Source organism: Anas acuta, chromosome 3, assembly GCF_963932015.1.
Source record: "Anas acuta chromosome 3, bAnaAcu1.1, whole genome shotgun sequence".
NCBI classification, from domain to species: Eukaryota; Metazoa; Chordata; class Aves; order Anseriformes; family Anatidae; genus Anas; species Anas acuta.
In genome coordinates this window covers 71,251,648-71,394,999 of record NC_088981.1, presented here as the reverse complement: position 1 = coordinate 71,394,999, position 143,352 = coordinate 71,251,648, and the positions used below count along the sequence as shown (strand labels likewise).

The 143,352-nt window shown below is 44.9% G+C and overlaps 2 protein-coding genes across 3 annotated transcripts in view; both read left to right on the top strand.

Moving 5' to 3' along the window:
* The window catches only part of AFG1L (AFG1 like ATPase), a 66,272-nt gene extending 25,824 nt beyond the window's left edge, over nt 1-40,448 (top strand). The window contains exons 8-13 of one of the 2 annotated variants that reach the window (XM_068677764.1): nt 14,538-14,620; nt 17,793-17,863; nt 18,120-18,220; nt 33,778-33,918; nt 35,305-35,418; nt 36,142-40,448. In XM_068677764.1, the coding sequence (XP_068533865.1) occupies nt 14,538-14,620; nt 17,793-17,863; nt 18,120-18,220; nt 33,778-33,918; nt 35,305-35,418; nt 36,142-36,276 (645 nt within the window). In that variant the 3' untranslated portion in view covers nt 36,277-40,448. The remainder of the gene's footprint in view (nt 1-14,537; nt 14,621-17,792; nt 17,864-18,119; nt 18,221-33,777; nt 33,919-35,304; nt 35,419-36,141) is intronic. The other variant, XM_068677765.1, reaches the window with a different exon arrangement.
* Nucleotides 40,449-59,135: 18,687 nt separating this feature from the next.
* Nucleotides 59,136-139,665, top strand: FOXO3 (forkhead box O3). Its single transcript, XM_068677763.1, has 3 exons — nt 59,136-60,679; nt 124,129-125,564; nt 136,545-139,665. Exons 1-2 carry the CDS (start codon nt 60,077-60,079, stop codon nt 125,527-125,529), a joined length of 2,004 nt encoding a protein of 667 aa, XP_068533864.1. The 5' UTR covers nt 59,136-60,076; the 3' UTR covers nt 125,530-125,564; nt 136,545-139,665.
* The last annotated feature ends 3,687 nt before the right edge of the window (nt 139,666-143,352 follow it).

Here is a 143,352-nt window from a genome sequence, read left to right as displayed (position 1 = left end):
AGTTGCAGATAATTTTAATTTCCAAACTGTGATCATATTGTTATGTTACTGAAGGCTTGCAATAGCATTGCCAGCATAAAGGCATGAATAAGGTGAACTATCTAAGAAGAAATATAAGGTAGAAGTTTAGGGCAGGTTTGGATTAGTGAGAAGAAATTTGGAAGTGCAGACCAGATGGATTGGTTGGATGCTTCTGCTAAGGTGGTCAGTAGTGGAGAAGGTAACAGTGCTTCAGACTTTCAGTGAGGCATGTTGGAATCGAGAGACTGCTTCATTGCATAAGCATCTTTTAAAAATCCTACCTAATGTTGACATTTGAGCAGTTATCAATCTCCAAAGTTAATATGCCATTGACATTGGCAATCCTGTATCTCAGAATGGCTGTGGGTAACGTCAGGGAGGTTACCACTGAAAGCGATTCCTATCCAGATGGCTTTAGAAAAGTAAGAAACATGAAAACAATAACTCTATACGCTTCAGATCCGTAACAGATCCTGATCACAGAACACTTTCAACAGTAGTAATAGTTCTGTATGCATTTGCTTTGTGAAACGTCGCATTATGCTCAGTCAGCATCTACAGCAAATCTTTATTTTATTTGTTGTTATACAGCATCTTCTATGTATTTTTCCTTGTTGGATCTTAGTTTTCTTCCTTGAACACAAAGCTGATTTGTTTCACTGATGGTCAGACATGATTAATATCTATCATGCTTATTTGTAGCTTGCTTTTTTTTCCTCCTTGCGGCTAGCAGACGAAAAAAGCAAAATGCGGTTTACACATACAGAATGCCTGTGTAAATTATTTATTATTTACATGAAATTTTTAGGAAGGACTTTGTGGATAGAATGCTGACGAAAGCACTAAAGATTGGTGGGTGGGTTCAGAGTTGCAGTTGAGGATGGAGTAGTGTGAAAAGAAACAAGTGGCACAACTCCGGCTAGAGATGCACGAACATTACCATAATAATGAATGAAGGGAGAAATGAGGTTGCACTTAATATTCTATTCACAAGGACCTTTCTGAAATTCCCAATTACTTTTTGCTGTTGTTTTTTTCACCCCTACATCTTTGTGTGTTAACGCAGCTCTACATATATCTACCTTTAACATCAGTTCAGTAAATGTTACCAAAAAAGCACTGTTCTTTCCCAAAACATAATGCCTGAAAAGCAGATCAGATGAGGCTTATCAACAACTGTTCCTCTGACCTTAGATGGAAAATTGAAGGGTAGGGGCAAGGTATAGTAAGTACAAGTCTACATTTTTATTTCAACACATCAGAAGTAGGCATTGAAAACGAATGCATTTTAAAGTAAGATTTTAACAAATGACCTTTACATTACAGCTGCCTCAGCTGTTCAGAATCCCATGTGTGGCTTTAAGAAATGGAAAGATGATATTTTCTAGGGTTTTGCATGAGAATGTAACAAAAATACTATGGCTGCAAACGTTTGATTTGCCATCTTTTGTACTTTCACCCCATTCTAAACCATGTGTGTCTTGTGTTAGTGTCCTTACAATCTAACCTGTTTTGTGGCAATGGCTTTGACCACTTGGACTAACTTCTGTCTTAGCTTTCTCTGGATTCAGAACCTCCTGCCATGGTTTTGCTTGGGGTTTGGAGCTGGTATTTTTTGTTGCTCTTTGTTTGTTTCAGAAGTTCTCTTTTTATGATCATAAATCTTAAAATAAGGCTTTAGCACAAAAAGTGATTCAACGTTGGAGCTTTGAATTCCTTTAAATAGCCTTATGAAGACAGGATGACTGGAAGATATCAACGGTACGTTTCTGTGAAGAGCTACTTCACTTGAAATAGCGCAGATTTCAGGCTGTTTCTATTCTTCGTAAATGGAGTGAATAGCTCCTAGATAACCTGATAAATTAAGCAAAAATCTTTCCTCATCTTTATATGATAGATAAACAGTTTCTGTCTTAGATCTAGAATTACCTATGCTAATCTTTGGTTGTTGTTGTTTTTATTTTATTTAGATTATACAATTCTGGTATCTGTGGTTGAGTTCCTGTTTTTTTTGCAAAGACAATTATAAACCAATTATAAACCAACTATAAACCAAGGTGGAATAAGCACAAAGGAGAAACAGTGGTCTAGGAAAAATGTAGTTATCCTGCAAAGTTTGCCTATGTTGCCTTTCTAGATGATGGACTACTGTGGACAAGCAATTGCTGAATGCCTATGGTGGGAGATGCAATTAATAAGTTACTTAAGGCCAGGTAAAAGCTGCAGGTACTACAGCCTGTATCTGTAGTTGGACAGATGGTCCCTGTCCAATCTAAACTTCTCCTAGTGTTCTGATTTTTTTAAGATCTTATGTAGCTAAAAATCTGATTTTTCAGGAATTCTTTCATCCTGTAACACAGTTGTAGGTTTCATAAATAGGGAAACACTCTCAGTGGACTGGTTTGTTGTTGTGGCTAAAATTTTAGGGCAGAATATTCTTTATAGAAGGGCTTAGTTTCTGCAGCAGAAACGGAGTGCTTCTTCAGTCTGTGCAATTTTATAAAAATACAGCTTTTCAGAGATAAGTATTAGGAAGGAAAATCTTTTAATTCTGTAATTGCAATTAGATTCAGTCCCTTCTGATTGAGCTTTTAATCTCGCAGCATCGCTTACAGAGAATTTTGAAGTGCATGAAACTCCCAAGTGATTTTTTACAAAGGCAGCTCTTGACAAGAAAACCATACGTATTGGTCACAGTTTGTTCAAATGCTTAGAGCAGAAATGCTCCCCAAGTGAATAGTCCAAATCAATATGAAAATATGAAAACTTTATCAACATTTTTAAGCTAGTGTGCAAATAAAACTATGCATCTCCAGCAATTTGGTGTAAGATCTGAAGTCATTCTCTTCCCCAAAAAAAAAAAAAAGAGAAAGCACGCTTTATTTTACTGGTTTAGAAGTAATTTGTCAACTGTTAAATTTTTGCAGACAATTAATGAAGATATCTACATTAAATTTTCTTTTTACATTATTTAATTAAAATATTTGCACTAATCCTTCACTGTTCTGGAATCCTAATTCGGTGGCTAGATCAGTGTTTAATTTTTCAGGCAAACAGGAAGGAAAGCTTCTCAAATATTTTGGTGTGTATAAACTCAAACTTAAACTAGTGTTTTTGATGCTTCCAAATATTTCTTGTAGCCATGAAGTTTTAAACGTCAAGCCAAGTCAAAATACCAAATAATTAACTTCTTTTTTTTTTTTGTTAGATTTTTTTTTTCCTGCAATAGACATGAAATATCAGAAAGTACTAACTCAAAATCAGGAGGTTTTAGGGATTTATTAGCCTGCATATATCTTCAAAAGGTACGGATTTATGATAATAATATAAAAAAATCCATCTTTGGTTACCTGTATATTGCTTTAACTAAAGATAAAGAATCAATCAACGAGAAGTCTGTTTTCAGTAGGACATGAAGTTACTGTAAGCTTCCTATAATGAACTTTTTTTTTTTCTGCTGCTGCTAGAGACCAAATCATTATTTCTTTTTTAAACTTTGGTTAAAGTGACTCTTAACAATAAGCACTGCAAACACCTTTTGAACAGAAAGCAGTGTATGTACATGCTGTGCTCTGTTTGCTGTTTTTCTCAAATACTGTTATTTGAGAAAATTGACATTACTACCCACTCTGGCCAGTTCTAAATAAAATATACAGATTCTTCCAAAGCAATAAATGGAAGGATTTAAAAGTATTTTAAATTTCCAGGAACTATAGGTGAAAATATTTAAAATGTTTTGAATTGTCTCTAAGGAAACTTGCGAGAGTTGGTTTTGTACAAAGGCATTTGGTAGATATAAAATTTCTTTGATTGTGCATTCGGCTTTTGTCCAACCACCTGTGTAAGAAATACAGGGATTTGTTGATTGGCGGATCTGCCTATTTCCAAAAAAAAAAAAGTCATCTCATTGATGAAATTGATTTGTCAGTTTGCTCCATTCTAATGGTGTGATAGCCCAGCAGCTTTCAGTATGTTGAATAGTTAAAACCTGCTTTTGAGGTCAGTGTCAGCCACTCTGACCCCTGTGAACTGTCACCTGAGTCAGAATTGCTGGGATTAATCCTTTGATATTGTGATGGCTTCGCCTATCAATTGACTTTTTCATTACTGAAGATGTTAGGCCTTTTGTTTCCCTTCTTAGTATGTAACCAAGCAAACTCCTAAGTAGAAGGAGCATTTGTTCTTGTTCTCTCTCTCTCTCTTTGCAAGTAATAGAAGCATTCATCTTTTGTGAAGTGTACCTAATTAAACACATAAAAATAGAAAATATAGCATGATTGCAAGTATTTTCGTGCCGAGCATCACTGTCATTTATGGGTAATTTGTGTGACAAATTTGTAAGACTTAACTAACAAAATGTTGTATTTTGAAAGCAAGGTGTCAGAGTAGAAGTTATCAGCACGTTCTGCATCCAGCCTTCAGAGTTTGTATGTTTTAAATGTAAACGTAAGTGTTCCTTGAATTATCTGGTGTAAAGCACTTCACTGCTACAGTATTTTTATAATGAGCCTATTGCTTTAGTGTGCTCTGCAAATATTGAGCTGTTCAGTTTGTTTACTTCCTATAACTGCCTTAAACACACGTGTGCACACATCATCTCTAGACAGTTTATTTAGATGCCGATCAAAACTTGATCAAAGGATAAAATATTTCCTGTTGTAGCTCGGTGTGAGGCTCCCTGCCTCCTCACTTCCTTTAATTGCTGTTGTTTCCCAAGCTCTTGCTTGGCTGGTTTGCTCTCTGATTAAAATCAGTAAACCAAAGCATATCGTAGATATGGAATAGTTGATTCCTGCTGTATCAGGGTAAATTAGCCTAATTACACGTGGCAGTTTTATTTGCTTGTGATGTAATGTGAAATGAGGTCCTGCCTCCCCCCCCACAAAAAAAAAAAAAAAAAAGCCCGAGCCAATTAATAAAGCTTTTAAGCTCTTTGTCACAGGCCACCGTGGAGGTCTGCAGAGAAGAACTTTAATCCAATAAACATTTCATTTAGATCATGAAAAGAAAGCATGAGGAGAAGCTCCTACAAGAGAGGGTGTTACCAGCAATCCTAGCCATGAAGAGATGTGAGGAATTTGCCAAATTAACCAAGCGGCCTTCATATTTAACACATAAATGTGTCAAAACTAATAATAGAATAATTTAATTTGAGTTGAACCTTATATTGTTAAAATTCTAAGAAGCCACAACTGTTTTCTTCAAAGACTTCGCTGTTGAGCTGGATGGACAGGGCAAGAGGAGGTTGTGAGAAACCCAGATAGCAAATAACACTGGCCGAAGCTGGTGGAAAAAAAAAAAAAAAAAGGAATAGATAATTAGGTGTAATTAGCGTGTTTGAATTGTTGTCTCCCTGCCCTTGGCTTGAATAAATTTCGGAGAAAAAAAACCCTAGTGGCGAAAATGCTTTGATGTAAGAAGAGTCATTGTGGTTTGGCAGCATAAAGGCAGTGTTTTATACTTCTCGCATAATGGTCGTGATACAGAAAGAGTGAATGGACTCTACACCCCCCAGTCTGCTTTACAGCAAGGACTTTTGGATTCCCTTGAAACAAAATGCATCAGAAGTTTTCAGTTGTTGGTAATGAGGTAGTAGACCTCATCGGAGCTAAGCGTAAGCCATCTTTAGCCTTTGTTTAGCTCTTTAATCGCATTTTTTTCTTATTCTGAGAAATCGAGTTTCGTAAATCAATACTAGTCTTTTTTTTTTTTCTTCTTCCCTGCCTGCCAACAGTTCTGGCAGGAGCAAAGGCTAACACTGGGAAAAGAAATACAAATCAAACGTTAAAAAGAAAAACAGCAGCAAAAAAAAAAAAGAAGTCTTAGACAAATAACTTCAGGGTAAAATTTCAATGAAGTACACACACTGAGGTGAATTTGACCCTTAGCTTATGAAACATAACGTTATAAACTCAGAGGGAACTTTTGGCTTTGTGTTTTTCTCAGAACAGCAAGGTTTGTTTATTAGCAGATTGAAAGTTACAGTCATTTTGGTTCTTGAGCAAAACAGAATTTATTTATTTTTTAACAGTAAGTTCTTTAATTTATCCTTACTCTGCAAGGACTTTTTTTCTCTAAGCAATGTGAAACGGAGAGTGTAATACTTACTGCATGCAAGTTTACTTTTTGCCATTCTTCTGTTCCCTGACTAGAAAAAGGAGAGACTACTTGTCTCCTACTCAGCACTGCCACATCTGTACCTCCTGAATTCTTGTACTTGTGTCTGAATATCTGAAATACTATTCACCCAACAATGCATTTTAAGAGTCTCTGTCTGTATTCATGCAGCATTATTTTACAAGTTAATTGTCTATTTTTCTTCCTCTTAGGGGGTAGCTGATTTATAGATAGATGTTAAAATAAGTTATTGAAAAGCCGTACAATGGATCTTATGTTCCTTGCGGTAGCAAGAATAGGGAGGTTTCGTAGTTGGTGAAGTTTTGAGGGCTGTAATGTAAACTCATGCAACTTTCACTGAATAAATTTCATCTCAATGCTACCTCTGCCGAACTCTTGGTTTAAGGTTTGATGTGTTCCTGTCACAAGCGTAAGATGTTTTAAAAAATCTATTTGTCAGTATTTGACTTCCTAGAGCTTTGTGCCATGTCCATTTAAAAATAGTTCAAAGGAAATGTTTGCGTTCTGGAGTTAACCTAAGCACGATTAGTTGCACTGACACTATACACTACACTTGGGTGGCATTTTGAAATTGTTCCTCAATTTTTTTTGCAGTGTTTAAAATTGGAACAAGAGTGATGTGCCTAAGGCTGTTGTAGCAATTTCCCGTGTTTCGTTATTGCAGGTAATGAAGAATATGGGAAAAAGACTTAAAAATAAAATAAGAAAAAATTAACCCCTTACAGCACTGCACTATTTTTACAGAACAAGTAGGCTTTTGTACTTGAAGTTGATTTGATCTGTGAAAGGCAACACCTGAATATCATGCAAGACTAAGTAATTATGCCTGATTGTAGGTGTTTTTTTTTTCCAGGTATAGGTCACAGGAAATTCAGTTAGGGTAGAGAATGTACAAAGCTAAGAAATATGCAGATTTTCTGTTGTAAGATTGTGTAAAAATTATTTACAGTTAATACTTGCATAAAGGTTAGAAAGGTTGATGAAGTGATATTTAGTTTTGCTTTACTATTCACTGCGTGTCAGAATGTAATTATGACTGATTCATGAAACTGTCTTAGCAATGAACCATCTTTATTAAAATGCTGATCAAGACAAGAGCTGACAGTAATAAAGAATAGAACATTTTAGTCTTGTTGCTTTTGAATGATTGCTAATTACCCCAGAGGTCATGTATAGTGCTTATGAGGATTCATTGACATTTTCTTTGAAGTCTACTGTTTCAACAACATGTGAACAGGAAGACAAAAACTGTATGCGTACCCAACAGTGCTCCGACCAAGTTTTTATCCCTCACAAAATACCTGACGATTCTCTTTCTCCTTCTCCCAAGTGCATCTCACTACCATGAGTCTGTATAGCTGAAAGTTAGACGTCTTAGATTTATAAATTAGATTTAAAAATAAATAGATTTAAAATAAATAGATTTATTTTTAACAAGACCAATTTTAAGCAAGCATTGAAGGTCCTTCATCTGTACCGTGCTTGATTGTAACTACTGGCTGGTTTTCTTGAGGAGTTGAGCCCGAGCAAGGAAACACTGCATGCATTTCTTGTGCTTCTCGGCAGGCTGTGGAGGGAAGGTAGGCTCCATCTGGCCTCCAGCCCATCTCCTGAGGCCCAGTCAGACCAGTTTCGTCTTCTGAAACGTGCTGGTGATTGCCACTTGCTGATAACTTTGAGGCTAGGCCAAGGTTAAAGCCTACAGTGCATCCTGTAGGCCCAAAAACATGTTTTTTGTGACACACTGCGTTTTGGCTGGAGAGGATTCTTCTTCCACCAGAGTTACGAATCACTTGAGAAAATGCTCATTGTAATGCTATGGAGAAACCTTTTTCTTGAAATCACTTAAAGAATTTTAAGAACAAACAAATAAAATTCAAGTGGATGATTTGGCACGAGGTGGAGTCGATTAACAGAACAAATAGGTAATTGTCGTGAGCTTTGTTGACCTGAGGAACTCTTCCTCTGTTGCTCTCATGGTATCCACATGTTGTGTAATGTGAGATTTTTCTCTTTCTGGATGGATGTACATGTATGAGAAGAGTGCCAATGAACAATTGCATTATTTTCAGGTTTGATGGAGGAAAGGAGTATTAGTGATTCTCCATATTATTAATGGAGACCAACTCAGGAAGACAGGTAGGGGTTGGTTGCTGTTTTTTTGTTTTTTTGTTTTTTTTTTTCTTTTCTGGATATAAGCTAATATAAAAAATTAGATGCTGATGATACCTTTGAAAAGGGATGATACCTACATGGAAGGTTTAATTTATTCTATTCAGAAAGAGTGGTTAGAAGTTGCACTTCTCACTTAGCCGTGACACAAGACCTCAGGAAAGGCTGAGGAAATTCGGCAGGTGTGGAAATAGCTGGGTGAGTAATGCTCATCCCAGGATGAATCACTCTTAAGCCTCTGTCACCCTACAGCCTCTGGGGGGGTCCTCAGGTAGGGTTTGTGTGATCCTGTAGGTCAGCAGGACAATGCGTATGCTTTTGTATGTTTTTTGTGCCATTAAAACTCAGAGCAGAGAATGATTGCATTGACTTACAGTGGTCTTAAGTAAAATTGAGAGATTTCATAGTCATAGGGTGGTTGGGGTTGGAAGGAACCTTAAACCCTATCCAATTCCAACCCCTCACCATGGGCAGGGACACCTCCCACCAGCCCAGGCTGCCCAAAGCCCCATCCAGCCTGGCCTTGAGCACCTCCAGGGTTGGGGCAGCCACAACTTCTCTGGGTGACCTGTGCCAGTGCGTATTTGCTCACCTGCATTATCAAGGGTTTTGAGCTGGTCACTATATTTCAGTTGACAGGCACACCTTGCATTTAGTACAGCATCCTTCATGGACCCTAAGGCCATTTACTGGCATTTCAGATTTTTATTTTTGTGATACATGGGAAACAAACGTGATAAATTGCAGGTTATCCATCTAACTTTGTCTTTTGAAATTTTCTGAAAAATTTGTTCCTGTACTTAAGAATCTGTCTTGTCATTTATTTTATGTTCTGGAGTAGTTTAACTATTTTAATAGTTACTACTCAGGAGTGCAGCAACAGAGACGTTAGAGGTGCTTATAGGAAGAAAAACGTATTCACATCAGTCTATGTTTAATAACTTCATACACAAAGTCTAATTTTATCTATTGTATCTGAAGACAGTCATTTGAGGTGTTCTGTCTCAAGTTGAGCCTTGAGGCTTTGTCTTTTTTCCGTCTGGAATAAAAAGTTTTTCTGCCACTTCAGTAGAAATGAGTGCATGATCATGTTGTATTTTTAACTTACTAATTGCGTTTTCAATTTTGTAATTGTATTTGTTCTTTGTATACATAAATACATAAATGACTTCAAAATAAGTTGTATGACTAATTAATTTTATGCATTTGAATTGAATAGGGTAAGTCAGACTTGAAATATCTCAGTGGAATAGAAAATCTGTTGGAAACTGAAAATGGTTCTACAGGAAGAGACTAGATGAGCTGTAGCTTTGATTTTAAGTGTTTATTTCAAAAGAAAAGTAGAAATTTAGCCCAAGGAAATGAAATTTGTAATTTTAAATCTCAGCCTTAAAAAAAAGTAAACCAATAATTACAATTGTGGCTTTGACAATTAAGTACTAACAATCTGAGGATGCTGGTTAGTTCTTTGGCTGTTGATTAGGATTCCGTGGTGGTGATTAATGAGTGTGAGGATGCAATCACATCTGTAGGGTTTAATCAGTTCAGTGCTGGAGAAGTTAGTCTGAAGACAGAGGGAGAAACCAGAACTTCTGTATGTAATGCTATCAGGGTTTTTTCCATGCTGCAGGAAAATTAAGGGTACAAAGTAGAGAAGCCTACATTTTTTTTTTTTTTTTTAAATAAGAATTTTTAGGATTTATGAATGGTAGTATTGTTTTTTTTTCCTAATTCCATAATAGAGGAGTATAGTGTTGTCGGCACCTACGAAGGGGAGAGAAAATGCATCATGGTACTCACGTGTCCTGTATGACAGTCAGTAGTTCATTCGTGTAGCTGTGAGCAGGATTTGTTTCTCCGTGCTGTGCAACCACAAAATCTGTGCTTTTATTTTTGCAATTCTGATATTTAAAGTTTTTAGCTTTGAAGAATATGATGTTTTTAGCATGTTTTATTTTCCTGCCACACGTTTTGATTATAATGCTGTGTTTTTTGTTTTTTGGTTTTTGTTTTTTTTTAACATCAAAAGCATTGACAAATATAAATGTTTTGCCCTGTGCGCTCCGGTGAAACAGATAAGTGAATGTGTACAAGTACAGAAACAAAGAACCTGGGTGGCTAACCTTGCCTACAAAGGAGACCCCAAAAGGGAAAACTCTGAGATCTCTGCTCTCTGCATAGCTTCTTTGTGACCTTTTTGACTCTGGCTTTGAGTGAAGGGTGACCAAGTGCTGAGCCCCCCTTTAGAACAACCTTTACCATTGCATTCTCAACCTGGATGAGAAATGCTGCTGTACTGCCTGGTGGCATAGGCAATCCTCCCCTAACAGCCCTGTAGCCCACTGGTGCTGTTACCACACCGTTTCTGCAGCGTGCAAGCTGAGTTTGTGGAAATAGCATCGCCCACGCCAGTGCTCGTTCGTGTGCTGTTCTGTTGGCATCCATTTCTTTCATTTTATCATTTCATGATTGGTTGCTTTATCCTTGTTTGAGTTTTTTTGTTATTTTCCAGTAGTACCACCTATAGATCTGTGCTGTACTGCCAGACATTCACATAAGGAGAATGTTGTTCCTACCCAACAAAGCTAACAACAGCAGTCACGCTTTAAAGGAATGTTTTCTGGAACATGTTTCTCTACAGATTTTAATAGTTTGTTTTGGTGGCAGGGGCACTAAAACCTGCCATTTAATTTGTATAGTAAATATCCATATTCTATGTATATTTACATAATATAGTGCCTAACACAGTAATTGTGAGCTTTGAAATGTTTCACTAAAAATAATTAATTGCAAGCAGCGGTAGATATTTATTTGCACAAACTTATAGAAGGGTTAGGAAGTGCTTGTGCTTTTTTGTCTATGTAGAACATGGATTGGTAGACAGTGGTTGGAGTACACTGACGAACAGAGCAGCAGTCTGCATGGGAGAGAAGAAACTGGCTTGGAGGTCCAAGTCAGTGGTTTTGGGGACTGAATCTTTAGCATAATTTTTTACTCATTACCAAGTAAGATATAAAGCAAGATTTGAAAGAGAATGCTAGTTTGAAAAATGGAAGACAAAACTGTGTTTGAAAGACAGGACAAAATTACAACAACCACCACCACCCCAAATACATACATATTTGTTTAAGACTATACAAAGAGTAAGACAGTAAAATGCTCAACACTTTCCATCTTTCAAAAGTTCCAGTTACCAGCCCCCTACATCTGTGTTCATACCAGGTGTTACAGGAAACTGTTGTATATTAGAATTGTGTTTTTTTTACCTTGTTTTGTTAAGTTGACCTAGGCCTCCTAAGAAAGCAAACAGTCAATAGGACTGTAATAACTATATTTTCTGTCTCTCTGAACTAAATGCTGCTGTTGCTTTTCTGGATGAAAGGTGTATATATATATAGCCCAGAATATCTAAGAGATATTTTCCAGATAAACTATGTAATGTTACATCACATTAGATTCAATTGTATGCCTACAATAACATGCTACAAGGTTTAGAGGAAGAAGTAATATGTTTCATTTAGGCAACTGCTTTGTAGCTTAAAATACAGCCCAAAATCATAATAAGAGCCTGTATGCTTAAAAGCCTAACTAGTGTCACTAATGATAGTGATTTTTCCTGAATATTGTTAATACTAATTATTTTGAATAATGAGAAACGGGAAGAAAGGCAGAAGAAATGCATCTACTTCACAGCTATATCAATAGCATTGATGTCTGCAGTTCTTACCTCCAGAGCTCATTCACTGTGATGTTACATCACTAGTGATAAAAGACTGTGACTGTGTTTGAGGAGCCTTAAGCTTGGAAGCAGAAGGCAAGTAGACTGAAATACATTGTGGCACTGAGTGCTGGTAAGTGTTTCAGCAAGCCTTAGTGGCCTGTGCAGCTTTTCCCACTGTTGCTCTGTATTCGAGCATGCAGAATGTCTGCCTTACACAGCAGTCATTAGCAGCTGAGCTGCAAGCACCACTGTAAATATCAGCACAAGAAATTTACACCAGCTGTAAAAAGGTGCACTTTCTTCTTCAGGCATACTAAATCACGCAACACTCTTAAGGATGTGTTCTGTATTCGCTCTTCACTCTGTGTGCAGCACAGCACCCTGAAGGAGTTGTACGGTTTGAAAACCTGCCTTGAAGGCCAACGAGACGAGGCTAAATTCATACAAAAAATACTGTCTGTTTCCAGGAAGAAAAAAGGTATTAAACAGCATTGCTAAATTAAACAACATTGCTAAATAGCAGAGTATCTAAAGTTATTCTAAATAATCACCCATATCCTATATTCTGTAGTAGTATTTAATTCTTGATAATATGAAAAAAATAGTACTTTAGTTAATCTAATACTTTGGAAAAGCAAAGTGTTAGGCAGCAAGATGCCCAGCATCACTGCCTGGCAAGGAAAAGCTAAGTGTGCCGGCTCTGCTGTGAAATTTCAACAATCTTGTTTCTAGCTTTGACTGCCAGACTGATGCTGAAGCAAAACACAAACATCTTCTCTTCTTTGTGTGTGTTATAACATGCCTCTGGAACTTTTTTTCTACTGCTTTTACTCTTTTGCTTTGTAAGCTCTCACCAAAAGAAACGGAATAGATTGTAATAATAATATTGTAGCACCGGTGCTATTGTGTTTGCACTAGCCTTAGCCCAACAAAATGATTTGATTAGCATGGCTTTTCCACTTACCAGAATTAAAATATATGGATTTTCCTGGGTTTCTGTGCTTTCAGGATGATTTTCTCAACATCGTCTAGCTGTGTATCTCTGCAGATCTGTTGAAGGTTTAAAATAAGTACAGAATCCTCAGCAATTGCCAAAGGCAAAAAATTAGTGCGGTGAATCATCACAGTTACTCCTGCAGATATTTGTAGTCAATAAGTCCTACGCAATACAATTATTTAAAAGGGACATTGTTACTGAAATCACTGATACTTCTCCTAAAATGTAAGAATGTCTCTGCAATGTAGTTGCTGTAAATGAGATTTGACATTTCCAATTTTGATGTTTGAAAAGCCTCAAGGAGGTTTTAAAAAATTTGACACAGAATATGAAATCTCTAATGAGAATATTAAAAATAGATGGGCAGTTCACAGTGCAGTGAAGATGCAGAATAATTTAGTGAATTCTAGCAATCCACTCTAATAATTCACAGACCTTGAACTCAAAGAACTCTGATGTTGAATTACCTACAAAAAAGAAATTGGGTTGCTTTAATTAAATTGGTGATAGAGGTGTATTTTTCTGAAATATTTAAACTTTTCCTCCCTTTCCTTTACAGCTTCTTTTGCTTGTGGTTGTATAACAGCCAGCAGTTGTGTATGTTGGCAGTAGTAATAACAGAGAAGCAGAGAGATTCCTTTTGCTAGAGGGTGTAAAACATTGATAACTCTGGGGTTAGTGAGAATTTCGTTCAACTTCAAAGCCTTGAATTAAAACACAACAAAACAAAGTCAAAAAAATCCCACCACCCTTTAGTTTAGTACAGCTGGTTTCTGTTTTTGTTTTTTATGTTTCAAACAGAAGCAATTGTTGTGAGTATTCAGGGACATCTATATCATAAACATACAGGTCTTGTTTTAATTTTTAAAAAGTTCTTTTCTGAATCAATTCAAACATTGCAAAAGCAGAACAAAACCTTTTTGATAGCTTTATTTATTTCCCTTTCCATTTCAGTTGATTTTGTAGCAAGATTTGGCGTGGTTCACATCTTTTGATGTTTGACTCATAAATTTTGTATTCTTAGTGGAAGGAAAAGATTATAACTAATTTTAGTTGAAAAAGTTGTAGTTTGTCGTCTCTGTTGCTAGAATTTGGATCTTAAATGTTTATTGCTCCTATTTTTCTAAATTTATGTTCTTTAATGCCAAAATAATTATTTCTAATTCCCGCTCCCCAACAAAGTACTACCCAGAGAGAACGAGTAATGCCCACTCTCATTTCATTCACTGTTCCCCAAATCTGTATTCATTTTCTAGCTGATGGACTTTTGAAAATTGTCACTTTTTTTCGCTTTGATTGTGTGAATAATTTTCAGCTTCTTTCTTTACTTCAATAAATGTAAAGGAGTCTTCAATTTTGTGGACTTGAATCTGTTTTGTAGGTGATATTCACGCTGATAGCTTATCACAGCAGTGTGCCTTCTCTCTAACGCAGACGATAATAAATACAGCTTTGGCTTGAGGAAAGCTTTTTTTTTTGTCTCTGTAGAAATACTGCAGCACAGTCCAGCTTGATTCTGGAATAGACTACAGGAAACGAGTGCTTCCTGCTGCTGGAAAACTTTACTACCTGTAAGTTGATGTATGATACGGTATTTGCCCTCTTTTTCCTTATTAACAATAATTTCCTAGTCAATGGGAAACGCAAAATGTGTGGTAGAATTAGCAGGGTGTGACTCTTCCTTTCTTTGCCTTCTGGTCCATTTTGTTCAGCAAACCGCCTTCCATTATGCCTTGATATTAACTTCATTAAACTACGTTTTCAGTATCCACACTAGCATCATTCATAATGTGTGACTGAATAAAAACTAATTAGATTTTTTGGGGAGGTGTGGTGTTTGGAGAACTGAAGTGACAGATGGTTAGAAAGTAATGAATATCCTCTTGTAAGAGATTGCACAATTCTCTTATAATAGAAGAACATCCTTATTGTATTTAAGTAATTAAGTATTTATAGAAATCCAATGACAAGGATTCATTTAATGTTGGGTGTTTCTAGTGCTATGGATTAAAAAAAAAAACACACCACCTATTTTGACGTTGTTTCTGTTTATCACGACTAAAATTCTTTAGCACTTTATTCTGTATTTGCAAATGTATTTAAGGAATACATTCAGAGTTGTGCTTATGGTTGCAACATCTATCAGCTTAATAGGAGCATCTTCTCTTTTTTAATAAGTTCTTTGAAACCTTTGCACTGCATGTATTTTTCCTGTCTCATACTTGCTCTTAAGTTCCAGTATTATTTAATCAGTAACAACCTGAGCAAGGCAGAAAATAGCCTAAAATGAGGTTTATAACCATGGTATCCTTCAATCCAATGTACAATATTGATTTAAAATCATGCTTGCATTAAGAAAGGGGCAGTATTTTCATCTGTGTCATGGATATTTGGAATGAAGTATGCCCCTATCACTTCACAATAAAACTGGAAGTTGTGCTTTTTCATCTGGAAGAAGCAGTACTGCTTGATAGAATTGCAACAGGTCTTTAACTTCTGTCACATCTTCGCAATACGGTTTGTAGCCACTGTTATCTCAGAGTTGGTCACCATGGCTCTTCCTCCGATGTCTCCTTGGCTGTCCTTGCTTCAGGCTCTGTGTAGCGTGCTTGCTGCGCTTTGTGGCCTTCAGTTTGATAGTTCTGGAGAGCCCTTACCATGTATTTCTTTCTTCACTCTCCATGCTCTAAAGAAATGGAAGACTGCATATGTGGATTTTAGCAGGTAACAGGCGAAATGTGGCACCTACAGCATCGTATCACAGGAGAAGGAATGTGTGAATAAGCCCCAGGAGCAGTATGCACCCTGAGTATTTATTTCATAGTGTCCTGCTGTAAAACTCGGGACAGAAATATTACCAGTCTCTGACATTCACTTGATACATATTCTGTCGTTAGATAGTTGTTGACTACCTCTAGAACTCATTATGTAATTCATTAGGAAGCAGTGAAAAAATAAGATGAATCCTGTAGCTGTCAATAGAAATAAGATAACTTACTTTATTGTCACTCCTTTCTCTGAGGGAATTGCATTCCTCCTTCTGTTCAGACTTGTTCATTGAAGCTCTCAGCCCTACAGAGCTGGCTTAGTGAGTGTTGTTTTTGATTTATTAGCTACTAGATTATATTTTGTTTCAGATTTTTTTTATATTTATTTCACAGTACCTTCCCTAAAAGAAAATCATCTTGTTCAATATCTGTATGTTTCACTACTAATGGTTACAGTAATCATTGTAATTTTTTTAAATCCTCATGTTGCTTCACAATCTGTGTAGCCTTTTCTTCATGTAAAATAAGGGTTGCATCTAAGGATTGCTTAAAGCTGTTTCATACTCATCCGAAAGCAATCAGTGTAACGTAATTACGAGATTCCTGATCAAAGCAACTTCCTTGATCTTGGGCTCAGGTGTCTATTTTCAAAACAAACTTTCTTGGCAATTAGGTGCAAATATCTACCTCGACATCATGCTTGGGTGTTTCTTCTTGCAGCCTTTACATCAAACTTTTTGATAGATACATGTGTACACAGGTGCATGCTCTCTGACACACATGCACTCTTTTTTCCTCCTTTATGGCTTTTCTTCTGGGGTTGTCTGTGCCTTTTCATTCTATTTTTTAATTTTTAGAGGAAAGCAGCACTGAAATATCAACGTTAAGAGAGACACATATATTTTGGAAGGTATTTTATCTAATGCAACCTCTGTTTCCTATCATTAATCTTGAGTTATAAAGTAGTTATTTCAGTTCTACTGTTAAAATTTTTAAGGTGATTAAGGCCTAATAAAGAGGAAGGTAATTACGTAAGGTGCTGATCATCACTTGTCATTTAGAGGAGGCCTAGAGCTGTGTGAAGCAACATAACTTGATTGCATCGATGATCCACAAAGGTAGACTTTTCAAACCAAATTGGGTTGTACAAACTTCACTGAAGCATTACCTGATGTCTGAGTTGTAGTTTATTGCGTAGCTTAGCTTTAATTTGCTGTTCTCAACTTCTGAACTCAGCTAGAAATATCCATCTTCTCAAAGAATGAAAGACACAGAGATCAGCCCTGTAAGCCATTGTGACAGAAAACACTCTGGACTGATTTATAATTCTTATGGTACCATAAGTTGAATATAAACTTTATCTGTGAGTACATGTATTTTATACCTGATATCTTACATTTTCACAGTCCGTGGTTGAGTTTTTCCTAAATAGTATTTTGTGGGCTAGGGGGAAAATAAAACTGATACAATTACTGATGCTGGCATTTTGAATCTGTTTAATTTTAGAAGCTGTTTACAATTTGATTAATACAATCAGTTGACTTTTTTTTTTCTTTAGAAAGCCGCTCCAATATTTAATTCAAAAGTCCCCTCAGAAATTTCAAAGGATACTTCTTTAGGTGCTTGACTGCCTTGCCTTGTCTATTTGCTCTTATTTTGCATGCAAGATAGAGCCAGAAGCCTTTTTTCTCATTGTGTACACATAGTGTTAATGGATCTGCTCTGCCTGTATTGCCTCATTACTGGAAACGGCTCAAAACACAGAAGTCTTTCAGTGTATGCAAATAAGGCAGAATCATCTACCTGAGAGTTAATATTCTCTACTTTTAAGTGTATTCTAAATCTAATGTTTGTATTTAGAGCATAACATCCTGTTCTCTTTTTTATGGGCAAAAAGCTAAGCAGGCTCAGGCAGCTGTTTGATGTTGGCTTCAAGTGTTATTAATTTCATATTCTATTATTCTTTTCACTGTAGCACAAGTGAAGCTGATGTGGAGGCTGTCATGGATAAGTTGTTTGATGAGCTGGCTCAGAAACAAAATGATTGTACGTAAGTTAATTTCTCTTGAAAGAGAATACATTTAGAACACAATGCCCAATCTCCACTGACCAATTAATAAGTTCCATTGCTGTATATGGGTTGATGCCACACTCAAGTGGCAGTCATTGTATCAGCATTTTGTCTAATTTATGTGTTGAATCATGTGCTATTATTCATCAAGCTATGCATTTCCTATCTGTAAGAGATGAATTTTATAGTAATTATCCAGAGAAGATTGAGTCTTTGTTCATGTTCCCATAGTAACTAGACCAAGGATTCTAAAAGTGCAAGGCAGAGAGCTGAGGCTGAATAAAGCATGTGGAACCATTGCAGACTTCACGTTTGAAGAGCTGTGTGACAGAGTGAGTACCCAGTCAAATCTAGATCAGTTAACGCGCAGACTTTTCACAGTTTTAAAAAAAAAAAAAAAAAGAACGAACTTTCTATTTTTCCAAATCTTACTGAATTAAAGGGGCTTTTTTAACTTGCAGAAATATTTTGAATTTAAAAGGAAAAAAAAAAAACACACTAAAAAGAACAGTAATAATTTCCTTTTTAATGATACAGTAAATTCACTCTTAATTAAATCTAAAATTGTCTTCAAAAATCTCAGTAGAGTATATGCCTGGGCTAGCATTCTTGGGATAGTAGTCACAATATATTCATATGTAAAAGACATTCAGATACTGCCTTTAAAATTTGGGATGCAAGTAGATGGTACTTGAGCAAAGGAGTAGTAATCCTGACACCGCTAGAGTAACGCTGTGCTGCTGTTCTTCTCTGTTGCATACCTTAGTTTTGACTGGCTGTATGAGGGCTGGTTAGTCCCAGACTTCCTCTAAAATTTCCCAGATTTCTCTAAATACTGCCAAATTCTGTTAGACTCCCCTGGGAGTCTTACTGCAGTGACCTCTCTACTGACATCCGAAGTTACTGTTATGTGATCACAACTCTAAGCTGGGCTGATAGCATCGTTTGTTCAGGATGTTGACCAGCCCTTTGATTATAACCTTGTTTTCACTTCCTTGTAGCTACTAAGGTGATAACCAGTGGGATTTCTGTCCAAGTAATTATGTTTCAGACTAGGTTTTGGGCTTCACCTCTTTTCAGTGTTGAGCAAAACCAGTTAGCCATTTGTGAGAATGGAGGTGTGCCATGGGTGGAACAGCATGCTTTTCACTAGAAGTTTTAAGACTTCTTTGTTACACCTCTTAATGAATCAGAAAAAAGTGACGTGCATAATTACATAACCATTTGTATAATTATTTAACCCAATATATGCTTCCTGTACCTCAGTGGGTTGATACATTGCTTCTAAGGAGATGTGCCCTGGTAGCTGATACGGCAGCAGCCAATACTTTGGATCTGAGAGTTGATGATGAATTGTCACCAGGGTTTCAGAATAAGTTGGTCTAACGGAGCTAAGGTGCTTGGTTTTCTCCTAGAACAAGACAATCCTTACGAAACACTAAAATTATTTAACAGTATTGTTATTTTGTTGATCACCAAGGGTTTGAAATTCATGTTCTCTACGTTCCAGAAGCCTTCTGCAGATGTATTACGACAGTCTCTAATGAAATTAGAGAATTTATTGGATTTTATTCTTAATACTAATAACACAGGGCAAACTATAAATGGTTTGCTTTAACAGCTTCTTCAGTCCTTGGGACTATGCCTTTTGTTCTTTGCCTACACATCTATTCATTTATCCTGTTAATTGTTATACACAATTATTTGTTTTGCCATGATATTTCTCTTGGGATCACTGATACACCTTCAAATACTACACTGGTATATTGGTAAGGTGGTATCTCTGTGCTTACTTCATACATAGAGAGTTGAAGGCACAAACTTCAGAATCATCTTTTAAATTTGAGGGAGTGGCTTCAGTTTCCTCTTCTTTTTTTTTTTTAATGAGTGTAAACTTTTATGGTATTTCATAGCAACAATAAGGAATTCCTGTTGGCTTAAGCTGCATTTGAAAGCTTAGCCTGTCAGTGAATCAAGTCCATGAAATTAAGAATCTGGAAAATTTTAAAACCTGGTAAAAAAACTCGTGAAAAATTTTGGTTTATTTTGTGTTTCCTCCCTGTTGCTGTTTGCTCTTCCTGCTGCCCCTAAACTCATTGTTGAAAGGCAAAAGAAAAAATCAGTTGTCAAACCACAAAGCCGTGTTCCTTTTTCATGAAATCTTCTTTGGTGGAAAAATTGATGCATGCACTATCTTTGATCGGAATGGAAGTGATGCCACAAGAAAAGCAAAAATATGTAGGATGCAGGAGATGATCACTGATATTTCATTGCCAAGAAAGCCCTCAAAATCAGGAGACATTCACCATGACCAGACATGTAAATACATTTGTATGTATTCAAGTAAGGTAGGTAATAGATGACCCACCTTTTGGTTTTTGGAGTGATTAAGCAGAAAATCTAGGAGCCACAGCTATAAGGTCTTTGATACTGCTTGCAGTTCTGAATGGTACACAAGCTGATGGCATCATGAGCAAAGCTATTAAGGAAAAAGAAATTGAGGTTGACAAAGACATGATGAAAAGGAAGATCAGAACAAAATAAATAAATAAATAAAAGGGAGGGGCAAAAATGGAGGGGCTCTAACTGTTGGCTTCAGCTAGAGTGAATCTGCAGGCTCGTTCGTGAAGGGCGAGGGGATAGAGTCCCATGGGAAGGCAGATCCTGTGACTGGACACGGTATTTTGCACCGGGGAAAGTGCTTAACTGGCAGCCCAAGCAAAGTGTCTTAGGTCGATAAATGCAATTTAAAGTTGGTGCATTAGGACCCAATTAAACATTTGACAAGAGAATTGAAAACAAGATTTGCAGTTGGTTTCATATCGGTGATAAGACCAACTGATAAACAAGATAAACAGCAAATTCTCATTAATGGAGAAAAATGACATTTAATTGCTATTAGTGAAACCTCGTGGTGCAATTCATAAAATGGGAATGCAAAATCAGTGCTTACAGCTTGCTTAAGGATAGACTGGCTGAAAGAGGTGGAGGGCAGCACGCAGTGTTAAAGACACTGGTACCTACCCTAAAGTTAATTAATACAAGGTTCTTGAATACATATCAATCAGCGTGCTAATTAACAAACTTAAGAGGGTAGTACTGACAGGAGCCTGATGTCAGCAGAACGAGGCGAGTTACTTCTTGAGCACTTGGCTATAAAAAGCATTTAAAGAAAAAAAAATATGGTTGGACGGGAAGCTTGTGCTGTAGATGAAATGCAGAAAATGGTGAAACGTAATTAGCCTGGAAATTGCAAATGATAATTTTCTAGCATAAAATGTACTGCAGCCAGTACAAGGTCATTTTGGTTTGAGCAGCTTGACGGTAGCTTATAGTGATGAATGTACCTAGAAATTTGTGTTGCCTACAGCCAATCTCCATAATTTTCTCACATTCAGTGCAACCAAAAGATATTTCCAAACGGTAAAATTTCATATTTGACCATTCAGGAAAAGTAATTCTGAAAAGCAAAAGGAATGCATGACCAAAACGAAGTGGAAAATGTAAAAACAAACAAACCCAGATGGAGAAAGGCAGTAAAAGTATGTCCCGTGTTGCTGTCGAAACAAAATCCAGTAACACAGGGCGAAATGGCAAGTAGTTAAGAAGTGCAGGAAAATTAAAGAGAAACTAAAGGTCATGGACAAATATTGCTGCTCAGCTATGAGGCTTGTTGTTGAGTAAAATGGGAGTTTTTATATGGTTTATATTATCTGAACATTACCAGTTTATTCTCAGCGGAGGTGGCTGAACTTCTAATAATGATGTGGAAAAGGGAAATGGTTTTTCAAGAAATACTTGCTTCTAGAGGAGGCTGAGTGAAGTACTTTTTTCACTAGGGATAATAAATAACTTTCAATCTGTTAGTAATTAGAGAACATGTTAAAAATAGTCTGAAAATATATTTCAAACCATTGGAGGCCTGGAAAACTAGGCTGAGAACTCTGCTAGCTTTTTTTATTTTAAGTCAGTGTTGGAGTGCAAGAGAAATGCCACAGCCCTAAAGAGTGCTGCTATGTGCCAATATTTAAAAAAAAAAAAAGGGGGCAAAAACCACATGCAGGACCTGTATAACTGCAGGCAATCGGTGGGATTTTAGTCTAGAAACAGTACTGGAAAAGCTGGTTCTGGATTTATAGAGTAGATGACTAAAGAAAGGAAATTAAATGAAATCAGTCTCCCTGATTTTGCAGGAAAGGTTGACTTCTGTACATACTGTTCCTACTAAGAAATTGGCACGCAGTGTTGGAAAGGATGTGTTAAATGGATTGAGAAGTTAGTTTAATGTATAAAAACAGCAAGTACTGAGGGATTGTTGCTGAATGTAGCATTCCTAACGAGCACGTTTTTATATCAAACCCAGTACGTGTGCTTTTTTTTTTTTCCCCTGGAGATTTTGAACGTAACAAATGGTAACACAAATTTGCTGTAAATTCCAAGCATGGTGTGCATGTGTGTACAGGAGAAGCAATGAAATCGGACATACCATGTACAACAACTTACTTCTCAGCAGAATTGAGGAAGGATAGGTTTTCTTTTGTCTTTTTTTTTTTAATCTAAGCAAACACAACATTTTATATACAGGAGTTGGGAACACAAGTCATACCTACAGGAGCAGGAGACTGCATCCTAGGCATAGTGACTTGGAATAGATTTAAGTGTTGTAACAGAAAAGCATCTCAAAATGAGTTTACAGAAATGCTGGAGCATTTACCCTACCCATCACAGATGAAGTTAGGCCTAGAAATAGCCAGGAGGGTAGAAAGATTATTTTAATTTTGGAAACACCTCAGTGATATTGATGGCAGAATGTTAGGTGTGGTTTTGACATCAGAATTTTAGAGAAGATGTTTTCTAAACCTGAATAGGCTGTTGGAAAAAAAGCACAGGTTGTTTGAGCTGAAGGATTTATGCCCTTATATGACAGATTTGAAGATCAATTTGTTAAACTTACCAAAAAAGAGGACTGGAAGATGATTTTCTAGGACACATGCATCTTATCAGGAAAAAAACAGAGGTATTAATGGGCTCCTAAACTTAGCAGAAGGTGGCATGAAGAAAGTCAGAGAATACAGAGACACTCAGATTGGAAAAGGGGGAAAAAAAAAAAAAGGGGGGAGGGAGCACACTTTCATACATTTAAAATAATGAAAGAAGCCTATTTGTACTATGTTTTGTGTCAAAACTGTATCGTTTTAGGAAGAGGTGTTTGAGCTAAATACTAGTTCTTAGGCTGACTCTCTCTAAAATTCAGAGCAGTGGAGGATCTCATGATCTCTTCTGGTCAGAAGCCAGAGGCATGAGGGAGTTGGGGTCCCCCCGACTGTTGGCTGCTGTCACTACCCCTGTGCATGCAGAACAAAGTACAGCAGCTTGCAGCAGAACGTGCCAAATCCATCCCAACGGGATTGTCTGCGCTCAGCCCACTCGTGCTTTTGGGGGATGGATAATATTTAGTCTACTATCAGTCTAGGTAATGATTTTTCTGAGGCTTGTAACTTCCTTGGGTTTGAGTGATGCTTCACGGGATGTGTGTGAGGCATTTCCCTGATACCAAAGCAACCTCTCTTCCAAATTTGATATTCTTGGTCAACACCATGGAAGCTCTACAACTTCTCACCAAGTAAAGTTTAACTTCAGAGCAAGTAAGCAGCCTTGCTGTTAGAAATACAGTGACTGACACTTTCACGAGTAAATATTCATTCACATGTCCAGATGCATATTCTATATGAAGCCATTTAGGATGGAAAAGTTCTAAGATAAAAGTTAGTTTCATAATGGAAATTTAATTTGCATGTTTCTCATAGTAAACATATGCAAGTTTTTTTTTTGTGTGAAAATGTTTACATTGTCACCATCTCAGAACAGCTCAAAATATATAACCGGACTTAGTTAATACACTTAATTTTAGTTAAACTTATTTTTTCCTCTGATACAATGTTTTGGGAATTATGAACCAAATATATAATATGAGATAGGAGGATAAGTGACTGTAATGAAGGGAATCAATTGTTTAGGGAAGTTACTTTAGATTATGCTGGGTTGTTGTAATAATGAAGGACTCAGAAAACTCCAGGTAACATCTTTCAAAATTGGCGTATACCAATGCTCATGGTGGCTATCAACACCGTTGTCAAAACTTTGTGAATCGATTCCTTTGGCCCCCCATACATAATCCTTAGTGGTTCTGGAAAGAAGATATAATTTGAATTTTGCAAGCCAGCTTGAAAGGATGGGTAGGATGGATGCTTTTGAGTTGGAGAAACAATATATGAAACAATACATCACACAAATGACTCTGCTTTTATGTTGTTGTGACAATGTCTTATGATCTGGCCCTGGATAACTCCATTACAGTGGGGTCCATAGCGATAAACATCCAGACCTAAGAGCTCCGTTTACATTTGTTGGTGTAGCATTAAGGAGATGCATTACAAATTAGAAGCTTACTTATTTATACAGTAATTTGGTAACATGACATGTCATCTAAAGAGTCTAGAAAACTGTTGAAAATTCAGTGATGTTCCTTTGAAATGAAATCAAAACTATGTTTTAAAGGGAAGTATTCAAATATATTTTTCACTATCGTAGCTCGTGATTTCATGAAATGTCAGCCAGTATGTAAAAGATGAAAGTAGCGAGTCAGCAATTGATAACTTCATGGTATGTGAAACATTTTGTAGCTTAAAGCAGAATTTTCCAAATAGCTGCCTTTTGTAATTAGTACCTGAAGACTTTGGGAGTCAGAGTTGGTGCCATTCTAGGATTATAATACTTCTTTTCTTGTTTCGTACGTAAGCATAAATCTTGTCCTTGTCAACAATACGAGGAGATATTTGTCTAAAACAATGCATAAGATATTGGTAACTAACAGTTGTCCATTAATCTTCATAAAAGTGAAATACAGAAAATAGATTGTGTGCAATGCTGGTGCGGCATGCAGTTGACTCAATAGAAAACATTTTGTTACATCGTTTGCATCAATTTTTAAATAGGCTTTCCAGTTGAGGATAATTCCACGTTTTATCTAATTCAGTTAACATCAAAACCATACACTTAATTTTTTTATTTTACTGTATTATGTGAATATGTGGAGAACTAAAAAATGCTGGATAAGAGAATATTGATATATTTCAGATGCTTTAAAAAAAAAAGTAAAAAGCAGCTTTTCAGATCTATGACATGCCCAGGATTTATGTGTCAGTGTGACATGTTGTAGCATTTGTGGTGGCATGAAAGTAGTTACGTACTCATTAGCATGAATTCCTATAAGTGTGCTTCTCCTGTTTGATCTTCTAGAACTGTTCTTATTTATCAAAGGCATTTGTTATCATATCTTCTTTTCAAAGGCTCCAGAAAATGAACAAATTCATCCAAAGGAGGCTGGGAAAGGCACCAAGCAGAATACAGACATACAGTTCCTGAATTTAAATGCCAACACTAGCTTCTCGCCACTCTTTGTGGCCTTCCTTTGCATGAATTTCTCCATTTGCATCATGAAGTGTACATTTGCTGGTGTAGCCAGAGTGCTGTAAAACACAACCACCAAATTTTCAGTGTTTCACAAAGTTTAGGTGAAAATACTTTTTTTTTCTTTTTTCTTTTTTAAAAAAGAGCTATATATAAACTAAATTTTAAAATCTCAATATCATAAACGACCAAGTAGTGCAAATAAAGTCATACTACTTCATCAGAGTAAAGTTTTGTTTCTGTGCTTACACGTTAAGGTAACCATTCCTCTTTCTTCACTTTAAATAAAAGTTGTGTTTAAAAATTAGTAATTGTGACAACTTTTCTTGATTCTTGATCTGTTATAAATAATTTAGGCAACAGTATACCTTATATGTAATTCTCCAAGGTCCTAAGGGAGTAAGTAGCTAAATAACTGTCTAGCTCCCAGTGCTGATTTTTAGTCTTCCTCTCACTTGGGCATAGCAACTGCTGCCCTCTGCTGGCACTACCGACTTCTTAATGTACTCGAGCACAATTTAACCTTTTCTTTACAAAGGTTGAATAACTGTTTCGTGGAGCCTATAAGATTTTCTCTAATTACTTAAATATATCCATTCATCCAAGTACCAATGAACATAGCGTCTTGATGTGATAGGAAAATATAAAACTGATTTTTTGATGGGTAAAGTAAAGAACGGTGATGTTAAATGCCAAAGGTTATTACAGAAACGTGGAAGTTCATCAGTGACAAGTCGCTGGAACCTGGGAAAATAAATCAGTGAAGTACTACCAAATGCATATCTTGCTCCCATGTTCGCCCTAGGCAGCTGCTGCTGGCCACTGTTACAGGATATATTGGGTCCAGGTAAATCTTTGGTCTGAGTCCAAGGGTTTTTAATGTTTAAAATAATTTAAATAGGGTCATGTTTTCTGTCTGAGCCAGAAAACAGAGCAAGAGAACTTGGGTTACTAACCATTAGCAAGCATACTACCACATAACAAAGCTAAGAAAATGAATTCAATATCTGTTGCAAAGGCTATATTATTATACATGTATTTTTTATGTGTCTAGAAGTTGTTTAGATTTTCTGCAGTGGTCAAAATATTATGTTAGTGTAGATTAACACAAAACTAAGGATTGGCAAATGTTGTTCTACTGCAGCAGCCACACTGGACTGACCAGAAGGAAGATCCAGTTCCTGACTTCTGAATGGTTTACACTTCAAAGTGAAAGAAGATATAACCAAGTATTGGAAATAAATTAATTTCCAAAGGCAGCAAGTGATTTAGGAATGTAAACGCCTGTTCTTTAGTCAGTTGAATGTCTTCCCAACACGATGGCACAGTTAAAGCTGCCTCGGCGGTTTAATGGTTCTGAATCATTTTGAGGGAATTGTTTTCAGTGAGAACTGTTGCATGTATCCACTCTATAATTTAGTGTTTTCTCTGGGATTGTAGGATTGTTAGGTGTAGTCCTAAATAAAAGTACTACGGAGTTGTTCAGAAGTGAATATTGTTTTCACTAACTTTTCAGAACTGTGGTTTTCCTTAGTTTGATTTTAATCTTAGCTTCATTCCCAGCAGGAGATGAGCTTTTGCACCTTGGGCTCTGCACTGAGTGTCTTTGATTAGCTACATTTGCTGTAAGGACTTAACCAGTTTCTACACCAAAGCAATGTGTTGCCTTATCTAACTGAAGAGTATATTTTCTAAAATACATTTGGAAACTTCTTTCTGGTGGAAATATTATAGTGTAGTAATACTGTTAGCCAAGCCTCATTTCAGTTTTATACCTTACTCAGCATGTGTCAGGGCTTAACTTTGGAAAGCACTCCCATCAGTGAAAGCTGCACAGGCTTTGAAGGTTTAGATCCTGTCTGATCCTGTATTCCTGGCCCAGGGAATACACCAAGCCAGCTTTAAAAACCTTGATTGTAGTTTTAAGGATCTGCTTCTTTAATTCAGTTCTTTTTTTTTTTTTAATGTCAGAATGTAGGTAATGTTTAAAAGCTTTGTTGCCTATGGTTCTGAAATCTTAACAGTAATTGTTAATATTTAACTAGAGCTATAAATAGAATGACCTATGAATCCGTAGTTTCTGCTTTCTTTTGAAGACTTAAAATACATGTATACGTATTAAAAAATTGAGAGATCATTTGAATTGTCATCTAGTAACTTATTTAAGGAGGACTTACTTTCACACGCACTTTTGATGTGTATATGTACTTGTTTCTTATGGCCTTCAGAATTACACCTGCTTATGCTTTCTTTTTTTAAGCCTCCGGTAGCTTTTGACCTTTTCATTGACGAGTGCCACAGTGGAGCTGTAAATAAGTCAATGAAGGATTTGAGGGCTGAACATGCCCTGTGCTGTTCCACCAGTCTCTAGCCAGCTCTGACTGCATGGTAGGTCTTTGAGACACCTCCCTTTTCTATGTTCAGCGTGGTTATCTGAAGCTACTTAGTTAAGTTCCTATAAAGCAGGAGTTACTGCTAAGTGGTAAATGAACAGGAGCATGCTCTCATAAGAGTAACATTTCAACTCAATTGGGCTAAAGCAGAGAAATTGGCAAAAGGAGTATTTGTATGTGGGGAAAAAAGTGAGCTCAAGTAGAACAGGTGCAGGAAAGGTGTACTGAGAGTCCAGATTAAAACAGCATCCATGTTGTGGTCACAGACAGGGTGGGGATGCTGAGGGGGGAAGAGAAGAAATGCAAGAACCTCATGCACCTCACTCACTCCCAAATAAATACCAAGAATGGAAAAACACCATTTGGCTCGATAGATAGCACTGTCATACAAAAATAGAAAATTCTTCATGAATACCAAAAAGCTGGAAGTTATAACCATCTTCTTACTCGTTAAGAATGACTTTCTGAAACAACTTTCCATTTTGAGAGATGGGAGTAAAACCAAAGCAAACTTCTGCAGTAAGATCAATCAAAATTTTTACTCGGATTCTATGATGAGGTCACCTGAGATAGAGGAAGATTGCTTGAGCCAGAAGATATCTTCTACCCCAGGGTTTATAAACCTCAAATTCCCGCTCTACTAATCGCCCATGTAGGTGTCAATCAAGCTGGAAAACAGGTTACACAGGGGATGTAACAGAGGTATCAGACGACGTGCTATCAAAACCAAAATGCAGTTAGGACATTGCACAGCATCAGTCACTCTGGAATCTGATTTGATCCTCTTTCTGCATATATCATTGTTATGGGGTATTTTAATTGCAGGATCACGTACTTCTTCCAGTGTTTCCCACAAGAATTGATGCTTCATTCAGGCATGAACTAACTTGGAGGTGATTCAGGCTGCATAAGAAGCCTTGACCTGTAGGGCCCATGCCTTGTTTTCACTTTCTTGAATCACAGCCATAGTTGGGAGGTGAATTCCTTACTACAGGTGAAGTAGCTAGTTGTTGTTGTAACAAAAGCTTAAGAAGAGCAACATAATTCTTCTTCTGCACAAGCATTGGAGAAGTCCATGAAAAATGAGACCTTGTGACACGCCGATAAAGAGGACAAAGCATGTACTGATGAATGTGCATTATGTGAGAATCACTGTTCTGCATGCTGAGGGGTCAAGGGTCCTGCGTGAGAGGGGGAGCATCAGATAAAGCAATTCAAGACGATATCATATATTCAAGAGATTATGGAGCACACAGACAACTGTCTAACATCTGACTTTTCAGTTTTAATGATGTTTTTTCAATGTAGCCTTAACTTGTGTGATTAGCAGTGGGGGCATTACTGATTCGTTTATTTTTGGTGTCTTCCATCTGAGAGTAGTTAAAACACACTTTAAAGTGAGTATTTTAGAAGGAAGAATAATGAATCATCGAAACAGATTTAAAGTTGCAGGCCAACTCACAATGCTTAGTTAGGAAACACCGAAACAAAACTGCATGTTATTTTGATCTTTCCTTGGTACGTCTTCTGATGTGACGTGCCTATTAATTTATTTATTTTTGACACAAGACTCCTTCACTAAAACTTCGGAAGAAATTTTCTTCTCCATTAAATTCTCAGTTTATTACTAGTACGTGGAAATAAACATCTCTTCTTTGCCTGTAACTTATAAAACTTGCCAGAAGATGTGCACTGCCTTCAGCATCTTTACATTTCTTTATCAAGTTAGCTGTGCCCTGAATGTTTTATGCTTTTATTTAAATATACAGTTGCATTCAGAGTTCACGCTTCAGGATTTTCTATTCCTTTCTGGAATTGTGGTCTTGGTTACCTTGATTACCTTGGTGCTCTGTTTTATCAGCCGTAGTAGTGATAGTATCTGGCTCCTTAGGAAACAACAGAAAAGCTCTGTAGTTTTCTGGTTTTGCTTAATGTCTAAGTTGTAAATATTATATAGTCTTAAACCATATTTTGTTTTTAGGAAGTTTTTGGAGTATTGGAGTTTCTGCACTAAATTATAGCTATTCTGGATCACACCTCTTCTGTGTTATATTAGAATTAGCCCTGGAATATCTTCCAATATCCTTTTCTCTGAAGATGAAATATCTTTTTCTAACATATGTAAAGTGTTTTGTATTCTTCAGGCAATCTCTAAAAGATGAGATACTTTGTTGCTGGTGAGTCAACAAAGAAGGATGCTTTATACTTTAATTAATGGCATATATAATAGGAACAGAAGACAGCTAACTCTTAAAACAGTCCACAGAGAGCTCCAAATAATAAACATCCTACTTGAACTGAGATGATGGTAGCTGAAAATGCATTAAGTAGGCAGAGAAACAAAAATAAATGAAGGTGAGAACTCAGTCAAGCAGGCTGAAGTGGCGTAAACACTTTGTCGGGAGGGTAGCCCATGCTCGTGCTAATGCGTTTTGCATTAGTACGGAGCGTATAAAATACTGACTCCTGGCATCAGAGTTAATGACAAAAATCTGCAACAGTTTTACCGTGTGCAGGAACAATACCACAAGAAAGATCCTTACCTGTTCATGTTTCTTGGCACAAAAAATAAAACCACATCAAGTAAAAAAAAAAGCTGGTAAGAAATGGCTAGTGACAATTGTTCTATTTATGTGTTCCGGTTCTGAAGTTCAGTTTTGATCAATAATTGTTGAAAGAAAAAAGATCAGACAGCACCAGAAGCACACACCAAATTAAGCTGTTATTTTTAGATTGCTGTTCAGAGGACCAGATTAATCAGGCTGAACTTCTAGTAAGACGATTACATAGATGTGTGTCAATTAGGAGGATTTCTAGTTTCATTAGCAACTTCAGAGCAACAAATACCTTTATGTGTGCTACTGAACAAAATAGATTATTTTCTGTGACTAAATGAGGTTCATAAAATAAACTTCATCCCTGAAGAGTTACATACAGGGCAGCGGTAAGTGTCTGAAATCATTTGTCCCTAATCTTGTCCAAGCCTATACTGCTGGAAGTCAGGACCCAGCCAACACTGAGTATCTTGCTGCAACACGAGCAGAAGGGCCTGTAGGCAATCCTGGAAATTTGGGTGGCAGGCTGTTGGCTGCTGTGATAGTGGAAATCTGTTCCTAGTTAGTTGGAGCTTCTACATGTAGAATATGCTCCCAACAGCTCTGGCAGTGGTGTTATTTCAACTTGAACCCATTTTTCTGTCTCCACTTCCTTTGTGGCATGTTGGTATGTGGGTGTGTGTGCCAGCCTCGTGTTGTCTTTACAAGGAGAACAGGGCAGTGAGGACAAGAAGCTGCAGCATCTCTGAGGAAGAGAAGCTGTCAGGGTGCCCCAACAGCGTCATCTCCTCCATTTACAGCACTGCTAGCACACCGGGTGAGATAAAAAAGCTTCTAAGCAATTGCAGGCAGCATGGAAATTGGGCTACTACTAAAATTAGGGGAGTACAATACAGAATTAGAACTGCCCCCAGTGTTTGCAAGTTTGCTGGTTGTTCCTTCTTTTTACAAAAAGTAGAATAAGGCAGAAGGAATTTCAAAGGACTTCTCCAGGATGAGAGCAGGTCACGTTGAGAACAAGATGAAAAGCTTTGTCTTCATCTCCAGGGTTACATCTCCCCAAACCCTAAAAGTAGAGGGTTTGAGGATGTTTCTACGTGGAGAACTACGGCTGGTGCCAGCTGAGCCATGTGTAACAACGACTGGCTGATGGGGAGTTTTGGTGGTGTCTCAGCAGGCACGAGCCTTGGCAGGGAGGTACCCACTGACTGTTAAAATAGAAATGGCTGCTAGGCTCAGACCCTTCTCATCATAACACTTGGGAGTCTCCACAGGCATGTTTCTGCCAACATTTACAGAATATTATCACTTAGCACCGGCGTAGGTGTTTCAGAAATTCTTGTTAAAACACTCGAGATGATCTGCCTTTTATGTCTGTAATTAGAGGAATTTTGAATTGCCTGCTCTGCTTTTTGAACTACAGGAGTAGATGGAGTTCTCGTCTGGCTGTGGTAAAGATGCATATTGTAACCCTCTATAAACTGTGTTTTGTCTGTATAAAAGAAAAAGTGTTGTTTTTGTCTTCCTTTCTTCACATTTGAAATGCATTAGCCTTATTTTTGTCCTCTACCTTCTTCCTTCCTCCCAACCCCTACATTTTCGATTTCCATGTGTGGATATCCACCAAGGTGCCCACTAAATTCTTACTTTAATTCTATGAAAGTGTGTATCTTGGTGCAAATCTTGCAAAAGTTTGAAGTTCTTTAATTTCCTCTTTTTTTTTTTTTTTTCTTTCTTGGAATCAGATTTTAGTATTTGAGGTTATATTTGTGAAATGAGGAGGGTACGTTCGTATGGTTTAGGGCAGAATATGCATCATGTTTGGGGCGAGAGAGTAATTCCTCAGCGTTGTGGGCTTCAGTAGGAGAGTGCTCAGGCCCATCGTGTGATAAAAGAATGAATCTAAACAGCAGTTTATCTATTTATTTAGATAACCCTAATTTCTTAACTAAAAAGAGAAGTTTCATTCCTTTCTCATGTGCAAACAGACCATTGTACCTTCAGGTGTTCAACATACAGGTGTATTTGATTTTCTCTGGACTTAGCGGTGTTTCAATCCTAAATGTGGAAGAAAAAATATCATTACCTGAATCATTTGCTTACCACCAATCTTTAAATCTCCACATCATCCCAGTGTGTTATGCTTTTAGTATTTCCATTGCTTTCTTGTGCACTTGGTAAGACTGTTGTCCAGCTAGCCATGACTCGTAGCTGATGGTGAGATATTAGGTGGGCTGTCTCTGCCGTGTTTCTGTCCACCAGTTCCTTTGGCTTTCTTTTATCAAAGCATTACAAGTCCAGCTACAGCCAGAGTCTGTTTCAGTGGGTTTTTCATTCTTATGTCTAAATAAAACCCAAGGTCCTGGTCAAGGATAGTCATTAATAATTGCCCTTAATTTCTTGAAGGATTCTAATGAAGCAGTTACGCTTGGCCTGCAGCGAGTTAGTCTAGCAATTTGTTATATAAAATATTTTTAGTTTTCTGTTTTTAAGATATTAGCAATATTGCAGCACTTTATAACCATACTGTACTGTTGGGACAATGCATTTCGTTAGCTAGGAGGAGAGTTGTAGCAGGATTATGCAAAATGCTGCTGATCTTACTCTGTGGAGTGGTTGCATCCAATATATCGAAGTACTTGCGCAAGTAAAACTACTGAGATGGGTTTCAGGAGTATGAAGCTTTTTTCCTGAATACTGTGACTTGATAGCTTAAGATAAAATACTGCCTGCAGGACTAATAGGGTAGGTCTTGCAGGAAAAAATGACCTTCCATGTAATGAAAGGCATTTAAAATGAATGTATTTGAATGAGTTACCACTACTTGTCTGTGTCTTCTGTTGATGGGTTAGATGCACCAATATGCAAGTTCTTATTAAATGTACAATACAAGCTCTTCTTAAAGCTTTTCATTTCATTCTTACAGGTGAAGCCACAAACAAAAGAACTGCTATAAATTGTCTTCTTGTCCTTTTCCTGTTGTATTCAGTGCTTAGACATGAGGTTATTTTTGTTTGAGTTGTTGATAGGTGAACCAAATGTCGCTGTACTTAGGATTTAGTAACTGGCTTGTGCATTTGAAAATCTTGCTGCTGGAGAGCATCCTAATAGCTGTTCAAGTTATTTGTGTTTCAGGTTGTTGTTGTAGCTTGACCATATTTATTCTTCTGTGTGTTATGGTTTACAATGGTTGTTTTATTTGAGTTGTAAGGTTATAATTCTGCCAGGGCATGGAAGAGCCAAACTTACAACAATCAAACACCGTTCAGGTGCAGCAGACAGTTCAGTGAGGACCCACATTTTCCTGTGTCAGTAAGGGCAAACTGAAGCTTTCCTGAAGTAAGATAGGAGGGAACAAAAATAATATGATCGGGGCTTTTCACTCATTCTTCTGTAACTGTAGTATTACAAGATAAAGTATTCGTGTATATTTCTCACATGGGTTTCTATTTCACATGGTTTTTGTTTCAGCCTCTTGGGGCCAGTGACTATTTGGAAATATCAAAGCATTTTGACACAGTCTTTGTTCGTGAAATTCCACTTCTTACCATGGCAAAGAGGACACAAGCTCGTCGTTTCATTACTCTTATTGATACCTTCTACGAGCATAAGGTGAGAACCAAGCCTTTCATATACATGTAGGAATAATATTGAGAGCCCTAAAACCTGCCTCCTACCGCAAGCCAATTCTTTATTAATCATCTGTAAAATACAAGCAGCAAAGACTGCAAAGAAACATCATTCCAGGTTCACAGGAATGTCCTGTTACAGTAAGGCTAATATGTAGGTATTTTTTTGATTTTTGTGGGTATTCAACATAACCATAACTATAGGCTAGGGGATAGTTGTCTTTCTTGAATAGGGATGTAATTTCTTTCCTATCTCAAAAAAACAAACAATAAAACCAGAAGCCTTGCCATCATTTTAATAATGAAGGATTGTGTTGCTGACTGTGCTGGAGCTGAACTGAGAGTGATCTGTATGGGCAGTTGGTCAGGGATCAGTGTCTTCCTGAACAGGGTACGAAGGAGTTAATAGCATAGTTGCGTTATTAATTTTAGAGGAAACAGTCACTTGAGGCTTCACATGGAATAGTAACGATAAATTCGGCACTTCACTTGGATTTACAGAGGCTTCAATTATGGAAAAAGCAAAATCAGCATTATTAGAACAAGGAAAAAAAGAGAAGTTGATGTTTAAAATGATTTTTTTTAAGTAATGAAAGGTGAGATTTCATATCTTGTGTGTGACTGTCTATGCATACACTTAAATATTTATGCAATCAGGAAATATCAATTGAGATTTTTTTCAAGAGTGTCCTGGCAAGATGATCAGAAAGGCCCCGATCCAGCAAGGTGTTGAGCTGAGCTTGGGAGCAGTCTCATTCACATCAGCCAGCTTCCTTGTGCTTGCTGTCTGCGCAAGGTTGTTTGTGGGGACCTGTCCAAAATGCAAACGTCTACACACAGTATCTCCTCCCAGCAGACATGAAAACAACATTTATTACTGTTACAGCAAGCAGTGTGCACCTGAGTATCTTAGGTGAAAGTAGAGTGGCCCAGCTCAGCCTTGGGGGATATTTTGAAGTTGTGTATTCCTTAGGTGGAAATATGCATGCAGTGCACTTACCTAACACTTACCTAACCATGGGGGGGAAAGCAGGCATTGTTTACTAATATTTTGTAGCTGTTAGTGTACAAAAATAAATTTGATTTCATTCATTGCCCATATAGCAGATATTCTATATATTTAATAGCACAGTTGTGCTGTTCTCTGAGTAAAAGTTGCTTGAGGTGTTGTTAAGAAAAAGATCCCATGAGGTTAATATTCCCAACGACAACGTAAGGTTAATCTTCTATGGCAGTATTAATGAGAGAAAGGAAAAACACCTGGAAAAAAAAAGATCCTACTTAAGTTTGCTTTTCATAAAACACGCGTTTCATCCCTCTTCTATAAAGCACAGGTGTTGAATATTGTTGCCTCTCTTCTTTCTTTCAGGTGCGTATTATTTGTTCTGCTGTGACTCCTCTCCAAAGCTTGTTCCTGGTCGAACATGACAATGGTGAGCTGGAGGACAACAGAGTGTTGATGGATGATTTGGACTTGAGCCAGGTACATGATATTAGCATCGTCTCCCTTTTGTAACAAAATTGGTTTTGGTCTCATAATTACAGCAGCGTTTTAGGAAGAGGAATCAAGTAAACGTTTAACCAGTGATGTGCTGCTTTTTCTGCAGCGTCTGTCTCTTCCATAATTGCACGTTATGTTAGTTATTCGTAGTCAAAGAAAATACCACAATGTATAGAACCGTTTGGCATAAGTTTTAGGGTCATTTTGTTTGTTAATCATTATATTCGTTTAATCATGTATGGAAATACTGATTTCAGCTTAGTTCCAACATTTAAAGTACAGAAATAAAAAATGATCTGTTCTACCTCTTCGTAGACTGTACAGAGCTACCTTGCAAATCCTCACAGACAGTTTTGCATGTTGCATGTGTTTCTTTTTTCCTATAACCTATTGTTAACGGATCTTTAAGTGATTTGTCTCAATCACTGTACAATTAATACACAGAAAAGTGGAAGTAGGTGGTGTGTTATGTTTTAACTCCAAATTATTACTTTTCTGTGCTCTTTCAAAGCATTGTTTAAATGAAATTGGTGTTTTTGTTTAATATTAGGGGCTTAATTTTATTTTCCATTGGTGCCTTGCTGTTGTCCTTTATTGTCCCCATCTGTAAAGCACTCAGCATAAAGAGTTAGATAGGATGAACTTTCACAGGATGAACAGCTGTTTCTCACAGTTTTTTGGTACTGTTTTTGTGTATTAATATAGGATTCTGCCAAAGGACTCTCCATGTTTACAGGAGAAGAGGAAATCTTCGCATTTCAGCGTACTATCTCACGGCTTACAGAAATGCAGACTGAGCAGTACTGGAAAGAAGGGGACAGAAGTAAAAAACAGTCGTAATTAAAAGTTGTAATTAGAAGTTATATAAAAACACCAAAAAGTATGCAGAGAAGTACAACTACAGAATTGGAAGGCTTTTTAGCACAACTGAAATAATAATTGCACTTTATCATCTGGACCATGTTTCTTTGATCAAGTGGTTTTCATGTTTAGGACATGAAGACTGATTTAATTTTCTGTGCCACCAGCGTGTGAACATGTGAAATTTTACCTTAATTTTCTTTTCTGTAAGGCGTAACTTTGATGTTCAGGAAGTTTAACTGGATTAGAATTTTTCTGGAGTATTGCTGTAGAGACAAAGTCAGTGGATTATTCAGGGTTCACAGTAGATTGATGTTACGTGAGGAGGGCACTTTGTGGTTCATGCACTACGTCTGTCACATACAATGCAATTTGCACAAGAAAGATCGAATGCTTGCTTTATGAATCTCCTGATGTTCTGTAGTTCTCTCCTAGAATCCTAGAACTACACTGTAGTGTATTCTGTTTTCTTTCTTTTTTTCCTTTTCCTCTGTGTAGCCATCTGCTGACTTTCAGACTCTAAGAGTTTCATGTAATCAGCCTGTTGCTCAGTCTAGTTAATTGAAAACTAACAGTTTGATCCAAGAGACAAGACTGAGGAGGAGCTTGAAGGCACTTGAAACCTCAGAGGATTAAACCCAAGTAATCATGTATCATAAAAGAAACTATAAGACAGTATACTGTAACATGTAAGAGCAAGTTAATACTTTTCTTGCAAGTTGTGTGTCTTGCATTCACATTACTGATATATTTCTATCCTCAATTATCTCAGGCTTCATCTCTGTGGTACCTTGCACTGCTACTAGCACATCAGGCCTGATCTGGGGATGGTGGTATGCAGTGCCACTGAGGCAGATTGTAATCATATTACAATACAAATGTGTTCTATAAAAAAAAGGTGATGGGGCCGATTCCCAAAATCACATCATCCATCTTCACGTTTGTTGGAAGCTTTCTTCAAGTTAAAACCACAATTAATTGTTGTGTCATTCTTGGTTTTAATCTGACTGAAACAAAAGACGGTACTGCTTGTATCAGTTTATACTATATTTTTATTAAAAAAAAAAAAGGCATATTTTTTAAACCCCAAATGTAGAAAAATATTACGCAGATGAGCTGAAAAGGCTAAAAAAAACTGTCTCAATTTCTTACGGAGGAGGTATATAACAAATCATCCACAAATTGGAGGGTTTTTCTTGGATATTGCAGTGTGACTTTTTCTTGTCACCGTATTTATTATTACCACTAATACTAGTTTCTGCCTTTATTAAGCCTGATTAAATTGTCTGAATCCTAACCCCCATTGCTAATACAGAAGGTTTTTAAAAGGGACTTTTTGGTAGGGGAAGTGGGGACTGGAGAGGTCCTGTGTGCGTGGATGTCTTACAGCAATACAGATGCTTTGGGAGTCGCGTGCTCAAGTCTGGTTTCCTGTTCTGACCACTTCTGTTTGCCCTGGAAGCTACTTGAACTGGCTACACCTGTTCTCCAAATAACTTTTAGAAGCTCTGCTTATCATTTACAATTTGTGCAACCATGTTATTCGCACAAGAGTGACTACAAGTGAGAATTTTAATGTATATTTATGGAAAATCCAATAAGAACGTATTGCACTTAGATCAATTCTTCAGCAATTCCTAAGTATGTCTTCAGAGATTTTAAGTTTCTCAGTGGAGAGACTATTGAGATCCATGTGGGTGTGTCTGTGTGTATAGATGTATACTTCATACGTACGTACATGAACATAGATAAAGCTAATATATATAATTTAAGCGTGTATGGTTATATATTTATATACATCAGTGTGTACTCATCAGCCTGGCCTCAGCTAGGCTGTAACTGCCCTGAAGTTTCTGCTGAGTCTGGACTTTTTCTTCTAATAGTATTCAAGTGCCTCTGGCCTTGTCCAAACCAGAATTTGTTGTGGGAAAATGGGAGGTGGCACTGTGTTCCCTAAAGCATCCTGCATCTAGATATTTATCAGCGTTATGTAAAAATGCGTGCGTGTTTAGCTCGTATGTCTTCCTCCGTCATGTGGCAAGTAACTGCAGAAACACAGGTGAGGCATCTGGGAGGCGTGAGAGAGGGGTTTGGCAGGCTTTGTGTTCCCATAGAGACTCAGGCCGTGGAAGTGAAGTGGTTTTCCATGGTCTGTGTGGGTAACAACCAACCTCCTTTAACCAGGGTCTCCAGGAGCCCCCAGGCAGATGTTTCTGTGCTCAACCCGGTGCAGCAAATACCGAACAGTATTGGAGGCGTTTTTACGTTGTGTGCGCTGATCCCAAAGTTGGATACTCCCAACTTCTTGAAAGCACAGCTCCTAACACAGCAGGGCAGTGGAATCACTGAAAGCCTCCTGGGACGCAGGTGAACTCTGTCAAGCCGTGGGAGGGAAGTCAAGTCTGGGATTCGCTGGTAGGTGCTGGCAGCAATCAGGCAGAGGAAACAGGGAGTACTTCAGGAGCGTTTTGGGGCTGAAAGAGACCGAAAACAGGAAAAGCTGCTTAAATCACTGTGCAGTACTTGTGGTTGCACCAGAGGGTGTGGATTGCCACTTTGAGGTCAGGACCACAGGGGGAGGTTGACAGGACCAATTTGTCAGGCAGCCCGGACCTGCCCAAGGTGCTCAGCGCCCTGGCAGTCCCATCCCCTGCTGCCTGGCAGGCAGCAGCTGTCCTTTGCTCTCTGCTCCCACCTTAAGATGTTTCACTTGCCAAAACGTAACCAGTGAAATGCCTGCAAATGGATTGCACGCACTCCTTAATGGCCTTAAAATTTCTGGATTTATGCTATGTGCTTTCACCCGTCAGATCTGGAATGTTTTTATCTACCCCTTAGTCATTCAGCAAATATTATTGCTGAGTTGTTATTTTAAACATCTTTTTGAGTAACCTCAGGGATGTGGTATGAAATTTTGCTGTCACCAAAAGTAAAATCCTTGTGGTTATGGACCACGTGAAGGATTTCACATTGGTTTATGAAGGCCGTGTCCTGGCTGAGAATCTCTTGGTAACTTGTTTCAAATTCCCAATTGACAAAGCTGTTCACAATCCCCAACAACTTAAACTATACCCTCTAGGAGTGTAATTACTCCATCCCTACAGACTATCTTGAAAGATGTATTTGCAGTTCACGTTCTTGTGCTGTAGCTCTTATTTATTTATTAATAGAAAGACACAGTTGTCTTATTTATCTAAACTATTGTTTTTCAGTATTTACCTTTGCACAAATAGAGGGAACAATTACCCCAAACAGGGTATAAGGAGACAGCCTACTAAAGGTCTTCACAGGGACTGAAGATGCACTTCTTGCTCTTGTCATTATTTTGATCTAAAAGGGAAGAACATAAATGGGTTTTCGTGAGTAAATGTGATGACAACAACACTACAGCTGGGTAGATGTCACCAGTTCTGCAGCAATGTAAACGTGAACAAAATGACCAGGTTTCAAGCAGTGCTCAGCATGGTCACCAGGCACCTAACAAGGAGGGAGAACAGAACAGTCTCTCCGTCAAGACCTGTTTGAGAGGATCAAGATTTAGGGATTTCTTTCTGCAGTTGTCTGGATCTTTGTTACCCCTGCACCTCCGTTTCCTCGTTGATAAAATGGGAATTGTGTTATTTTCTTATTTGCTAGCCCTGGAGTGCTGCCAGGCTTGCTTAACTCATTAATATTCTAAGATGTTTTCTGAGGCTCTGGGATGAAAATACTTCAGTAAAGTATGTAAATAGTGCAAAAAATAATTTAGCTACTCCAAGTGGATTAGTTTCCTTGTTTGGGCTACAGAATTAATACCTTCAACTAAACACCATGTGCCTCTTCACAGAGTAATTATTTTTTTGGTACAACACGTCTGTTTTAAAGAAAAAGACTATCTGAGGTATGTGATTAAAACCCCAACCAGTTCATGTAGTTTTTCTTCTACCTGTAATGACAGATTTCCTTTATGATTTATTACAACCTGAGCTCCTGTACCTGTGAACTGCAGTGGCTTTGTAAATTTTGTTGAGGTTTTAATTTGAATGTATACTGAGAATTTTTTAAACACAGAATTGAGTCTAATATATAACAAACCGAACCCTGTTAAATCCGTCTTAATTGAAAATATTTTGTTGTAATAAAGAAAAAAATAAATCCAGATTTTATAAGCATTTAACATGCTGTTCGTGCTGTTTTTCTGTACCTGTTCGGAATAGGTAAGAGTTGTGGTAACTCTGCAGTGAGCTGCTTGTCTCTGTCTCCATCTGGGCTGCCTGGATCAGCCAGAGCACCCCAGGCCATTCTTCATATTTAAAAGAGCAATCTGCAAAATGTTTGACTGCTTTGCTTTTTAAATCAGGAAAAGGATCAGGAGAGGATGCAGCACATCTTAGCGTTCTGAATGGGAGAACCTTTCACTGGAAACCTTCGATCTCCTCACTTCTTCCAAAGAAAGGAATTGGCGTGTTGAAGATGGAGCCACCACCAGTTTGCTTCAGTGTGTTGCCTGCAGCAGTAGTGATATCCAGAGTTAGAGAAGAGCATCCAGAAAACTTCTAAATTGCTACTAAATGTTAGCAATTCACCAAGGTGTATGAGGCAGGAGACTGCAACCTCACTTCATTATCCGTGTAAACATTAGGTCCTTCTCTAAGATGCCTTAAGATTTTTTTAAATTTTTATTTATTTTTTTTTTTGCCTCAAACATCCTGCAGTAGTAAGTCTCTGGGGTCCAAATAAACATTTTGCTCAAAAAAAAAAAAAAAGTCCCTTTTGTAGCTTCTTCCAAAATACTTCAAAAACAGATGCAGTCTATCTGCCTTTGCAGGTTTTTTTTCCATCTAATACACATTGCTCTCATGCCCCTCTGGTCTGTTTGTCTTCTCAGAAGTGAGCAAACCCCAGTAGTGTGGGTTTGGGGATACTTTATCTTATTTTATTTTTATTTTTTTGTCTTGCAACCTTGTTTCTTGAGGCTAGGGCACAGGTTTGCAGAGGCTCAGCTTCCCTGAAGCCCCTGGGCTTGGAGCATCCTCCTGTTGGCTTTGGGCATCAAGAGCTTTGGCGTGTACAAAATTCGGGGCACGGGGTCTGGCCGGAGGTCAGAGAGTACCAGTCCTGGGTCAGAGACCACAACAGGATCCTTGGTGAAGTCCTGGCCCAACCAACCTGTCGCGTGTTGATTGCACGCTTGGATTTTGTTTCTTACCTCGCTTCAGCTGCCCCCAGTGACAGCCACGCTCCAGAGCTGGCAGCATCCTGTGAGGTGCTGGTTAAATTACCATTAATCATTAAAATGTTGCCACCCTCTGGGCGTTATTCTGCATGTCAAAATGTTTTTTTCTTTATTTATGGAGAAAAAGACATAGATGGTGTAGATATGTTTAATTCTACCCCCTTTATCCTGCTATAAACGGGGTGGCAACGCAGCTTCTCGCTGCATTTCCCTTGGTTACCTTTTTCCATGGAGGTTCTGCAGAAGCTCAGTGCTGCTTCTCTTGGGGCAGGGTGCCAAACAGCAGGGATGTGGCCCAGTACCCACGGCCCTGCAATGTGGAAGATGCTTCTGACCCTTGGGCTGTGGCAGCGGCCGTGTTTTCCTTTCTGTCTGCCGAAGAGGAGGACTCACAGTGGCAGCTCCTTGTGCAAGAGCGGAGGGAGGACAGAGCAGATGGAGGATGCAGGCCACTTGCTCCCCCTCCAGCTTTCTGCATTCTCCGCATATTTGTAAAACAACTTTTGTTGTACATTGAATTGAATTCTAAGAGCGCCATTAAAACACAGAAGCGCTTCTCTCTGACCTATTACTCTGCATTCATGTTGGTAAAATTTTGGATGAGTTTCCGTCGTCCTCCCGCCAGTTCTTTGTCAGGGTGAAGGGTTTAGTTGGCTCCGCTCAGCCACTCTCTAGCTGAAATTGTTCATTTAAATCGTTATAAAAATCCACTCTTTTCCAATGCGAATCCTATAGCCCCAGATTCAGGCACCGCTGCCAGTGCAAAGATTTCGAATTCTTTCAGTGCAATCGCACTGTGTCAGTCCAAAGCCAAATTACAAACACTTATCCGCAATTCCCCTTACTCAGCTTTACGCTAATTTTTTTTTTCCAGCAGGCAACAATAGCCATGGAAGTATAGGAAAAGATTATTAGAGGGGTTTAAGACATGCTCGATCAATTCCTTCGAAAGCTGTGGTATAATTCTAGCACAGCTTCTCACCGCAGAAGGAAAACCGTTCAGCTCTGTCGCTGAATATATTTTTAGTGCGCGGTTCTTTAATGTCCCAGTAATTAAGAGAGATCACCGCCACGGGAAGATGAAGCACGCAACAAAAGATCAAGTGATTGTTTAAGCTAGAGTTAAATGAGCCAGGGCGAGCAAGCTCACTGACGTGGAGAAAAAGCCTCCTTTGTATCCTCTGTTCTTTCACAATTAGCAGAGCCAAGCGCACTTGTGGGACTTGTTTGTTCTACCTCCAGTGATGGATAGCGCTCAGGTCACGAAGCGACGCCTTGGTCGGTCGGGATTTCTCCTGCGGGCTTGTTAAAACATCCCTCACGTCAGGCCTGTCCTGGAGCCCGGGGATGAGGGACCGGCCCTGCTTCCCCCTTAGCCAAGGTTCAAACCCCTGCAAGCTGCTACCAGAGTTGGTTGGGGTGTGAGGGGGCAAAGCCTGCTGGAAACACGGGCAGAGAGCGGGCTCCAGTTGTGGCGGCGTCTCACGAGAAGCGAAATTTCCGCGGCCAGCGGAGAGAGGAGCGATCACCGTCCAGCAAAATTACAATCTGAATGGTCTGCCATTTTTGGTGCTGGGATGGGATGGCAGCGATTGCTATAGAAACTTCTGCGAGCGAGACAGAGAGGTTTTCCAGCACTGGGAACTGCAAATCGAGGAGGTTAGACTGGGTGCAAAGCCCATTCAGTGAGGCAGCTGCCAGTTGAGCCTCTTTGCCAAGTAAATTGGAGGAAAAGCTGAATAAAATGGCCCCCGAACGCACCAGGCAAATTAAATTTCAGTCCCAGCCTCCTTGCTGGGGCTGGTGGGAGATGGCTCGGGCGCGGGGTGCACCTGCGGGTGCTCGTGCTCTGCCTGGGGCACGGCAGGGCACCGGTGAGATGAGGGACGGAGGGGGGGCTGATGAAGGGTGTCTGTGGGGACAAAACAAAAACACCTCTCTATGAATCTATGGGATCGCCTGTCTTCCTGTCTTGCACTTTCCAAGGATCCTGGTCCTTCACTGGAAAAAAAATCTTGCGTTGAAGTACAACAAATTATATGGCACGTGTTCACAGGAGCAGTGCGATTTGTCTTACAGCATCGGGGTGAAAAATTTAGCAATGTAGAGCTTATCAAATCCATGAAGTGTTTACCGGACGTAATACTTCTCTGCAGAAACAAACGATGCACTTTTGGTATTAAGTGTAATTACCAGTTCACTCTAACTCTATTCATTTACAATTTCTAAATACAGAGATCTTTAAATCTTACAGACATCCTCCTCTGCTATCGGAGCATCTGAAGACTGCTTGCTCTGATTAAGACAATGTCTGTTGTTGTCCACTTTTTTTTTTTTTTAATGTGCATTGATTATTTGTTTTACTAATGGCTAATACGGAGCTGCCACACGGCAGGTACCTATACACACACGTGTATGTGTACTCGAGGGCCTACTAATGGGCTTTTCAGCCCTTGTGGACTGTAACTGCTCCCGCAGTCAGGAGTTAAGGCTTGGTTAATGGACTCTAATCTGTCAATTCTTGAGCAATTTAGGAAATTAGTTATTGACATAATGGAGAAATTATCTGAGTGTATCACAGCAACCCATACTTGAGGACACCTCCATCTGCTAAGGTTGACCCTAATAATTAACAGCCTTGCCCAGAGCCCCAGAGGTGCTTTACAAGGCACAAGGCTGAAGGTTAAATAGCTTCTGTGCATCAGATGTGCTCATTACACCAGGATGTCTGTAATCACTTTCCTGAAGCCACAGCAGCTTGTTAATTGATTGCTCTCATTTTACCGTCCTTCCATGGCTCCCCTGGACCATTGCGAAGCTTTGCCCTTGTCCTTGCCTGGTTGCCTTTGGCTGTTCAGCTTGCGACCAGGTGTGCCAGGCAGGACACCAGCAGCCTCCTGTCCAACCTTGTGCCACCACAGTCGAGTATCCGGGCTCCTCCTTTTGGTTCCTCAGGGTTTGTCTAAGTTAAAGTTTTCCAAAATGAGAAGGTGGTGATGAATCCAAGGCGAGGTGTCATAAGTGGCTTGGTGTGTGAGAGCTGCTACAGCTGGAAAAGCCCAGCAAAACGAACAAGAAAACACAACAGAAAAGCCTTCTGAGCGGACAACTCCTTTGCCAGCCAATGTGGAGCTGTTAATGGCATGCTCCTCCCTATATCCCAAGTGAGAAACGAGATGCAAAAGCCTTGATCCTCTGCTCTAAACCCTCCAGTGCACTTGGGTACCTCATTAGAGTAAAAGGTATTTCCCTAGTAGCAGGAGTAGGGCTTTAGCACCCAGTCTTTTCAGCACAAAGACGTTTGAGTTCATGTGCCTTGTGTATAACTGTAAGCAGGGGCTAAAAACAGGGGTTTCAGCAGTGCTTCTCATTTCTTGGCTTAAAAGCAGATGCAAGCTCCCCTCTTCCCATTGCTTTTGCTCCACAGCACTTCCCACGCTCATACAAAGGGGATGCACAAAGACCTCTGGGCCCCTAGGAAGATGTTACTAGGGCTGAGATACTCCTGGTGAGCTGAAGGAAGAGGCCAGACAAGAAGTCAGGATTTGTTAATTCCCCGTTAACTTTGGTACATTTAGCACCAGTGCCAATAGACAAGTTCACTGCTGTATTTTAGGCGGCATCAGGCAATGCTGTTCCACAACCTAGCCAAAAATGTAGAACCCAGGCTGAAACGGGATAAGCAAAAAATGAACATGAAATTCTGCACCTGAGCACAGGAAGCCAGCCCCTGGCCCTATTCTGCAGGAATACCTTTGTACTTGGACTGTGGAGGCCGAACCCCTCATCTGCCATCATCTAGCTCCACCATGTGTTGGGATCTCTTGCCATAGGGGAGAGATTCATTTATTTTTTCTCACGCCAACTTGCAAGCAACAGCGATATTCTCCCTAAAATGTTGTGCTTCAATACTAGCAGGCAGTTCCACATAAATCTCACGTTATTTGTGAGGTTTGGTAGCTCTTTCTGCTGAAACTTGTTCCCTGTTCTCCTTCATTTGTCTTCTCCAGAGCACGAATATCTGGCCTCTTCGCTGGCCAAAAAAATAGCAAGCTGGGACTGTGAAATTCAGGTTTTGCAAAGAAGATGTATCCAGATACCTGTCCTTAGAACAAAGGAAGGAGCCACCAGGACAGCCGTCACGTCACAGCCCCCACAAAACTTGCATCTCCTGGGGCTCTGACAACTTGCCCACCTGCTCTTTAGTCAATTATTTATTGGGGGATTGAACTAGATGACCTCTCAAGGTCCCTTCCAGTCCCCAAAATTCTGTGATTATGTGATGTATCCCTGATGATAAAATGGGTTGTGTGAACCAGGACTGTTAATAAGGCTTTCTCTTACTCTTATTTATTTAATAACTTTACTAATTAAAAACTGCATTGGTAAACTTACCGAAAAAAAAGCTCTGGGATCTGTCAAGACTCGGTTGGCGTTTGCCTGCAAGTAAGAGGAAGACCACGAGATGGCAGGGTCGTATCACGGCATCGGTCCTGCTGGTTTGAAGCCACCTGGAAAGGGAGGAGGGATTTGATGCTGCTTCTGTCACGCTGTTGTGCAAGCTAACATTGACAGCCTCTGGCCGGATAATCGCTGTTGCTGTCAAAGACTTCATTTTATTTTTTCCCCTACAATTTCCAAGAAAGTAAGAAGTGGATAAAATATGCAGATGGCTTTCAACTTGCTGCTAGACTGAGAACAAAATAAAATATGTATACAGTACTAACTTGGATGGAGGTGGACTTTAGAAAGTGCCAGGAAAAAAAAAAAAAAAGAAAAAAGAAAAAAGTAAACTCTAAATACCTGTGCCCCTGGCACAGCATAAAACTTCAGGATCTCTTCAGCATAAGCCAGATCTCCCTTTGGCAGATCTGGCTTATGCTGCAACTGCCAGGGCTGAGCAAGCAATGTGCTTCATGATCACATATTAAGAAGTCAGTTCAACTTTTCAGACCCACCTTGGTGGTTTTGCTTCGCAGTGCACACTGACATTGGTGTGACTAATGCCCCCAGCCACCTAGAAAGGTCTCAGCCAAGGCTTTGTTCTGGCACTGCCTTTGTGCAGACACATCGACAGATCCCTGTGTTGCAATTGGCCTCTGGGGCTTCATTTAATTCTGGGATGCTCAGCGCATGCACAGGTGGCCGCGTGACAAAGGGAGAATTACCCAACTTCAGGTGCAGCTGTGAATCGCCCAACTTCAAGGCAGCTGCGATGACAAGATACTGTCTGTATCTCAGTGAGGAAATCTCCTTAGTGCAATGTCTTCCTCTTCATCTGCTGGGATCCTGACGTTGTTCTCAAAAACTCATGACACCTGGAACAGATTTGGAGTTGACATGACCTCATTTCTTCCCAGTAGTATGAGCCCGTGGCCCTTTAGCTGGAGAAGTCTGGCTTTTGAACAAGCTCAGCTGCTCTGAGATTTGGAGCACTTAGAGGATTTATCTTACAGTAGACTCCTCAAAGAAAACTCCGCGGCTATGCATCTACAGAAAGGGATGGACCTTCCTTGGGCTTGCTGTGGTAAGAGCTTCAGGAAGCTCACCAGTCCTGTTCTGCCACCCCTTCATCACCACAGTCTCTCCACTCCTCCTCCTGCACGTGGTTCAGCCTGCAGCAATCCCGTCCACTGCCTATGCCCTGAGGAGAACGAGCAGGCTGTGCCTGCCACACCACAAGTGTGAAGAAGGCAGGGAAGGAGATGGCTCAACCTCCCTTTAACGTGTCATGTACTCTCGTTGCTTTGCTGCTTGTTGTTTGCTTGGTTGTTGTGGTGGAAGCTCTTTGTGGGGGCTTCCCTCTGTGACTTCCTTTTCCAGGCTCATATCCTCGGCTGGCTGGTTCAAGCAGGTCCTTGCACGGTCAGGTTTTGCTCTTTTGAGGCACCCAACTCTCCTCACGTACTGTGCAAGCCCCCCTCACGGCATTCAGAGAGCTGGATGTTTGAACGGTCAGTATTGTGGCACATTGAAGAGCCTTTTGGGCTGGATATCTTAGTCCTCAAGCTCTAAAAATGCTTTGATGGAACTGACTTTTCTGGAAAATGAGCTGGATCGCCGGGGTAACCAAATCACAAAAGCACACAGGACACAACCAACACTCAGAGGGATACAGATGCTTGCCGAAAAGTTCTATGGGCACGACAAAATGAAACGAAACTGGATGTCCTAGAAAACAGTTTTTCACTTTCATCATGTCTCTTGGCTGGATTCCACAGCATCGCAGAAACGTTCCTGCAAGAATTGATTACTTCTCTCATCCTGGGCTCTGGAGAGCTTCCCACGCCACTGAGAATAGGTAGGACTTTTTGAGCACTGGCTTAGAGGTGAGATCTCAGCCAGCTGGGCAAAGCAACCATCTTTCGGTTACACATTACTATGCATATGACTGAATCTTGCCATTGGCGAGCCAAATGAAAGGGGAGTAAAAGTCCTAGCATCTTATTTTACCCACATGGAGCAGCAGGATGTGCAAATAAATGCGGATGAACCACATGGGGGATGGGGTGGGACAGCAAGCTGAACCAGAGAGCAAAGGTGGATGTTTTCCTGACACTGAGAATAACCTTCGTCTGCCTAGTGAGTGAGCAAGTGGAGCCAAGCAACGGAGTCAAGTCAAAAGCAGTATCTCCCCTCAGTTTTGAAGAATTGTTATTATATTCATGGGTTCAGTTCAGCCTAGAATTCAATACCACAAGTGAACGTTCTTTAAAGTTTGGGAATATTCCGGATCGGCTCCTGCCTTGGTCTGTGCTCAGCTGCCGTCTTTGCAGATAAGATCAGCCATTGCAAGGCTTCACGTGGTGCCTCGACTGAGCCGCTGCCACCTCTCCAGCCACAGCCTGATCCTTCTTGTGTCCTCTGTGCCCTCCTGGGCTGGAGCTCTTTGCTCATGTAGATACTCCTGCTTTCCTCAGGCATGTGGGACTCTGACTTTTAACAGCTGCATGGAAACCTACTTGCATTTCCTCAAAGAAGAAAGAAGACAAGAATTCAAAAGTGTTTCTTACTCTTAAAAAGATCTTTTTCAACATAGAAATAAGCTCAGGAGTCTCAGTGTTTGGAGATCTTAGTTCAAATCTCTGATCTGCTTCTGAATTCCCATGTTTCATATGTAGACTCCGCGTACCAGGTTAACAGCTCATGGGTATTGACAATAAGTGGATCTCTCTCCATCCCTCTGTTTGCCTTGTTTCAGCTCTCACTTTGTACCCTCTGGAGGTAGACTCTAATCAGAGCTCAAGAGAACAGCAAATTCTTACATCGTCCCAAGCAGATGGGGAGAAAGTGCGAGAGCACCAGAACCCTGGAAAAGGCAAAAGGAAATGAGAAATTCTTGATTTCCAACAGCAATTGGTTTTCCAGGAGAGAAGTCTTGTTTTTAAAATGAGATTAGGACACTTTTCTAGATACAGGTTGCAGGAGAAATTATTTTGTAAAGACACCTTTGCATGTCAAGAGCTAGAGTATCTACAGATTTGAACTTCTGAATAAAAGAAACTTTATCAAAATTCTCCTGACAAGCTCTTATCTAAGCACAAAACCTCCATGTGAAATCTGTGGAAGAGAGAACTCATGTTGTCAAATTATGAGAAATAAATGATCCCAGAATAAGTAAAAATGCCTCCAAGATCTCCTGCACCAGAAGCTATCAATGTTGTACAGTACACTGAACCTGGTGGCAAAGGAAATACAAGGAAATGGGTCCTGAGGAAACTAGGAGGCCTGGAGGACGGGTGAGCATGAAGTTTGAGAAGATGAAATAACAACAAACACAAAGGAAACTACTCATCCAAACTATTGCACGAGCAGCTGGGCATCACAGCTTTTTACTCACACTCTAGTAAGACGAAAGACACTGCGGGCTTGTGGACTGGAGAAAAACTGGTATTGAAATTGGTATTGAGAATACAGTAATGGAGCCCTGAGCAGGAAAAAAAGATGCAGCCCTCTTAGACACAGGGCACATTAGCGTGCCAGTGATGGGGCTGTCATTTCAATCCTTCCCTTCCGCTTTCTGCTCAGTGCTATTTTTCTCAGTCTCTGAGAGGTTAAGGACAGATGGGAACTGTTAGGTCTTCGTAGATCCTCTGGGAACTGTAAGTCAGACCTCCTGCATATCACAGCCCTTCAAACCTCACCTGCTTACCTTGACTTAGACTTGCCTACAGCATCCTTCGTGCTTTGAGATGCAGTTAGAACCCATCCATCAGAAACAAGCCCATCTTGGCTTGGGCATACCTGTAAAACGTGCCAACTGCCCTGACAGCTTGTTGCAGTGATTAATCACCTTCAGCCTAACAAATTTGTGCTCAGGTTTTCATATTAATTTATCTGGTTTCAGCTTCCTGCTACACATTCCCATAACTTACCAGATTAAAGAGCCTTTCGGTACCTGATATTTTTCTCCCAATGAAGTTCCTTAGCCACTGTAATCAATTCTCTGCTCAGTCTTTCTTTGATAAGCTAGAGAGAGTGAGCGCTGCAAGTCTCCAATTGCAAAGCATTTTCTTCAGGGTCTGAATCATTTCATGTGGGGAAAAGTGGTCTGGGGAGAAGATAATCCCCTCCACGTTTGAGTAGAAGGGAACAAAAATACGTGATGGCTAACATTTTATAAGATAGGGTTTGACTAGAACAACAGACACTTTATCTTCTGGCACAGAGTTTTCTCCCTCATGTTATGTCAGTGGCAGAAAATGCTGAATCACAAACCTGGAGCTTAAAAAAAAAAAAGAAGTACTTCATAAGCAGAAGAAACATATCTTACATCATTTCATGCTTCCTGCTCTGCTCTCTGGTGCCACGTTCCTCATTTTCAGGCTGTTTTAAAGGTCAATTTCACAGAACAAATCCGGCATGGGAAATATGCTGCCTCATCACTCTGGGATCTCTTCTCACGTGATGAGTCCCAAGTCCCATTCCCACAAGTAGAACAGTTCCCATCATCAATGCTGCATTAAAAAAAATAAAATAATTAAAAATATATATATATAAGGTATTGTTTCTTTCTGTTCTCCAAGTTAATATTTATTGCCACCACCGCCTCATGTCATAGGCTGGGGGCTTCTTCAACAGTGTTATGCTGGTGCCATCTATGGGCAAGTAGCAATGCTACCGGCCCTACAAAGTAGGAATATATACCTAAACTGACAACTATTCTCAGGAAAGTTTGAAAGGGCTTTAAAGAGGATTTTATTTAAGATCACCCAACAGCTACAATATAGGATCTGGATAAAAACTAATCACAGACAGTAATTACTTCTGGTGTTTGTCTTAATCCTAACTGTGTATTCGTTCAACTGGCTTCATCTTGCCTGAGGAATTTTGATGCTACAATTTGGGCAGGAGAGGTCATGGTGCCGATCCAGAAGAAGTATGCATACTCTATTTATTTCAAACAGAAGAATTTGGACATATTTGAGACGACTGCTATTGATTATCAAATGTTTAAAGAATGATGGAGGCCACGACAGTGCTAAACAAGCTTCAGTGCTATGGGAAAGCTGCAGGTTAATTTACTTGCTTAATAAATTTAACTCTCCTAAAAATGTAAGAGTTTAAACTTAATAGAGGAACCAGTCAGCTACTCTATTGGTTACGAATTACAAATAGATACTGACAAAATAGTTTGATTGAGGTATTAAAGTTACTCCAAACTCCTGCTGGCACAAAGTGCATGGCCAACTTGCCAGGCTCAACCTCTTGGTCTTGGTCTGTGCAGAACTGGTGAAAGAAAAACGTTCAGGTCCCGAGAGCAAAGACTGCCCTGCAGCTTGTCATTCAGCAACAAGCAAGTGGCTCGGGCCCTTCGCAAGAAGAAGGTCCGTAAGGCTGTAGGACTGCAAGACCAAACGTCAAGGGAAGGGCTGCAGCAGTCGCACGAAAAGAACTGAGGCGAAAAGTCCCCTGCTAATGGAGCCAGAACAAAAACGTTTGGCTAGGATTTCTGGAAGAAGGAGCCAGAGGTGTTTGCGAATAAGCACAAGAATAGGCACTTCCAGTTACTGCCGAATTGTAAACAAAAGTACTTTTGTGTGCACCCGGATTACTTGCTCTTATTTTCTCTTGCAGTCACATGCTTATGTGGGCCTGTATGGTCTGACAACATGATTCATTAAGGCATCTTAAACTGCAACCAAGTATTGTATGATTTAATATGACTTTGCTTTAACTTTCCTGTTACTTAGTATAATTTATTTCATAACCGTATTGCTTACATGGCCAAATCCCCAGTGAATTATTTCAAAGTTTTTGTTGCTATATGCACTATATTTCCAAAGTGGTTCAGATTTATGGGCTCCCCCCCCCCCCCCATCATTGTTTCATTGTTTCGGGGGCATCCCCTTCTTTTCAGCAGATTGAAACATCCAGTAATGTGAAACAGATTTGGTGACCCTATAGCACTAAATCACGCTTTGCAGTGCTTTATTCCTGCTCCAAAAGACTTTATGCATTAGCGGGTACATAAAATTGCACCAGAGAGTGAATACATATTGAAAAGTAATAAATGATTCCATATGGCCTTAATTTTTCAAAGCAGCTCACCGCTGTTTTAAAGCAATAGCGTTTAATTTTCCAATTAGGAGGATTTTTAAATAGCTCTTCCGACCCATTGATATGGGAACACTCTCACTTCAGGTATTTTCCCCCAGCTTGAGAGTTTTGGGTGCACCAACAATTCTCACAGTCAAATTGTGTCCTTGGTTAGCTGGCTAGCAAGGATACAATTAGCCATGGTGGTTAATTTCTTCCTTTTTTTTTTCTTCAGAAAAGCTTGTGTCATCACTGCTGCGAAGACACAGGTCACAAAGCCTCTGTGAGCAAACTGAATAGCCGGTGTTCCTCTTGGAGCTTCTTGTACTTGAACATCTGTCAGACCTATAGTTCCTCCCCGATTTTCCATGTCACTTCCAAGGAAAAAAAAAAAAATCCATTTTGTTAAAACAAGGCTTACAATAGCTCTACCTTGATACGTTTTAAGCTAAATAGGCCTATTATGAAGAGCAGCTCCTGCGTTTAGAAGCAGCAGGCTCTTCAGATCACTTCTCAGTGTGTAATCAATTACATGTGCTCACACAAATGCCACACCAAAAAAAATATAAAAATAAATAAAATAAAAATAAATAAAAAATCAGGTTTCACTTTTAGTAAAATCCAGTTTTTACTCCAGAGGTAAACAGCGGTGAGTGGCTTAAGCCACGCATCTCTTGCACAGTGGTGTGCGAGGCTGAAGGAAATGATTTCGCAGGGCAGGGTACGTACAGACGAGGGAATTCAATTTCTCAGATTCCAGGAGGAGTTTGCAGGGCAGTTAGCTGTAATTGCATGCCCCAAGTGTGCTGAAGTGACATTCACATAAGCCACGAGGAATGCAAGTCCTCTCATACCCAGAGCAGGTCCTGGGCTGAGCTGAGGCATTCAAGTCCAGAACCACCGCCCCAAACACTCCTGCTCCTGCTGCCTGATCCTACAGGCTCCTATTTTTAGTCTGTGAAGATGCAGGACATTCTGCTTTGGGCATACCCAGAACCGCCCCACGCTGGGCAGCTCCACACCTCTCCTCCCCCTCGACCCAGCTCAGGAATTGGGCGCTCGGACACGTCCCCGTGCAAGATGAGCCCCACGGCCTCCTCTGAGCACACCCAGCGCATACCAGCGGGCTCCAGCCCCCCAACACAGCCCTGCTGCCACCGCTGTTCCCAAAAGGGGGTGGCGGGCAGGAGGTGCCACAGCAGGGACACTCCGAAAATGTCACCCCATCCCCACCCCCCCGGCTGGAGGCAGCTCCTGAGTCAGCAGCCGCCCGGTTCCTCGGGCTGGCGGGGAGAGGAGCAGCTGCAAGTGCTTATCATCGACTTCCCCACCACGTGCCCAGACGACCGGCTGCTTTTGCTTAGCACTTCACCAGCCCCTTTGAACCCTTTCTCAGCTCCTCAGGGGGGCTTCCTTTCCTCCTTGCACCCCTGGTGATGGGAGATTTGGGGTCATCTTCTCCCCTTTTTGCCAGGTAGGGCTCGGATGGATCTCCCTGAGCTTCCTGAAGAGCACCTCAGGCTGGCCCTACACGTGCTCTGTGTCCAGCCAGCCTGCCCAACTCGTACTGCTGCCTGAGGGAGAGGGTGGGGATGTGGGACTCATGGGCATGATCACGGAAAGGCCATGACCTAGCAGTAATAGTATGGCCATGGGGAAGGGAGGGAGGGCACAGCCTTGGCGTTCAGCCCCCTTGTCCCCATCTGCCTGTGTCAAATGTTTGTCTGAGGGCAAAAGGACTTTATGGCTGCCCAGAGAGCTTGGGGGTGCCCCATCCCTGGAGGTGCTCAAGGCCAGGCTGGATGGGGCTTTGGGCAGCCTGGGCTGGTGAGAGGCATCCCTGCCCATGGCAGGGGGGTGGAATGAGGTCTTTAAGGTCCCTTCCAACCCAAATTATTCCGTGGTAAGGACCAGCACCTACAAGCTCTGACAGAGACGTGCAAGGAGAGGCGCTGGGCACTCGGATTTCTCCCAGTCACCTCAGACTGGAAGAAATGGGGCAGCCCACAGCCTCCTCAACCAGCAGCCATATAGGGCCGGTCATCAGCTGAGGGACTGGGGCAGCACCACAACCATCGTGCCAGTTATTTAGGGCCATTTATTACACAGGGGACTCGTGCAGCAGCACCATGGCTGCGAGGGCCATCACTCAGCTCCCCTCAGCTAACGGGGCACCGGGCAGGGGCAGCCCCTAAGGGGCAACGGTCCCCAGCGGCCGTTTAACGGCCCCCTGAGGCAACCCCGCCGCCCCCCGCCCCGCTTTACTCGATTGTTTATTATTTTCCAGGGGGCGGCGGCGGGGCGGAGGCGCCGGCCAATGGGAGGCGGCGCCGCCTTGACGGGCGTGGGGCTCCGGCCAATAGGCGGCGAGGGCGGGCCCCGGCGGTCACGCGCGGCTCCAGAGCATGACATCATCTGTTTGCACGCCGCAGCCTAGCTTGGTGCGGGCGGGGCCGCGGCCGGGGGGCGGGGCCTCAGCGAGGGGGCGGGGCCTCGGCGAGGGGGCGGGGTTTAGGGCGGGAGCGGGCGTTAACGGCCGCGGCCTAGCGCGGGCTGCCGTGACTGAGGGGACGGGGAGGGGGGGGGCGGTTAAACGGCCCCCGCGGCGCTGACAGGATTAAATCTTCTGATGCCACCTGAGCTGAATGCCACAAAATAAAAATAATAATAATAATAAAGTGTTTCTCGATGGGTCTTACTGGTTTGGTTCACTTCACCGTAACACAAGCCCGGTTATTGCGTTTACTCCCGAGTGTTCACAAGCTATGGTGCAAAGTTAAAAAAAATACAATAAAAATCAGATTTAAAAGGTTTTGTAAAAGGCAATCAGCTTTCTTATTTATTTTATTTTTTTTCTATTCCTGGCCCTAGAAGTGTGCTTGGGCCACGTCCACGGCGCATCAGAAACTTGGCTGCTGGTTAAGATGGAAGCCGAGTACCGTGTCCTTAACACAACTTTAAAAAAAGGGGATTTCAGGAAAACACCACTATTCTGGGGCTTGTAAGTAAAGCTGAGAGAGCTGGTGGCACAGCTGTGTGGGGTTATGTGTGGCTGTTATTAGGTGAATTAAATACTGATGGAAACCCTTCTCCATCCATGAGAAGCTGGGAGTCTTGTCCTACAAGGAGGGAAGCCTCTAATAACAATTTGAAGATACAGGGTTGAATTTTCCCACCTCCAGTTGTTGTTTTTTTTTTTTTTTAATATTATTTGGTTGGTTTTGAGGGTTCAGTTGTAAAGGTTGTGCTCCCCAAACCATCAAGATCATTGGGGGAAGAGTAGTAATGTCACCGTTTCCTTCTGCTGCTGCACTTCTCTTCCTTCCCCTCCCCTCCATTACAGCGTTTGGTCAGCCAGTTCGTAGGCTGCGATCCAACCTCAACTGATCTCTAAATTGCAGCTCATCCCTTTGAGGAAAATTTTGGAGTGGGAACTCTGTTGCTGTCTTTGGCAACCCCCTTGTGTCTCCACGGCACCGTTTGGACCCTTGCTCTGTGTCTATCTGCCAGTCAGCCAATCTTTCCTTAATAACTTTGGAGCCCATTAGCCAGTTTTAGCCAAATTGGGCAGAAAAGCTAAAATCTCAAAGTCTGAAGCTGGCTGGCTCCTAGATGACATTTTCTAATCAGTGCTCAGGTTGCTCTGAATTGGGCGCAAAACCCGCTGCCCTTTGCCCAGCCCGTGTTTAGTAACGAACTGTGGGAAGAACAAAAAAAATAGTCAGAAGTTGCCGATGGGAGGGCTAGGCACAGTTATTGCAGTGGGCACAAAGCCCTTGGAGACCTGGCTGCAGGTGGCTCACAAAAGGGCCCGTTATGTACTTGGTTGTGTGAAGTCCACGCAGACAATGCAGCCATTGTTTAAGGTAGCTGCAGTATAACATTGTCTTGCTGAACAGCAGTTACTCTTTACAATGGATGGTGATAAGGGTGAGGAAAAGTTCCAGGTCTGCCCCCCCACCCCAAGGCAACTTTAGCTGTGCCTCCAAGTGTACACCTGTGCTTCTGCAATAGCCTGTTTGTAGAAAGAGGCAAAGCCAGAAACGTGACCTGCACTTCTCCAGCTACCAGCCCAGCGGGAATGTAGGTTATGGCAGAAGGAAGGAGTGATCAGATCTGGGTTACTGCTAGAAACTGGTGCACGAACATCTGATGAGAAGCTGACTTTCTGAATCAACAAAATGGAAGACTCGGGAGGAAAACTGAGCTGACAATAGCCTTCTGTAGTCGAACATAAAAGCTTAAAAGACTTAATCTCAACAAAGAAAAATCACTTATAAGGATTGCCACCCAGAGGGTTGTCATAGGACTGCTACTTTCCCCTAGGCACTATGCCATAGACCCCTCATCTCACGGGTCTTGAATGGTCCATGTGTGACCTGGATAACACACAGCAATGACTCAGCTGCAAGGGAGCTGTGACCCCACTGGATCCATATCGGGTCCTGTCTATGGCATGAAGAACAGCTTTTAAAGGAATACATTACTTAAAAAGGTGTAGGATGGCTTGCCAACACATACATTGTTATGGAGGTCCTTCCTGTGATTCAGTGAAAAGGCATGGTTGCATAGAAGTCACCGAACTCCATTTTCTATCCAAAAAAGTGATTGCCACGCAACCCTCTCTGTAAGAAGGTGGCTGCCTAATCTACCATACTGGATACTTGTTCCTAATAGATACTTGTTCCTAATATCTGCTCTCCCTACTCAAGTGTATAAAAGGAGGTGCAGAGGAAGACACAGCACTGAAACACTCTCAGTCTAAGTAGGCACAGTAAGTGAGCGAGTTTTTCAGATGGCCTCGGGGCTGGCCTAACTTTATTCCTGTTGAAGTTAGCGATAAAACTCCCATAAACTGAGACTTTCTGAAAATCCCACCCTGGGGGCATTGAAGTACTTAACAGAAGAGACTGGAAATCGTGCAGGTTTTAGATTCAATTTTGATCCGTTTTTATACTTCACTGCAGTGGTCCCAGTCACAGCACAGTGGTAACAACGGGTTCCTCTGTCTTTCCATGTGGCTCGCACACATCTGGTAAGCCAAATGTATAGGAACAATTAAGCTGTGGTTTTAATCCTGCCTCTAAATGGCACTATAACGCGCACGCAAATGCTGCGCGGAGGTATGGGGAACCGGTACAGTGACTTGCACGATTAATGCTGCGTGGCTGCAACACCCGTGGATTTTGAGGAGGAAAGGTAATCCTGCAGTAAAGGGCCGGGGCTGGCACTCGGGAGATCTGGTTTTATTTCTCAGTTCTGACACGGGCTTCCTGTATGACCTCAGCAGAGTCATGTAATTGCTCAGTGCCTCAGTCCATCATCTCTTTAATAGGGTTACTACTTATTTCCTTTCTCCCGCCCTGGCCTGCCTTACTTAGGCTGCAATTCTGTCTGGGAGTGGAGCATTTCTGACCACGTGCAGGGCCTTCACCTAGTACAATGAGCCCTAATGGCGATGCCTGTGCAGTAATGCAATGCCAATTAAATAAATAAATGAAGACGATAATATCATTTAGGACGAGATTTTCAGCTTGTAATCCAGCCCAAGGTCAGAGCGCTGCAATTCCCTGGAACCTCGGGACCTGAGGAAACGCTCTGCGGGGAGGTTTCAGCGCCGGCCACGCGCAGCCCCGAGCACCGGCAGGTTTTGGGAAAGGCTTTGGTGTCCGGCACAGCTTGGCAGCTGCTCTGGCTCTGCTGCATGTCACGAGCAGGGCCTCCTCGTGGACAAACGAGGTCGTTGGCCAAGCACCTTCCCATCACACACCCTCTTGGTTCGTGACTCTTCAGTGTTACTGCACTCGTCCTCCCCTAGCAGCTGCTAAAAAATGTTCCCAACACCATCAGTAGCTGGTGGTGTCCTTCTGAGGGACCCAGCTGCCTCGCATTCCCATGAGGGGCCGTGTCACAACGAGAGCCGCAGCGGGGCACGCGATGTGGTGACCCAAAAGGGAGCTGCAGTGAAAATCATTTCCATGACCCGAACCTGCATTTATTCTGATTAATTCAGTGTCTCCTGCTATATTTAGACAGCTGAGGATTAATTGTATGCATGCTGAAACGCTGTCCCTGGTAATAAAATCACGCTGAACTACTCCTAACGAGTGCCACTTGAATTCGAAGCCTATCTGGAGCCGGAGGGCTGTTGCCCTTACTTAGCAGGACGTGTGAGGCATCCGGGATCAGGGCCTTCCTGCTCTCTAATCGCACCGAACGGTTTTCAAACCTCATCGCTCGTCTGCGATGCCAGATAAATCAGGAATAATTTGTCTAGAAAATAGCAGTTCTATGGAGAAACGCTTCAGAAGCACGCGTGCTTTTTTGTCTGGTGCCCGAGCCGACCCTGTTTTTGCCCTGAATCTAGTCCGTGACGAGGCTGACCCAAGACCGGGCCAGAACTGATAGGTACACGTCGCTATGTTCTGTATTTGTAACGACATCCGTATTAATAGCTCTATATCCTTCGGCTTTGTGGGTCAGCCCTTCTCCCAACCCGTAATTAGCTGCGTCGTCAGGCGAGCTGCTCCGGCGGGCTCTCTGCAACAGCCTTGTGCTCGGGGCAGCGGGACTGCACGCACGTGGGTGCATGGAAGTCCTGAGAAGTGGCAGGATGAATCGGGCTCCCCAAAATAAAGCTCGCCAAATGTAACTTGTACACCAATTTACGTCCCACGAGGGTGATTTGGAGGGGAAGCAGCGTGGCTGTGGCAGCCAGCGCTGGTTTTAAGGCAGAGCGAGGTGCTGAAGAGGTGTTGGATGTGACGAGAAAACCCCAAGTATGGATTTGTGTCGCTTAAAAACCACAAGAAGTGAGGAATATGGGAATACGGGGTCCCTCGGAGCACCACGCCGCACTCCGCACACCTCCGCACCTCCCACAGCACCCAGCCACTCGGGCCGGCCCCCCAAGCCCCCAAACCTCCCCCAGCTCCCCTCGGGGGAGCAGAGGAGGAGCTGGGGGACAGCACGGGGACACGGGGACCATGCAGCGGCCGCCCCGATCCCACCCCGGTCCCTCCCCGCCGGGGCGGCCCCTGCGCGACACCGCCCGTGGGCGGGCCAGGCGGCGCCGTGCGGTTAGGTTGCGGCTCCCTGCGTGCGCCTATAACTTTGTGTTGCTGCCCGTGGTTGTTAGGAGGAGGAGGAGGAGGAGGGATGTGCAAGGAGCCGGCGACCAGCCGAGTGACAGCCTGCTGCTGCTCTTCGGGAGGGCTGCGGCAGCCCGGCTGCTGGGATCGCTCGGCTCTCGCCAGCCGCTCGCGGAGGCTCCGCCGCTTTCGCCTCCTTCGCCTTTAAAGGGAAGGCTCCGAGGAGCCCAAGGCGCAGGAGCAGGAGGAGCAGGAGCAGCAGGAGCAGCAGGAGCCGTGCGGCAGCGCTGCTTTTGCCTCCCCGGCAATTGGGATCGCTGCTGCTGCCGCTGCTGCTGGCGGCGAGGAGGTGGCCGTGGACACCCCCCCCCCCCCCCGCATCCCCTCCCGGTGCTGCTCTCCCCCGCTGTGCCCGGGCTCGGGGAATGACTTGAGCGAAAAGGGGGGAAAGCTGTCAAGATGGCAGCAGCAGGAGCAAGGAGGTTATGAGCGTGGTGTTGCTGCTGGAACAAAACCCCTGCTCGGCGGCGGCGGCCCTGGGGAGGGCTGAAAGCTTCCGGACCTGTTGGAAGACCGGCGATTTGATCTGCTCCCTGCGAGAAGAAGGATTTAATCGGCGATTTTTTTTTTTTTTAATTATTATTATTTTTTGTTGAAGCCCCCGGGGTGGCCTTCACCAGATTTTGGGGCGGAGGGGGCACCGCAAAGTGACGGGCTCCCGCTAGCATGCACCTGGCCGGCTGCAAAGACTCGGGCTCCCTTTAGGGCGCTCTGAAGAAAAGAGGGGAAAAAAAAAAAAAAAAAGAGAAAAACCACAAAGTCTCGGCTGCACCCCGAAGGACCGGAGGCTCCGGGACCAAAGGGGGGTGTGTGTGTGTGTGGGGAGGGTCCCGTCCTGTCCTGCCCGCATGGAGTGAAGCGCCCCGGGGCCAAGATGGCAGAGGCGTCGCCCCCCGCCCCGCTGTCGCCGCTGGCCGTGGAGCTGGACCCCGAGTTCGAGCCGCAGAGCCGCCCCCGCTCCTGCACCTGGCCCCTGCAGAGGCCCGAGCTGCAGCCCAGCCCCGCCAAGCCCCCGGGCGAGCCGCCCGCCGACGCCGCCTCCATGATCCCCGAGGAGGAGGACGACGACGACGAGGGGGGCGCCTCGGCCATGGCCGTCGGCGGCGGCGGCGAGGAGGAGGCGGCGGCGGCGGCCGCGGTGGTGCCGGAGGAGGCGGCTCGGCTGCTGGCCCCGCTGCCCGGGGGGGGCTCGGAGGGGCCGAGCTCATCCCCGGGGGGTGCTGCAGGAGGAGGAGGAGGAGGAGGAGGAGGAGGAGGGGGGCTCGGTGGGAGCCCGGCGGCGGCGGCGGCAGCGCCGAGGAAGTGCTCGTCGCGGCGCAACGCCTGGGGCAACCTGTCGTACGCCGACCTGATCACCCGCGCCATCGAGAGCTCGCCCGAGAAGCGGCTCACCCTGTCGCAGATCTACGACTGGATGGTCCGCTGCGTGCCCTACTTCAAGGACAAGGGCGACAGCAACAGCTCGGCCGGCTGGAAGGTGAGGGGAAGAAATTGGGGGTCGCCCCGTCGCCTGCCGCCAGTGGGATGTGGCTGCCGGCGCGAGGTTTTGATTAAAAATTGGGTTAACGGGGGTAAAATGGGGTGTGGGGGGTGTGGGGTGCGTCGCTGGTGCCCTGTGCAGGTGGTGGAGTTAGGGGAGATGCTGGAGAAGGCTGGTCTGCTGTAGGTGGGGGCGAGCAGGAAGAAGATAAAAAGTGCCCCCAAAAGTCTAAGAAAGGCTTTATTTAAAGCCATAAACATTATTCTCCAAGGCTTGCTGTTTTGAAGTTGCACGCACCGTATGGCTCGTGATTGCAGCGAGCGGAGTTGCTTTCACGCAGCGCCAGCCCTAGTCTCAAAGCTCAGCGCCAGAGCAGCTCCTGTTTCCTTCAAGGAAAAAAAAAAAAAAGCAACAAAAAAACCCAAAACCACAGCAGCACAGCAAACCCAGCGATCTGCCACACGTGCCCCACAGGCAGCAGAGGGAAACCCGGGGCTTGGCGTCTCTCCGGGACGCTGGCCGAGCCGTGGAGCTGGTGGCCGTGTGGCCACCCCGCACATTGGCTTGGCGTCCCCTGCGCTGACGGTGCTGCTCTCGGGGCTGCTCCTCCCGTGGTGGTGCCAGCCAGCAGCCCGGATCGCTGCTGTTTCAATAAGTGAGCTGAAAAGAAGCTGATGGAGCCCGGTCTGTGGGTTGTTTACCCAGCGCACGCGGCGTGCAGCTGGGGCTTTGCTCTCCTGTGCGCAGCCCGAGGCCTAGCAGCGGCTGGTGTGGCGTGCGAGGCAGGCTGCGAGCTAGTCCTGGACCTGCTCCGTCCTTCCCTGCTCCCTAGGGCCGTCCCTCGGCGTCCCCGGTGCCGAAATGTCAGGTCCATGCAGCCAGGAGGGTGCTGCTGGACGCGGCTCCCGGCTGGGGAGGGAGATCCTGGTGGGATGGAGCCGAGGGATGATGTTCGGGGCATCCGACAGGGAGTGAGCAAAAGGTAAATTGGTGGGGGAGTTTGTTGGTTTTATGGGGAAATCGGCTTTTACCCTGCGGATCTCTCAGTCTTCAGAGCAGGGGATAACTTCTGTGCGGCGAATCAGTCAGAGATATCGCAGGGATGAAACGTCTCCGGCTGTGCTCGTGCCAGCAGCCCTGTCTCACATTTCGGTTCCCGAGTAGGACCTGCTGTCAGGAGCTGAATTTTGCAGCTGTACAGTTTTTACCTTCCAGGCGGAGCCCTGTAGAGGAAGCATTCTGCTGATGTGCTCATCTCAGGCTTGGGGAGATACGAGCACAAAGTTTATATCAGTGGCACAGCTGGTTCAAGACAAGGCTCTGAAAAGACAGGGATCGGTCGTGCAGCTTTCGCTGCCGTGCGAGGTGTAGGGCTTTGAAGTGACTTTACAAATGTGACACGTATCATGACAAAGGGTTAAACCTCACCACGGCAGCCCCGGCCTCCCTGAGTAGTTTGGCATCATGTGCAGAGAGAGGCAGGGGCTTTAGCTGTCAGCTGCTGTGACAAATCCTGCTTTTTTTATCTGATCCTTTGAATTTTCAGTAAATACCTGCCTTGAAAGACAACTCACCAGGTTATCAAGCTGGTAGCATTTTGGCTGAATTGGGTGGCAAAACTCCCATTCGCTTCAGCAGAAACAGGATCCGGGCCGTAACGCCAAGTGCTTTACATCGATTAGTATGCTTAATACAGTCACATTTTTTTTTTCTGACAATTTATACTGTTAATTTGATATTGATTCCTTTTCTGAGCAGCATTAACTGGTACTTGGAGCTAATTAAAATGTTAAAAACTTGGATCCCTTGAGATTTCTCCGATATAATTTAGTTCAGAAGTTCCTCGCAAGCCTTCAGGATGACCTTTTGCAGAACGTGCAGGCACGTCGGTGGCAGAAAAATCTCCCTCTTTAAATGACTGTGAGCTGCCTTTGAAAGTTAGGGTAAGGCGTTGGGTCGCGTTCAGGGAGCGTGCGTTTGTGTGTGGGTGGTAGGGGCGTCCTGAAAGGGGCAAAGGAGAGGTCAGGAGCTAATCATTTGCTAGGCTTCCAGAACTGCAAAATGTAGCTCCTAGCAGGGCGAGAGTTCCTTTCAAGCCGTGCCTGTACGTTCAGGAGAGAAATACTTCAGTCGCCTGGAAAGTAAATGAGTTTCTGCAGAGGCACCACTCTTAAATAGAGACTCCATCTTAGTCTCCCGATGCTAAAACACATTATATGTTATTATCATCTCTGTTTCCCTCACAGGTAATGAATACAACTCTTCAGGAACTAATGTCAGCTTTTCACATCAGACTTTTTTTCAGATTGCTAGTTACCCTGAGGTTTTAAATGAACAGAAAATACTTCTGCATCAGGAGGCTTTTATCTTAATTTAGAATATTTTTACACAACTAAGTTCATCCTTGAAGGCTGTAAGTACATTTAGCAACGTTCTCCTCTAGCCCTGAGAGGGAAAATTGTCATTTTAAACAAAGGTAACTTGTTTTGTTATGTGTTATTATATGTGAAATATTAATGCTGTTTCCAGTGAGATGTGCTGAAGACCATAATCCGTAAGCATAGCCAGGATTACACTCCTCAAAACAATTATTCTAAGAGCTATAAATTAAAGTTACAACTATCGTTCGGCTACACTTTTTTTTTTCTTTCTTTTTTTTTTTTCTTTTTCGCCTAGGGCATTAAAGCAGAAGTGAATATTTCAGATGTGGTTAGGAAGGCATATATTACGTTTCCGCTCCTTCAGATAAGGTTTGCCCCGTGCACACGCCAGCAGCCTCCTTGCTTTGTCCCCCGGTGGGATGTCAGCTACGCCAGCGCTGCCCGGCAGCTCAGAGGGGCAGCAGCCTGCAGGGCGTCCCCCTGCAGCCGGCGTGCTTCACACGCTGGTGCATGCCACCCTCAGCCCGGCTCGGTGCGATCCTGCGTGCTTTCGAATCACGGGGAAGGATTTAGATGCATGCTTCGATATCTGCTGACTGTCTGGAATAGTTGTGGGAAGGCAGCGTTTAAATCCGCTATCACCGGAGCTGGGGGGAAAGGTTTGCGAGGGAGCTGGCTCCACTGCAAGGCCGGGTGTTGCAGTTACTTCCACAGGGTTCCTCGATGGGTAGAGCTCCCCATGTTCCCAAATACAAGTGTCTGTTTCCTGACCCACGTCCTGCAGTCGCAGAACAAGTGTGGTGACTTTTTTTTCCCCATTTTTTTTTTCCCCAAATACTTAGGATGCAGCAATTTGCTATACTCCGTAGTCTTAAAATAGAAAACCAAACAGCCTTCTATCCACGTATGTAGTAGAGGTTCCTGGTGTCACCAGAGCATGTTGAAGTACTTCCCTACCTTTTCCTATAACACTATTTTGTGATTTCTTGCAGCACTGTCTTGTGAAACGCAGCCTTTTCTGCATGAAGAGCACACTAGGGGGACTGTTTTCCTCTTGGTTGAGCAGTATCGCAAGACTGCGAATCTGGTCCCTCATACGCAGATATCAGTGACTCCCAAATTTAAATACAGCTGATTTGCTTAGTTTTGCTTTTATACCAGAAGCCTGTTTGCTTTACACCTGTGGCATTTGTCTTCCTCGAGAAAGATAAATACTAACCGCTGGGATATTTACTTTGGAGCGTAGATTTTTGGAAACTTTGTACACAGACGTTCATTACCTTGCTTTATTGACCAGCGTGTCCTGAAGTCTTGCAATTCCTTCAGCGTGGCAAACGCTCGAGTCTTTTCTCTGATTACTGAGACTTGAAAAGACTCGAGAAATTTGCCAGCCATGTAGACAGATGCCTAAATCTGTTAGCCAGATGCTAATATGCAAGATGTGTGGGACGTTTTTTATCATCTTTTTGCAAAGGATGTGGGAAGGAAGCAACACCACTCTCTGTTCTTCTTATTTCTTCTTCCTCAGAACAGCAAATAGCTTCTTTATCAGGAGCAGCAGTGTAAAACTGGAATTTGCATCAGCTTCATTTTTCTCCGTTGCTTTCTTTTTAAGACCTTGTTTCCCAGTTAACTGCTAGCATTAGTATTTTTTTTTCCAACCTTCTATTATATTATTTTTTTTCCCTAATTTTGAGCTGCCTTGCTTGCCCATGCAGAAGGGTGTAGGTTACAAACTGTAGTCTGTTCATTTTAAGTTTTGATCTAGTGGGGCAAGCACGGGTTTAAGCACGTGAATAGTTCCTTGGGACTTCTCTGGGATTACTTGTGCGCTTAAACTTACAGCTTAAGCATCTTACCTGATCAAAGCCTTACTAGGCTGTAATTTCACAAAATGCTGTGTAACATTTATAAGTGAAGTTTGTGCTGAGCAGAACAGAGAGATACACAATTCCAGCCCCAAATTCAGAACTGCTAGGTAACAGCTTCTATCATCAAACAGGAATATAGTTTAGTGTCAAAGTAATAAATGACTTTTTAAACTCTCCAGTAGCAGCCACATGTAGCTACTAGCACACATCGTTATTTTGTATCAGTAACATACATCAAAGATCTCACTTTTCCCTTGCTCATGAGGGCAGGTAACAGCTATTAGAAGAGATACAGGTCTTGGGTAGCTCTGGAGAGTCACTGACATTGTTTCCTCCCTGGTGCAACAGTAAGGAGCACCTCTGCTTAAGGGCTTGCTAAATACAGATATAAACACATCGCCTCAGTGAACGTCATCGGCTGTAAAGAGTCCCAGGCTCTGGTATGGGCAAACAAGTGTTTTTCAGGAAAGATCCAGTTCTCCTCATATTCATACAGTAGGTTTCTGGGCCCCAGGCACAGACTCCAGGGCCGTGCAGTGAGATGGAGATGATTAAACTGGGGAAGAGAGGTGGGCAGCATTCCTGCTGTGGGATGTCCTGCCTCCACTTGGCTTTGGCCACGTACAGCCAGCGGTGTCTCTTGCACGAGGCCATTTTGCATTCGGGTCATTTTGGTGCTTCTGCAATGCTTTGCTGTAATCTGGGGAGAAGAAGGAGGGCCAGGCACGTGCTGGTGCATTGAAAAGGTAAGCAGTGAGGGTCATCCTGGTTGTTTTGTGAAGGCTTTTTGTGCTGCCGTGGGCAAAGTGGGCATCCTGAGCCAGGAGGAGCCCTTTGCAGAAGGCTGGCCCCAGAAACCTCACTGCAGCAGCCAGGAGCTTGGAGGAGTGGACAGGGAGAACGTGCAATCGGCATGAAATCACCCCCAAAATCACGGCGGGTGCACTTAGTCCAGAGGGGGTGAAGCGACTGTCTTGGGGATGAGGCACATCTCAGGGCGAGCAGCCAGATCATTTCTCAAGGTGGCAGCCTCCTAAATGTGCCCTGCAAGGTTTTGGCAGCCAACTTGTTGGTGTGAAATCTGGAAACTCCGTTGTGAAGATCGCTTCTTGCTTGCAGGGCAATTACAGCGGTTCGTGGTGCAGCGGCAGCTTGCCAGGGGAGAAACCAAAAATGCTCCCGAGTGCAAGTTGCTACTCAGACTAAAACCTTCACATGTTCTTGTTTCTCTCCCACTTCTGGAACAGCTTTCCTACTATCTCTGTCACGGAAAAAGTGCCCAAGGGCAGGGTTGTAATATGGCAGCTAGAGATTACCTTTTAAAGGTGTACGGCCCTCCTCATCTCGAGGCAGGATCTCTCCGGAGGAGGGTGAGCTCTGAGCATCTGACTGACGTTCCTGCTGCGGCCAAAAGCTCCCGTTCCCAAATCCATATGGGAAAGGGGCCACAGCCTCGGCATGTCCCGGGGCTCAGGGCCCGCAGCGAGCACTGGGCCCGCCGATAACGCGGCGCCGAGGGAGCCGCGGGTTTTTTGATGTGGCTTTTCTGGGGGCTGACAATCCGTGCAGCGGTTCGGTAGCACAAAAAACAAAATGTTGAAGTCATGTGCGCCGCCGTTCGGCTCAGCACATCAGGAGTTAAGTGAAGATCAGGTTTAACCTTTTGTTGGCTCTTTGTTTCTACTTCTACAAACTTGGACTGTTCCTCTTTATTACAATTTCCTGAGCGTTGCCACACACTAAGCTTGGAAAATGAGGTGTATTTAGCCAATTTATGGCCTGACATATGTTAATTAACATTAATTACCTGCTTGAATAGTCCATTTAGCACTTATTATTAAAAAGTGGCTTGTCTACAGAAGGGGATTTTCCTTCAGAGGGAGATGTTTTGTTCTAACTTGCTTCAGACCAAGCCAGGATGGGGCACACCGTGCTTCTTCATGAGGCTGTGCCGGCTTTCTTGTGCTCCAGTTGTGCATGACGGGATCCTATCGCAGCACAGACGCTAGGCAAAAGTTGTCACGGGTCTAAAACCTATGAGATGAGGACAGCCATAAGCAGAGATCACTCGCCCAGTCTCCAAAGTGCCAGTATTTCATTAAAAATCCCATTCCTCGTTTCTCCAACCCCCAAGTCCTCATTCCTGTCTCGGGAGACTCCAGAGGTGTTATTAAGGCTATTGAAAGATCCCTACCGATACTAAATGCCTCTGCAAGATTTCGCTGATGGAAAAACGCCTTTCTGGGGATTTGTACTGATAAATGCCTTGCGAAGATTGGGTCTTCTAACACACTTGCAGTAACGAACAGAATTAATTGCTTGCTTGATCAAAACATGCTATGTACTCGCGAGCTGAATTATGAAATGCGGTGTTCTCACTTGAACTCGTTTATTCAGCAAGGTGTTCTGCTTTTTTTTTTTTTTTTCCCTGCTTGTATTTTGCTATTAATTTCTCCCCCGCTGGCAGGGCTGGCACTCCCTGGGGTCTGCCCACCCCAGGGCTTTCCTGGACCTCCGTCTCCTCCTGAAGAGCACCCTGGGGACATGCGTGACACGGTCCTAAGGAAAAGTTTTGGGGAGGTTTGCTGGCTCCCCAGTCTCATGAGGAGGAAGGAGCCGAACCAGGCTGGATGCCAGCGTTTTGGCAGGGAGGTGACATCTGTTATCGTGACCCCAGAGGGCTGGGAGGCCAGCAGATAAGCAGGGAGGCTGGTGAGGAGCGGGCGCAGCCTGCTGTGGGAGAGCAGATAGAGGGGCACCCAAACACGCGGGCATACGGCCACGCAGCTTTCAGTGGGGGCACAAATCCTTCTGCAGGGCTCCAGCCCAGTTTATCACTGTCCACAGGTATCTGAGAGCAGGGCCTGACTCTTAAAATTCTAAGATTTTTTTAAAATTCCTCTTAAAATGTATTTATTTCGAATAAATTATTTCAGGACATGACTTCAGCGTTGTATTTTTTTTTTTTATCTAGAGTGTGGACCACATTATCTAGATATATCCTCCAGTTGTGCATCTCTTAAAACCTCCTGTATTTTTTTTTCCTCTCCATGCAAGCTCTTCAAGCAGACATTTCAGCGCCCTGTAGATGGGTGGTGACAAAAGGTCGCCCCACCTTCCCACATGAAATTCGCTGTGTAAACACACTTTAAAACGCAAGACGTAATCCAGATTAAAACTTTCAGACTGGGGGTGTTTGTGAAGTCAGACTGTGAACTCCTAATCTTGGGTAAACATATTTGCTAGTGCTTCATGGAGGATTTATTGGTTTCATATATAAAGTTCTAGATATACTTAGGACATAAAATGGGTTCCTGATAAGAGTGAACAGTGCTAAACAAAGAGTGTTTCAGTGTAAGACTTCCACAGACTCCCTCATTATCACCTTTTTTTGCCGGTTGGTTTTGCTCTGAGAGCAGTGATGCGGTTTCTTGAAAGCCTATAACCTGTTGTTTGCTCTGCAAAGCTGCTCTGGCCCTTACCTAATTTCAAGAGAATATTTTTTCCAGGAATTCTTAGGAGAAGGTGACGCCGGTTCAGGCCGTGTCCTGAGATGCGCTGTAAGCTGAGACTGGTGAGGCCGCTGTCCCTGCTTTGTGCAACACTATCTGCTGGGTTTAAAAGTGTGGGGGAACTCAAAACCATTTGTCTGCCATGTCGGGTTTCAGAGTGACTGGTAGTTCTTGAAATATTCATCAAGACCTGCAGCGGGAGGTGGCTGTGCCTGCTCTGCCTTTGGAGGAGAATAGCCTTGACGCCAAGAGCGATGCTGCCACCAAGAAGCTGTAAAAAAAACCCTTGAACATTTTGTGAACCTTGTGCGAGCAGCTTCTACTCTGGTACAGCCTGAGCCACGTATGTGGCCCAGATAAGTAGGCCACGTCTAAAATCTTGGAACTGAAAATGGAAATCGTGTCAGAGCTCTGAATGGCTCGGGCCAGAGGTTTCCAGCCTGCAGACCTTACGTGATTATTTGCATCGTTACGGTGGCAGTGTGATTCTCAACTTCCCCAAGCTGATTTATTTCTTGCCCCACTGCTCTTACAACTTGGTTCCTGCGTGGTGAAAGCACTTCAGATTAAAACGTGCGAGGAGGTTTGCGTAATTGAAGTGAGAGAGAAATCTCTTACGAAGAGGGGTTTTCCAGAAAACTCTGGGAAAGGGAGCTGTAAAGTTACAAAGGTGTTTGAAAATCAACAGCAAGGCCTTTTGAAATAGGAAAACTGAGGGAAAAGTGGGGGGTTGGAGGAGGAAGGGCACTGCGAGCGAGCAGTGGGAAGTAAATCAACCCGAGGTATGTCTGTAGGCATCTGATGTCTACGGGGCCTAGTGGGGTAGCTTGGAGCAGGTGGAGGAAGCATACTGTTTACCTAATTAGAAACATAAATAAAATCTTTCCAACGTTTTACTCAATTAAAACGCATCGGAAGCATATGTCAGGCTTCTCACAGCCAGGAAAGCTCGCTCGTGCCCCGCTGTTCCCCGGGGAGGATCCTCCTAGCCCACCTTCTTCAGGGTTCTGTGGGGTAGCAGCCCTCCTGGCCGGAGGGTGCAGGGGGAGCAGTGGGATGAGCTGTGTGTCATTTGGGGAACTGGAAATTTGAGGAAAAAGGTGATGATTGGAATCAGTGAGGGCAGGATTTCACCTCTGTGTGCTTACTGAGGAGTGGTGGTGGGCAGCAGGGCCTGGGCTGCTGCACGGTACGAGCAGCTCCGTCTCCCCAGTGGATTTTAGGCACCGAGGAGACACCGATGATGCTAATTGCAAGAGAGACTACTTAACTGCTGTGTGCTCTGTTTGAAACGAAGGGGGAATAACGCTGATTGAATGACCTATTTTGACTTTCTCAGTGTAATACGTTTAGTGTTGTAGTCTGTTTCTGGACGGTGAATTATAATTTTATCAAATCCTGCTGGAAATGGGTACGGTGCTGGGTAAAGGATTTCAGCCTCGCAGTTTTAACCGCGGAGTTCCTCTTGCCACTCGACTCGGTGGCAAGAAGAGCTTTTTCTCTTTTGTCTGGAAAGGTCTTTTGCTATGCAACACAGTGACAGCAGGTTTTTTTTTAATACAAAATAGGGACCTGTCAGGAAGAATATAAAACGGGGCACTGAAGGAGTCTAATTTAGAAGCAGAAAGGGCATAAATCTCCACCTCTTTCTGATGACAGTAGGCCAAAGTACAGAAATGTTTCCCTGCTTGTAAAATGCAGCCCTGATAGCAGGAAGAAGTTGTGTTAAAGGCACAGCTGTACCTAACCCCGCCGCAAGTTTTTCCACGTTCTTTGCAGTACAGGGCTGGATGTTACATAAGGGGATTCTTGGATGACGAAGTGCCTCTGTTAGGATGTGCTCTGCTTATTGTGTAGTTACAGAAATTGTTTGCTGTTTTGGACCAGTGTCAGGCAGCATAATACTGAATAAGTCCCAGATGAATGTGGGTGGTGAAAGGAGAAAAATAACTTCAAATAAAGAGGGGTATTATCAACTGAACAGCCAGCGTTGATCCTATGGTGCTGAAAAATGGAAGCAGAAAAGAAGTAGTCTATTTTTTTCTTTTCTTTTTTTTCTTTTTTTCAAAATGGAAAATCTTAGCCGAAGGATCTGTTTGGACGAGAGTTTGGTGCACTTCTTAAACTTGCAGCGAGCTGGCGTTGGCGCAGCAGTGCCGTGAAGTACACAGAGAGAGGCCGGGAGTACAAACAAGTCTCCCAAACTTGAGCGCGTCGTCAGATTCTTTGTCCTTTTAGGACAACGTGACCTGTAGCGTCACTTGCAGCTGCTGGATCCAAGAGTATAAATAGTGAAAAGAACACTGATTTGGCCAGGATAAAATGTTCATTTTGGGTTTTTCCAACAGCTGTGTCAGGACTTTACCCTGGCAAAAGCTTCTCACATGTCATTTTTTTTTTTTAATTCAGGCTCGTACTAAGCATGTAGTATGACAACACTTTCTAGTTAAAGGAAAAAAAAAAGTAGCAAGTTGAGAAATAATGTGGATTTGGTGTACTCTCAGCCTGAAGGAAAAACGGTTTGCTCGAACGCTATGGTAACAATAGCTTCAGAAATTAAGTATGGATTTCCTTCGATTGTAGTTGAATCATCACCTCTTACTAAATTTATCCAGTCTTGAGTGCCTGGTTTCTGGTTTGACATTTTCCTTTCGATGGTAGTTGCTTTTTTAAAGCTCCGCATGGGCTGAGGGATGATAGCTTCCTTATTTTCTGCAGGAAACGCTGTCGAGTAGCAAACCACCGATTCCTCCTCGTAGCTCAGGGCTGCAGCTTTAGCCCCAGATATGGCGGGTGGGGTGCAAGCCATGGCAGCCACGTGCCTTTCCCATCTGCCAGGAGCAGACGGGGAGCAGGAAAGTTGGATTTCACATGGCTTGAGTATCTGGAGTATTCCTGTGGATACTCCATGACTCCTGGAGAATCTGCCTGGATAGTTCTCACCGCTCAGTGAAGTGCCAAACAGAAAGTACTGAGTGAGAGCGTACTTCATTTATACTGAAATCTACACCAAAAAAGAAATGTTTCTATATAAAATCCAAGTGCTTGGAAGTTGAAAGTGTCGGAGTCGCCTCTCTGGCGTGGAATTTCTTCTCTCGTTCCCTGCGACACCATCATTAGTAACAAGCTCACACGCTCTGTCCACCCCCAGCCTCTAGTTGGGCTGGGTGCTTCAAGGGGTATCAGGGTTTCAGTTCATCCGCGGCACTCTCTGCGTGGGCCCTGTGCCATGCTGGTTGCACAGCGCTCACACTCAGCTCTGAGTAAGGAAATACGCCCTTCCCTGCCTGCTGCTCTGGGTCATCACCTCCCCAGCATCTCTGTGCTCCCAGGAGAGCATCGTCCCCCTGCTCCTGGCCAGCGCCAGCCCTGCATCCTCTCCCAACCCCAAGCTCCTGCTCTATGCATCTCTCCTTCCTTTCCCCATCATCTCTCACTTCCTCACTTTCCATATCTGCTCTCATCTATCTAGCCAAGTTCTTTATCCAGCTCTTGGTTCCCAATTTCTCCCTTCTCCACGGATTTCCTATTTCCAGCCTCTTGCCTAGCCCAGGCTGCTTACCCTATTTCCAATCATACTTTCAGTTTAGGTTTGCAAAGCTATTAGCAACTGGGAGTAGGATTTTATAAGAGGAAGTGTTGGACAATATGAGGTGTAGGTGGGGCGCACAGCACCACCTCTAATTTACAACTTTGTTTATTTTCTTAACTAATCCAGCCGTAGGTAAGCAGTCCTGGAGCTGTCGGTGTGCAAATCCTTAGTCATTTGAGTAGTCTTATTCACTGCTGATACCGTGTAAGTAGGGATTGCTCCTTTGTGTAAGCGATGACCCAGCCTTAGAGAGACCTCAGTCTACTGTGGCGTGTCCTGAGCAAGACAGCTAACACTGTCTGAGATGATTCATTTCATAGTGCTGCTGAACAGTCCTTAAAATAGTGATCATTTTGGACAAAAATCTTGGAATCCTGCTCCTTGCCTGCTTTGTGACGTGTTGAAGTAGGTGTTTGACTGCCCTCCTTTCCCCTCCCCACTGCAAATTGCAAGGTTTTGTTGGGAGAGGATGAAGGTGGCTTCCTACCTGGATGAATGGGTTGTGATATGGGTTGGAAGTGCTCTCTGGCTCCTCTCCGACCTTCCTGCGTTCGAACAGGCAGCCACAAGGTCAAAATAAGCTCATCACCCATTTTATCACTTACCCAGTGGTCCCCACCTGATTGATCGTTTTGCTGATGCGTGCTAGTTCAGTGACCTGCACTGTTGGCTAATTGTCTTTGATATTCCACCAAAGTCAAAAGAGAAATTAAGCATCAGCTCCTGAAAAGCTTGTGATGTATTTAATGGTACATGTAGTGATGGTTGTAATTTCCTTGGTGAGAGGCTGATCCTTTTTCCTTCCCTATTGCTGAGGAGAGACTAGACATTACAAGTTCCTCACTGATAGTATATAAGATAAGAAAGCATACAGTCCACAGGCAGAGCATATCCTGCATCCCTCTGTCTTGGTATGTTTATTTTAGAAAATATTTGAGCCTTTTATTAATGTAACTCCTTGGTTTTCTTCTATCTTCTGCATCTGCTGCAAGCTTCGTGCCTTGTCTTTGATGATCCTGGTAATCATCACCTAGCTTTTGCCATAGTCAGGAGGCAGCTTGCTATGGACCTGGAGCTAGGTGAACTCATGTACGGGCACGAATAACCCTATATTGATCTTTCAAAGAGCTTAAGTGCCGAGCACGTGGTTTATGAGCCCCTTATTTTGAGCCTTATCATGAAGGAACTTTAATCAGGTAACAGTCGGGCCTTTTTTCCACAGCAATAAAGTGCATGCACACAGGTATTGCAACAAGTGGTGCAAAGGCAAATCTGGCAAATCTCCTGCAAGAGAAACCTGCAGTTTGTTCTCCACCTCTCCTCTCCCAGCCACTCCAGTGGCTCGGGAGGCTGAGGGGTTCACGAGCAGTGGCTGATAGGGTTCGGATACCGTGCTTCAGTTTCCCAGGCTATTGATAACAGCTGTTCGGTCACAGATCCCCAGGTCATGATGTACTGGGATTTTCTGCTGGTTGTGACCTTGGGGGGGAATTAGACTGGATGTAATGTTTCCAAGAATTGGAGACGCCTGTGCCATCGAGCTGGGACACATTGCTGGATCAATTACTAGCACTGGCAGGATTTCGCTTTAGGGGAATCTTGCAGCTCCATCGCAGTCTTGTTATTAGTAGATTATTGTTAATTGGCTTTAATACAAAGCTAGATATTTGCAGGGAGGGGGAACCTTATATAGCATATAGCTGGTTTCTGTGAAGTGGTTTCCCTGTGTGCAGCCCTGGTGCAGTGCATCCCCTGGTGCTGCACATTTGGCCTGGAATCGACTTCCCCAAAGGAGGAATTGCTGCATGGTGGCCCCAGCCTTCTCCAAAGCAGCCAGCGGTGACACCAGAACTGTCTGCATGGTCATAGCATTTTTGTAATGTGGCCATGAGTCGTGGTTCGGGGACTTGGCACTTCTGCAACTCAAGCTGCCGTGGCCTAGGCCCTCCGCGAGCTTCGGAGGCCGGGTGGCTTCCCGGTGACCCGGGCAGGTTTCATGTACAGCCCCGGGGCTAAATCCAGGCCACAGTCAGGCGACACGGGGCAGTCGTTACGCGATGTGCTGGGCCACATTTAACTCCTGACCTCACAGATCCCCAATGTGCTTCTTCGCAGGGCACCAGTGAGCGCGCCGTGACCCCGCTTCATGGGCTCTCAGCCCCGTGTTTCGGCCTGAAGGATCAGAGCCAGCCCCCGGGGGGTCATTTACCCCTTTTAGCCCCTTTTTCCTTCTCAATGTCTGTCTCTGCACAGCACGGTGTTGGCACAGGGCGGGCGAGCCGCAGCCCTGTTTGTGTTCACACGTGCTCGTGTGGCGGCTCGAGTCACTGGGAAGCTTTCCTCTGTGGAAATGCGGCTCCCCCCTAATCCAGGCCGCCCGCTATTTACTTCCTTTGTAATTGCCTGTCAAAGCATCGCATTGAATTCCAGCCCTCGTAGGGTTTTCCTCAAAATGCCCGCGTGGTATTAAGCCGGGCAGGAGCTCCGAATGTAAACATGTTTACACAAAAACGGGGAGCCGGCAGCGCTTTAGCGGCCAAAAGCAGAGCGATTACGTGCTGTAGGGGCACTAAAAAAGGTGGTTTTGCCTCCAGAAGTAAATCCTGACGAGAAGTGCCTGTGTGTGCCGGGCCTGGTGATGCCTCGGGGAGGGAGAAAGGGTCTGGGAGCCTGTGGGGACGCTCCTCGGGGCCTGAAGGATGCTCGTCGGGCCCTGAAGGAAAACTTGAAAAGCTGAGGGAGATCCTAGGCTGTCTCTACCAGCTCTTTGTTTTAGATTTTCCCGGGCAGCAATGAGGAGTGCTAGGAGGGTGCTGTTTCATAACTGGGAGTTGGGCGTCCTTCCCGGGCTGTCGTATTTGGGGCCGGCACACTCGCCTCCCCCCCCCCCCCCAGCACATTGTTTACTTCCTCCGTACGTTCTGGGACATTCAGTCCTAAGGAGCACGATACGCTTGCATAAACACTACAGCCAGATTTATCTCTCAATCCTATCTTTCCTTTCCAGTCTTGGAAAGTGATTAATCTCCAGCACACATTTTGTTCTTTGATTGCAGGGCGGTTCTTCTGTAATCATTTACAGTTCTGCAGAGCCGGGGTGCTGACTTGCCGGAGCATTTCTGCCGTGCCTCCGCTGCTCCTGCTAAGGGAGAGGCTTTGGGAGCGGGGCAGTCCGCTCTGCAGCCCTGTTCAGCGTACAAAACCACGTGCTTGTACTTTGTGTGCTCTCCGAGCATGGAAAAAAAAAGCCAAATGCACTCATCTACAAGCGCAGACGGGCGTCCGCGCAGCGGGACAGGCTGGGGGTTGGTTTACGGATTGTAAAACTGTTAGGGTGCATTTGTGGGTTTAAATAACTTTTATTTCCCATGCACGTTGCGTATTGAAGCTTACACCAGGTAAAAATCGTCAGCCTGTGTGGTTATAAGAAGCTGCACGTGCCACTTAGTGTCTGACGAAAACAGAAAAGTGAAGAATCGAATCAGAAAATCTGCCCTGTCTCTCCTGCATCAAGGTTTTTCCATGCACCCTTTGTATTTTTTTGTTTGCTTTCCGTGTTTTCCAGCGTGTGGTGTACAATAAGGCAGAAAGGAGGTAGGAGAGGTGACAACCTTGAGTTAACACGCCGTGGGTTAGAGATTAGGCTGTGAAGCAGAGCTTTGTTTGGTGCGAGCGTCCAAGCTGTGAACTGGTCATTCTTCTTTCAGTAAAACTGTGAAAATTAGGTGCAAAAAAAATCAGAGAAAGCCACGTGATTTTGGGGTGAGACTACAGTTTTGGGTTCTGATGCATTGCTAGTTGTCCCACACACCACTTAGGACAAAGCACTTCCCGTCACTTTACAACAAACCAAAAAAAGCCGGACACCACCCCACTAATGCACTGTCTGCAAAGGGCAGGAAAAGCTGAGGGCACTGCAAGTGCAGGGTGTCTGTTCAGTGAAATGCCCAGGGGACCCCAGGCCAGAAATCAGGACAAAAAAAATCTGCCAACAGCCTTCCCTGTTGGTCTGATCTCGAGAGCAGGGCAGGACAAAGGAGGGGGGTTTCCTCTGACTGCAAATCCAGCAGCTGTTTTAGATAGGCGGATGTCAGAAGAGGATCCTGGCCACCCCGTGCCAGGAGGAGCACCAGCACACAGGCGAGCAGTGACACGGGGCTGTTCTTGTAACCCCCAGCCCCTGCTTTACTGGCATAGAGGAATGTCCGGAGCATCTGATCACAAATTTCACTTCTGTCTTCAGCATTTCAGCATTTAGTTGCATTGTTCCTTCCATGAAGTTGTGCATATATTTTTTTCTAATTTATCCTAGAAGTGCAAATTTCTGTAAAATCCTTTTGCAAAGTCCTCAATTATGAACAAAAGGGGATTTAAAAGCAAGGAGGAGGAAGACAAAAGCTCTTGTAAAGCGTTGTCTCTTTAGGAAAACTGCCAAATGGTGTAAAGAAGAGACAAATTCAGAGGGTGTGCATGTATACAGGTACCCGACTGCTCGGTTGGATTCAGTGCTGTGATAAAGACAGCTGCCCTGTGGCTGAAGGAGGGGAACATGCTGCTTCGGGCTGTGAATTGGCACCATCTCCATGCCAGTGGGCTTAGCCCCTTGGTTAGGTCATATCTGAGGAAGGGACCATGTAAATAACATTTTCCTGTGGTTGTGAGCACAGCTGTCCACGGAAGGGTTTCTAGGAAATGCTGGGCTCAGTACAAAGCAGCCATACACTGAAAACCTGAGGCCCCATCCCAGCAGGCAGAAAGGAGCCTTCACCTCACTGTGGGTTAATTATTTGTTCATAGCTGGCCGAGCAGGCAGGGTGGTCGTGGATGAGGCATGAGGCTGTGAGACTATGTCCAGGGGACAGTAACCTTCCTGAGAGTCAGGAGGTGTCATCCTTAGCCCTCCCAAAATGTAATGTCATGAGCACATTAGGGATCGTGCAAAAACCTTGGAAAGAAAAGAAGTTTGGGGCTTGAATGCATTCGATTATGGAAAGATACATGTGCTGACAGCAAGATGTTTTCGAGTGGGACGGGTACCTTGGAGGGAAGTTTTGGCCGAGGACCAGCTGCTGGGAACATCTGTCTGAACATCCTGACCGCAGGCTGGCTGGGCGCAGTCGCGAGCTGCTTCTTGGAGCCCTTCTGAAAGCTTGATGTGACTGCTGGGTGGAGGTGGCTGTTCCTCCATATGGGCCCCTCGGCTTTTTAACTGTGAGGTTAACTCGGCTTTTTTGCCTGCTGTGAGGGAGAATGGGAACAAGATGTTCTGTTGCTGGAGATGGTCATTTTTCCAGCCAGACCTGTGTTTGTGTGAAGAAGACCCTTTGCCAGGCTGGACGGGTGAGTTTAAGAAGGACACAGGGGGAAGCCACTGGCTCCTTATCACACATCCCATCCGTGGACAACCCCTGAACTGTGAAGGTGTCCCAGAAGAGTGGAAGAAGCTGTTAAACTGCACGCTACCACTGTGCCCTCTCCTTGTTGCCTCTCCCAGTGCAGCCAGAGTGTGTATTCATCTTCACCCAAGGAGTTAGTTTTCACGTGGAGTGAGACCTGCCCCATGTCCTATTTTTTGGTCACCCGTAAAGAAACCTGGGTATTATGTTCTAAACTCCTAACGAGGCTACAGTTTAATTTCTTTATTTCACACTAAAAGTTGGTTCAGGGTGCAGTCTTGAAAGCACCTCCTGTGCAACGTAGAACGGGGCCCAAAGAGAGGAAATGAAATCAGAAATGGAGAAAAGTTATTTTAATCATAAATAGCTGCGGTAGGAAGGTAGCTGTTTATATGTGCAATAGTACAGTACCTACTGTGTGTATTTTGGGAGAACCTGAGAATAGCAGCTGCGCTGAAATACTTGACAGCAAAGTCAAATATAGTTTAGGTTTAAAAAGAGAAAAAAAAAAGTGCTGCCGAGGGTAGAATGGCAGCCTGTGGGTGTTATCTCTCTCCCCTGCAGGGCACGGGGCAGCCTGTGACTGCGGTGTTTGTTTGGGAACACCGAGTTCCAGTAACGGGATCCGTACCTCTCCTATCAGTGCTGGTAGGCACCCCATAACATTTCCCTGGGTCCTGCACGAGGCTGACAGCTCCGTCTCCCCTTCTCTGCCTTCCCCAAACACCTCATTTTCAGGGGTTTTGCAGCTGATGGACCTGGCGGGTTGCAGATCTACGGGACCGGGAAGCAGCAAAGCCACAGGCACCAAACCCAGGGCGCTTGCAAACACGCTGAGGTCAGAAGGATCAAAACCTAAATTAAACTTGTCCCTGAAATTTGGGGCTGAATCACAAATTCAGGAAGTTGTACATGAAAATTGGTCTGGGCACTGTTTCCTTCCTAAGAGTTCTGCAGCTAAAAATAATGTCTTGCGCCATAGTTATAAATAATACGGGCTTTTTTTTTTTCTTTTTTTTTCCCCCTTCTAATTAAATTGTTACTCTTGCCACGGTGAAAGGAAAGGGAAAAGATAATAACATGAATCTGGCTGAACAAGTACGTAGCTTGCAGGTTTCAGCCGGAGTGTTTGCAACTGCACCCGGTGCTGATGGTCTCACACTAATACATTTAGTTGTCAGAATTCAAAGAAGGTGCTCGGGAGGGATCTGCAGGGGGTTTGTGTCTCTGTCGTTTGAGAAATATTGTTGTTCCTGCAATCTCACCCCAAGTGGGCTTTCCTTGTGCTTCCAAAGTAGAGAAGTTACTTTTTGAAAGGAACTATAGTGTTTTTTTTTCTAAATTTTGGATGAGCGGGTATCAATCCCACCTATTTCAGGCTCTGCGTCAACGCTGAGGGAAGTTGCCTGCGTTTTGCTGCTGGGATCTGCTGGCTGCCTTTTAGCAGAATTTGCTGTTTGCTGAGGATCGCCCCAGAGCCCACTTGCAGCGGCACGGATCCTGCCAGCGCGCCGCTAATGGCCAGTGAAAGCAGTAATCCCGGAGGCCTAAGGGGATAACGACAGTCAATAACATGGCTGCCCATCTTTCAGCTTAATCGTGACATCTTTTGAGGTGGAGAGAGGGTGATTTTTCCGCGTGGGTCCACGGTTTGGGGAAAAAGCAGCGTCCTAAAAATCAGGATAGGGCAGCGAAGTCGGTGTGCCTGGGTGACAAGTGATACGTACCACGGCTACCTAGCGCTGGGCACACACTCAAATATTTACTGGGCTGAAATTTGCTATCACACACACACAGACATTAAAAAAAAAAAAAAAAAGGCGGCGAGGCAGCTGTGTGGTTTCCCTGGCAGTGATGCAACGCTGCTGACACACTGGGACAGGACGGAGCAGCACATTCTGTGACAGCACGGCGTGTTCCCCGTGCCACCCGAGCGGCGTTGCACAGGCTGAAGGCTGTCTCTAATGCCAGCACTTCGCCGAGTGCTTCGTTTTCAAGCCGTTGTTTGGACATAACAGCTCGAGGAGCGTTTTTGAAATTAACACATAGCTATTGCATGGGTATGATTTCTAAAACAATTCCCTTCGCCGTGCCTTCCCGTGGCTTCTATTTGCTGTATTTTAAGAGGTTTAAGACTTTATTTTTTTTAATTACAACGCAGACAAGGTATTTACCAATTTCTCATTCACTTGTCAGCTGCTCTGCAAGAATGCAAATCTAGCAGGAAAAAGAAAAACAAACAAAAAATGTACTCGAATGTGCTTGCAAACAGCAAACAGAACTCCCAGTATGCTTTTTATTGGTGTACTGCTTTGTCCCGTCATCGTCTGCTGGCCTCCCAGAACAAGCTACAGCACAGGCAGAAAGAATACTGTAGTACTGAAAGACCTGAAGAGAAAAAAGCGTAAGCACACACACACACACACAAAAATAATAAAATGAAAAGGGGGTCAGAGAGAAAATCGGTGAGTAAGTGAGTCTGTTTGGTTAAGGAATTGAATGGGTAGCAAATACTTCACTGTGCGTGTGGAAAATATGAGTTGGCTTTTGCAACAGCATTTTATGGGAAGGAAGATCAAGGGTTCATGAGCAGAAATACTTATTCATAAAACATAGCTACAAAGACAAGCTACTTGTTGTGCTTCTGCCCATTTGCTTTAAGTCCAATCTGGCTGAATCATTTCTAGGAATGGAGTGGGTAACTGGATTTCCAGCTTCCTCTTAGTCCCTGGCTTTTCTCCGGTGTGGCTGCTGATTAGTGCTGGTTGTACCGAGTTTTATGTTAAGGGCATGTGCCTGTCTGCTTGATTGCTAAAGTGTTTACCACCTTGGGATCTAAGCACAATCCACTTGAAACTGGATTAAAACAGCCGCCTCGTTTCACAGAGGCCTTTTAACAGCTATCAGACAGCAAGCAGCAGCTGACCTGGGTGGGATTTTGATCTGATGCTCAGAAAATGAAAGGCTCTTTCCCATCACCAGTCCTATCACCACACTCTCTGTGTGGTTTTTGACAAAAGCAAACCTAACCCAAGGATTTCCCTGAGTGTCTGAGGTCTGTTAACAAGCTGAAGATGTGGTGAAGCCAAGCTCTGCAGCAGGTGTAACATTTATTAGTGTGATCAGTAGGATTTGTTGTATGTTTCTGTGCAGAATTTTGCTTTTCTTTGGGTACAACCCCACAGAGGTCTGCTTTCAGTTCCTGAAGTTGGCTTATATAGAGCCCCAAAAAATTGTCACCTTTTCTGTCCCATTCTTCCTGACTGCTGGGGTCGTGTTGCCTCTGTTCATCAAGTGTACTGAAGTTTTATTTTTATTTTTTTTTTAATTTGGTAGTAGAGAAGCAGAAAGCTCAGTGTGTGCTTTTCAGAGGGTCTGGGCCCCTGCTGTCTTTGTCATGATTCAGAAATGGTTGGTGCCATATCTGAGGACTTGGTTAGCACTTCTGTTGGAAGGCAAGGGACCCAGTCCCTGCAACACAAGCAAAATTTTCATTTGGCTACAAAAAACTCACTTATCTCGTTGACGAATATAAACCTTTGGGTGTTAGCTAGCAAGTTCTAGCATTTACTATTTTGATTTTTGAAACTCGACTCTGAAAGAGTCACAGTTTGGAGCGTGTGTTCTTTTTCTTCTGAAAGAGGAACGTTATTTTTTTAAGGCAGTCTTGGTACAAGGTGTAAACTGATTTTTTTTAGCAGCAAGTGATGAAGCTTTCTAGAGGAAGAAGGTTCTCAGTAAAGCTGTCACCTCTGTGTTCTGCAATTAACCTAGGCTTAACAAATGGCTTGCAAGGTCTAACAAAGTTTATTAAAAGCAATTTATTTACCTAAACCAAGGCTGTGTGAAGATGCCGTGACTGAATGGACTCAAAACCGTCTATAATGATTTTGTGGGGACAAGAGAAGTTTTTGATTTTAATCCTTTAATGCGATCTTTTCCCCCTTCGCTCCTGGCTTTTCTACCTCTGTGCCCATTTTTTTTTCGAGAGTGTTTGTGTGATCCTCCGCTGTTATCAGCCCAAATTAGATTTCAGGTTCCTTGGGGCAGCAGCCTTGCCTTGCCTCATGGCTCTGAAAGGGCTCCACGCAGCCAAACAGATCCCGGCTATTTACAGTTACCACCCTGTTTTTATTGCGTGCCTCTCTCAGGTTCTTCTGCCGAGGCGATGCTGCAGCCAGATAAGAAACCTTCCTCCTGCTTTGGAGCAGCTACTGCACCTCGGGGGGACGCCTGCTGTGGGGGAGGATGGAGCAGCCAGGGCAGAGCAGCTTCAGCCGGGACGCTCACAGCTTTCCGTGCCCTCTGCTGGGGTCTGCCCCTCCTGCTGGCATCGGCAGTACCCAGTGTCCGTCTCAATTATCCTTCTCGTAGGTCCGAGACGTCTTTTGGTGTCCACCCAGAAAACTTTGCACTAATGTAATCTCCGAGGCAGCTTTTTCTGGGGCTGGGCTGCTTCTCCAGGTGTTGGCTCTGCAAGCTCTCAACTGAAGCCAAAGAAATATTTCACCCTGCCCTTACCGCTCGCCCTGACTCCTTCTGTGTTTAAAACGAACAGCATATAAATTAATGTGAAAATCAGCCAAGTCAGTGCCAGCAGCTTTATGATGGCAAAATAGTAATTAACAGCTGCTATCTCTTTCCTTCTCATGGGCTGCCAGGTCAGCCTTTTCTGTCTGTCCTGTCCTCAGTGCCAGGCGAGGCCGGGCTGACCCGCAGCTCGTACCCCTCGGTCCCACTGCCATTTTGTCTTCGGGACCACCCTTCAACCCCAGAGATGGGGAGCACCAAACCCTGGTGTGTGAGACCCTTTGGCATGGTGTGCTGGAGTCAGGGGTGTTTTAGGAATTTTCTGCCTCTTTCCCCCCCAGCCACCTGAGGAAAGCAAACCTTTTTCTTACAGAAATAAATATTTCTTTCGCTATTATCCCTAATACGTGAAGCAATTAAGATTGTTCGTTATTCTGCAAGACAAGCAAAAACGAAGACGCTCCTCTCATCCCCCAACCCCTTCCATGTTGTGCAAGTGGCTTCACTCGGAGGCCGTGTGTTTCTGGAAGTTTCCTGACTTCTTGCATGTTAGGCCGGCGAAATTTAAATCCAAAGGTTTTGAGGCAACTGCCTACGTGATCTTGCAAACGTTGTCTCGTATGGGGTGATCCGACCAGGCCATTTGAAGATGGAGGATGTTTACACCTTCTCGCGGCGCGTGGTTTGTGGATATCCTCCCTCAGGCGCTAGGGCATGGACGGCTTCCCCGGCGGGGAGCACAGGGCTGAGCGAGGCTCCAGCGCTTGGCCCCGGTGGCCTGGTCAGGGCCATCAGCCTCAGTGAATCCCAAATAAAGCTCTGCTCCTCGTATATTTTTATTTTTTTAGTTTTTATTATTAAATGGAGCTCCATAAAAACGGACCCCGGCATGGCCTGTGCAGGAGGCCACAGAGGTTGGAGCACTGCCGTCACCTTCAGGGGCATCGCCAAGCACTGTCCCTGCCCTGTCCCTGACACTGACTTGTCCCCTGCCAGCCTCTTCCCAGTGTGCAGGGTCCAGCCCCTGTCAGAAATGGTCCCCAAAAGCCCTTAGGACCTGGGGGGCAGTCCAGGAGGAGAAAGAGCAGCGAGCTGTGTAGGTGTGAGCTGTGCACTGCCCTTGGGCTTCAACTCCCTGGTGTCTTGTATTTAGTGCTGTAGGTGTAGCTTGAGGGCTTTTAGCCTTTGGTGGGACACAACACCTCCTCCAGTGCTGCTGTCTCGCTGCCATCTGGCTAATCCTTCTCCTTTCGTTAGCTGTGTTGTCTGAGCACCAGCCAACCAAGGAACCGGAGGCCCAGGGGGATCAGGCTGGATACAGGCTGGGCTATGGTGTTTTCAGCTTTAAATCTACTATTTCATGTGTCTGTTCATGAGGAGATGCAGACCTCCAGGAAACCTGTTACCTTGCTTGGGGATGCTAATTCCACTGCTTAGGACAGAGGGAAACTGGCTTTAGGATCCACCCATTTCACTGTAGTGCTCTCCCTCAGAGCAGCCTTTCCTTTCTTCTCTTTCTAGCATAGTCTTCAGCCTGCTTGGAGATGTACATTTGTTCTCACAAAAGAGCTGCAACATGCGGTCTCTGTCTCTGGCATTTTAGCATGAAGAGGATGCTGCTGCTTGGCAGGCTCTTGGGACAGGACCATTTCACCCTCCCAGAGCCACCTTACAAAAAGGCTCCATTGGATACAGTGTCCAGAAACGTAGCTCAGAAATCCGAAGTTTCCTTTGTGGTAGTTTAAAGATGTAATTCTGTGTAGGTAATTAGGTCTGTTCAGAACAAGCATACGATGTGCCTAGTCTTCTGTGCATCATTTCCCTGTGGCTTATAGCAGTAGGTTGCTGTTATCATTGGATCACTCTTTTGGTCGGGAGCTATCTCTCCGTAGCAGAATGAAGATGTACTATTAATATCGCTGCGTAATACAACAGGTGAAACAGTTCCTCCTAAGCAGAAATCATTTTAGGATTTGGGTTTAATTGAATCGATTTGAGAAAAAGTTTTTAAATCCCTTACTTATTTTAGATAGTTCCCAGTGATTAGGTTTATTTGCCCTCCAGTAACCTCTCCTGTTTCTTTGTCTCTAGTGATTATTTTTGTGTTTCATTATTTTTTAGCCCTCTGTGCATGGTGGTCAGTTTGCTGTCTGGCACGAGTTACTTGGATTCTAAGCAAGAAGAAAATGAAAAATAATTTGTAGTTGCATACTTGTCATTTTGATTTTATACAAGTACAGATGCAGGATTATGCCAGACAAGTCATACATACACCTAATATTCCATAAGCTTATGGTTTAATTCAGGATGGTCTTCTGTATCGTTTAACTCAGAAAAGTGGGAATGAAAATCGACTTAATGTCATAATGGTTACATTCATTTTAGACCAGAGCTGTTTTTACCATAGGGTCTTAAGGAACGGTGTGAATTTTTCCAAACAATAGAAGAACATACTGATTGATATATATATATATATATATATATATATATATATATATATATATGTATATACACATATATATACATATATATGTGTATGTATATATATATTTATATATGTTTCAGTTCCCACGTTCAGGCATCATTTTACAATCTCTTGCTTCAGCATGACAGTTGTTCCATCAAAGTCAGTATGGCTTGGTATGGGGAGAGTTTTTAGGCTGGGCATAAACAAGTGCTGTCAAGAAGTTGCATTTTCCCATTAACGTCCTCTTTTCAAGACAGGGACTTGCAGGAGCATTCCCACAACACACAGTAGCTCCTGCTTAGCAGCTGTAGAGCTTTGCAACTGTCTCTGCTGGGCACGCATCTTGGAGGCAAAAGGACAATCACTTTAACTTGCAGTCAAGCAGGACACTTCTGTGTAAGCACCAAAGTCCCATTAAGGCAGCACAAAAGCTAGCTCATTTAGTGTTGAAAGGCTCAGCGGTCTGCCTGTCTGTGTTGGTAGCCTCTCTGCTCGAGAAGAAAGTCATTTGGGAGTTTGACTATTATTATTATTGTTTTCAGTCTGTCTTGACGTGTTGTTGGAATGTAGCTCAGACGGTTACAGTGTTATGACAAGCTGACTAAAATTAGTACCATATTTTACATTGTTTTAGAGAGTGACCTCCCCTCACTTGGGAAATATTAAGAAGCTCATCTTATTTCCCAGCATCTCTTTATAAATGTATGTTAATTTACTCTAGCTTGGACTGAATTTATAACACGGGAAATGAAGTCAGATTTAGAAGATTTAAAAGAGCTGGTTCTTGAACTTCAGAGGTTCCTCTTAAGTAGTCTAGACAGTTCTAAATGTCTCCTTTTTTTCCTTCTTCTTTATTCATTTATTTTTAAATTTCTTCTTGTTTTCCATTCTGGAATACCTGAACCAGATAAAGGAGATTTCCAGTATTGCTTCTCTGGAAATTTATCTGTGCATTCCATGATACTTTGACTAAAAAGATCACCAAAGAAAACACAGACCTAAAGCTGTTTCATTCCTTTTACGTTGTTAATCTGATTATTTAAATGTGATCTTAAGGCAACCAAGAATCAGAGAGCGTATACAAGCTCTCTTTGTTGAATTTTTTGAATCACACTGTATTTCTCAATCACAAATCTGGCATGTGGATGAAAAGACCACTGGGCTTGCTCCACAGCAGTTGCCTTCCATGTTCCTCTGCTTGGATGGATGGATGGATGGATGGATGGTGTTTGCAACCTTGTGTCCTCGTGTTTTATATCAGAGGAATTGCCAATGGGCTTGAATGTCTTGAACAGCCGTGAGGGTAGTGCTTGTATTCACCACTGAATTGCTTCCCTCAGAGCTTTGGTCAAAAGTATTTGGGAGCACATTAGTAGGTTTTTCTTTATAAAACCAATTTTAATTCATTTATTTCTAAAACTGAAGGACCCGATATCTTCTCTAGCCAGTGACCTTTACAGCAACTTTTATCAGTTGAAGAGAAAAATGCTTGTGATGCACTCTTTGGGTAATTGCAGTTTTCTCTAACAAGGTTGACATAGTTGAGATGGGAGCTGCTTGGAGATTTTTCCCACAGCAGTCAGAGCCTTTGGACCTGAATCATCTCGGGCTGATGAACATTTTGAGATAAAAAGATGGGCGTCCCGCAGGGCTTTCAGGGGTCCTGAGGGCTGCTGCAAACCTCAGCTGTCTTTTTGATGTCCGTGCCTCTAGCAGCAGCTTGTGCCCATATTTATAAGTTTCTGAGCACTCAGAAACCTGTTTCTGATGGACAAAAAGGTGACCTCTTGTTGCATTTAAGTCAGGCAACTTTAGCTGTGGTCTTCATGCAGAGTGTTCAGCGGAGAGCAGACATCTCCATCTAGCTGGATGAGCAGCTTTTTGAACATAGACAAACCTTCGCCTTTATTAGCAGATGGGTGATTATTGCCTTAGGGCACCTTTTGCATTGCATTTTGTAAATTTTTGGGGGTGGGAGGACCTGTTAGGCACAGCCCGAGCCTGCTGGTGTCTTGCTGTGCCCATCGCTCTGTTGATACTGGAGGGCATCCCCCGGCCCGCGTGGTCCCACACATCCATTCTAGCTCTGGGGGCTTCTCTGCTTCAGGTGCCTGGACTTCTTAGCGTTTTGACTCTTTCTCATGTTCTCAAATTAAAATTTCCCAGCTTTCAGGGCTCATACTTCTCCCATCTTTCAGGAATCCAGATTAGAGGCAAGTGAGACATGGTGGTTGTCGGCCGTGGACCCAGTCCTGGCTGAAGCTCGGGCAGTAATCTCGTTTTGTCAAAAGCAAACAAAAGCTGTGCTCTCCTCAGCAGCCAGCAAAATGGCTGACCTGAGCAAATCTGCTCATTAGGTCCGTAACTTGCTTCATCTCCCTCCCATGCAATTACTCGCAGAGAGGAAAACTCCCAGCGCATATTTTCATTCGCCCCATCCAGGCTTGAGGACTTAGTCTAGAAAGATTAAACTTGTGTTTGTGCTCACTGCCAAGACACTGCTTTTTTTTTTTTTTCTCCACTGGAGAATAAATTAATTCCCTTTTGCTGAGTGAGAATTGAAAGCTGTTTGTTACGAAGGGAAAGAAGGCGCCAAATCTTTCGCCTTCTGTCTCGTAGACGTGGGCATGTGAACTGGACCAGCCCTGCTTTTGACCCTCCGTCCCCTCTTTCCCAGGGATGTTGAGTGTACATCAGCACCAGAATTCGGTTTCTGAAGCCAGGTGGCTTGAATTTAAAGGCCTTTTAATTTATATTTATAGTCAATCATGCTGTCTGGTGTTTGCATTGGAACAGTGATGAGGAGACCATCAGGTGTCCTGGAAGACGTGGTCTCGCAGCTCCCCTTGGTTTTTAGCGGGGTGTGAGCAAAAGCTGTCCTCGAAAGATCCCTCAGTGAACGCCTAGCGTTTTGTGATGAGTTGGTCTTTCTCCAGCAGTCTTTGAAGCTACTGTTTTCCTGAACTTACCAGAGCTACCAACCGAGGCTTTCTATTCAAATATTTAAAAGATCGTAATTGCTTTAATTAAAAAAAAAACATGCACACACCTGCACTTGATTTATATTACAAATACCTGTATTATCAGGTTGTATTTGCCAGGGTAAATACCTGAAAGGTTTTCAGAAACTCATTACACCGAAGCTTGTGGACTGAGCTGGCCTGTTTCTCAGGTTTCACAAGGTTTTGTCCTATCTTTGTGTGTGTACGCATGTTTATATGGGTGGATGTGTGCCCTTGCATCTACCCTACCAAGAAGCAACTCGTGCGAAGAGCTGCGATCACCCTCGCTCAGGCCAAATACTCATTGCCATATTTTCAAGAATTATTGCAAACGCAGTTAAAATTGTCTCGATTCCCAAGTTTGCTCAAACCTAGATGGGCCGAGTCTCTCTTCTAGATGCAAACTAAAGCAACGTGAACGAGCTTTGCTGCACATGAGAGCCCGGCCTGGAGTAATCACCCCTTTGTGCCTAGGAGCATACATTCATCCCAATAATGTCACACACAGCAAAGTGAGAATTGCTGTCATGAAAACGGGGGCCACAGATAATGATCTGCTGCCTTGAAATTTGTTGTATGTGCCTTAAACATGGAAAAATTGTGAAAAAGCCCTAACCAGCAAGCCCCAGAGGTGAGGGAAGGCGGTGGGAAGGTGGGACACTGTTTCTCCTCACCTTTGTCCAAGGAGTGGAGCTGTTTTGGCATTTCCTACCCGAGTGATGGAGGGTGTCGCTGGCCTGGTGGTGGGTGGGAGGACACACGTGCAAAATCTGGAAGGAGCTTTCAGTTCTCAGTGCAAAAAGCCATCTCTGTTCGAAAGTGGTCTCGTGAAGGAGTCGAGCAAACAATGCTATCATAATGCATCTTCTCTTTCTTTGCGTGCAGTTGTCACTAGAGATTTGTAACTCTTTTCTTGGTTCATTGTTCCCTGGCTAGTGTGTACTCTCCATTCAGTAGTGCCAGAATTAAGATGAAGCCTGCCTGTTTCAATAAGGCTGCTTTGTTGTCAAAATGGCAGCGCTTGTATAGAAATTGGACTGACTCCAACAGAGCTTGCACGATACACTGCAAAACTATTGTCATATGATCCTTTTTATTTCTAAGAAAAAGCCTGTTCTCAAAAAAAAAAAAAAAAAAAAGACAGAACGGTCCTTTTTTTTTTTTTCCTGTTTTGTTAGGAAAAAAAAAATCACCAGAAAATTCTTTCTATGAATAATTAGCTGCAAATTTGAAAAACATGCCTGGTGATTGAGTGTAATAAAGAGGTTGGATTAAGTGAAGTGACATTAATGTAGAAATATGATGGAGCTACATCTACTTCATTTTATGTAGCAGCGGCCCCGATTGATCAAGTCACAAGTGTAAGCGAGCACGTAGTGTTCAGCGAGAAGGGATGGAGGACAATTGCCTTCACGAAGAGGAAGGGAGAGACATTAGAGGCATGCAAAATGCCATTGTGGTTTTGGAAAATGAAGCTCCTCTTGCCTACCTGCCTTTCGTCAAGGCATGGAGAAGGGATGGCATGCTCTAAATGAGGGTGAGAGGAGAGGATCCCTTGGTCCTCTGTGCTCATCGAGCACTTAGTGCCACCAGGCCCTCATCCAGGCCAGGCAGAGGGCAGGACGTGTCCTTATGAGAAAGAAATGAACTGCTAATGCCTGCTAGTGCTAATAATGGAAATTGCTGTTTTAACTCAAAGTATTTTAATTTCTAAGAATTATTTCCTCCATGCTGGAAAAAAATCATATGTTAAGAGAATACTTCTTATCAACTAAGGTCCAGGTGTTGGATTTGAAAAGAGAGCTCTCCTCCTTTTATTATTTTTTCTTCCATTCGTGTGCAAAAAAATAGGCGAAGACGTTTTATGATAATTATTGATACTAATCATTAACCAAGAAATGTTATTAGAAGAATTGTGTGTTACTGCTAGGGTAATGTAAGGAGAAATTGCCTTAGGTCTAGATGAATTTTGTAAAGTGTGTCGTTTTCCTTTTTTTTTTATTAGTGCACTTTTTTCTTAATATGCAAGAAGTCTCCTTTTGTGATGCTTTGTGACGTTTAAATCTTTCTTCTTTGGCTTGTGTTTTGCAGTGGTGTGATAATATTTGTATAGGTTTTGCTAGCTACAAATTGTAATTGAGTTCCCAGCACATACAGACTGGAATTAATAGCTTTTAAAGCTGGAGGGACCCATTATGCTCATTGTCTGACGGCTGCGTGAATACAGGACATTGAATTTCATCTAATAATTCTTGCATCAAGCACATAAATCCTGGCTGGGCTTGAGGGTACTTTAAAGGCATCCAGTCCTGATTTAAAGACTTTAGATGATAAAGCTCTTGGAATTTTTTGCAGTGGTTAATTACCCTCTTTTTTTTTTTTTTTTTTTTTTTTTTTTTTGGTAAGGATTTTGGTACTGCTCTTCCACTCTGAATTTGTCAAGCCACTGCCTTTTTAATTTTCATATGCTAACTTCAGCTGATATCTGCTATCAGAGATCTTTGGTTCATACGTATGACCAAGTCACCTCTCAGGCTTCTCTTAGATAACCTGAATAAATTGGACTCCCATCTTCTCTTGCTTGTTATGTGTGTTTGTTTGTTTGTTTTCCCTATTATGGACACTCCAAGCTTTTTTTTGAAACTTCTCCCATCCCTTCCCAGGCTGGAGAAAGTTATCTTGGACACCAACACTGACACCAAGCTCCAGTCTTGGGTCTCACTGAGGGTGGTGAAATTTCCCGTGATGGTCATATATCACAAGCAAAAATTAAATTGAAATTTGTAGTTACTGTTGGATAAACCAACCTGTTCACCCTGAGCTACAGAACTCAGTACTGTTGGTGACTTCTTTATCTTCTGTTGCAATAATTTGTATGTATAAATTAAGTGTATAAGCCAGGCAGGACTTACAGGAATGGGTAAGTTACTGAACAGAGACATTAAACATAAATACATGTATATTGCTGAACAGAGGAATTCCCAAACCATCTCAGACGTTCATTCAGATGCCCACAGCCCTTTGGTCTGCAGATTTAGCCATAAGGCTTGGAGTTGCCTCACAGAAATGCAGATCTGATTCCTCGTCTACCAACCTTCAGCCATCGCAGAGTGGGCACCAAGTGTGGACACTTCATTGTACCCGAGTCTCTTGATCCACTGCTACACCAGCAGCATCTGTCTTTGTAACAGGGTATGAAAGGCCGTGAAAGTTCATTTCTATTAGAAATTTTCTTTCAGTAATAGATTTTGTAGTGACCATCAAGTTTTTCTTTTTTCTCTTCTCTTCTCTTCTCTTCTCTTCTCTTCTCTTCTCTTCTCTTCTCTTCTCTTCTCTTCTCTTCTCTTCTCTTCTCTTCTCTTCTCTTCTCTTCTCTTCTCTTCTCTTCTCTTCTCTTCTCTTCTCTTCTCTTCTCTTCTCTTCTCTTCTCTTCTCTTCTCTTCTCTTCTCTTCTCTTCTCTTCTCTTCTCTTCTCTTTTTTAATTGGATTTGCTTTGTGGATTTTTGTTTGTGTGACATTGTAGTTGACTACATTTTGTACATCAGAGTTCCAGAATCTTCCTTTCTCCCTCAAGCCCTCTCTTCTGGAAGGACAGATTTCTTTACCTGCACTTCAGATACGCGAAGTGTTTGAGTGTTTTAAGTGCTAAGTGTTCTAAGTTTTAAGTGGGAATAATGTGCAACCTCCATTCCGTCAGTCGTGTCCCCACAAAGTAGAGGTATATTCATTCCTTGGCAGCCCACAGGGAGCTCTGTGACCATTTTGGGTTGCTCCTGCCTTAATCCAAATCCACAGCTCTCCAAGTCCGTGGCACGAGGCAGGTTACTGCGGGTCACTTGGCAGCGTGCAGGTTGAGCGAGGCGCCCACGTGGCGCTTGGGCAGGGGACGGGAGCCTGACAGGTAAGCTGAGTAAATGGATTAGCTGTAAGCAGGCCTATTGTTGGCACCGCCTGAGGATGGATTGGGAACCACGCAGTCACGTCCTGCGAGCGATACCCTTTCATCCGCCGCTTACAGGAGGAGTATCACAAATAGACTGGCCTACATCGAAACCATTCCTGGAGGAGAGGGGCAACTTGGAGCAAAGCCACACCGTTTCCAAGAAGGAGGGGAGGGCGAGCGGGGAAGGAGCATTAAGCCGAGCGTGTCTCTGCCCGTCTGCCTGAGTGCTTGAGATGCTACGGACAAATGATTCCTTCGAGGCACGCGGCGCTGCTGTCTTCCTCAGGACCTTCGTGGAGTAGCTTTTACCTTTAACTATTTTTAGAGGTTGGCTTGAGGGGCAGACAGACGAGGAAGGTCGCTGAAGAGGGCGCCTGTGCGTTTTATGAACGCGACTGCTTGGGAGGGGGAACCGCTGTTAAAAGAACCATTGTGTGCTTCTTCAGCCTTAGCGTTTTTAGAGAAAGTGCTGGTCTGCCAACAAAAATCACGGTGTATTCCTACGCTCCCTGTCCAGGAAGGATACCCAGCCCTATCCTCTTTGCCCAAAATGTGAGGGAATGTGGCTCCCGGCGCCGGCTGGGCCACCGCTAATGGTGCCCTACGGCTTCTCTGCAGGGTGAGCTTCCCAATCCACAGCTTTGGGGCTTGCTTTTGGTGGCGTGGTTTGAGCTGTGCTTCTGGTGTCTGCCCCCAGAGCTCCTGGAAACGCTGAGGAAGGTTTGCAGCATTGCAAGTGTTCGGCCGGGTGACTCGCTGCGATCAAAGGAGGCTTTGGGATGGATGTTTATGCGGGTGTTTATTACCTGCTATTGTCTCTCGTATTATCTAAGATCACTGTAGGTGAAAGAGCTCAGGCAGAACACAGTTGCCCCTCTGATTTTCCTTTTTGTGCTCTTTGTGCTCTGGAGGGATGGGCAGTCTGCTGTCCCCCTTCCTTCAGGGGCACGCGGGGTCCCCAGGATCAGCCTCCTGGATTAGGTCTTTGCTGGCTTAAGTTGTGCTGTTGAGGAAACTCTCTTCACTCCCAGTCTTTCCCCTTCTGGCACTTCGGCACCCAAGGTCCCAAGGAGTGATCTTTTTAGGTGAGAAGAAGACTTCCCAGTCCCAGCATCAGGTGGGCTTTCTACCTGGCTATAAATCAACTTCTTCAGGCAGGCTGCATAGGACTGCAAATACACGGAGCTCCTGGGCAATTCCCAGCCCTAGCCCCACCCTCTCTCTTTCTCTTTTTTCCTTTTCCTTTTTTCATTTTATTAAGCTAATGCGTTTTTGAGATGATAGCAGGTCTTTGATGAAGATAAAGACATTTTCATTGTGCTCATGAAAGCCCCGTGTAAGGTAAACGACTGCCACGCAAACCGCATAGCTTAAGAGTCCTGCTTGTTTCTGCGATAGGGAGTTGTGTGAATTAACGCCGTTTTATCACCTAGTAACAATCTTTCTGCTATCTGCGGGCAAAAAGAGTCCAGGAAATAGAATAAAAATCTGGGTGATTTGTATGTGCAAGCTAGGGCTGCTCAGAGGGCACGCTGAGCACTGGAGGATGGCAGGAACAACTTCCCTCTGGGACTTGTCCTCGCCCCACCACAGCCCCCATCCTGAAAGGCACAGACTTCTCTGAGTCATCTGTGGGAGATGGGACAAAGAGTCCATCCCCAAAACGTGCACGTTCAGGATCAGCCCGTCCTCTCCTCTGTCTCCCCCACGGATGGTGCCCATTGTCAGAGGCTGCAGAGCCACCCGGGTCTGCGTCAGATTTGTTGCCACACGTAAGTGGAACAAATTTTGCAATTTCGTCAAGTGCGCGTCTATCTTTTGATGTTTCTCCCCCTGAGTAACAGGATTGCAAGTCACAGTGGTGGTGCAAGCCGAGTTAGATCCCTTTTCAGACATCGGGCTGCACAGGACGTGGCGTGGCAGGCGATGGGCAGTGGGGCATGTGCCGTGTCCAGCACAGCGCTCCCTGAGGAACACTTACATAAATGTTCTCCAAAGAAATTCTCTGGCAACATGGAAAAGGAAAAGGTCGTCCTTTCTTTTGACCGAGGCAATGAGGCTTTGATTTGTGCGAGGCTGCAGCAGAGGCTGTTGATGGTTTCAGGCCCTGCAAAGGCCTGGAAGTTCTCTCTCATTGCTCCAACCAGGCCTGGAGAAGCAGGAGGAGAAGTTCCTAACGCACTGGCATTCAGTTAAAACATCTACCTAGTTAATTTTCAGCCACAAAAGGCTTCCACATTTTTAAATGGGAAGTATTACTGAAAATATTTGAGGATGTCAGGATGGTGTGTGCTGTGGTGCACCTGTGCTGGGAGCAGATGAACTGCTCAAATGGCTGAGTTAAATAAGATCCACCTGCAGGTACCCAGCTCCTTCAGCCGCTCACGTCCATGAAGCTCTCTCTGTTGGTGAAAGGGAGATTGAAACAGGCGAGGTCTCCTCTAATTTGCTTGTTAGGACAGACAGATTTTAGGATGAGAGAGACCCACGTATCCATTTATCCATAGCTGCCCACGTCAGGTCAGAGCCCGTTGGAAGCACGGCACATTTTTTAGGAAGACATTGACTTTAAACAATTGGTCTAATAGGATTACTCATTTTCTGATGCGTTTGATTTTAAATCTTTGTAAATCTCCACATGGCTCATTTCCCCCTCAAAATCATTTTTCTTTTTTCCATGTGAAATATCGCACACTCACACTGAACAGAATTCATATTAACATAGCATGGAAATAATGCAATTTGAGTAGGTCCAATTTCCATTTGATTTTTTTTTTAAAGGCTTTATATTAATGCAGATCTTAGAATACCGTACAACATTGCCTGCAAATACAGGCATGAAATTACCGTGCTGCTTAACTGCCTGCAATTCACCAGCCAGGCTGAAGAGCTTTCTCAGTGCCTTGCAGCAGGTCAAAGGAACTACTTCAGCTGCATTCTTCCCCTGCCATTTGTGTGATTGCACATTGCTACTACCATAGGAATGTTGAAGTGGTATTTCACATAATTTTGCTCCTTTGGCAGTTCTTCACAGAGGACTTTGTGAAGCTGCAATGATCCATTTGAACTCCACTTCAGGCATTTAACGTGTCAAAGAGCGGGTATGTGCCATCAGCTCGGGCCTCATTTTATGTGAAGAATTGATGAATTTCGCTTCAGGAATGTTAATCAACCCATTTCGAGTTCAGGTACGAACTCCTTACATAACTGCCTTTTATAGAGGGAACGAATCCACACAACCCTCGCCTGTCCCTCCTCGCTTCTGCGATTTCTTTCTCCCCCTGCAGCCCTGCTCATCGCTTATTCCCCTGAGAGGATTCCATAATCTAGATTATGGCCCAAGGCGAGACCTACATAAGCATATGGTGCACGTTGCACGTTGCATTATCTGAAGTCATGGGGGTGTGATTAATGGGCTTAGAGTTTTAATTTGGCCTGCCTTACTCTTATGTCTCTCCCAAGTGAGGTGGCAAAGCCTGACAAGTGACTGCTGGATGCACACACAGCGTGTTGAGGTGACACTCATCTCCTTGGGCAGCTGTTGGAGGTAAACCTGTGGTGAGGGCAGGAGGGAAGCTCCCAGCTTGCTTCCTCTGGTGGGGTTCTTCAGACGTGCAGGTGCTGTCAAAGAAGAGTATGCATGAGCTCTGTAGACCAGGGAATAAAACCCTCCCTGTACTGTCAACGCTGCTGAGCCAGGAGTCCAGTCTGCCTGGCCAATTCATCATTTGGAAGTTGAAGGTTGTACCTTCTTCGTGAAATTTAGTGCATAAAATGATTTGTTAACATAATACATGGCTGTCCAGGAAAAATACGGTAGGAGGCTGTTCTGCACAAATAACGAGATGCAGTGGCTGGCCAGGCAGCTCTGTGCTGCGGGGACAGGGGCTGTCTGCACTGCTGTGCTGTCTGGTGCAGTGGGAGAGGATGAGTACCTGAAAACGGCTGGTGTAGGGGCTCCTGTATCTACACTGAATTCAAACTTTGCATCTTACTCCACATTAGATTTCACAGAATCACAGAATTGAAGGGGTTGGAAGGGACCTCGAAAGATCATCAGGTCCAACCCCCCTGCCAAAGCAGGTTCCTTAGAGCAGGCTGCCCAGGTAGGCATCCAGACAGGCCTTAAATATCTCCAGAGAAGGAGACTCCACAGATTTACTCAGATTTTACACAGATTTACACAGATTTACTCCAGCGATGGGGGCTGGTGGGCCACCGCACCTCCTACTACCACCCCATCTGCTGCAAGGAAGATGGGTTGAGCTCTCCAGGTGAAAACTGGTTTATTGCAGCTGAGTGCCCTCCAAGTATTTCCAAGTATTTGCCTCTTTTGCGACAAAACACGCATTTCATTCATAAAATAATTTTGAATGGATAGCCCTAAGTGTGGGACGTGCTTGTCAAGAGATCAGCTTGCTTGTCAGCCATGTTATCTAGCTAATATTTCAACTGCAATAGAAAGAGTTGTGTTTGCTTGTAGCAACCCGTCGTAGAAAGGAAAAAAAGCTTGTTTCAGGCCAGCTTGCTTAAGGTAGCGAAATTAGCTTTAGAGATACAGCAGTTGCAGTTGTATCTGTTTTATCCATGGTGCAGTGTTCAAACAAACTAAATTGGACGCATTGTTTGTGGGCTGATAGTCAGAATTCTAAGTTTTTATTTATCTTGGAAAGATCTAATGGTTTGTTTTTAGTAAAAACAATTCTGCTAATTTTTACGTTAGGCAGCCAAACGTTGTTGGCTTAGCTATCTATGTCCTCAGAACTGCTGTTTTTAATTTTTGGATTTGGAACAAAAACAGCATCCTATGTTCAATGCAAAACTTTCCTCAGCAGGTTGAGACAAAAAAGAAAGCGATTGTATCACGGACTGTATGTGCTTAGCAGCTGAGCTTTCTGAATCCATGGTTACAACAACAACCCCCCCCAAACATGCATATAGCCAGCTTGTGATTTTATTGTTGAAGTCGGATGGCCTTTCCTAAAACGAGTTTTAATGGACAAGCAAGCACGAATGTATTCCTGTACTTGTGCAACTGAAGTTTATGAAATATGATTGGAAAAATACACAGAATAATTGGGCACATCCTGTACTTAGTGAATCACCAGGCTAGTGCAATAAACATTGCTGCGTTCAGGAATTTAGATCTATGCCCCGCTTTGCCAAGAACATTGGGAATTGCTTGGGATCGTGGATGATCTACAGCACAGGCTACCTGAACCGTACTCTGTGCGAGGGTTTGCTTCTCCGCCTGTTTTGTGTGCTGAGGTAATTGCAGGTTTCATGACACAGGCATTAGTCCAAGGCTGTGACACCTCACATCTGCTCACACTAACAGGGTGGGACCTAGGAAACAAAACAGGAGCTGTGGCTGGACCTGTGCATACATTGTTATGACAAAGAAGAAAGGGTCCTGAGCACTGAAGTACATGTCCTAAACAACGTATTTCTTCCGAGAAACAGCCTTTTGTCTTCAAAAGTAAAAGCAAAAGCTACGAGCATTTGATAGCTCCAATATTGTTTGGCAGATAACAGGGATAAATTTGTGGACATGTTTAAGAAATTACTGAATTTCCAGAAAACAGGCTGTTACTTAAGGAACATGAAAACCATTACGAAGCCAGAAACAAACACAGTGTCAAAATCTGCTCCTGAATCCACACGTGGCTCTCGCAAAATCTGAGGGCGCAGCACATGCACAGACTTAATGGGATCTTGATGGAAACCATCCAGGGCTGGAGTCTGGCTCCTGGTGAAATGAGGACTGCTGTCTGGCTAGGGCTGACGTTCAGGTCTCAAGCTGGGGATGTTTTCTTCCTTCAAGGAAATCTGCGGGTAGTAATCAAACAGAAAGATGGGGCGGCTGGTGTGCAAGGCTCCTGCACGCAACGTTGGGCTTCCTCCATCTTCTTCGCATTTATGGTGTCATTGAACCAAAAGGGAGAATGTAAGTGCTCCATCAAAGCCAACAGTAGGTTCATTAGGAGTCTGCAAGGATGGAGTCACAGGTCTCCCAGGGAACATATAGGGAACAAGAGCCAAGAAGGTTGGAATAGGTTGGAAAAGTTGTAGTAGCCCTTTGCTGGGAAATTTGGAGAGTTGCTTCTGCTAGGAGTAGCAGAACAGACGGCAAGAAATGGCATCCCTGACATTTCTAAATACATTGACAAAATTTTTGGAGGTTGAACTTCAAAAGCGTCACCTTTTATGTTGAAGTGGTAGCCTCTCTAGGGGGAAGAGAGATGGATTCAACCAGCAGAAGGTGCACACAGATCTCCTCGCCCTCCCGGCTAAAAGCAGTAATGGTGCAGAATGTTCTGGGGGAGGCGAGATCAATTTTCTGCACTTCAACGCAGCTGCAGCAGCGCTGGCCATACAGTAAGTGGCTCAATCTATGGTGATCTTTTTTAATGATGAAACTATTATGTGCTACATCTCCCATAAAGGCATTTTGTTTTCTAATTCTCTACCCCTGGTTCCCAGAAACATGAGTAATGAGGCTTTTAGCAGGGAGGTGGAAATGCTCCCTGAGACGTGCCACCAGGATAGGACGTGTGCTGCTGGTTCACGCCGTGGCTGGTATTAGGGAGATGGGGGCTTAATTGGCTTGAACTTTTGCTCACCCCTAAAATTAAATCCAAAGCGTTTTTATCAAGTTCAGATGAGGTCCCAGCAGAGCTCCGTCCTAGAGTGGAAGTCCTGGTGTTGTCTCTGCTCCTGCTCAGGGTTTCAGGGGGAATGGCAGCACGTTTTGGATGGAGTAGCTGAACCCTCACCTTCAAGACACAGCGGGCTCAGGTGGTGAGGGAAGGCAGTTTGTTACTCCTGCCTTTCCCACGTCAAGTAGATTTGCATCGGGCCATTGCATGAATCAGATCTCGATCTTCATTATAATAAAATACAGTGAGGAAAATCCCTTTCCGAGCGCCTTCCTACAGCATACGGATCCAGAGATCAAGCACTGCGCCGTGCCCAGCGAATGGGCCTTGTATGTATTTTATTAATGCAAGTGTAATGTAATTATTCTCTTGTCCATCTGGCAGGTGGTGTTTTCATTAAGAAGTGAATAATCTAAGCTATAGGCTCTGTAAAGGGGGATGAGTATGGAGGAGATTCAGGTCATCTGCTGGGGGACCATAAATAGAAGCTAACAAGGGAGTCCTTTCTGTCCTTGCCTACAAAACCCGAAAATCTGTTGCTTTTATTTTTCCTCTAGCAGGCTGCTCGCAAGCTTAGAAGCTGGTCTGTTAATGAAATCTTTTCACCATCACGCAGTTTAACTCCTCATTTCTGGTAGTGGCTGGAGGCTCAGCGTGAAAAAATAGGTGTTATATAAGAGAAGGAAAATTAAGTCCTTATATAAACCACTATGCATAGGAAGATGAGATTAAAATCACATTTCTGGAGGTGAACAGCACATCTCGGGGTGTAAGCACTGTTTGAAAAAAGAAATATGGATTACCTAAAGCTTTTTATTAATGTAGAAGGTCTTGATTTAAAAAAAAAAAGGCTAAAAATCATGCAGAAAATGAACAACAGGCCTGAGCCGTCCTACAGAAAGTTTTGCGAAGTGTGTGCAGAGCCTACACTTTTCCAAACAAAATCCGATTGCTCTGTGACCTTCTGCGTGGCATCTTCTGTTTCCGGACAAAGTTTTCAGATGTCCACATGGAAACGAGAGCAATTTCCTCTTTCCATGTCCTAGCAAGACTTTTCTTGGCACAAGTGACAGCACAAGGCCTACTTTTGAGTTCTGCCCTGGAAAGATATAAATATCCTGGCAGCGTCCCAGGAACGTTCAAGCAAGGATTAGGTTTTATTTTTTATCTGGTAGCATTCAGGGAAACCTATCAGGGTGACCAGACTGGGAGGGGTGTTCACTTGGTAAAGCCTGTAAGTCTAGAAGAAAACTGAGCTTTTTTTTTTTTTTTTTTAATTCTATCCTTTTAAATTTAGGAGGGGTGCTAAAACGACGACACCGGGCATCGTTTCCTCATGTGTGCTGTGGGTATTGACAGGCAGGAGGTTAGAGATTGCGTTGCTGCTGTGTAAAGGAGCAGATTTCCATTCACACAGGCTTGTTATTTCCCAGAGGAGCCTGCTTCTTTTTCTTCCTGGTAAAAGCTCAGGTTGACTGGCATCCACATTTGGTGGCTGTTCAGATGTGGTGGAGCATGGAGGAGGATGCTCTGCCCCGTGCCTCATCTCCCTGACTTCCAGCAAAGCACCCGTGTGGATGCTCCTCCTGGCAGAGCCATCCTGAAGTGATGGAAACCGCAACCAAACCCGAGCAGCAGCCCCTCAAAAATCGCTCTAGAGGCTGGGTGCCAAACAACGTGGTGTTGTCTGGAGTTGCTGATGTAATTCCTTCCAGTTTAGGGTGCTGCCGAGCCTCTTTCTTTTGTAGGTACTGAGAATATTTGAGAGGAGATATTTAACTACTGCACAAGCTGCTCGGTGCAAGGAGCAATGGAAGCCGGAATAGTAAATGGAGCATCCTACGCAGATGTTGAGCGAGAGCTCTGCAAGGCTGTAAAAAGCAGGGGTGACCCTGTGCCAGGCATGCTCTTTCCTCTCTATTTAAAATGTTATTTATGCCCCAGACTTCCCCGGGTGTTATCCGAAAAGAGGGACTGTGCAGATCGGTCTTTATCCTAAGGCTTCTTTGATACCCTTTGCTTAGGAGGGTTCCTCAGTTTTTGCCAGTCCGCGATGTAAATGTTTTAATAGTTTCATTGTTTCAAACAAGAATCAGCTTCTCTGACTGTATCAAGCCTCAGTCATTTGTATGTATGTGTGAAGGTCAGCGGGCTTGTCAGATACCCTATCGTAAATCCTGTCACTAAATCAATTTCTTTTAATTAAAAAAATGCGCTGCTCTTCGGAAGAAGTGCCTCCTTTCATGGAGACAAAACCCATTACATCCCAGTGAAAACACAACGCCCACGAGCTCTCTGCTGCTCTCAAGCTGCCTGTTTGCTGCAGCAGGTGAGTTTTTTGGGTGTTTAAAACCTTGGTGGTCAGAAGGAGCTCCTCTTTCCCCTGCTCTGAAGGAAATGGCCCCTGTGGTGACAACATCACCTAATTTTGCAAGGTCAAACACAGAAAAAGCCAACAGCAGAAACCAGGTAGCCAAGCCAACAGGTGAGAGACGTCCAAGCCCCCTCCCTGCTCCCCCTGCCACGTTTGCACCAGCACCACACACAGGTCTGACACAACGGCGAAGAGCAAGCCAGGATTTCTCATTCGTTTAGTAATTCCCTTGGGGTTATACTCTTAGATTACTTAATGACTTAGTGTATACCCCGTCTGGAAGATAAGCAGGCATAATTCATTGCAGGCAGGTCATTCATCCTGGGAGATAACCAGCAACTACGTGCCATAGGGAGCAGGGAGATAAAGATACTATACATCAGCAGCAGTAGTTCAAGGTTTCAACCTCTCCGCCTCCTTCTGTGACCCAGAAGTCATTTGCAGTTGATTATTCAGCCATTTGCTCTCTTTAGAGAGGAGTACACTGGCAGCACTAGTAGAAGTGAATGCATTTTCCTTTCTGCCCATGCCTTTCAACACAGCCCTAGCAGATCTGTGCCTGGAAGTACGCGTCCTTGTGTAGCTTACAGGCTTTAGTGTCGGTTTTGAAAAGTTATTGTAAAACGTTCTCAGTTTTTCTGGAGTTATTTAAGTGGTGACGGTTGCTCATCTGCTTCTTGCAGTGCTGAAAGGGGGAGAGAGCAGGAGGTGCGTTGCTGGTGAGTGTGCAAAGTCTGTGCTCATGGCAGTGTGTAGCCCTGCACATGCTTGCACCTTGCTAACTTCCAGGTTCAGTCCAAGAGAAGCTTTTAGGGGTCCAGTTTTGGCCATATGTATGTTTCAAACTGAGGCAGAAAGATAGAAAGGGTCCATGTTGCATAGTATATAGCATTACGTGGTTTTCCTGTAAAAATAAAATTATTTTCAGCATCAGCGTTTACATTTTAAAATTGAATGAGTTGCATCAAAACACGCCGCTCCTAAGTCAGCAAATACTCGGATCAAACATCCAACGTGACCTCTCTCTAGTTAACATTCCCTCCTCCAAAAATCTGCAGTGTGTAATCAGAAATCAACATCTTGAGATACCCTGCGTGGCAAAGATAACGATTGACTCAGCAGGTATTTTATGATGACTAACTCTCGGCGAAAGATTTTTCTCTTCTCTCCACACACAGCAGAAGAAATAGCAAGTACAAGGCTTTTGGATATGGACATGTGATGGCCGTGGTGTGATTCACAGTGTGTGATGTTGCTCTATTCGAGGAGGAGGGGAGGGAGAGAAAGAGACTGTTTGTTTGTTTGTTTTCTAATTACTTGAGCTGTTTTTTTCTTTGACTCAGCAACTGCGAACAGTACGTACTGTACTACTGTAACCGGCAGTCAGGGCTAGGAAGTCAAACGGCGGTGATGATAAAAGTAAATATCCTGCATCCTCAGAAGGGATTAGGAGGAGATGGAGGAATTAGTCTCGTTGTGGCTTTGTGTGGTGTTACGGTCCCTTTCTGCATCAGTGCTATTCGGTAGGTAATTTTCAGAACTGTATTAAGCGAGGTACTACAAACAAACGAGAAACCAGAGCAGTTTTATTTTCTCTAAATATTCTCCGTTTATGAAACCTACCTGGTTAGATGAAGGAAATATTGACCTTGCACCAGAAACCACTCTGCAAAGAAAATGAGTCTTTACTTCAGTAGTGCTTATGACTGATTTGGAGAGCGTCTGAAGAAAGGAGTGGAGAGTGAATGTCACTTGATTGCCATGAAATACCCCAAACCTTATGATGCTTGCCTGTCAGTCTGCATGCTACACATCAAAACTTCTGCTCTTTATGGCACTATTTGCTTGGCTGTCTCATTCAAAACAGTGTGAATTCTAGCTTCCAAGGCAAGCCCATACTACTTCTAAAGGTGCTAAGTAGCATTTGTGTTTTCACGTAGAGAAGCAAACTTGTAATGGATTGCAAGGGATTCTCTCTGCAGGACCGCCAAGAAGAATTTGCAGCCTGGTGACTGCTTTGTGCAAGAAGGGGTGCCCACTACTGCACTTGGTGTGTTTGCAAGTTTTGCCAGTCTGCTTCATTAATGCAAGATGTTCACGTGTCAGGTTATGTCAGGTTATACAAGGTTTTCTGGCTCTGTGGGCGAAAAGCCCCACTTTAGCCAGTCGTTCACTGGGGTTAGCTGGGTGTGCATTTTAAACAGGATGTCCAGACAGAAAAGTTGGTGTTGGTGGTCCCTGGGGAGCAAATTCCAGAGACTTTCTCTTTGAAAGAGCCACGGCCCTTCAATAACTGGGAATTGTAAAATGGTTACTGCTGCGTCTCGCAGGCTAGAAGCCCTGCAAACCGTGTTCCTCCACTTTCTCAGGTGCTCTTCTGAGAAGTTGCAAGAGTTGAGGAGGTTTTGTGGGAAGACAGTGGGGGTGGATGGGCTTCCCACCCAGCTTCTTGCATGAGCAACAGCTACCATCAGCTTCTTCCCAGAGGCTGTGACGGTTTTTGAATGCTTTACTCTATACTCTTGCTTCCAAAGCTCATGGCAGTACTAAAAAAACTTAAATGTGTCCTCTTGCAGCCTTTAATTACGTGATAAAAGCCATGTCTATTTTAAAGCCTATTCTTTTTTCTGGCCAGTGTGACCTGTGGATGGCATTCTCTGGTAAAGGAATAGGACTTCACATTTGCTTGTGCTGTCTTTTCCCTGTTCCCTACCATAGTTTTTTTTCACTCCAGAATGGCTCTCTGTGATTGTAATTGCAGTAAGTACATTTGATAATACAGAAGTGACCTATTTTGAGCACAGTTCAGCTGGTTCAGCTGATTCTGCAGTTGCCTGTAGGGTTTGCTGGTGATGTTCGTCAGTTGCTCCTGGGCTCACAAAAGCCCAGTAGGATACGTATGGCCAGCACGACATGCAGGAGGCCAGGAAAGTTCACGGAGGATGGACCAGGCAGGTGTGAATGGGCTGAACCGAGTGCTATAAGGCAGGGTGGAAGCCTCTGGAGCAGATGGGAGGACCAAAACAGGCCTCATTAATAACTGTTGGAGGTCCCTTGTGCAGGTTGGTTGATACCCCAGTGACATGGCCAGACGTTGTGCCAAATACCGTGCTCACCAGTGAACGTGTGATACTGCTAGCATCTGAGGAATGTGCTTGAGTATTAAAAATGAGATGACCTGGGACCCGTGACCATAAGCAGATGACCTGGGTAAAGCATCGTATGCAGCACGAGGCCTGGTAGCTGCATAATAGAAAGGTTCTTGAATATGGCTTTTTTTTCCTGAGTTTGGTCCCAAAGCAGAGGTGAAATAATGGCAGAATTTGCTTTCTTAGAAGCTGCAGTCACCTCCATGCTCATGAAGATTCAAGGTGCAGTTCTTTGGACTAGAGGCTGGGTATAGATGTATGTCTGTAGTGCTTGCCTTTTTTTTTCCCCCTTAAATCTCACAGAAGACACCGTGAAGTACTTCCTCACTCTTCACTGCAAAGCACTTTAATACCTATCTTTCATCTAAACCTGACTCAAAATGTGAAAGTTGCCATTACTGATTTCAAACGAGATGAATCCAGGTATGTCTATCATAAAGTGGATCTTTAAATTTTACGGCTCTTGGAGGGCAGCTTTTGGGAAGATTAACAAGTCAAATTCAGTAAGACAAAATGCGTAGAGAAGCCAAGTTCACGCCACTGTTTAGGGACAGATTATTAAAGATTGCCAGTAAAGGTTTTAGAAGATAAGCACATTACACAGTGATACGGCATATCCAGCAATTAGTGCTAATCATACACTGCTTCAGTTTGTAGCGAGGCTGGACATGTGCGAGTGGCTTTCTTCAGATGAAAATTAAAACGTTAAAAATAAGTTAGGATAATCTGTACTTGCATATCACAGTCTGGGTGCATTACAGGGAGTTAAAAATAACTGAGTTTTTAAACTCCGTAGTGAGAAGTTAACATCTTGGCCTTAAAAAAAAAAAAAAAGAAGAAAGACAAGGGAAAAAAACAGATTCAAGAAGTGTAAAGGGCCTTGTTTACCAAAATACGTAGACATGTAATTAAGTTCATCTTTCTTCAGAAAAGCAGGCGAGCACCTGCTTAAATCTAAATGTGCTTAAGTAGTGTTTACTTCAAGAAACACTTAAGCATGTTTGAAGTTAATCATACACACAAAGATCTTCCCGAGTGAAGCCTTGCCTACAGACAAAGGGAGAAAGGTGCTTCACAACTCCCGGATGATTATAGGTGTGCGCCGCCGTGCTGATTTCGGAACCTGGAGGAAGTTGGTGCCCAGATCTAATTGAAAGTCAATGAGCCTGCAGCATCTAATTGTCTGAGGTCCCTCTGAAAGCCTCGACCTCTTTTAAATGCTGACAAACGAGCAAGGTGCTGGCTCCGACGAACTGATTTCGCAGCTCACCAACGCCGCGTTGCGCCCCAGATGCTCGGCGTTGAGGACGTGTTTCTCCAGTGCTGCCAAACGCCGGTGCTGCTTTCCAGATTTTTGTGAACTGACAAAAAAAAAAAGGCATCAATCCCAGCGTGTTTACATGTATGTATCGCCCGACTCGCAGGTTGCTCCCATGGAGGAGTCTTGCATAACGGGGCCTGCGGGATCTCCCAGACAGCCTTTGTTTTTGTTATTAAAGATGACTGGCAGCAATATGCCCTTCCAAAGTTTGCATACTTCTCCATTCGCTCTTCCACTTGCACGTAGACAAGTAGAGCCCAACTCGCGCAGCAGCCTGTCACATGCGATTTGTATTCTTTGTTTGAGAAGCAGCTCGTAGACAAAAACCCGTTTGCTTCTCCCTTTTGTTGCATTAAGCCATTACCGAGGGGATTTCAGAGGCACAAACGAGTTAGGCACCTGATTTCTGCTGACTTGAGTAGGAATCAAGGCACCTGCCACAGGCCTCTGGTGACTGAAAATCTCCCCACAGGCTTTGGCTCGCTGAAAGCTTCTTCATTTCATTTGGAAAGGGATGAATAAGCAGCACGTGCTCTTTGGGGGTGATGGCCTCGTCTCGTTAGAGCTCTTAGCATGCACACTACACGAAATCCAGCCGTAAATGCTAGGGCAGCTTTGCCACGGCTTTTCTGCAGTCACCTACCTCCGTCGCAGCGAGCGATCACTACCCGAGCCTCAAATCTTTTCCACTTTGTCTCCTGTACCATCAAAGTGCAATTTCTCAGTGACTTTTTGATTAACCCTGGTTATTATATTTTTTTGGGGAGGGGGGGTGGACCGTTCAGCTGCAGGAGTTTGCAAGCGCTGGAGCAACACAGCGGTGCAGGTAATGGCAGGCTTTGCATAGCTGGTAGGTTTCAAAAGCTCATACCAAAGACTGTTTTTAAACAGGGAAGCACTTTGAAGGAAACTGAAAGCGTTTCGCATGGTGCAATCTGCACGTCCTATCTCACATCTTTTCCTGTCTCTCTATACACTAGCCAATCCTTGCTAGGGTATAAGCACCAGAAAAGCTTAATTTTCCCTAGATGCTGTTATGTTTCAATCGGGGCAAGTTAAAACGTTTAATAATTTAAAATTGTGCATGCAGCCTAATTGGGTTTCTGGTTTGCTCTCTGCGGCTGAGTTTCCAGCCCTGTGCTTAGAGCTGCCCCGGCGCAGAGGGGCACGCTCTGCCCCTGCTCTGCCCCCACACAAGGGTCAGGAGGAAAGACCGGGACCTGTTGTGCTATTTATTTATTTTTAACTGCTTATTTATTTTTAGCTGCTTGTTTTCTGAGCTGCAGGTTCGGGGCTCCCAGCGCTAAGGCAGAGGTTAATCGCCGCCGCCTTGATTGCCGCGGCACAGCCGCTCCTGCACCTGAGTCCCCTGGGAGCAGCGCTGAGAGCGGCGGCTGCTGCCCCGTTTGCTTTCGCGTGACACCCACAGAGTTCATCTGTTTCACCGCTTGCTCGCATGCACTTCTCGAACAATGTATGCTGTGTGCATTGTTCGTTTTTCTGGCTGTCACTCAAGCAGAAAGCCAACTTTTTGCACTTGAAGCCAAAAGCGAGAGAAGTATTCTCACCATATTCGTAATTAGACTCGGTAATGAGTTAACCCATTGAATACCTCTTGCAAAGTACGCTCGGTGGCAGGATTGAAAAATTGTTGTAGTTTAGGCACGTACTGAAATTTAAGTACTTCTACTTTACTGGATGATGCATAGAAACTCCAGGCAGTAAGAAATACAGGGGAACTCGCAGTGAGATCTTGAGCAGTCATTAGTGTGGATGATTTTGATACATAGATTAATGCACAACAAATAATACATGTTCTGGTTTTTGAGCCAAGGCTATAATTCAGCTAAGAGGCTTGTACATAGTACAAACGAAGGCAGCATCAAAATTGGCTCCCTTCTCTTTTATTTGTACAGCTTCTTTCGAACCTTTCCTCCCGTCCTTTATTGGGCTCTCTAAGAAAGAAACACACAAAAGGCTACTGGGTATAACCTGTGATTTTCGTGTCATTCTGCTTATTTATACAGGACTGCTTTTCACCACTTCTATGCCTTCAGTGGAAAGGGGCTTGGCAGCAGTGCTGTGAGTCCTAGGAAAGGTGCTGCCATTCAGCTGGCAGGGCAAGGGAACGCTGCAAAGCGTATTACAGGCATGTAATATCCCTCATTACAATCACGAGCGCGAGGATATTAATGTTGTGACATGTGAATTATTATTTTGCAACGCCAGTCACTGCCAGCATCCTCTGTTGCGCTGGCTATGGGGAGCAGCATGTAGGGCCGAGACAATAAATTATCAGGGAAGAAAATAAAGCGGGTTGCAAGCGTTTCCCGTAACACGCTGTTTGTTTTCACCACAGCATTTTTTGGTAGTTCTGACAAACGCAGCGCAGTAACGCTGATCTTGGTGCAGAGCTTTCTTTTGGGAGGAGAGTGCAGCACGAGGGCCCTTTACCGGGATCGCTAATGACAGGGCGCAGTAGCCTCACCGCTGCCTTATTAGCGCAATATTAAGGACGTGCTCGGTGGAGGCTCCATCAATCGCACTGCCAGCTCTCCACATGCAGCAGGAGCAAGGTCTCCATTAGGACCTTGACTCACCGGGCGGCGGGGTGAAGCTCACACCTCGTCCTCGCTGGTGGAGGTTCACCCCGGAGGGAAGGCGGGCGGCGTTGGCCCCATCAGCCCAGCCCCGAGGGCTGTGCCGGGGCCGGACGGCTTCGTTTTGTGGATAGGACAGGAGACATAGCCTGATCCTGTGGGTGGGGATCAGGGCTGGAGGCTGCCTACGGGGCGTGATGGAGGAGTTCACGGGGCTGTGCTGGTGGGGTGCTGTCTGTCCCCGTCCCACAGGCTGTCCCTGCTGTCTCTGTGCACAACTAATGCCATTAATGTGGGGTTTTGGGGCTTGCTCTGTGTGGTCCCATGGTCTGACCCACAGGTGCATCCTCTGGGAATGTGGCAGTGGTTCCTCACAGTGCCCACACCGTCATGGCCTCCACGTGTAGGCCTCGGCCAGCACGGCTGGGCTCCCGTCTCGTTGCTCGCCTGCCTGCTTGTGTCCCCTTGGCTCTGGCCTCTAATCCCAGCTTGAAATTTCAAATATTGACCAAGTTCATTCTTGACTGCTTACAGCTGCAGAAACCGGGCTCCGATAAGGCTGTGTTTAATGAGGATATTGGTGGTAAAGAGCTTTGTTGGCTAGACAGAGCTTTGCCTTGCTGAGCTGCGCTGCGGTGGGCGAGGAAGAGGAGCTCCCCCTGCTTGGGCAGCATGGCAGCAGGTAGGAAAACCGGGGGGCAATGCCTCTTTCTCCCCCCAAGAGTTACCCCACAGAGCCTCTTCACAGCAGCTGCGAGCAGCACGAGCAGCCAGAGTAAACGTACTGCTGCGGAGAGCCTTAACTCTTCAACAAATGCCAAAAATAAAAGCAGCTTACCTTACTTTTTCCACCTTACATAGCAGTTTCCAACCACATCAAGTGAAACATCTAGGTGGGTGTATAGTGTTTATCATCACTGAGTAATACACGTTACATTAACTGGGACGTGTGTTTTGTTCCTGGCTACTGCTTTTAAAATGGTTTTTAGTGAGGGCAGGAAAAATGATTGAAGCTAGATTGTCGCTTTATAGATAGCAAGGTGTTCCTGTTTTGGGGAGCAGAGCTAGGAAAGTAATACCTTTATTAAAAAAAAAATAATCCTTCCACTACAGTTGTAAATAGCCTGCAAGACAGGCAGTGGACAGACGTACAGAATCCAGTGGTGCAGGTCTGCTTTCTGTAAGAGATGCTGTTAGAGTGGTTTTCCGCTCACATTCATCTGCAGCAATTGTGTCTTCCAGGATCTGAGAATTGTTTACATAGCTGACAGCAAAATTTTCTACCCAAAGCAACAAAAAATTGCAAACAGAAGCTGTGCGTTTTTCCCCCACACTCTCTCTTGTGTTTGCTCTGTAAGCCTCTTCCCGGTGAGGGGTGCACTCAAAGGTGGGAGCTACCCAAGCTGAGGAGGGGGGCACACGGGGTGCAGGCTGTGGCCGAGCATCCTTACCCAGGGTGGCAATTTGGGGTGCAAGGAGGGCTGGAGACCACTGAGGGGGCAGCACAAATGGTGCTGCTGGTGCAACGATGCTTTGTAAATGAAGGGGCTTCTGTCCGCTCCGTAAAATCAGGGTGAGGTAAAGACTGAGTCTACTGTTTTTTTCCAGGCTCTGAAAGTTAGAAATGCACTGAATATAGACCCAGAGGATACGCGGGAGCTAGGGTGAGGGGAGTGCTGCTGCATCTGGAGATGCTGGACAAAGAAAACCTTGTTACCTTGCGGCACTTCAGCCTTTGATGCATTCATTTCAGTCACAAGATGTTCAAGTTTAACCAGGGGTTGGCAGCCAGACGGACCGTGAGGCAGCTCACAGAGTGAGTCAGTCTAGGCGAGAGTGGAGAGTCATCCACATAAAGGTAACCTATTAAAACATTTTCACAGAAAGTTGTGCTTTTTTTTTTTTCATCCTCTCCAGGTTTTCATGTTTTTGTAGTAAAATTTTAGGTTTTCATTCCTGTTAGTTTTCCAGTTGATACCTTGCTTCCTGCCTGCTCTGCCACCCAGTCGCATCCCCACTTCCTCAGAAGAGAGATAGGGGCATTTTGTTTGCCTGACCCATAGCCTGGCCATTCTTGATGGTCAGATAACCTCGCCTTTTTGAGGAGCTGTCAGGCAGAAGTACAGTCAGCATAAAAACTTGCAGCAATGTCTCTGTGTTTCTTCACCACTTCCCCGCTCCCCGTCTCCAGCTGCAGCAGCTGTACTTCCTTTTGTCGGGTCCCAGACACCCTTTTGCCTCTTTGAGGACTGAAAAGCAGCTGTAAATTTAAGGCATGCAGTTGGCTGCCCGTGGCTTGGTGTGGCCCCAGTTCTGTAGTCAGACAGACTCTTCAGGAACAACTGTTTGCTTGCCTTTCTTTCTAGAAAGTTGCAGCCTTCGGGCTGCATCACATGGTGGTGTTTTTCTCCCCAAATGAAGAGGGGAGAAAAGAAGTCCATTTGTTTATGCCAGATTTTCTCAGACGGAGACAAATGGGAAACTTTCTGCTCCAAACTAGGGTAGAGACATGCCTTTGATTGAGGTTTATCGGTTTGTTATCTTGTCATTTGATGCCAGTTTAATTACTGTAGAAGCGCCACAGTGAGGAGCTAGTGATTTTTTTCAGAAGTAAGAGAAACAAAACAGAAGGATTAAACAGTTTTACTATCTAAGGCTAAAATTGCAGGTATCCAGCGCTTCATCTGCTTCACTGGAAGAGAAACCTTTGGTGCTCTGAAACAAGCCTTATGTCTGGGACAAACTGGGGACACGGGGAGCCTTGACTGTCAGCTTTGGCATCTGGGATACCCAAAATGGGGCAGCATGGCTCGTCCTGCTCTCCATCCCTCTCTTCTTTGCCCTCTTTGCCAGCATGGCGCTCCTCTCCTGTAGGGGATGGAGAGGGTGTGCTGGGCTGTTTACTGTAGGGCTCTATGGGGCTGCTTTAATAGCAAAATAGTTTAAAAAAAAACAACCAGGTAGGCAAGACAGTGGCTGCTGGTAAAATGACTCTGGGAAGATGCCTCAGGGGGGATTAAGATACAATGCCTGAGCTATTAACTGGGAAGATCCTACCTCCTCAGCTCCAGTTTGTTTTGCCAGTGCTGAGAAGGAACAGATCAAAGGCGCTATAAACGGTTAAAAAAATCTCTCCAGGCAGAAAGGAGGCAGTTGTTTGGGAGCTGCTTGCTGGGAGCAGACACCTGCCCGCCAGTCTGCAGGAATCCCAGCTTCTCGGCAGCTCCTGAAACATGTGGTGGTGCGGGACCCGGCGAGGAAAGACATATGTCCCTTACTGCATCGGGTTTGGGAAACATTATGCCGCCTCCCTTCTGTTAGTGGTAAACCTTGTGGAAGCTGTTTCGTGATGCTGCCGGCAGCCAACAGGCCCTGGGGACCCCGAGTGCTGCTCTGTGGGGTCCCCGAGCCCTGCAGGCACTTGTGGAGAGATGCAGCTGTGGCAGGGAGCCTGAGCATCGCTGCTCACTGTGTTGGTGTGAACTGCTCCGGCACACCCCGGGGCAAGCCACAAATCCCTGCTGGGCAGGAGGGTGCTCAGGGGCTCGGCAGGTAACGCTGCCTTCCTCCTACAGAGCAGCATCCTTGGCAGGAGGTGAATATGGCCACGGGTAGAAGTTCAGCCCTCAGATTAAGGCCCGTAGCTCCAGGGGGGGCTGGGTGTGCTGAGCAGTCTCCTTTGCAATCCATCGTGTCTTCTCTGAGGGTTTCCAAAATCAGAGAAATCCATCTCCTCTGTGTCAGGCACAGTTCTCCCCTCACGACCCTGACTTCTCCACAGCAGGACCAGGGCACGGCGTGACGGAGAAACCTGCGGCCGAACCTGCTGCAGGCATGACGTGAGGCGAATTTGGGAGGCGTAAGCTCTGCCCTTTCCATCTCTTTCCTGCCACATGTCGCTTCTCGCCGTCAAGTTGTTTGCTTGGCTGGACGGCGGCATCCTCTGGCTGGTGCTATCTCCGCGGGCCCATATGGTCCTGCTGATAGCGCGCCCCGCCTCAGAGCCGGGGGTGGCGGCGGCCCAGGCAGGAAGAAATGGGCTGCGAGCGAGGCTCTGCACATCCCATCTGCCCAGGGGAAGCACCAGTCAGCTCTTATCGGCCACGAGGTGTAGAAATCGAGTTAGCAGGCGAGTCGATGGCCAGCTTCAGCGCTCGGGGCGAGGTGATAACCCAGGGCCCCTCACGGGCGGCGCTCCTCATGTCGGTTGTGAGGGCTGCCGTGGAAAGGGAAACCCGGCAGTGCACTTCTGCTTCCATCTCGCTTTCCCCTGCCTTTCCTTCGTGCTCAAAACATTGTTCTCGCTGTCATCCGGGGCAAGAGGAGCGGAGCCTGTCCTTGCTGTGGAGGCAGAGAAGGCTTTGCCCTGTTATTTCACGAAGCGTGTTGTTGTGACACACCGCCCAGCTCCTCGCATCACTCAGTGCTTCATTAGTCTGTCACTGTACGAGCGTATTAAATGACAAGCTAAAAAAAAAAAAAAACAACAACACAAGACGGCACAACGGGCCATTAAAATTCATAGAGGATATCAAATATTCGAAGTTAAGGGCTGCAAAAAGCAGCAGTTTGCTGTAAAGACCCATACCTGGGGTTGCACATATGGATTGAAGAACTGGGAATCCCGGTGGCTGGCTGCTTCCAGTGTGTTTTTCACATGATCAATCACCTTCAGTGCTAATCTGCATATGTTCGGCTGTAGTTTTAGCTCCCAAATATTTGGGCCGTGCTAAGCCTTTGCTAGAAGGACAGTCCCCGGCCTCCTCTACCCCAGTCTGTAATAGGTAAGTTTTTCGAGGCTTCTATCTCCAGCATTTCTAAAACCAACTCCTTCTTGGAATCCAGTCGAACATGAGGAAAGCGAGGTGCTGATCAGGTGAAGTCACACCGAAGTCCTGCACCTCATCCCGCCGGCTGTCAGTACCAGCAACTGTTGCTACATACTGCGGGGAAGGTGATACCCTGGCCTCTCCTCAGGGCCTGAAAGCTCTTGTTTCAGTGCTCTCCTGGCCTCCGTTACCTGCTGACATGTGTCCCAGGCTTCTCCTTGCAGTTTTTACATGCTGGGACAGCAGTGAAAGTGCTAGCATTGTGTCCTGCAGGATGCTGAATTTCTCTGTTCGCTTTTCCTCAAAGCAGTGGTGGGGGTGTGCCACATCTGCTATGTGCTTTTTATTTCACCCCGTGCTCAGGAATGGGTAGATCCCCCTCCTGATGAGCATGTGACAGCCATTAATACAAGAGTTTGGCTTTGTGTTGCCACCTGAGCTCCTCTGGTGTCAGGCCAACCTCTCTCGCTCTGTCCCGGGGATCTAGGAGCCGTCCTGTCCCCATTTCGTGCTGCTCCGGCCCTGCCAGCTGGCTCCTGCCCCAGCAAGGACAGAGCAGCAGGAGCTGGGCTGCCCCTCTCCCTGCTTCGTCCCGAGCTGACCCCCACCCACCGGGGTCTCGTGGTGCCGGGAGGGGGACAAGAGCGGCGTGCTCAACGCACCGGGTCGTGCCAGAGCGCCTTGGCAGCCGTCCCCCGGTCTGTGTGCGTGCAAAGCGGATTACTCGCAGCCTTTGTCTTCGTTTTGCTACACTTGTAAGCAGAACGTGTGAGCCCCAGCTTCGTCTTTGGAGGCAGTGGATCGGAGATACGATCCTGTCGCTGTACAATGCCTCCTTTTTCTGTCAGGGCGTGTAGTTGCAAACAGTAGGGTGTCAGGTTCTAGCGCTGTCCTAATCCCAGGGCAGAGCGGGGAAGGAGAGGGGGCAAAGCAGAAGAAAGCGTGCCCTGCTGCCCCAAGCCATGCCACCGGTTTGAGGCACTGTTATTCCCAGGGACTGCTTTCCAAGCATGTCTATCCCAAAATACAGCAGCAAGCCAGAGCTAAGTGACATGTACGTGCACGTAAATAGTGGCGTAAGTAAGTTTTGCCTTTCGCCAAATAAAAAAATAAATCTGGATGTGAAAAGGAGTGGAGGAAAAAAAAAAAAAAGGGGCAGAGTACCAAACTGCGGCTCATTCAAAGCAGCTTGGGAAAATATCTTGAGGTAGCCTTTCCTGAAAGCCTTTGAAATTCAAACCGTGGACTCTTGCCTCCTGGCGCACAGACTGATTCCTCCTCCTGGAAGACTGTGACTAACAGTTGCCCTTTCTCTCCCTCTTTTCAATACCCTTGAATCACAGAGCTTGCAGTTCTGCTTCCCTTGGTTCAGCTCTGAAGCCTGAAGGACCGTGTCAGGGCAGCGAAGAGAACAGCGAGTACTGGACGCAGGGGAAGGCAGAGGGAGGACGTTGCCCTGTCTTCAGGCCCTCATCCTGCAAATGTTTTCTCCTGCAGAGGGTCAGGCAGGTTTGGGAAGGTGGGCACAAGCACCCGTGGCCTTCCCAGGGGCTCCCTGGTGGCGTGGGACTGTTCCCTGCGTGCCGTGTGCCCCGTGGGCTCCCCTGCACCGTGCCTCTGTCCCACCAGGATGCAGCAGCTGGCGGAGCTGGCAGCTGCTGCAGATGCAGGGAAACGCCGGTCCCTCAGCTGCTCCCTCCCACTTCCTTCCCCGATGTCAGCGGGGACGCTTGTCCGGCTGAAACCTCACGTCTGCCACCAAAGGAGCACACCCAGAGGCCGTGCTGCCTCCCTGTCTCTCCCCGTGTCGCGGGAGGAAAAAAAGCCTCAACGGAGATGGGTTGTGCAGGGTCATCCCGTAGTACCTGCGGTGATGGCAACGCTTGGTGGCTGAAGCATTTGATTTGTTAACCTTAGAAAAGGATGCCATTAAACACTGTATTTAGCTCCTCAGGGGAAGCAGCCTAGTTTCTCCTTCGTTTTCCTTTTCTCATCCCGGTTTTAACATCAGTGACTCAGCTGTCACTCCGCTTCCGAAGGACCGCTGGGGTTATAACTGCGGTTGGACAGCACCGGGAACCCACTTCTGCTGGAAACAATTAATATGCTCTATTTTCACCTCAAAGATAGAAAACTGCTAGAAGGTTTTCATTAACTTTTGCAAGCTTTGAAACTCGCCTATGGAAGAAATTGGAAACAAAGATGTGTGCCTATCCCCATAAGCATTTGCCACTCACTGCTCCTTTCTTTTCTGCCCTCATCTGCTCAGCTGCAACTCCAAGGGACCTGTTCCTTAGGTGCCTTTATTATGAAAATGATACCTGGCGTGCTTAGGAGGCCTGGCATTCTTGAGCTGTGAATAATGCGAACAGAGTCATAGAGCAAATAGCGATGAACAACGGCACCGTCATTCTTAGCATTGTCCTTTTAAAATCCACCCATGTCTTGGCCACGTAGGTGTGAAAAAAGGACTTCTTTTCAAGCGATGGAGCTCCACTAACATAAGTCACTAACGCCACTTGCTGTATCCCATCCCAAACAGGTCTTGAAACCCATTGCCCTCGTGTCTCACAGCTGCCTCTGAAAAATGGCCCAGTCCGGAGCAATACAAACTCAAAGGCCCCATCGTGGCCGAGCGTTGGCTTCAGGATGTGTGACTCACGGGCGCAGGTTCAAGTTGGGAACATGAAAGGGCTCCACTCATCCTTCTGCTATTCGGGCCCTGCTGTCGGGGCGGGGTGCTAAGAAGGCACAGGGAGGTGCCGGAGCGCTCGGACCCGGCCTGGCTGTGTGCTCGACATTTAGCACCTGTGACTGGGATCATAGCGTTGGCATCAATGGTAGCTTCCCGGATTAGGTAAAAGAGCTTAAAAAAAAGATGAGAGATTTTCATACCTGTGCATTTACCTCAATTCTGAGGTTTCTGGGATGGTGCTGCTGCCAGTTACGTGTGAAACAGGAATGTCCTGCTTGCTGTAGCAAAGGACTGATTCATTGGCAGCATAATAGGTGTCATCTTCCCTTTTGTCAGCTCCTGAGGTGTACTTTGCCCCTGCAATGAACAGAAAATAAATTAAAAAAAAAAAAAATCCAGTAAAACCAGTAACGTGCAAGTCATCCAAGTGAGATGAGGTCCGGTTCAAACAGAGTTAGGTCAGGCTGAGATGAACCTGGAAGGGTGGAAGGAGAGCTTGGTGTGAGCGAGGACGAGCTCCCGGGATGCTGCCGTGCCCTGCGAGGCGCAGGGAGGGACCTTCCCAAAGCAGGCACAGAGCCATATCGCAGTCACCCAGGCTGGGGGAGGCAAATCAACTTTTAAGGCTCTAGAAAGCTTTTTTTCTGTAGGAAATAAAAATCAAATCATGGGAGAACGCAGGCAGGGCACCGCAGCATGGCAGACTGAGCCCTGTGCCTCTGCTGAGTTTTCGGCAGGGCTGTTTTGGGGGCTGGGTGTCCCTGCCCCAACATGATGCTCCCATGGAAGTGAGGTTGCAGGAGAGGCTGAGGAAGGGCTGCTGATGTGAACCCGTGGTGTAAAACTGGTGAGAAGATGGGTATTTTTGTCTGTCCATTTCATCAGGCGTAGCATGAGCTTTGTATTTGCAGAAAGCAAAGTCTGTGTGATTTTTCAAGGTATATTCCTTAGGGTTCAAAGTATGTTCCCCAACACTGAGGGAGAAGCTAGGAAACCATAAGAAACAGAGAAGGAAAAGGCTTAGGGGGACTTGTATTCTCTAGCCTATACCCGGGATGAAACAAGAACCCACATCAGAACCCATCAAAAGGAAAACTGATGACTTTGTACCTTCCCAAAGTATTAATATTTCATGGCTACCATTATGTTCTGAAGAACGCACGGCTCGTATGTTTGTTGGTAGCACCACGGCTGCCCGGCGAAAGAGAAGACCCCCGTTCTTCAGGCTGCTCTGTTCCCTCACCCTAATTTGCAGCTCATCCTTTCACACTGGTGCTGACTCTGGATTTTGGGAGGTGCAGCTCTGCTTTGTCACCCAGCCTGATGTCCCCAAGGGCCGCTGCCCCAAAAGCCAGAGCCAGACCAGGTGCCTTCAGGCACATCCCTTGCGTCCCCCATGCCCAGGGGTGCGGAGCAGGAGCCCGTGTCCCTTCCCCGTGCCCACTGCCAGCTGAAGTGCATCGTATTTTAAAATGCACTTACTTGTTTTTAATCAGATAATGTCTACTGGTTCGATAATAAACTAATTACGTGCTTAAAATAGCGCGGGAGAGGGGTCCTGTTTCAGATTAGTCACATAATAGAGGTGCCCAGGGCTGTTCTGGACATTGCTTGAAGGCTTTCTCGTGCGAGAAGGTCTCGTGTGCCTGCTCCAGCTTTTGAAGGGCTTACTCAGGCCTGGTCAAACTCGGTCGGCCGACAGCGTATCAGATCTGTTCCTCTAATCAGTCACATGTTAGGCAGAACTGTCACCAGATTTGCAATTTAATAGGTGCAGCTCAACACTTCCAATTAATGCAGGCCGTGTACTTAGCGATCTATCATTTCAGAGCTGTGTCACTTCAGAGCTGGCACTTGGCAGAGCCGCCTGCGAGACAGCGCTGTGCTTTGCTAAGGCAACTCACCCCGACTTTAGTTGCATTTCCCAGGCTTAGCAAGTGTTCAAAAAAATCAACACATAGCTGCAGAAACCGCTAAAACAAATCACAGAAGAGCTGAGGTGGGCAGGGACCTCTGGAGGCCACTTGCTCCAACCCCTGCTCAAGCAGGGGCACCCAGAGCTGCTTGCCCAGGATGTGTCCAGGGGGCTTTTGGAGATGTCCAGGAAGCCTCTCTGAGCAACCTGTGCTCCTTCACTCCATCACCCACACAGCAACGTGCTCAGAGGGAGCCTCTGTGTTTCTCTTTGTGCCCATTGCCCCTGGGCACCGCTGAATTGTGCATAAATACAGATTTATAATAGGTGATTCAGCATCGACGGGCTTCTGTGTGATCTTCCCTGGGAAGCTGCTATTTTTAGTGAATTATTATAAGCGGTAGCATCACTCCCATTTATTTATAAAGGCACGAAAGAACACCCATACACGTTTCCAAATAGTCGATGTGTAGTAGCGGCCATATGCTGAGAGTGAGCAGAAACACAGCCTCGGCACCCTGGTTTCCACAAGGCTGCGTGGGGGTTTTGCTGGGACCTTTGCATCTAGGAAACAAAAAGCAGAGGGGAAAGTTCTTCTTCTAGTTAAGAGAAACAAACCCAAAGGCTTCAGGGTGGAAGCCTGCCTCGCAGTGAAATTGCATCGTTTTCATTGAGGTCTCACTCAGTGACCACTGAGGTTTGGGCGGACTCTCCCGTTAGCTTCAGCAGCTGCTGGATTGGGTGCACGATGAAAATAGGAGCTATTTTTATGAAAGATACCACGTGGATGATATTCGGGTTGATGAGGTTGCGTGTGCTTGCACATCTCCTGGGTCTCCTGGTGGAACAGAGGAGGAGAAGTGCATCAGTGCCCTACCAGAGGTGCTCTACAAATACAGGGTGATGCCATTTCCAGAGTCAATACCATGGAAACACTTGAAATGCTGGGGTTATCCTAAAAAAAAAAAATAGAGAGAAAAAAAAAAAGTTATCTGTGTGTGTCCATCGTGTCTTTTTTTATGCAACCCCTTGCGTTTAAGGTCCCTTAAAAAACAGTAAGTGGTGACGTTTTTTGGTTTTACCGATTGTGTTTGTGTGGCAGTCAAGCCCGCACTGATGTGCCTTGGGATTTTCACGAATTCAGCACCTTGCAAGATCAATGTCTGAAAGTAAATTCCTGCTCTTAATTAAGTTCAACCCTTTGATTGAAATTAATTGCGTTCTTTAATTTTGTGCAGACTCGGTACAAAGCAGGTGGAAAGGGATGAAAAAGGAGGCTCTTGACAAGGTGCCTTTAGCAACTCCCGATGCTGCCATGTGGTTCTGGAGCCTTAATCCCATTTTAATACAGAAAAGCATCAGCTCCTTATACAGAGGCAAGCACTTACATTTTTACCAGCTTATATTTTTACAGCGTAGGTGTCTGCTGGCACGGGGAGCAGTTGCTGAGTGCCCAGGCGAAGGGGGGACATGGCCGTGGGCTGGGTTGCAGGAAGGAGATGTTCTCCCCAGCCCTCCAGGAATGAAAACAGCTGGGCAAGAGCTTGCTCAGGCAGCTTCTAAACATATAAAAAAATACATATACATGCTGTATGGCCTTTGCTGTTGCTCTTGATGGAGTTGTTACACTTTTTATCCTCAGACCGTGTTCCTTCTCCGCAGCTGCACTAGTTAAACTACCAGCATTTCCCTCGCCCTGTTTCCCTTCTCCCAACACGCAGTGGAAAAAAAATAAACTGCAAGCAGCGTGCTCTGCTCACAGCAAAACAAATGTTATTTATTAGAGTCCTCCTGTGGTCAGTAGACGTCTGACTGTAAAATAACTGGAGATTTTTCTGCTAACTGGAAGTGTGATGCGCTGAGACAATTTCCAGGCAGCGTATATTTTCAGCTGAGCTTTATTTACGTCAGCGTAGTGATTTGCAATATCAGTGTTTGCAAAGAGTGAGGCAGCAGTTGTTTTAATTAGACTTTTTTTTTTTTTTGGTGGAAAAGCTTTTAATTACGCTGTGACTAAGTCCCCTCAGCTCCGCATTTCGAGATGCCTTTCCCTTAGGAAGGGAGGGCACCCACCTCCTCTGGGGGCACGTATCCTGCCCTTGTGTAAGGGAGCAGCCCCGGGGCACGAGGCGTTCATCTCGGGGTTTGTTTGCCCTCCTCTAATCAAGTTCTTCCGTCATAATTTGGCATAGTGCAGAGTCCTTGGTTTGGGACCGCTGGAGGTATGTGCCCTGCTTGTCTGTGGTTGGTTCTCAAAAAAGATCTCTCTTTTTTTTATGTAATTTGCTTAATGCTGTTTTTTTCCCCTGAAACTTTCATAATTTAGGGAGACTACAACAAACCAAAAATACGTGATTTTTGGTTTTGTATGGAAAAAATACAGGCAATTAAAAAGATGTAAGACATGGCTGGGCACATACTGTTGGAGGACTTTTCTTGTGTTTTAATTCTTGCTTTTTCTCTATCTCCAGTACCTTCACCACTTCATTACATTATTTTTTTTCCTGATTTGCAAAAACTTGTGGGAAAGATGAGCTCTGAGACCCATTCGGGCTGGGGATGCTTAAGCTCCTTGAGAAGAGCAGCACTGCAGCCTTTCCCTACTGAATGGCTACCATACAACCTCATCTGGTGAAGTTAGAGCATTAAATATGTTAATAAAGTGTAAAATGAAGTATAGTTCTCCCAAGTGAGCGTTAGCAGCAGTTACGGGCCTGCAGATCGTGTTTGTTTTCCTCTCATCGTTTCCCAGTATCCCAATTGTTAAAATAAACCTCTGCTTTTGATTTGTAGTAGCAACTTTATGGCTTAGGAGCCCGTATCTGAAAGAATGAATTAACTTCTCCTTGCAAAACACTGAAATGAAAACAGAGCAGTGTGTAACTTGGACCCGGCAGCCACCAGCTGCACCTCATCTTGCTAATCTTCAGCCTCCTTTTTTTTCTTTTTTTTTGGGCCTTTAAGAGTTAAGTTACACAACTCTCTTTATTTTTAAAGTGAGTGGATTCCTTGTTGCGTGGTTGAGAATGATAAATTGATACCACATGTTGCTCCCAGACAAAAAAGACTCTGTGTTGCAGTGGAAGCACTTGCAGCTGGTGTCTGAGTTAATGGACGGGCTCCACAAGGTAAACACAGTTTGGAAGAGGCTGAAGCAGACACGGGCTGGAGGAGCTGGGGGGCGGGGGGGGGGGTAGATTTTGTCTTTCTTAAAGGCTCGAGCATTTGCTGCTTTGGCTCGGCCAGGGCTGTGTGTTGAAATAACGCATGGCCTAAGCTTTTCCGGGAGGCTCGTGTATATGTTTGCACCAAATCAGGTATACGGCGTGATGGAAATGTTTGAGTGTCCTCCCTGGGAGCTTATCCGTCTGCACTCGTACCAAAATACCAAGAGGGATGTGTAATTAGGACATGGTAGCCGATTTCATTTATTTTCCTGAGCAAAAATGTGGCCGATTCCCTCAAGGAGCATTAATAAAAACGGGAGCAGCGGATCAGCGCTGCCCCTGGTCAGCAGTGACTCCCTGTGTGGCCCCGGGTTTTGGAGTAGTAGTGTCACCCCATGTGTTGCTGCTTGGACTCCTACGGGGTGCTCAGCTCCGATTTATTGCTAGTCAGTGCTGGTATGCTATCTTGCCACCCCTTGACCTGCTGTTTCACAAAACCAGGCAGGTTTAGATGAAAACCCAAGGGGCGTGAGGTGTATGGTGAAGAGAAGAGCCTAGCAAAGGGAGTAGGGAAGATCATCACCCCTCCTGATACCACCATCAAGCTTTCCTCATCCCAAGGGCTGCCTTTGGGAAGCCTCATATCCCACAGACTCAGCATGTCGAGGCAGGATCCCGCTGTCCCCAGCTCTGTCAGGGCTGAGTGCCCGCCCTTCCTCCGCCATTTTCCCTGTGGCGCCATTGCTTGGCCTCACAGCGCCTTCTTCTGACGCCTTCCCCTTCAGCTCTGCGTGGGTCTGCTCCACCCCACAATGCTGCCGTCCCCTTCTCCAGATGTCCTGGTCCTCTCCTTCCGTCTCTCCACCTTCCATGCTCAGCTTCTGGCCTCCCCAGCAGCATCACTCCACCTGCCCATCTCCTCACAGCCTTGCCCCCCACTTGTCTGTCAGAGGCACGTAATCCCCCTCACAGACATATGTATTTTAATTTAACGAAAGTGCGCCTTCCTGAGGCACTGTACCACATCAGCCCTGCCTCGTCTGCTCCTCTCTGCTGGGTCTTCCTCGCCTTCAGGGCCAAAAACTTTTCATCAGGACCACTTCCAGAGGGACTGGGACCCAGCTGGGCCAGGCACAGTGCCGTATGTTCTTCATCTTATCTGCAGGAACCTCAGTCTTCTGGCTCTTGGTAGGGCATGCAGCCTACTTCAAGTCGGGTATAAATAGTAACGCTAATAAAGGGAGGAGCTCGTCATATTTATTTTCTGCTCTGCTCTTGTACAGTCCTTGTGTTGTAGCCTTCAGTGGTATGTGAGCTCTTTCCAAGGTGTCTGCAGCCTGGCTAGCATCTGTCCTGCGGACATATGGTCTCCAGGACAGATTCATGGGCGTTCCTTTCTAGATCTTTTAAAGTTTCTCGTTGCATTTTGGCATGGAAAAATGTGTTTTGTCTCCATCATAGTGGCCTACTCCTTCCCTCAAATAAGCCAGAACAAATTCCCATTAATTGGAGCAGCAGCGGGTTCAAATCGCAAACTGTGTTTTCGTTCCTTCCCCACCTCCTCTGTGGTTTGTCGCAGGATCATACATTACTAGTGCATGTGCCTGGGAGCAGAAGTTGTGCCACAACGTTTTCCTATACTTCATGCAGCCATCAACATTCATTGACAATCCCAAAACAGGTAGCAAGCACAGTTATTTCCATCCAGGTAGCAGCCTGGTAGCCCAGTGCAGCAGCCTTCACTCGCCGATTTCCGTAGCAAAACTCGCTTGTGAAAGCATAATAGGGTCCAGCCATAATTTGATTTGGCAGGGCATCCAACACATGGGGAAACCAAGAAACTCAGATACTGTTGTTGAAGAGGTTAGCGGGGGAGGCTACGTGAAAGAAGTGGGTTTCAAGGCAGTGTTTGAACAGAGGGTGGAGATGAGGTACACAAAAATAAATTGGCCCGTAATTATGCGTAAGAAAACAGTTTTTCTGCAGGAGAAAAGTAAAGAAAAACAGAAGCTGGAGCATAAATGGCATATTGTATAACGTAAAGGAAAACAAACTGCTTGGATTTTTTCATAACTAACAATTTTCAGTGCAAAAGTATTATTACATTCTGCTATTATTTGTGTGATACCAACACTGAGCGAAAAGATATTATAGGGAGATTACGCATGTGCACATATATCCACACATGCAGGAACCCTCATCCTAAAATGTTCTTCAATTTCACATTTTTACCAACTGACCATTTGGGATTTTTCGTGGTTTTAGACCAGATGTTTTCATACTACACCTACCACCAGCAGCAATTCATGAGAATACCAGAGGTCACACACTGTTAGCTGCTGGCACTTCGGCTGAGTGTTTTCACATTTGAAGCTGTATGGCAGTCTACATATGCTACCTTGGGTGTTTCTTTTCTGCTTTTGGAGAATTTTGTCGTCTGTAGGTATCACTGTGGTGCTTATTCTTGTATCCAGCATTTGTAGGTTGTGTACGTGACAGTGTTTGGTGTGGTGTTCTAGCTCTGGTCATCCTAATCCAGCCACCCGGAGAGATTCCCATGCAGATATTCTCACATGTAGTTGTCACAGGGGATAAATGCAAGAGCTACCTGCACTGATGCAGTACAATCTGGAATATCAGGAAATAATATTTTAAAATAGAAATTAAAAATAAAAATATCAACAAAAACAAAACCAGCGGTCTGCAGCCAGTTGAGAGAAACATGAGGAAGTTAGCAGTGGTGCCTAGTTATTAGAAGTTAGAAACAGACTTTTACCAGGCTCAGAATACAGTTAAATATGTTCATCAGCTAAACAATAAGAAACTTTTCCCTCCTTAGACTGAAGAGTTATGGTGCTGCACCTCACTCCAACATATTTTAATGGCATTATAGTTCCTTGGAAGTAGATGAGTTTACAGTTGAAGTGCTGACCCAAACTTGTCTCGAGTGCGTCTGCAAAGCCTGGTCTGCTGTTTTGTGCAAATGGTTTAAAACGGAGCAGTTGCTATTTTGAACCGCAGTCAATACGATTTCTCTTTTCATCGCAAACGCGTCTGCTGTCTGCATGTGAGAAGAACTTCAGGCATGTTTTCCATTTCACAATCTGACAAAAACCACAACACTTAGAGGGGGGAGAAGGCATCTTATGCTGAGAAGGATTGTTTAAAAAAAAAGCTGGGCTGTATTTCTTCATACATCCAGCATGTCTCCAGTTCACATATGTCAAGCATCCATTTATCCTTACGAGGCAAGTGCTGAGATGCTTGTGAATGATTTGCTGATTGATGCGTTCTTTGCGCATTTAAACCTGGAATTTCTTCGGTGCTTTGTAAATTAAGGTCATTTATTCTGGGTGGTTTGATCATGCTATCGTCCTGTTGACACTGTGCTTTTAAAGCGTGCTGGTAGAACAAATGTAATTTTATTCTCTTTATAGCTGGTATTTGCTGAAATTTAGGAAAAAGTGCAACTTTTTAAACCTGACCGTCTTTAACATGCAGGAATAGCACAACTGTTTTGTCAAAAGAATATGGCATCACTCCAAAAATCTTTGACTTGCACATGGGGAAAAAAAATCCAGCCCCTTGGAAGCATTCTCAGTTGCCAATACTACTTGCATGTCCTTTCTTGAGCCTTATTTTAAGCCCCAAATCAGCAGGATGAGTAGAGCTGGATTTTTTTCCCCAGTTTTTGGGGTGTAAATCGGGTGGTGTTTCACTGGGGCTAACACAGGAGCTGTTTTTTGTGGCATCCTCTACAACACAGGGTAGACGGCTTTGTGCAACTTCATACGGATGAGTAGGATACTATGAGGATACTATAGCGGGGGGGCAGCTGGCCAGCTGCTGTGGTATGGGCGTAATTCTGGTGCCTCTCATGGAGAAAGAAGGCACAGTTTACTCATGCACAGCGTGCCCGTGTCCTACAGGGCCCGTTGTTTTTACTGATGTGGTCTTCATGTGATGTTGGTTTTGTGGTGGAGGTTTTGGGGTAGCAAAAGAAGTGCTGGCCTTGACGTTTCCTTTTCTTCCTTTCCCGCAGAACTCCATCCGGCACAACTTGTCGCTCCACAGCCGCTTCATCAGGGTGCAGAACGAGGGCACCGGGAAGAGCTCCTGGTGGATGATCAATCCAGATGGCGGAAAAGTGGGCAAGGCGCCACGCAGACGCGCCGTGTCCATGGACAACAGCAACAAGTACACCAAGAGCAGAGGGCGGGCGGCTAAGAAAAAGGCAGCCCTGCAAACGGCCCAGGAGGCAAGCGAGGACAGCCCTTCCCAGCTCTCCAAGTGGCCGGGGAGCCCAACGTCCCGCAGCAGCGATGAGCTGGACGCCTGGACGGATTTTCGCTCCCGGACGAATTCCAACGCCAGTACGATAAGCGGCCGCTTGTCCCCCATTTTGGCAAGCACCGAGCTAGATGATGTTCAAGACGACGACGCTCCGCTTTCTCCCATGTTGTACAGCAGTCCATCGAGCTTGTCCCCCTCGGTAAACAAACCGTGTACCGTGGAGTTGCCTAGGTTGACTGATATGGCCGGGACAATGAATTTGAACGATGGACTGACAGATAACCTCATGGATGATCTCTTGGACAATATAACACTCCCTTCCTCCCAGCAGTCGCCCACGGGAGGGATGATGCAGAGGAGCTCCAGCTTTCCGTATGGTTCCAAAGGTTCGGGGCTGGGTTCCCCCTCAAGTAGTTTCAACAACGCCGTGTTCGGGCCCTCGTCCCTGAACTCCCTCCGCCAGTCGCCCATGCAGACCATTCAGGAGAACAAGCAGGCCACCTTCTCTTCCATGTCCCATTACAACAACCAGACGCTGCAGGATCTGCTCGCCTCGGATGCGCTCAGTCACAGCGATGTCATGATGACGCAGTCCGACCCGCTCATGTCCCAAGCCAGCACAGCTGTGTCCGCCCAAAACTCCCGCAGGAACATCATGCTCCGCAACGACCCCATGATGTCGTTTGCCGCGCAGTCCAGCCAGGGCGGTCTGGTCAATCAGAGCCTGCCCCATCACCAGCACCAGTCTCACAACTCTCCTCTTAGCGGCAGCCGTGCCTTGTCCAATTCCATCAGTAACATAGGCTTGAGTGACTCGAACAGCTTGGGTTCCTCCAAACATCAGCAGTCACCCGTCAACCAGTCTATGCAAACACTTTCTGACCCGCTCTCAGGCTCCTCTTTGTACTCCTCTAGCGTGAACCTCCCGGTCATGGGACACGAGAAATTCCCGAGTGACTTGGACCTGGATATTTTCAATGGGAGCTTGGAGTGTGACATGGAGTCCATCATCCGCAGTGAACTCATGGATGCAGATGGGCTGGATTTTAACTTTGATTCCCTCATCTCAGCTCAGAACGTTGTCAGTCTGAATGTGGGGAACTTCACTGGTGCTAAACAGGCTTCATCACAGAGTTGGGTACCAGGCTGAAGGATCTTTCAGAACAGGGAAAAATGGGCAAACAGGTCAGTGCCCCGTGGATGTGCTAAAATGCTGGGTTCCATAGTTTTATTGGAGTCTGCACCAAACACTTAATTGTTAGCGCACACTAATGGCACTAATTGGGCTTGTGATGGCTTGCTATGTTTTGGTATGCAACAGCTACAACCAAGAAAAATTCGGAGGTGTGGAGGGAAATGAGGCTAAGCTATAAAAGCAGCTCAGCTGCCACAGTGTCAGCACGCATCTGATGCTACGTGTCCTTCTTAATTTAGGCATAAGAAATGTTAATGACAAATCAGGCAAACCGAGGCGGAATATTTGTGGGTTCCAGGAATCAGAGAGCCCCAGCTTGCCTTCTTTGAAGTCGCAACAGGTGGATCCATCTCTGCAGCCAATGCTGCACGTAGCCAAGCCGTGTTACACGGGCACGGGGCGAGGGGCTTTGCAGTCAGTGCAGCAATACTGCGGCAGGGGAGGAGGGAGAGTGCCCTTGAAAGATCAGTGCTGGCACTGAGGACCGGGTGTGCGGCACAGATCTGGGCTGAATTAGAGGTGTACTGCTGCTGCGGTACAGCTGCGCTACTGCAATTGTTTGGTTTTAGTCTTTAATGTAATTGCTAACAAAAGAAAAGTGGCAAATCAAGGGATTATATTTTGAAATAACAAAGGTAGGATCCTGGTCGCAGGAACATCCTGTTCTAAGTGCTCTAAATACGCAGAAAAATTGTTGGTCCCTCTCAGGACTTGTGTAGATATTGTTTCCTTTTGGACTTCACCAAGAGAATAGCTCTAGGTTTGTGTTCTGACACCAGTGCTTTTGAAATATTTGCCTCCTCAGATTATTTTTTTCCAGATTTTTGTGGTTTTTCTTAGTGTTTCTTTTCTACATCTGGGGACACCAGAGCCTGTAAATGTTGTTCCTGTCATCCTTTGTGATTCTGCTGGTTGCTGCCCATACCACTCTGCCTGCTTCCACGTACATACTCCCTGACTCATCGAGTAGGTTCCACACAAAGTGCCCTTTCTCCTTTGTTTATTTATTAGTATAAGAGGGTAGATTTCAGAACACAGTAGGATAAAAGGTTAGCTATAAATTATTGAAAGTATTGTGTTAACTTCAGAACAGTGTGCAGAGCATCCCAACGCTGAGGTTAAAAGAGGCATTCACTCGGTTTGCAGCTGACTTCCAACTTTCTTATTTCCTTTCTTACTATCCTGTAGAGGACTTGTGCATGGGATGGCATTGTGGCAAGGACAGGGCACCAGCTGAATTCTGCTTTTATTTCAATTCCAGTGCTTGATAATATAAGAAAGGAAAAGGGGAGAAAAAAGAAAAGTGGTTCATGAACTAGGAAGCAAAAACTTGCAGCAGGTCGCGCTTGTCGATCAGTTGCCTCTTCCTCCAGGTGCATGAGCTTTTTGGATTTAGAAACCCTCTTTGCCTGAGGTGAAACACCCAAGGATACATTCTGCTTAAAGCAGAGATGTTATTGACAGCTGTGCTTGACACACTTCCAGTAGGGTGATGTTTTAGCATCATCACTTACTGTGTGTGGGTAGAAGGTGCCGGGGGAGACCCAGCAGCAGCACCAGGGAGGCACTCCACCTCGCCAGGGCTCCCAGCTGCCTCTCAACCCTGTCCTGCACCACACAGAGAGAGCGAAATCACCTCATCCTTCCCAGGTTATGCCCTCAGAGGAGAGGATCCGACACATCTGTGTGCAAGGAGCCTCGTTTCAGAGGACAGATTTATTAAGGAGATGGCTCTCCTCAGTGAGTTAACGTCTACTCATCTGTGGAAGCCTTTTTCTCTTTCTCTGGCAGCCAGACTGGCTGCTATGGGGTGCCTCCAGTGTCAGGTGTGAGTGCAGGTGATTTCTGCTGTGCTGGTTCACCTCCACAGGTCCTGCTCTGCTGAGCATCACCACTGAAGAGCTGGCCTCTGAGCGAGTGCCTCCCGTTTTGGTAGGAGCATCTCACGTGAAGTCAGGTGTCATCAGCCTGAATTGTTTTCTCAGCTATTTTTCTGCCTCGCTGTAGCACAGGGACCCCCTGAATTAAAATCTCCTCTCAGCGCTTTTCATGACCCTAATAACAAAGCTTTGTGGGTTTGGAGGCTGGGAAACACTTTCAGCAGAACAGCCTGATGCTTGCTCATGTTAAATCCATTCCACGAAGTGAAGCAGTCACAATGGGCTCCTGGCATACCTCAGAGTGCTGTGATTTCTATGAAAAATAAGGGAAAAGCTGGAGTCAGCTTTCAGGAAGAAAAGAAAGCAGCCAAATACACAGTTCTTTAGCTTATATGTACCCTACGTATAGAACCAAATTCGTTTGGATTTTCCTCCTACAAGAAGGAAAGAAGGAAATCAACGTGTTTTTTTCTGACGTTATTCACACAGCCATGATTTTCCCCTATCCCTGCTTGCTTCCCAAGAGCGCTGAATCTGCCCTCCACCCACTCAGGTAATCGTCGGGTTGTTTCTTCAGCCCATTTATCAGTACGTGAAGACATCACTATTGCCTAGCCTTTCTCCAGAATGCCTTTTATTTATAACCCAGTGGGTCCTCCCTCGCTCTGCTGGTGTTCCCACCACTTTGGCTCTTTGCTCTGTGCTCCTTCTCAGCCCAAGGGAGTTGTATTCACCCGAAGAGCAGCCCCAAGCAAACCGATGGGGGCTCTCCCCATCAATTTGGGGCAGAAATGGGGGATATATGGGGAGCTGGTGATCAGCAACCGCTCTGGCATCAAAACCCCTTGAAGAAGCTGATTTTGCCTCAGTTATTCCAGCAATCCAGCTTTTGAGAGAGCCCCGCAGCCGGCGATGCTGGCAGGGCTTGGGAAGGGGGTGGAGGGCGGCTCTGTGCAAGTAGGGCAGGAACTTCTTGAGCTGGTTTTGCTGTCTGCAAAACTCATCTAGCTGCATCTTCTGGGAGAGGTTTTAATGTGCCATTTAGCCGGATCCCTCTGGGCGCTGTAACAGAGCTGTGCTGAAGCCACGTTGACTTGTTTGAAAGTGAGAAGCAAAATACTTCACAGAGCAGTTAGAGCCACTCCTCTTACCCGAGCATCACTGAAGTCCCAAGTCACCTTACTGTAGGAGTGCACGAGTCTCTAAGAGCAGTGTCCTGAATTAGTTCGCAGAATTTGATGGTTAACATCACTGATAAATCAAAATCCCAAGAGCTGTAATAAAAGGCCTGTTTGTGTTTCATTAGTCTGTATCTGTTAGGACTAGCTGCTGCTTTGTTCGTTTACATTCGGCCTGTTTCAAAATTCATACCAACAGCAAACCCGTAGGCCTGAGGATGACTAAAAGACCGTCTTAAAAGTTGAAATAGTAAAGAGATCCCTTTGGATGCAGTTTGCCCCCGTTGAATCAGAGCACTCTGACTGGACAACGTGCCACGAGGAGGGTGATTGTCATTCTTTTCCACAAACCTTGCTTTCTGCTTGTTAAAGCTGACACGTGGAGGGCAGATCTGGTGGACCCTGGCCGCCTCAGCCCCATGGCTGCGCTCCCTCCTCTCTCCGTTTCCAAAATGAGGTCTCACGGGCAGGGCTGACAGGTTTCCTGTGCGGCTCCCTTGAAGAAATCCAGAGGCAATTCAAGAGGAGCAAATTCTTCTGCTCCGTTTCTAACAGGTCGGTGGTTAAGGCGGTGGCGCGCTTTTCGTGTTTCAGCGCTGTTTCAGCCAGCCCGCGTTTTGAGAAGTGGTTTTGCGACCAGCCGAGCGTCACGCGCGCCAAGTTCAGTCTTTGAGCAAAAAATATCCCTGTGGAAAACTTGGTATTTCTCTGCAAACAGGGATCCTATTAACTCCAGGGAGGGCCTGCCCCGAGCAGGCTCCCCAGGGGCCTGCCCTATGCCTGTGGGGCAGCTGCAGCCTTTACTGCTGTACTGCTGCCACCTCAGGCACCGCTGGGCCTCGGTCCCTGCTGTGGCGTTGCTGGCGGCCACTGTCCCCAGCTCGGCTCCAGAAAGTCCTTGTCACGGCCCCGTGTCGACAGGAAGCAGCAGCAGATGGGGCTGCTCCACTCCAGGCCGGGCCGGCTGAGCCAGGAGGGTGCTCACAGGGCCTCAGCGGTGGTGAAGGGACAGGAATGTGATGGATCCCCTCGCTCCTCCTGGAAGAGCTCGGGCTATTTATTTATTTAAACCTAAGTTTTTGTTTTCAGGTTATTACCCGAGGGGAAGGGTCCCTCAAACCCAGCACTCTGTCCGCAGGCTCAGCGGTCAGCAGCCAAAGCCCAGATAGTGGTCTGCTCCTGTGGTTTGGGTGTTCTGTTTTTGTGATATATATATCCATATTTCGGTGCCTCATGCTTTGTCATGTGATTCAGCAGCAATAATTAGGCAGAAACTTGCTGTCCCTGCAGATGCCAAGATTACAGGATGACATACTCTCACCAGATGACAGCACAAACTGGTATTTTTAGAACAGCCCGCATCAACTGGTCTCCCCAGTGCTTTCCTCCCCGGATCGGCAGCGCTTGGGTTTTATTAGAGAACGAGTCTTGCAAATGTCTTTTTTCACGTGAATGAGCCGTTATATGAGCGTTTAGAGCTGAGGATCAGCGTTCGTCCCAGGTTATGCTCTTGCCCAATAGCTGGGCTGGTTACAGGTGGTTTGGTTTTTTATTTCTTCCTTTTCATCCGGGCCTTTAAACAGCCCCCTAAAAAGCATATTTTCTTCAAGAAGTGCATAATAAGAGAGGGTTTTTTTTAGAAACACAGCATCATGCAGCTGAGGAAAGGTCAGGATCTTCTTTCATGGCAATTCAGTGCTCAGCCACAGTGATGAACTGACAGGCGGAGAGGCTTGAGTCTTAGCTTCATGACAGCCAAAGGGCACAGGTACGGCGTGGGCAGCAGGAGTGCACGCAGCTGAGCAGTGCTGTGAGTAAATAGCTGGGCTTTTTCTCCTGGCCTGAAGAAAGATTGTGAGGGATGGATGCTCGCACAGCCTCCCCTTGGGCTCCTGGTGCTGGAGGTGGAGAGCGAGAGTCTCCTGCAGGATGGTCGCAGCACCATTGCCCCCCATCAAGCCTCCACGTGGGGACACTGGCCCCATTAACTCAGGTACCAGCAGTTGGGTGGCAGGGCCGCTCAGCTCCGGCCCGGTTTGTGGGGCCGTTTAATCAGCTTTTCCACTCAGATTACCACGCGGGGCGGCCGTTGTGGAGTCTGGCGGAGCAGACATCTGTTGGGCAGCAAGTGGACGGGGACACGGCTCAGCTAACAGAGGCTGCTGAGTCGCCGAGGCTGTCTGCGATTGCTCCAGGGAAAAAAAGGATACTTCCCAGAGGGTGCCGTGGAGAATAGCATGTGTTCGTGCACTTTTTCATCTGAGCTGAGAGCCTAGCCCGTTGTTCTTCCCCGCGCTGCCTCCTCCTGCAAACTGCTTCTCTCAGCTTCCACAGGTATTTCATACAAGTATAGGGAAGATCTGGTTTAGAGGAAGGGCCTTGCCTCTCTTGCCTCCTCCTAACACTTCTAAGTCCTGGTAGAGGAGGTTCTGCCTTACATCAGCTTGGTGGAAATCCTTCTCAGTGATCCATGTGAGCATTATTGGCCTGCGCTTGGCAGAGAAAAAGAGACAGTCTATGAGGACATTCAGAAAAAGTACATAGCAGGTTTCCATGGCACTGTAAAATGCGTAATTCACGATGTTTCCAGTCAGGTAGGTACCCTTTACTCTCCAGCTTGGAAAGCAACATTTGTTCTCCAGATTCAAAGGCATAAGCTAAATCCTTCTCTGTATTTGCACAGGTATAGTAGTTATCCATCCTTTCCTCATCCACAGCAGAGGTCTCTTTGCCAGTGGGCCTGTTATTCAGCTGATGTACTCTCCCCCTTTTAAAAGTTATATTTTGCAAGCATTTTGGTTCTTCTTGGTTGTCCAGGGCAGGGGATTGAACCCAGCCAGATGTGGATGGTTCTCAAAAGCAATTGGAAGTCAGCAGTGCTTGTGCTGGAAAGCCAGCGTAGCTGCACGTTGGCATCTCTGTAGGTGTAAAAACAAGTGGCACAACATATGGTCTTTTTGTATGGGCAACAACACAGTGACATATGCAGTGTCGTCTGTACGAGCCTGCTCCTCTTGCAAACAAGTGCAGAATTTCCTGTGGATTGGGTGCTTTAGTACCAGGTCCCAAGACATAAGGAAAACCCCAATCTGTTTTTCCTTGAAGTGTGTGAGCATGGGTGGGCCAATTTCTCTCTAGGTGTCTTCATCTGTAAAATGGGTAGAGGGGACCTCGGACACCTCTGAGTGGAAAGTGAACTGTCCAGAGGACCTTGCCTTGCTGGAAATTTGCCAGGCTTTCCTTGACAAGGCTTTGAGTAATCTAACCTAAGCTTCAGAAGAAGATTGGTCCAGATGATGTTCAGAAGTCCCCTCCAGCCTAGACTTCTCTATGATTCTGTGAAAAGTAGTTCTTCAAAAGCTTCATAAACAGTTGTTAAAGTTCAACATTGTGTTTTTTTTTTTTTTTTTAACCTGTTCACATGCATAAAAGAGATGGCAATGTATTAATGATTAGATTGCATTCAATACATGTTTATTAGAAAAGTAGAAGAGCAAAAATCTTCTCTTTCTTTTGTTTTTCCCCTGTTGTCCTGACAAACTATAAAGTGCATGGTAAGGTAAATGCAGATTTAGATGAGTAAGTGCTGAGATCAGGAGGGCTAACGTCATTTTGTGCTCATCTCCTCACCATGCAGTCTGGTTTAAATCTTCACAGAGGCTTATTCTGTACAGGGGTGTGAAAAGAAAGGCCCAGCTTTTGATCAAGTTGTGAACTTCTGTGATGCTGCAGGTTGGTTGTGCAGGAGCAAGCAGCAGTGGTATTACAGATACGACGAACAGCACGGGCCTCTGCAAGGAGAAAGGAGGCAGAGGAAGGTCTATCAGAACAGCATTCATGCCAGTAGCTGTGGCACCTTGCTGAGGTCCCGGGCAAGCCTTTTGTTGCAGAGCTAATACAGGGAGAACGATTTGACATCTGCAGGTGCATTTACTTCCAAAGCATTTGGTTGTCTGCTATGGTTTGCAGTGTGTTTTGGAGAGAAGCAGCAGCCACAGAACGAAAGGATACACTTTCGTGCTCTACGTGCCTGTGCAAGTACCAGCACAGCATTTTTTTAGCTCCCATATGTCCCAGTTCTCTGCTGCTCTCTTCCTCTTTCCATTCTTTTCCCCTTGTTCTCTGAGTCTGAACCAGAAAAAAAAATAAATCTATTTTTCTGAGTACAGTTCAAAGAGGAAAAGTGAAGTTGCAACATGCCTGAAAGTTCAGGCCCTTGTGAGACAGTGCATGAAGCTGCCAGCTCTCTGCTTTCCCTTGGACTTTGCATCCTGACTTCAGCGTTGCATTTTGGCACGGTGCCACTCCGGTGCAGCATATGCTAGGCCTGTATGGGACCAAAGTGACATACCTGCCATGGCATCAGCATTTTTATTCTCTTCTTTCCCAGAGAAGCTGTGGGTGCCCCATCCCTGGAGGTGTTCAAGGCCAGGTTGGACGTGGCTTTGGGCAGCCTGGGCTGGGGGGAGGTGTCCCTGCCCATGGCAGGGAGGATGGGACTGGATGGTGCTGAAGGCCCCTTGCAACCCAAACCATTCTGTGGTTCTATGAAAAACCTCACGCTGCAACTTTGTCATTGCAGAAGGCCACAACAGTTACTTTCCTTGTTCAGTTCTAGCAAGTACTTTGTACTTTTTGGTGTTGAACTATGAAAACCTATAGCAGAATACTAACTTAAGAAAAAGGCGGTAAGCATGCCTAATCATGCCCCGCTTTTGAGCCTAACCCCATTTTAGAGAAGAAATGACATGACAGAAGCAAGGGACAGAGGCACTGGAACAAGTGCACATCTGTCACTAAAGGACACGAGTTTCCTTCAAAATGTTTACATTTTACAGTCTGTGGACTTGTAAAAGGCATTATTGGGATTTCTTGTCTCTGGGGAGTCGTACTGAGCGGCACCCAGGGAAAACTCTTGCCTTACAGACCTTTGGGTGGTGATATTTTTCAAGATGCAATATCCACTCAGCAAGGTTTCCAGCCAAATCAGCGGGTCCTCAGTGGGCTGCTTTGCAGAGGAGCTGTGTGTTGAGGGTGCAGTGTCAAGTACTACGATCAAGGAAAGGATCACATCCCTTTTCTTTTTGCAAACCACTGCAGGAATTTCCAGTGCTGCAGTAGGAACCAAAGGGAGAAAGCAGCACGGAGCAGATGAGGCTTCAGAGCTTGTCTTATAGAGCATAAACTGGCAAGGGGCTTGGGAACCTTCCCCTTAGGTGGTGGAGACGTGATGTGAGACAAAGGTGAGGAAAATGTTATTGCTGGGAGGGACATCACAGCATTAAGCCACACATTAAGGCAAAAGCAGCATTTATAGGAGGTCAGTAGCAAGGTAGAGGATGGGAGGGCATAGGAAAGGACAGAAGGAATACAGAAATCTTTGTTTTTCTCTTCCACCAAATAGGATAAACAGATTTAGCATCTAGGGCTCAGATGTCTGTGGGAAGTGATGAAGCAAGACTTCATCCCAAACTACCCCTAATTTAATGCTTTTTCTGTTTCTCTTTTAAAGTTGTCATTTTCACCAACCACATGCATGCGTGGTTGCACAAGCTATAGTTTGATACAGTACTTGGGCTTCTCCTGATGTCCAGCAGATGGGTCTTGTCCAAGCCTTCTGTGCCCAAGGGGTCAAAACACCAGAGTGGGATTGCCTCTGCTTCCAGTGCGAGCCCAGGTGTCAGCTCAGTTGTGGTGACTGCACTTCAGAAGAAAATCCTGATTTTCTTAGAAAGTCTAAGAAAAGACTGAGCAAAGAAAGTCTACAACACTTCAGGAGAAAGTCTAAAATGCCTTTCCATTCTCTGATGATTGGAAATGGGCTTCAGGTTTGGCAGAGGAGCTGAGGAGCTTTTTAAGGGAGAAGTGAATTTTCCAGAGGGTGGCTTAGGGAGTGTAGGCAAAGGATGCCCTTCCTCTGTCTGGGAGTCCCCCCCAGCTTTGGGGAATGAGACCGTGCTGCAGATAAGAGCCAGGGGAATGGGTTTGCTGCAGTACGTGAGCCATGGCAACCTCCCAGCTGCTGCCACAGCACTGCTTTCGAGCACTGATCTCTAACCCACCAGCCCTGCTAGATTTCCCTTTTCTTGTACCTACCTGTTGCCTCTATTCCATATATTTTTGCAGTCACTCCCATGCACGTGCCTCTGTTGCTTTTTCCCCCAAAAAGAGGCCCCAGGAGTAAATAAAGGCCAGAAAACAGAACAAAGGGGGACTGCAGCACCTTACCCGGAGAGCTGCTTGTTGCCCATAAGGGACAGCATTGTCCTGCCTCACCGGAGGAGATTCCCCTGCAGACACGCAGCTTTCCCTAATGCCACGGGGAACGGGAGAAAACGTGGTAGAGAACCACTGCTACATGAAGATGTAGCCAGAGCGTTTGCTTCCCTGCTTGGCATGGTGTTCAGTGCCGTGAACCTAACTCAGGGTTGACGGAGGCTTTTTGTGGTCAGACAGAAAGTGAGAGCGCGTGGGTCTGCTACGGACTGCAGCGGGGTAATTCAAAGGCGTGTGGGTTAAGGCTTTGATCTACTCCTTGCCATTTTTTAATCCATCTGCAAAGTCTGCGTAAACAGAACCGTGAAAATCGAGCGTGTTTCGGTTCTGCTATGAGCAGCTTCCACCTCCTCCGTGCGTTCGTCTTGGGTAAGCCCCAGTCCCACGAAGGTTTGGAGGAGAAAAACCAGGCAGAGCCACTGACACAAATCCTGCCTGTGATCGCCTGTCCCCCTCTTTTTTCCTTTGTCTCCTCGTTCGGTAGCATTGTGCTTTACATACGTTTTTAATTTAAATGTTAAACACCGCGCTGGTACTTACTCAGGAGTTTCTCTCCTTATTTCCTTTTAATTAATGCCCCATTTGGAACCAGCAGGACTCACTCGGGTTAAGCCCGTGGGTGCTGACTGAGCCGTGCCCTCCTGAGGAGCCTGGGCCTTGGGAAGCCACCAGCCTCCAGCCTCCCTGCAAAGGGATGCACTCGTTTGGTCTGCAGACAGGCCACTGGTTATACTGGGACTTACTGGGCCCGTCTGGGGAACTCGTGGTGACCTTGTTGTGGCCGCGGGGACACGCTTACCCAGTGGAGCTGTTGCCAGACAGTCACATTAGCAGAGGGCTAGCATTAATTTGCTCTTTGGAAACGAAGAAATCAATATGTTGATCCAGTCGGAAATCCCTTTATTCGTCGAACAGTCTCCCCCAAAACCCTGCCCGTAATTAAGGCTAAAGCCAAATTTTGTTTGGGCGAAAGGCACAATCTGTCTGCTCCCTAAGCCACCCTGAATGCAGTTCTCCCCTAATGGCACGGGGAGCAGCTGTCGCCCTGGTGCTCTAATAACCGTCAGACAAAATGATTAAAGTCCCATCCATCATTCAGCATTATCGGGATAGGTCATTTTAATAAAACTCTATTGTAGGATCAGTGCCTGGCACCTTAGAAAGGAGGATCCTGGGGACAGTCTGAGCAGGAACCATACCCCGTCGGGTGGTTTCCCTCACAGGAGCTGCACTGCCAGATCAGGCCAGCAGTGCCCCTACACGTTCCCGGGCATTTTAGAGAGTAAAAACATTCCTGTAATCGACTTGGGTTGCTTCAGCAAGTGTCCCCGTGTTCTTACACTGTATAAAAAATCACCAGTCGTTCATCACAGAAGGCCCTCACAAGGCTTTGGGTGGTGGTGGGGACTAGGCCCCAGTTTGAGAAGCCACCTGAGGCAGATACTGAGGAGGAGTTACGTGACAGCACTTGGCTGTATGTCGAAGCTTCTGGGTGCCAACAAATCAAAATTGCTTATCAGTGCAAACTCACTGGGTTTGGAGGTTTACTCAGGTGGCTTTTTGTTGTAGCTTTGTGGGTTGTTTTTTTTCCTACACTTTCTCACAATCTCACTCTTCTCTTTTTCTTCCTCTCCAGGCCCTCAAACTGACACGAGATGTAGAGAGAGAACCCTTTGCCAAATCTGCTGTCAGCAAGTGGACAGTGATACTGTTTACAGCTTACGACCTTTGTGAACCCTGCATTATTTTCCTAACGAAGCAGACTGTTAATAGGCCCCACACCTGAGTGAAGATCCTCTTCTTTTTTTTTTTTCTCTTACTTTTTTTTTTTTGGAATTGAACTCATTCAGAAGTATGCAAAATCTTCCTTTTCTGGGATGGCCAAGCACCTGCTGTGGAGACAATGTTCAGCACCATCCTGTTGAGAACACACTGTGTAGCCTTTACAGTAGTTACTTGTCAATGAGTATGTGGTGTTTCAATATATTAATGGTTTATGGGATGTTTTAAGTTGGCTTTTCTTTTTGGAGGTTTTTCCTGTCTGCCCGCCCTCCTCCCCCCCCAGCCTCCAGTTTGATTTCCTTAGATTTTTTTTGACCATTTTTGCTTTCTCTTCCTGGGGAATCTGAAACACTGCTTATGCTCGAGGAAGCGATCACAACCCACCACCAGGGCTTTCCGAATATACAGCATCCATTACGCCAAGCGACCGGCCGAATTCCAGAGGGAGGCGGTCTCGTGTGGTCTGTTTGCCCGTTGGGTTGCTTTGTTTTTTTTCCTTTCTTAATTCTTTTCCTTCAACTTCATGGTACGCCCCCGTGTTCAAGCATCGAGCCAGGGCTGATGGCGAAGCGAGGGAGAACCGGCGAGGGAGACCTCCCGGCTGGTGCTGGCGAGGACAGGACGGACTGACCGCGGGTGCCGCTGCCCTCCTCGCCTCCTGGGCCGCAGGACCCCGCTCGCTGCCCACCAGAGCAGGCTCCCCGCCTGCTGTACGTTAGTTAGAAGTTTTAGGCTGAGCTGCCCTTTGCTGCTGGACGCGGTGAGAGTCACCACCCGGAGGGATCAGTCTGGAGAAGAGAAAATGAAGGGAAACGCCGCTTCGCAGGAGAGGGGAGCCAACGGGCAGTGCATCAGCAAGTCACTCGCACAGGTCATTGCAGTGTGTTATTGCATCAGTGATCCTTTTTTTTTTTCCTTTTTTTTTTTGACATATCCTTGATGATTTTTTTCCTTCTCGTCGTTGTCTAACCCACTGTGGAAGAAGAAGCAGGAGAGGGAATGGCAAGGTGACAATACACAAATGGCTTTTCATCCGAGCATAGATTGTAACAGGATAAATGACACTGAAAGACAAGGCAGTTTTATATATTTTGCTTCTTGAGATTTTTCTTTTGTAAAATGAATAATAATTAATAATAATGAATAAAAGGTATGGTGCTGTATAGATCCTCTCTATAATCTGGAAAGTTTGATTACTTTTTATTAGTATCTTGGGGGGGAGGGATACAAAAAAAAAGAGGGGAAAACACCAATGGTACATAAGAACTTGGTATGAAGACGTTCTGAATAGGACAGTGTATACATAATTCTCCAAAGCGATATATGACGTTTTGTTTTTGTTTTGTTTTTTTTTTCTTTGCATAAAGGCATTATGCATATAAATATATAAATATATTTTATTATGTACAGAAATGGATCATTATGCATGGATGTTAGGAAAACCGACTAGCATTTTAACCCAAAGTTTCCGTGCATGAGCTGCCACCGGTCCGTGTACCATGCAACGTGGAGTGACTCCCTCGCGCCACTGCCACCGCACACGCACACGCACAGTCATGCACGCCCACGCCAGCGCTCGTGGGCCCTCCCTCGCTCCTCACGTCCCAGGTCCCCGAGGTGACGTTGGTGAAATAACAGCTCCCCCCCTTACCCCGTGTGATGGAAGTTTTGTTCCGTATCGTAGCCCCCCTCGCGCTCACGCTCTTCCCCTACAGGCGCCCCTCTTGGTTTCGCCCCGTGGTTATGACTGTGTAAAACTCTGTGCAGTTGTGGTTATCGTCGCCCCGTAGCATATCGACTCTTCCAAGCAGCCAAGGGTTTACCATCCTCATTTATTTTTTTTTTAAAAAAGGAAACTTCTCCCCATGCCCCGTGGATTCGGACACAGGACACACCACACCCCTACCTTGGAGACTATCCCAGCACCCGCTGAAGAGGGATGGTCTTGCACAACCTCTTCAGCTTGGTTTGGTTTCTGCTGCTCGTTTTTGTGGCCAAAACTTTCAAATTGAAGTGCCTCATGTCGGGCATCACAAGTCTGGGGCTTGGACGTGGTGTCACGGGACTGTCGCTCCTCAAACTGAGGTGCCTCAAGGGCCACCCCGTCCGTATGCTGAGGTGCCTAAAAATTGCCCTCGTCTCCAGAGGTGCCGAGCAAATAAATGCATCCTAATGAATTGAAAAGGTCACTTGTTTAGGTGTCAAAATACAGATAAAAATTGCTAATTTGGGGAAAATACCTTTTGAAAACTTTGGCCTTTTGAGTTTTTGAATATTCTCCCGCATAGTTTTCCCTCTGAAACCACATAAAACAGATAACGGCCCAGAAAATTACACAGGAGTCACTTAAACACTCTGTCTAAACAGAAGGTCTAAGGTGGCATTTACGCAGTTTCCTACTCACAGTTTTGGGGGTTTATTTCATAATTTTGTCATTTCTTTTTTTTTTCCTCATGAGAACAATTGGATAGTTGGCCACTGCTTAACTCCGGAAATCTTTGTGCCACTGCTTCAAAAAGTTAACCTTTTAGGTCATGTATTTCTCTCGAATGATGTCATTGCTTGGCAATCAGTGTCCTGTAATTGTTTTTAGTACACGATACGCATTAGGAATTGCCAACAGATGCGAAGGGGGACCAGACACATTTCGTTACTATGGGTTGGAAAAATGGATTGTACATTTGGCTTCACATGTTTAACTTTTTTTAAAAAAAGTTGCATGATTGGAAAAAATATGTATACAGTATCTGTAAAACTGTTTTATCTGTTTTTGTTTCAAGCCATGTAAATTGGAAGAATATGAAATCCACAGCCTTAGCGCGCATGGCCGTCTTGACATACCGAAGAGCTGAACAGTTTATACTTTTCATTTGGGCTATCTTGTACTTTCATTTGAAAGCAGACACTCTCATGTTGCAGTCTTACTGAGGATTTTATAAAATAAGAATAATTAAAAGATAAAAAAAAAAAAAAAAGATGCTGCCCTGGATGAATATACTACCTTACTACACAGAGATCGGAAGGAAGTTTGTTTTGGAGCAAATCCTGCCCCGTTCCAGATGAAGTAGCGACGCAGTGCTTACTCCACTTGGTGTTAGTAGATATTGCCTTGTGTATTCCATTTTAAATTGTAATCTAGTTTGTAAAAGAGATGGTGACGCATGTAAATAAAGCATAATGGATCTCTACATTGCACAATCGCCTTCGCTCTGCTTTGTTGTCCTGGGCGTCTAGAGCATGGAAGAGGGGTGGGGAGGGGACACCGGCGGTGGCAGGGGCCACGAGGCACAGGGCTGCACAAGGTCCTGTGGCTCTGCAGAGGCATCTCCAGGAGGGTTGCCCATGAATTCATGTCCCTTTGGCTGTAGGAAACATGCAAGGCAGAGTTAAAACCACCCGTCCCAGGTGCTGCACAAGGGGACTGTCCCCAGGGTGTCAGGTGGGTGAGCAGGCTCGGTGCCCCTCTGCAAATATCCGAAGGGCAGCAGAGCAGCGAGGATGCCAGGTGAGGGTGGTGACACCAAACCCTGCTCGCTCGCCAGATGGAGAAAAATCCTTCCAACGTTGCACCCCGCTGCTGCAGCCCAGCTCGAGCTTCCCGGGAGAAAACCAGCCCGACTGTAACCCAGCCAGAAGAGCTGCATCCCCCTGGGCTTGGCTGGCTTTCAAACCATGCTCGAAAAATGTCTGGAGCACTTGAAACCACCCATTTGGGATTTGGGATAAGAAACCCAGCAGCCTGACTCAGCAGAAAGTTGTATCGGCGGCTCTGGCCGAGGCGCAGGAGAGCGTGCTGAGAAACATGAGACGCGTCGGCAGAAGTTGCCCTCCCGCCCTGACGGGAAGCCACAGATGTGTATGTTTTCTGGAGTCGCTTTTCAAAAGCAAATGATAGTTCCAAAAAAGAGGAGCCTTTTCGTGCAGCAGGGAGAGGTTATGGTGGTGCTGGGGGTGCCTTGTCCGTGCAAGGCTTGCTGCGAAGTGCTGCAGCACAAAAGCAGCCTGGATAAGGCTGGCTTGAAGTATTACAGGATACAGTCAGAAAATAGCTTTTTATTAAGAATTGTGCATTATCTCCCAGAAAATTGATCTATTTTGCTGAGTTTTCCAGGGGCTCCTCCAGCTCCGGTCCTCCTCCTCCTTGGCATTGCTCCCCAGGCATTTGGGACGATCAGTGAGAGCCCTCAGCCCCGTGAGGTGCCATCGTGGAGGGGCCTCAGCCTCGACCCGAATTTAGGTGGGGGCAGCAGCAACTTTGAGCCGATCGAATCCCATAAAAGCTCTGCGCTAAGCCGACTTGGTTGTGTTGTGCAATGTCTTCACGGCGACCTGCGGTTCACCCGGCCTTGAAATAAATAGATCATCTTTATCTTGCCGAATACTTTCAAAACAAAGCCCAAACATCTTGGAGTTCTCCAAGTCCCAGGAGACAAAAAGGCCTTTCGAGCTGCTGCCGAGACTGGTGAGGCAACCCTGAGCTATTTCGGGAGCTCCCCACCGCATGTGCTGAGTCGCTGGTTAGGCCAGCCCAGGGAAAACAACTTTTTACAGCTATTGCTTGGCTGCTGCTGCCAAGGAAGTTAGGGGTGCTTTCAAGAAGCTCGAGATAAGCAAATCTGGGAGTCTGCCTCTTTTTTTTTTTTTTTTTGTGATGCAGTCATGGTGACTGATATCTTGCTTTTCAAAAGGAGGACTTCTCGGGCCAAGCGGAGCCCAAGCCAGATGAAGCAGATATGCAGATATCTCCGCCTGGCACACGGAGTCATCCCACCACCGGCGACTTCTGCGGTGCCTCATCGCTTCCCTCTTTGCCCTACCCAGCCCACATAGCTTTTTTTCCCACTCCCTCTACCTATGCCATTTTTTTTTCCTTTTTCTTCTTTTTTTTTTTTCTTTTTTTTTTTTTTTTTGATGAAAATCCTATTATCATGCAAAAATGAAACAGAAAATTCCATTAGAAGGAACAAAAAAAAAAAAAAAAAGAGTTAAGTGCATTTCTTTTACTGTTATTTAAATCTTTAGAAAACTTCGCAATTGTCTGGTAAAATTCTGAAACTTCGTTCTGGATTTTTTTTTCTTTTTGCACTTGGATTTTCCTTTCATACTAATGACACCCGTAGTTTTGCATGTGCCACAACATTTACTTGATAGAACAAAGCGTCTCCTGTTTGTATTATTTGATGCTTTGATGACATACCAAGGAGAAGATTTTATCTGGAAAACAAGATAAAATGTCTCGATTCAGAAGTAGCGATTGGCCTAAATGATGTGCAGGTTTAACGATATCTATATCCTGTGAATGACACCTAATGAAACGGGAGAAAAATAATAAAAACGTCATCTCATAAAAGTCTTTCCAGTTTCCAAAACGAAAATGAGCCAGATCAGGTGCTTCCCCCTTGAACTCTCCTTCTTTTCTAGGGGACACCTTAAAATTTTGTGCTTGAAGCGCAACAAAATTGCCAAGTGCTGCCTTTCCCATGGAGGGCTGAGCATGCAGGTGAGGGATGGGAGCTCTCAAAAAAACATCCCTCCACTCAGCAGGATGGGGACACGGGGAGCCCACGGCTTCAGGACAAGCTCCTTGGAGGACTTGGCCTCCCTTGGTGCGTAGGTCAGACTTGGACCTGTGCAGGAGGAGCAGAGCCCCCAGACTCTTGGCACCCTCCCATCCAGGATACCAAGGTCCAGTCCTTCCAAGCCTCCACCATGAACAAGGGGTATTATATCTATGCAGCCTCTCATGTTGCATTTATTTTTTCAGTCAAAAAAATAAAAAGAGCATATTTTACCAGCACTTTATTTCAAATCCCTATAGGCTCCTCTATTTTAAGGCTATCCAGGCTTGTATACCATAACTAGTTTATGGATGAATGTCCTGGAGAAAAGTCAGTACTTAGAAGCAATTTGTAAGACATGAAATGCTATTTTTTTTAAAAAAAAAAAAAAGTAATCCTTTTATTCATTAAATGAAATCCATTGTCATTTGCACTACTCTTGAGAGTCATACTTGCAATATCAAACTGGGTTATCAGCCTCAGTGTGCATCCATTAAGAAAAATTTATAGCAATGCTGTCTCATTTCTACAGAAGTTTCTGCCATGCACTGTCACTCAGCCTGGTAGACTCCTATGGAAAAGCCGCAATTTAAGTCAAAACTCCACTGTGCCTGAGTGGTTTTAAAATTACAGCATCCTTCAGAGCTAGGAGGTATCCCGGTCTCCTCCCGAGGAAGGCAGCTACCTTCGGGTGTCTGCTCTCAAGCCTCTGCATTTGGGACTCTAGCTAGAACCAGGTAGGATGGGGGAAGGTCAGGTGTGGATGTACGAGTGCCTTCACTTTGTAACTGAGTTGTGGTTGCTCTGCAGTCGGAGTAAGGCAGGACTTGTCTTCACCAAGGGGTCAGTGCAAACTGGCTTACTGCAGCACTTTTGGGGGAAGTCGCCCCCGAGCAGCTCATACATGTAGACACAAAGCCTCCCTCCCTTTTCTCCAGCTCATCTGCAGCTAGCATTTTAAGGTAATTTCGCCCTGTTTCATTTCGCTCTCTTTTTCACTAGAGGACACAAAGGTGATAATTCATCTGCAGAAAGTGCCCTGAATTGCTGGGCCCTGGGGGACCTGGCTGAGATTCTGCTGCTGCGTTTCCAAACTCTGAAAGC

What these genes read in the sequence shown, in the direction of transcription:
- FOXO3 (XM_068677763.1), top strand. Translation starts at nt 60,077, where the DNA reads ATGGCAGAGGCGTCGCCCCCCGCCCCGCTGTCGCCGCTGGCCGTGGAG. An exon ending in ACAGCTCGGCCGGCTGGAAG is followed by an intron (nt 60,680 to 124,128) that starts GTGAGGGGAAGA and finishes CCTTTCCCGCAG; the next exon opens with AACTCCATCCGGCACAACTT.